Raw genomic sequence first — 144179 nt, 5'->3', positions numbered from 1 at the left:
TTCTTTGCGCCCTGTCACTGTGAGGTATTGTTTGTTTTGTGACACATGTCTTTCTGAGCGCTGGGTTTCCCGTGAGGGACTCCTCCCTTGTATGATAGTTTTTGCCTGCATCACTAATGACGCCTGTTGCCTATTCCCTGCCTGTACTTTAGCTTATCGGATTTTCTGTTATTTACCTATTGCCTGATCTCCCGAACAACGTTACCAGCCTTTCCCCTGCCTGTACTGTTGCCCTTTTTGACCCCCTGTGTATGACCTTCTGCCTGCCCCTGGACCCAGCTACCTGCCTCCTCCTGTGGTCCTTTGCAATAAACACCTGCTGCGCCCTGTTCTTGAAACCAGCACTCTGTCTCCCATCGTGTTCATTACAATGAGGGATGATATGCTTTGATTTAACTTAGAATTGATGCTGGATCCCCAGTTTGTCTGTCTCACATCCCATTTGACTCTGTCAGAGAGAGAAGTGCTTGATCAGTTGTTGTACAGCCCTGCAGCCTCCTGTGTCACTGTGTCTCTGGCACAATATTAAACAGCAGAGTCTTCAGTCTTCAGACTGTTCATCTAGAGATGACACCTGTTTCGTGCTATTGTATCTGGAGATGGAGATGATAAACCGACCCTGACCAGACTGTGGGTAGTAGGTGCTTCTGCTGTCATGGATAGTATAGAGTATTTCAAACTTGAAGAAAAGCTTACACACGAACATCTGTTGAAAGTAAAAACAAAGTGACAATCGTATAATCAGTAGCAAATGATGTAGGACAACAAGAAAGCTTGACTAGACAGGGCAGGAGTTGGAATGTTAGATACTTGTTCATGTGACAACAAGTAAGATTGACCAGACTGGACAGGAGATTATATTTTTGTGTAGTTTGAACATTAGAGGCTGGAGTCTTTAATTGTTTAGTGCTTTGTGATACTGTTAGATAGACTGTCAGTAAGAGTATTCCTGTGGTAGGAAACATGGTGATCTGTGTAGTTCTCTAAAGGTAGTTGAGACAGTCCTCAGCAGAAAAAGCCTTCAACAGAGACATTAATAAAGATAGAGGACTGGAGAGTTTTGTATGAGCTCCTCCTCACTGGGAGGACCAATCACAAGAGGCTTTGATAAATGCCTACAGTTCACCTGGTATGAGGTCATCTTGAGATGCTCTGTTATGAAGAAGAAATCCTGCTGTTTGTGTTTCTATGTATTTATTTTACCAGGCAAATTGATGGAGAATACATTTCCATTGCATCACAAACCTGAGGAGGAGTTGTAAGGACAGTGTGAGAATTACAGTACAAATTATTACTCATGACAGCAGAGTAATATTAGTAAACCTGTTATCATGTTATCATAGTATGACACAGGGGCATACTTCTGAAACAACTACCGTATCCCACAATATTTTAACTACATTTTAATAAATGTTTAATAGTGAGGGTATAACTCCAACTGTTTATGGGGTGGGTGAGATTTTATACAGGTCTGGTGCTGGTTTGTATCACGGTGGGTAGTGAGCACAATAATACACAGCTGTGTCCTCAGCCTGCAGACTGATGATGTCTAAGTACAGTACATTACTACTGTCTCTGGAGATGGTGAATCTGTCATGCCCTGATCTGTTCCACCTGTCTTGTGCTTGTCTCCACCCCCCTCTAGGTGTCAGCCATTGTCACCCATTATCCCATGAGCATTTATACCTGTGTTCTGTGTTTGTCTGTTGCCAATTGTTCTTGTCTCGTCAAGCCTACCATGGTGGTTTTTCCCGCACTCCTGTCTCGCTAGTCCCTGTTTCCAGTTCTTCCATTTTTCACCATTCTGCCTGCCCTGACCCCGAGCCTGCCTGCCATTCTCTACCTTAGTGACTGTGCTGGATTACGGACCTCTGCCTGTCCTTGACCTGTCTATTGCCTGCCCCCTGTTTGGTCAATAAAAATCTGTGATTCGAACTGTCTGCATCAAGGTCTTATCCTGAGTCGTGATAGAATCTGCTCTCATAAGAGGCTCCAGAGTTGATGGATCCACCACCCCAATCCACTGCAGTGTTTCCCTGGCTGCTGTCGTATCCAACCTATACCTTGGCTTGTCAGGGCAAAACCAGAGATTTGGCAAGACTGTCTCTCCAGGAGGTTTGAGTTGAGTAGGGGAGGAGGTCAAACTAATGCTGTGTTGATCTGAAAGAGAGCAGGGAGAAGAAAGAGACCGGAAACTTAACCTGACAAAGAGAATAAATTACTTTTTCCAACTATCTATGTCTTCATATGTCTTCAAATGCGCTACGCTAAATGCTAAATGTACTCGTTAAAACTCAAACGTTCATTAAAATACACATGCAGGGTATTGAATTAAAGCTACACTCGTTGTGAATCTAGCCAACAAGTCAGATTTTTAAAATGCTTTTCGGCGAAAGCATGAGAAGCTATTATCTGATAGCATGCAACACCCCAAAATGCTTGAAGGCGACGTAAACAAAAGAATTAGCGTAGCCGGCGCTACACAAAAACGCAGAAATAAAATATAAAACATTCATTACCTTTGATGATATTCTTTGTTGGCACTCCTATATGTCCCATAAACATCACAAATTGGTCTTTTTCCCGATTAAATCCGTCCATGAATGCCCAAAATATCAATTTGTATAGCCTGTCTGCATCACGAAAAAAGCTCTCTTCTAACACGCAACGTCATGTTTAAAAATTATATAAGTTGCCTATATTCTTTGACAAAACACTTCAACCTACTTTTATAACCCAACTTTAGGTATTTGTAAACGTTAATAAGCGATCAAATTGATCACTGGGCGATCTGTATTCAATAGCAGCTACTCAAGAAAACAGTGTCCATTTTTCAATCTTCCAAAATCGATTGAGGTAGGCTGGATGGAATGACGGATCTATTGGTAATGTCTCAAAGGATTTTTGTCAATGAAAAAGACGTTTTTGGTGACATCGTGTGGAAGCTGTAGGAATTGCATCCGTCTCCATATTACATTTGGTTTCCTTTAAACAATACATGACAATACAGTTTTTCTTGCGCTTTTCGATGAAACACACGCTCTGTTATAGTCACAGCCGTGATTTAACCAGTTTTAGAAACTTCAGAATGTTTTCTATCCACACATACTAATCATATGCATATACTATATTCCTGGCATGAGTAGCAGGACGCTGAAATGTTGCGCGATTTTTAACAGAATGTTCGAAAAAGGAGGGGGTAGGATGAAGAGGTTAATTGATTTTCTCTCCAATCTTGTTTTGTATCCTGTATTTGAAGAGATTAAAATGACCCCACTTACATGGCAGGAAGGCCAGGAGGAGGAGATGTAAGAAACATGTTTCTCTCTATAGCTTGCTATAGCTTGTCACATGTTCTGTAATTGTGGTAGGCTACCCCATGTATCGTTCCAGAACCTAGTGGCAAGTCTAGTCAATATTTTGCAACACAGTAGGATAAGTTGTCCCCTATTATTTTAGGTGCATTTTATATATTGACCATTTCTCCTCAAAAGAGATAGGCTAGACATTCTTATTGAGTACTTTATGGATAAAACATTTATTTTTCCATAAATTGAGTGGAACTGAGGAGCATCTGAACTTCAGCTTCCATATTCTATACATCATCTATATATTCTTGTCACGCCTGTTCCCGCTCCAGGCTCCCCAGCATTTTGCAGTCCTGCCATCATCAACACACACACCTGCCTTTCCTCGTCAGTGATTATTGGACTCACCTGAACTCAATCACCTCTGGCATTACCTCCCCTACATCTGTCTGGTTCCCTGCTCAATTCCCGGCTGCAGCATTAATTGTCATACGTCATTGTTTACCTGTGTGCTGACGCTCCTTCCTGTTTTGTTACCTGTCTGTTTCGTATTAAATGTCATCTCCCGTACCTGCTTCTCATCTCCAGCGTAGGTCCTTACAATTATACTGTATAGTATCTCCCAAGAGGATGGATTTTTATACAGCTCTGGTGCTGGTTTGTATCACTGTGAGTGTAGGCACAATAATGCACAACTGTGTCTTCAGTCTGGAAGTTGCTCCTTTTTAAAAACACAGTATTACTGCTGGAGTCTACTGAGAGGCTGAACTTGTTCTTCAGTAAATTATTGTATTATGTGTCTCCAGAATATACATTTCCAATCCACTCCAGTCCTTTCCCTGCAGGCTGTCAAGTCCAAGCTGTATAATAGCTAATAACAGAATATGAGATCTTACAGGGGATGGTCAGTGGTTGACCTGGCTGGACAGTCATAGAGGCTGGCTGATTGAGTTCATAATTCTGTACACCTGGGAAAGGAAATAATGAACAACATTAAATACAAAATAGAAACATGTTAGTTACACTATCAATTCTAGTAGTTGTGTTGAAGCCAGTTTTAAACAACAGACAGTTTTATTTGATGCTCAGTTGCTGGGAGCTGCTCCTCTCTACTCCCCAGGACTCAGAATTACATACTAGGACACACACATAGCGCTTGTCTATATAGGGGATTTGTAGAGAGGGAGAGAGTGATTTAGAATAGATTTGCATAATGAAGATAGTCAGGTTTAAAACGACTGGGAATATCAGTGCAAAATGTGGGGATGTGATGTGATAATGTGTAATTTTCTATCACTACAATTATGGGAGATAAAACTCTAGAATGGTTAAACATTGATTTATTATTGATAATCGAGTACTGTATACTATAGGTATCAAGTTATTCTTGTGAAAACAAATATATGGTGGTGCTAGCTATTAAAGCATTCATCAAAAATAAATGAATGGGGAAGTGGTTTTTGTACAACTTCTCCCATTATTTTAACCAATGTGACTCTCTAGCACAGTAATACACTGCTGTGTCCTCACTCTTCATGCTGTTCATCTGTAGGTACAGTTTACTGCTGGAGTCATCTCTGGAGAGGGTGAATCTACCCTGAACTGACTGGGAGGAAGAGATTGGACTAATAGATGTGCTAATAAAAACAATCCTTTCCCAGTCTGATCCCAGCCGTGTAGTAGCTATGAATGTGAACCCAGAGGCTGTATAGGTCAGTTTGTGTTATTCTCCAGGCATTGGAGAGAATTGTGTCTAACCATGAACACCTGTTGAAAGGTATACCGTGCCTTCGGAAAGTATTCAGACACTTTGACTTTTTCCACGTTTTGTTACTCTATAGCCTTATTCTAAAATGGATTAAATTGTTCTTTATCAATATACACACAATACAATAATGACAAAGCAAAAACAGGATTTTAGAAATTGTCGCAAATCAATTTTACATACAGTTAGTATTCAGAGCCTTTCCTCAGTACTTTGTTGAAGCAACTTTGGCAGCGATTACAGCCTCGAGTCTTCTTGGGTATGACCCTACAAGCTTGGCACACTTACAGTACCAGTCAAAAGTTTGGACACATCTAGTCATTCAAGGGTTTTTCTTTATTTGTACTATTTTCTACATTGTTGAATAACAGGGAGAACATCAACACTCTAAATTAACAAATATGGAATCATTTAGTAACGCAAAAAGTGTGAACCAAATCAAATATATTTTAAATTGTTGTCACCCTTTGCCTTGATGACAGCTTTTCACACTCTTGGAATTATCTTAACCAGATTCACCTGGAATGCTTTTCCAACAGTCTTGAAGGAGTTCCCACATACACTGAGCACTTGTTGGCTGATTTTACTTCACTCTGTGGTCCAACTCATACCAAACCTTCTCAATTGGGTTGAGGTCGAGTGATTGTGGAGGCCAGGTCATCTGATGCAGCACTCCATCACTCACCTTCTTGTTCAAATAGCCCTTACACAGCCTGGAGGTGTGTTGGGTCATTCTCCTGTTGAAAAACAAATGATAGTCTGACTAAGCGCAAACCAGATGGGATGGCGTATTGCTGCGTAATATTGTGGGAGCCATGCTGGTTAAGTGTGCCTTGAATTTAAAAAAAATAATTGACAGTGTTACCAGCAAAACACCCCCACACCATCACCTCCATGCTACACAATGGGAACCACACATGCGGAGATCATCTCGCAGTTGGAACAAAATTCTCAAATTTGGAGTCATCAGACCAAAGGACAGATTTCCACCGGTCTAATGTCCATTGCACGTGTTTCTTGGCCCAAGCAAATCTCTTATTGGTGTCCTTATTGGTGTCCTCTGACATGGGTAGGCAGACCGTTCCATAAAAATTGAGCTCTATAGGAGAAAGCCCTGCCTCCAGCTGTTTGCTTAGAAATTCTAGGGACAATTAGGAGGCCTGCGTCTTGTGACCACAGCGTAGGTATGTACGGCAGGACCAAATCAGAGAGATAGGTAGGAGCAAGCCCATGTAATGCTTTGTAGGTTAGCAGTAAAACCTTGATATCAGCCCTTGCTTTGACAGGAAGCCAGTGTAGGGAGGCTAGCACTGGAGTAATATGATCAGATTTTAGGGTTCTAGTCAGGATTCTAGCAGCCGTATTTAGCACTAACTGAAGTTTATTTAGTGTTTTATCCGGGTAGCCGGAAAGTAGAGCATTGCAGTAGTCTAAACTAGAAGTGACAAAAGCATGGATGAATTTTTCTGCATCATCTTTGGACAGAAAGTTTCTGATTTTTGCAATGTTACGTAGATGGAAAAAAGCTGTCCTTGAAATGGTCTTGATATGTTCTTCAAAAGAGAGATCAGGGTCCAGAGTAACGCCGAGGTCCTTCACAGTTTTATTTGAGACGACTGTACAACCATTAAGATTAATTGTCAGATTCAACAGAAGATCTCTTTGTTTCTTGGGACCTAGAACAAGCATCTCTGTTTTGTCCGAGTTTAAAAGTAGAAAGTTTGCAGCCATCCACTTCCTTATGTCTGAAACACATGCTTCTAGCGAGGGCAATTTTGGGGCTTCACCATGTTTCATTGAAATGTACAGCTGTGTGTCATCCGCATAGCAGTGAAAGTTAACATTATGTTTTCGAATGACATCCCCAAGAGGTAAAATATATAGTGAAAACAATAGTGGTCCTAAAACGGAACCTTGAGGAACACCGACATTTACAGTTGATTTGTCAGAGGACAAACCATTCACAGAGACAAACTGATATCTTTCCGATAGATAAGATCTAAACCAGGCCAGAACTTGTCCGTGTAGACCAATTTGGGTTTCCAATCTCTCCAAAAGAATGTGGTGATCGATGGTATCAAAAGCAGCACTAAGGTCTAGGAGCACGAGGACAGATGCAGAGCCTCGGTCTGATGCCATTAAAAGGTAATTTACATTACCTGGCATAAATAAAAGTAACAATTAATTAACCTTTCTGATCTCCCCATCCCGGATCCGGGTTCGTGAATACAGACTCAAGCTCATTACCATAACGCAATGTTAACTATTCATGAAAATCGCAAATGAAATGAAATAAATATGCTAGCTCTCAAGCTTAGCCTTTTGTTAACAACACTGTCATCTCAGATTTTCAAAATATGCTTCTCAACCATTGCAAAACAAGCATTTGTGTAACAGTATTGATGGCTAACGTAGCATTTAGCATTAGCATTCAGCTGGCAACATTTACACAAAAAAACAGAAAAGCATTCAAAAAAATCATTTACCTTTGAAGAACTTCAGATGTTTTCAATGAGGAGACTCTCAGATAGCAAATGTTCAGTTTTTCCTGAAAGATTATTTGTTTAGGACAAATCGCTCCGTTTTCTGCGTCACGTTTAGCTATGAAAAAACCCCTGTATCCAGGATTGTGTAAATCTATCAGCAAGCTCATTAGCATAACACAACGTTAACTATTTATGAAAATCGCAAATGAAATGAAATAAATATGCCATCTCTCAAGCTTAGCCTTTTGTAAACAACACTGTCATCTCAGATTTTCAAAATATGCTTCTCAACCATAGGAAAACAATAATTTGTGTAAAAGTAGCTAGCTAGAGTTAGCATTTCGCGTTAGCATTTAGCGTTAGCATTAGCGTTAGCATCCAGCACGCAACATTAACAAAAACATAAAAGCCTTCAAATAAAATCATTTACCTTTGAAGAACTTCTGATGTTTTCAATGAGGATACTCTCAGTTAGATAGCAGATGCTCAGTTTTTCCAAAAAGATTCCTTGTGTATTAGAAATAGCTCCGTTTTATACATCACATTTGGCTACCAAAAAAAATCCATAAATTCAGTCCTCAAAACGCAAACTTTTTTCCAAATTAACTCCATAATATCGACTGAAAACATGGCAAACGTTGTTTAGAATCAATCATCAAGGTGTTTTTCACATATCTCTTCATTGATACATCGTTCTTGGACACATGCTTTCTCCCCTGAATCAAATGGTAAAGTAGAAGCAGCTGGCAATTGCGCACCGAACCAGGCGGACACTTGGAAAATGTAGTCTCTTATGGTCAATCTTCCAATGATATGCCTACAAATACGTCACAATGCTGCTAAGACCTTGGGCGAACGACAGAAAGTGTAGGCTCATTCGTTGCGCAATCACAGCCATATAAGGAGAGAATGGAAAACAGAGCTTCAGAAATTCTGCTAATTCCTGGGTGATGCATCATCTTGGTTTCGCCTGTAGAATGAGTTCTGGGGCACTTACAGACACAATCTTTGCAGATTCTGAAACTTCAGAGTGTTTTCTTTCCAAAACTGTCAAGAATATGCATAGTCGAGCATCTTTTCGTGACAAGATATCGCGCTTAAAACGGGAACGTTTTTTATCCAAAAATGAAATAGCGCCCCTAGAGCTCTAACAGGTTAAAGAGAGGCAGTAAAATAACAATAGCGAGACTTTATACAGGGGGGTACCGATACAGAGTCAATGTGCGGGGTTTAGTTGAGGTAATATGTACATATAGGTAGATTTATTAAAGTGACTATGCATAAATGATAACAACAGAGAGTAGCAGCGGTGTAAAATACTGCTATAGTCTAGGTTGACCTGCGTTATGAACGGGTCAAAATGAAATACAACATTTTGTCCATTTTGTCAACTCTTACTGCAGAGTGGATGAAAGACACACTCACTAGACTGAAGAACAGAGACACATTATACTAAGAGTTCATCATGACATTCACTATTGTGTTTCTACTAATGATAATAGGCCTGACAGGTGGAAACTTTCAGATAGTTTGAAGAAAACCTTAATTTGACCTGTTCAGTGTTGATGTGTCCACACAGGTGCAAAGGAGTTTTTGTATGGCATAATATCACTGTGGCCCCAGTGTAGTCACAGTGATAATACCCTCGAAGCCGGTGTTTGGAGGATATATTGACATGTTGTTAGGCCTGACAAACTTGTTTTTATTCATACTATTTCATGCTTCCACAAGATATAGTCCCAACCCAAATCTAGGGTTGCTACCCAAGCCGGCTGGTCATTCGTTATTTAATTTTGGTTGCTAGAGACGTGACCCAGTCGTTCAAACCAAATGTTCCATTGCCATATTGGCTGGCAACGTTCTTATACCTTTCTTGCTATCTAGCCAACTACGGCTAACTTACAGTCACGTCAAACAGTGCAGCCAGAACAACAACAGTAGCTGCATTTGCAATTGTTTAAGCTGTTTTCTAGTAACATTTATTTGGACACGTCCACAAAAATTAGCTAATGAGGCACAATTTCACCTGGCATAAAAGGCTCTCTCATCAGGACACTGTTGTTAAAGGTATTTGGCTAAGGTGTATGTACAGTGCCTTGCGAAAGTATTCGGCCCCCTTGAACTTTGCGACCTTTTGCCACATTTTAGGCTTCAAACATAAATATATAAAACTGTATTTTTTTGTGAAGAATCAACAACAAGTGGGACACAATCATGAAGTGGAACGACATTTATTGGATATTTCAAACTTTTTTAACAAATCAAAAACTGAAAAATTGGGCGTGCAAAATTATTCAGCCCCTTTACTTTCAGTGCAGCAAACTCTCTCCAGAAGTTCAGTGAGGATCTCTGAATGATCCAATGTTGACCTAAATTACTAATGATGATAAATACAATCCACTTGTGTGTAATCAAGTCTCCGTATAAATGCACCTGCACTGTGATAGTCTCAGAGGTCCGTTAAAAGCGCAGAGAGCATTATGAAGAACAAGGAACACACCAGGCAGGTCCGAGATACTGTTGTGAAGAAGTTTAAAGTCGAATTTGGATACAAAAAGATTTCCCAAGCTTTAAACATCCCAAGGAGCACTGTGCAAGCGATAATATTGAAATGGAAGGAGTATCAGACCACTGCAAATCTACCAAGACCTGGCCGTCCCTCTAAACTTTCAGCTCATACAAGGAGAAGACTGATCAGAGATGCAGCCAAGAGGCCCATGATCACTCTGGATGAACTGCAGAGATCTACAGCTGAGGTGGGAGACTCTGTCCATAGGATAACAATCAGTCGTATATTGCACAAATCTGGCCTTTATGGAAGAGTGGCAAGAAGAAAGCCATTTCTTAAAGATATCCATAAAAAGTGTTGTTTAAAGTTTGCCACAAGCCACCTGGGAGACACACCAAACATGTGGAAGAAGGTGCTCTGGTCAGATGAAATCAAAATTGAACTTTTTGGCAACAATGCAAAACGTTATGTTTGGCGTAAAAGCAACACAGCTGAACACACCATCCCCACTGTCAAACATGGTGGTGGCAGCATCATGGTTTGGGCCTGCTTTTCTTCAGCAGGGACAGGGAAGATGGTTAAAATTGATGGGAAGATGGATAGAGCCAAATACAGGACCATTCTGGAAGAAAACCTGATGGAGTCTGCAAAAGACCTGAGACTGGGACGGAGATTTGTCTTCCAACAAGACAATGATCCAAAACATAAAGCAAAATCTACAATGGAATGGTTCAAAAATAAACATATCCAGGTGTTAGAATGGCCAAGTCAAAGTCCAGACCTGAATCCAATCGAGAATCTGTGGAAAGAACTGAAAACTGCTGTTCACAAATGCTCTCCATCCAACCTCACTGAGCTCGAGCTGTTTTGCAAGGAGGAATGGGAAAAAATTTCAGTCTCTCGATGTGCAAAACTGATAGAGACATACCCCAAGCGACTTACAGCTGTAATCGCAGCAAAAGGTGGCGCTACAAAGTATTAACTTAAGGGGGCTGAATAATTTTGCACGCCCAATTTTTCAGTTTTTGATTTGTTAAAAAAGTTTGAAATATCCAATAAATGTCGTTCCACTTCATGATTGTGTCCCACTTGTTGTTGATTCTTCACAAAAAAATACAGTTTTATATCATTATGTTTGAAGCCTGAAATGTGGCAAAAGGTCGCAAAGTTCAAGGGGGCCGAATACTTTCGCAAGGCACTGTAAACTTCCTACTTCAACTGTACACACACTTATATATATATATATAAAAAGTATGTATATGTATGTACGTATATATATATATATATATATATATATATATATATATATACGTACATACATATACATACTTTTTTTAGAATATACCTTTATTATTCCCCGAAACCCTACTACCCCTCCCCAATTGGAGTACACTAATTAACAAACATATTAAACATTTTGTGGTAATCCTGCAATTAGTTGGTTGTAATTTTAGGTAGAGCAGACATTTCCATATTTCTGTGTTAGCTGCATGTGTGACATAACTCCACCAGTCCTATTTACAATATAACTTACAAAAATTATACATTTTTTTTTAAATTGATCAAAAATTTATTTAAACATTTGATCAATTACTATATTTGAGTTTAACCACAATATTTGTTGTATTATTTGTTCTATCTTTTCAGCTGGATTAAATTGAAATTGCAACCAACTTTCTATGGCTTGTTTAAAAATAACGATACTTTGAAGATTATTTAGTTTTCACATAACCTAAAGTGAACAGTTGTATTCTGAACAAATGGAAAAAAAGTCCATTCTTCAACAAGGGGGAGAGATAATTTTTTATTTACTAGATAACCATTTCGGATTTAAGTATAACTTTTGTATGACTGATGCCTTTAGTGAGAGGTCTAATGCTTTAATATTTAACTTTTTTGGGATAGGGGGCAGCATTTTCACTTTTGGATGAATAGTGTGCCCAAACTGAACTGCCTCCTACTCTGTCCCAGATGCTAACATATGCATATTATTATTAGTATTGGATAGAAAACACTCTGAAGTTTTTTAAACTGTTTGAATGAGGTCTGTGAGTAAAACAGAACTCATATTGCAGACAAAAACATGAGAAGAAATCCAAACAGGAAGTGAGAAATCGATTTTTAAAACAGTGCCTATTGAAATCCCTGTTAGATTGGGATGAGGATGCACTTCCTAGGGCTTCCACTAGATGTCACCATCTTTATAAACTGGTTTTAGGATTCTACTATAAAGGAGGGGCTCATAAGAACTCTTTTAGTGAGTGGTCTGGCAGAGAGCCTCGGCCTCATGATGTTACGGTGCGTGAATGAGGACCCAAAAGCGAATCAACTTAAACAGAGCTTCTTTAATTACCACACACAGGTAGGCTCAGATGGACCGGCAGATTCCGACAGGACAGGACAAGGTTACAGCAAACATGACGACAGTCTGGTTCAGGCATGAATGACACAAACAAACAAGAATCCGACAAGGACAGGAGCAGAAACAGAGACAGATATAGGGACCTAATCAGAGGGAAAAAGGGAACAGGTGGGGAACGGGGTGACGAGGTAGTTAGGAGGAGACAGGGCACAGCTGGGGAAAAGAGGGGGAGAAAAGGTAACATAACAACGACCAGCAGAGGGAGACAGGGTGAAGGGAAAGGACAGAGACAAGACAACATGACAGTACATGACAGTACCCCCCCACTCACCGAGCGCCTCCTGGCGCACTCGAGGAGGAAACCTGGCGGCAACGGAGGAAATCATCAATCAGCGCACGGTCCAGCACGTCCCGAGAGGGAACCCAACTCCTCTCCTCAGGACCGTACCCCTCCCAGTCAACTAGGTACTGATGACCACGGCCCCGAGGACGCATGTCCAAGATTTTACGGACCCTGTAGATAGGTGCGCCCTCGACAAGGATGGGGGGGGGGGGGGGGAAGACGAGCGGGGGCGCGAAGAGCGGGCTTAACACAGGAGACATGGAAGACCGGGTGGACGCGACGAAGATATCGCGGAAGAAGAAGTCGCACTGCGACAGGATTAATGACCTGAGAGATACGGAATGGACCAATGAACCGCGGGGTCAACTTGCGAGAAGCCGTCTTAAGGGGAAGGTTCTGAGTGGAGAGCCAAACTCTCTGACCGCGACAATATCTAGGGCTCTTCGTTCTACGCTTATTAGCAGCTCTCACAGTCTGCGCCCTATAACGGCAAAGTGCAGACCTGACCCTCTTCCAGGTGCGCTCGCAACGTTGGACAAAAGCCTGAGCGGAGGGGACGCTGGACTCGGCGAACTGAGATGAGAACAACGGAGGCTGGTACCCGAGGCTACTCTGAAAAGGAGATAGCCCGGTCGCAGACGAAGGAAGCGAGTTGTGGGCGTATTCTGCCCAGGGGAGCTGTTCTGACCAAGACGCAGGGTTGCGAAAAGAAAGACTGCGTAAGATGCGACCAATAGTCTGATTGGCCCGTTCTGCTTGACCGTTAGACTGGGGGTGAAAGCCGGAAGAGAGACTGACGGAAGCCCCAATCAAACGGCAAAACTCCCTCCAAAATTGAGACGTGAATTGCGGACCTCTGTCCGAAACGACGTCTGACGGAAGGCCATGAATTCTGAAAACATTCTCGATGATGATTTGTGCCGTCTCTTTAGCAGAAGGAAGCTTAGCAAGGGGAATGAAATGAGCCGCCTTAGAGAACCTATCGACAACCGTAAGAATAACAGTCTTCCCCGCTGACGAAGGCAGTCCGGTGACAAAATCTAAGGCGATGTGAGACCACGGTCGAGAGGGAATAGGAAGCGGCCTGAGACGGCCGGCAGGAGGAGAGTTACCGGACTTAGTCTGCGCGCAGACCGAACAAGCAGCCACGAAACGACGCGTGTCATGCTCCCTGGTGGGCCACCAGAAACGCTGGCGAATGGAAGCAAGCGTACCCCGAACGCCAGGGTGGCCGGCTAACTTGGCAGAGTGAGCCCACTGAAGAACGGCCAGACGAGTAGGAACGGGAACGAAAAGAAGGTTCCTAGGACAAGCGCGCGGCGACGGAGTTTGAGTGAGTGCTTGCTTTACCTGCCTCTCAATTCCCCAGACAGTCAACCCGACAACACGCCCCTCAGGGAGAATCCCCTCGGGGTCAGTGGAGGCTACTGAAGAACTGAAGAGACGAGACAAAGCATCAGGCTTGGTGTTCTTAGAGCCCGGACGATAAGAAATCACGAACTCGAAACGAGCGAAAAACAGCGCCCAACGCGCCTGACGCGCATTAAGTCGTTTGGCAGAACGGATGTACTCAAGGTTCCTATGGTCAGTCCAAACGACAAAAGGAACGGTCGCCCCCTCCAACCACTGTCGCCATTCGCCTAGGGCTAACCGGATGGCGAGCAGTTCGCGGTTACCCACATCATAGTTACGTTCCGACGGCGACAGGCGATGAGAAAAATACGCGCATGGGTGGACCTTGTCGTCAGAGAGGGAGCGCTGAGAAAGGATGGCTCCCACTCCCACCTCTGACGCGTCAACCTCGACAACGAACTGTCTAGAGACGTCAGGTGTAACAAGGATAGGAGCGGATGTAAAACGATTCTTGAGGAGATCAAAAGCTCCCTGGGCGGAAACGGACCACTTAAAGCACGTCTTGACAGAAGTAAGGGCTGTGAGAGGAGCTGCCACCTGACCGAAATTACGGATGAAACGACGATAGAAGTTCGCGAAGCCGAGAAAGCGCTGCAGCTCGACGCGTGACTTAGGGACGGGCCAATCAATGACAGCTTGGACCTTAGCGGGATCCATCTTAATGCCTTCAGCGGAAATAACAGAACCGAGAAATGTGACGGAGGAGGCATGAAAAGTGCACTTCTCAGCCTTCACGAAAAGACAATTCTCTAAAAGGCGCTGGAGGACACGTCGAACGTGCTGAACATGAATCTGGAGTGACGGTGAAAAAATCAGGATATCGTCAAGGTAAACGAAAACAAAGATGTTCAGCATGTCTCTCAGGACATCATTGACTAATGCCTGAAAGACAGCTGGAGCGTTAGCGAGGCCGAAAGGAAGAACCCGGTATTCAAAGTGCCCTAACGGAGTGTTAAACGCCGTCTTCCACTCGTCCCCCTCCCTGATGCGCACGAGATGGTAAGCGTTACGAAGGTCCAACTTAGTGAAAAACCTGGCTCCCTGCAGGATCTCGAAGGCTGAAGACATAAGAGGAAGCGGATAACGATTCTTCACTGTTATGTCATTCAGCCCTCGATAATCTATGCAGGGGCGCAGAGACCCGTCCTTCTTCTTGACAAAAAAAAACCCCGCTCCGGCGGGAGAGGAGGAGGGGACTATGGTACCGGCGTCAAGAGCTACAGACAAATAATCTTCGAGAGCCTTACGTTCGGGAGCCGACAGAGAGTATAGTCTACCCCGGGGGGGGGGTGGTTCCCGGAAGGAGATCAATACTACAATCATACGACCGGTGTGGAGGAAGAGAGGTGGCCCTGGACCGACTGAACACCGTGCGCAGATCGTGATATTCCTCCGGCACCCCTGTCAAATCACCAGGCTCCTCCTGTGAAGAAGAGACAGAGGAAACAGGAGGGATAGCAGACATTAAACATTTCACATGACAAGAGACGTTCCAGGAGAGGATAGAATTACTAGACCAATTAATGGAAGGATTATGACAAACTAGCCAGGGATGGCCCAAAACAACAGGTGTAAAAGGTGAACGAAAAATTAAAAAAGAAATGGTTTCACTATGATTACCAGAAACAGTGAGGGTTAAAGGTAGCGTCTCACGCTGAATCCTGGGGAGAGGACTACCATCCAGGGCGAACAAGGCCGTGGGCTCCTTTAACTGTCTGAGAGGAATGTCATGTTCCCGAGCCCAGGTCTCGTCCATAAAACAGCCCTCCGCCCCAGAGTCTATTAAGGCACTGCAGGAAGCTGACGAACCGGTCCAGCGTAGATGGACCGACAAGGTAGTGCAGGATCTTGAAGGAGAGACAGGAGTAGTAGCGCTCACCAGTAGCCCTCCGCTTACTGACGAGCTCTGGCCTTTTACTGGACATGAAGTGGCAAAATGACCAGCGGAACCGCAATAGAGACAGAGGCGGTTGGTGATTCTCCGTTCCCTCTCCTTAGTCGAGATGCGGATACCTCCCAGCTGCATGGGCTCAGCACCCGAGCCGGCAGAGGAAGATGGTAGTGATGCGGAGAGGGAGGCGACGGAGAGCGCGAGCTCCTTTCCACGAGCTCGGTGACGAAGATCAACCCGTCGCTCAATGCGAATAGCGAGTTCAATCAAGGAATCCACGCTGGAAGGAACCTCCCGGGAGAGAATCTCATCCTTTACCTCTGCGCGGAAACCCTCCAGAAGACGAGCGAGCAAGGCCGGCTCGTTCCAGCCACTGGAGACAGCAAGAGTGCGAAACTCAATAGAGTAGTCTGTTATGGATCGATTGCCTTGACATAGGGAAGACAGGGCCCTGGAAGCCTCCTCCCCAAAAACAGATCGATCAAAAACCCGTATCATCTCCTCCTTAAAGTCTTGATACTGGTTAATACACTCAGCCCTTGCCTCCCAGATTGCCGTGCCCCACTCACGAGCCCGTCCAATAAGGAGAGATATGACGTAGGCGACACGAGCAGTGCTCCTGGAGTAAGTGTTGGGCTGGAGAGAAAACACAATATCACACTGGGTGAGGAACGAGCGGCATTCAGTGGGCTCCCCAGAGTAACACGGCGGGTTATTGATTCTGGGCTCCGGAGATTCGAAAGCCCTGGAAGTGGCCGGTGGATCGAGGCGGAGATGGTGAACCTGTTCTGTGAGGTTGGAGACTTGGGTGGCCAGGGTCTCAACGGCATGTCGAGCAGCAGACAATTCCTGCTTGTGTCTGCCTAGCATCGCTCCCTGGATCTCGACGGCTGAGTGGAGAGGATCCGAAGTCGCTGGGTCCATTCTTGGTCGGATTCTTCTGTTACGGTGCGTGAATGAGGACCCAAAAGCGAATCAACTTAAACAGAGCTTCTTTAATTACCACACACAGGTAGGCTCAGATGGACCGGCAGATTCCGACAGGACAGGACAAGGTTACAGCAAACATGACGACAGTCTGGTTCAGGCATGAATGACACAAACAAACAAGAATCCGACAAGGACAGGAGCAGAAACAGAGACAGATATAGGGACCTAATCAGAGGGAAAAAGGGAACAGGTGGGGAACGGGGTGACGAGGTAGTTAGGAGGAGACAGGGCACAGCTGGGGAAAAGAGGGGGAGAAAAGGTAACATAACAACGACCAGCAGAGGGAGACAGGGTGAAGGGAAAGGACAGAGACAAGACAACATGACAGTACATGACACATGAAGCGTGCATACTCTGGTATGCTCTTGTTCCAATGCTTTTCTTCAGGCAATGAAATTATCCGGGTTGGAACCTTATTGATGATTTAAGTACAACCGCATATGTTCAATTGGTCTGATTACCAGAATATAGTTCATTTTCCCCCACCTTCTGATGCTCCCAGAATCTCTATGTTAACCAAGGGATTTTCAAATGTCACATCAGTAGGGTAGAGAGAGGAAAAAGGGGGGAAGAGGTATTTATGACTGTCATAAACCTACTCCCAGGCCAACGTCATGACACTGAATATCTCCATTGTTGTAACGCATAAAACAAATTCCTCCATTCCAAGCAGATTAGGACGGATTAGAAGGAGTATTTCACAATTGAATAATGTTCCAACTGAGTCCCCAAAACAAGAATAACCTACTTTGTGTATGTTGGCCAAATGTTGCTTTGTTATTAAATAAAATGCATTTTCACAATTCACAGGCTGTTGTTTAAGCATTGTGAACAAGTTCAACATGTAATATGCTGGGTGTGCAGGCTTTTGCTCTAGCCTTACACAAACACATCTGACAACACAGTCAAGGCCCTTAAGCAGTGTCACCTCTAGCCTTTTGGGGTCAAAATAATATAAAGAAAAACTCGAGGCCCTCTTCATGAAGCATAAACAGTGTTTGTGATATAAGGACATATTAAAGCGTATGGTTGTTTACCCCAGCTGTTTGCAGAGAAGGTTTAGTGAAGTGTGTCAGGGGAGTACAACAGTTGGTACATGTTTCACATCCTGTCTCTATCTATGTCTGAGGGATTTTGTACAGATCCACCACACATTCACTTCACTGTACCCAGTAATACACAGCAGAGTCCTCTGCCTTCAGACCAGACAGTTTCAGATGTGTCATGCTCACTGGGCTGTCTTTGGTCAGTTCAATCTGTCCCTCCAGGGTTTTGGCATAGCCTGCTGCTCCAGTATTGGTGTTGATCCAGCCCACCCATTCCAATGGTTTCCCTGTAGGTTGGTGAATCCAGATCAAACCAGAGCTTGTAAAGGTATACCCAGTTCCTCTGCAAGATAGGTTGAGAGTTTCTCCAGGTTTCTCCAGGGCTCCCGTGTGGCGCAGTGGTCTAAGGCACTGTGTCTCAGTGAAACAAGTGTTACTACAGTCCCTCGTTCAAATCAAGGATGTATCACATCTGACAGTGATTGGGATTCCCATCAGGTGGCGCACAATTGGCCCAGGTTTGGCTGGGGTAGGCTATCTTTGTAAATAATATATTTTTCTTAACTGACTTGCATAGTTAAATACAAGTTTTAAATGTTTAATTAACTGGAGGGAATACACTCCATACTCTGACTATTTAAACCTGATGGAGAGAAAGAGAGAGCGAATACACAGAGGGAAAGGAGAGAGGGTGGAATATTGAGGGAAAGCATGAAGGAGCAATGGAGAAAATTGGCTTCAGTTTTTGCTCAGCATATGAACAGTTGATTAGGAGTAAAACCAAGCAGAACTCACAGAGCAGACAGAGAGAGAGCAGCAGAAGGGAGAGTTTTCTTGTCATAGTGAGGGTGGAGATATGAACTCAGATATGAACTCAGCTACTTCACACAAGAAAACAAGACAAGTCATCAGCATAACATAAGTCTAAATGAACTCTGAGGGATCTGGATTTATATCATGATGTCATGGGGGAGGTGCTGATGACACTGAGGTCAGCGGTCAAGCTACGACTCATTAGTAGGGCCAGGAGTTTTTGTTCAAAACATGACAGGTGAAGTGACACGGACACTATGGCATGTCCCCATGCCATAACCAGGGCAAAGAGTTTGTTTTTTTACCAACCTCAAGGAGGGAGGGAATCTTGGAGGATGATTTTCAAAATATTTATGGTAATCTTTCTCCATTGGGGTTAATACTCTGACCATGCTGTTATAGCATGAAAGGGGGGACCAACTCCACATTAATGCCCATGATTTTGGAATGAGATATTTGACGAGCAGGTGTCCACATACTTTTGGTTATGTACCTTGTGTTGACGTACAAGTAGTTCTGTAGTTTTGACTCTAAAGGGAATTTTCTACTTTAGTAGATGTTACTCTGTTGTACTGATGCTCTACTGCCCTCTGTTGACTCTGCCAGTTAGATTCTCTGAGGTGTTTTTGTACAGATCCTCCACTCACTCACATCACTGTGTCTCTCTTGCACAGTAATACACAGCAGAGTCCTCTGCTCTCAGACCCGACAGCTTCAGAGTCAACATGCTGTTGGAGTTATCTTTAGTCGTTTCCATGCGTCCTTCAAAAGTTTTAGCATGGTAACCTAGGCCTAATCCAGAATAACCCATCCACTCCAGAGATTTTCCTGCTGGCTGTCGTATCCAGTGTGTGTAGTGGCTGTTAACAGTGTATCCAGATATCTTACAGGACAGACAGAGTTTCTCCAGGCTTTTTCAGGACTGGACTGGAGGGAATGGACTCCAGACTCTGGCCATTTAAACCTGATGGAGAGAGAGAAAGAAATATGAATAATGTGTTAGAAGAAAGCAGCAGAGAAATTAAGGAAAGCAAGAGAAGAGAGTTTACAAAAAAACATTGTCCATGTTCAGCCATTCAACAAAGCACAGTTGATTAAGTACTGCAGAACTCACATGGCAGACAGAGAGAGAGCAGCAGAAGGTAGAGTTTTCCCATTTTACTGAGGGTGGAGATATCAACTCAGCTGCTCCACACAAGACATCAAGTCAGCCGCAGAACATAAGTATATATGAATTCTGAGGGATCTGGATTTACATCATGATTTCATGGGGAGGGGCTGTTGAATGAGGTCAGAGGTAACTGTATGAGTCATCAGTAGGGCCAAGATTTTATTTAACCTTTAGTTTTGACAGGGAGTCATTTTGATATCAAGGTTTATTTCCAATAAATAAATAAAAATATGAATATGAAATGCAAAATAGAAATACGAAGCACGATACAAAAAACAGTTCTAAAACCTGGGTCCTGAGTCTGTCATGGGGTGGACAGGTTCTATTCATCAGACATCTGGACTGACTCAACATTTGGAGGAACTGTGGGAAACCTTGGTGGATGATAAAAAGCTTAATCATCAGATTTTAGACATCTAAAACACAGCTTAATGTGATTCCCCTCTCCTTACTACACCTCTCCTCAGGGAAATGTGTACTTTGTATTGATGTACAACTAGTTCTGTTTACAATACACTGTCTGTTTCGGCTCTCAGGGGAATATAATACTTCAGTAGATGTTACTCTGTTGTACTGATGCTCTACTTCCCTCTGTTGACTCTGCTGCCAGTTAGATTCTCTGAGGGGTTTTTGTACAAATCCTCCACTCACTCACACCACTGTCTCTCATGCACAGTAATACACAGCAGAGTCCTCTGCTCTCAGACCAGACAGCTTCAGAGTCTTTAGTCGTTTCCATACGTCCATCAAAGCTTTTAGCATGGTTACCTAGCCTAATCCAGAGTAAACTACCCACTCCAATGCTTTCCCTGCAGGTTGCCTTACCCAATGTGTGTTGTAGCTACTAAAGGTTTACCCAGATCCCTTACAGGAGAGACTGAGTTTCTTCAGGCTTTTTCATGACTGAATTGGAGGGAATGGACTCTAGACTCTGACCATTTAAACCTAATGGTGAGAGAGAACGAAATAGGAAGAATGTGTTAGAGGAAAAGCAGCAGAAAATTAAGGATAGCAAGAGAAGAGAGTTTACAAAAAACATTGTCAATGTTCAATCATTCCAAAAAGACAGCTGATTAAGTACTGCAAAACTCACAGGTCAGACAGAGAGAGAGAACAGTAGAAGGGAGAGTTTTCCCATCATACTGAGAGTAGAGATATGAACTCAGCTACTTCACACAAGACATCAAGTCAGCAGCAGAACATAAGTATATATGAACTCTGAGGGATCTGGATTTACATCATGATGTCATGGGGGAGGGCCTGATAAATGAGGTCAGAGGTCAATTTATGACTCATAAGTAGGGCCAGGAGTTTATCACATGACCTGACCAGGAACAGAGTTTTTCCTGATCAGGTCACTTAGTCAAAAAAGACTCCAGGTTCTACTCTCCATACATATAACTGACTCACGGACTGAAGGAACTGTGGGGAACATTATGATTTTCAAAATATTGAAAATCTTCATTAATTAATTTTATTGTTGGTTCATTGAAATGGAACATACTGTATATACATCCATTTATCAAAGAAATAATTAACATGTATTGAATAGTATATACAAAAAGGCCATTGGTGACAAAAACAGTACACTAGTATTCACAGGAAATGTTTTCAATGTGAAAAAAAGAGTCTGTTTTACTTTTACACAGCAGAGTCCTCTGTTCTCAGAACATACAGCTTCGATACACCATTCTGTTAGTGTCACACCCTGATCTGTTGCACCTGTCTTTGTTATTGTCTCCACCCTTCTCCAGGTGTCACCACTCTTCCCCATTATCCCCAGTGTATTTATGCCTGTGTTCTCTGTTTGTCTGTTGCCAGTTTGTTTTGTTCATCAAGCCTACCAGCGGTTTTCCCATTGCTCCTGTGTTTTCTAGTTTTACCGGGTTTTGACCATTCTGCCTGACCTGACCCTGAGCCTGCCTGCCGTCCTGTACCTTGCCCCACTACTCTGAATTATTGACCCCTGCCTGTTCTGACCCTGCGTTCTGCCTGCTGTTCTGGACCTTTTGAACCCTATCTGGATTATGGACATTTGCCTGCCTTGACCTGTCATTTTGCTTGGCCCTGTACTAGTAATAAACTTTTGTTACTTCGACACTGTTCTGATCTGTATTATTTTTAGCCGTCTATCTACCACCACAAAGCGAAGCTGGCACGAAGACCACTATCAACCAACTCTCTAAGGCCATAAGCAAAGAAGAAAATGCTCACCCAGAAGCAGCGCTCCTAGTGGCCGGGGACTTTAATGCAGGCAAACTTAAATCAGTTTTACAACATTTTTACCAGCATGTCACATGTGCAACCAGGGGGAAAAAAATCCTAAACCAACTTTACTCCACACACACAGAGACGCATACAAAGCTCTCCCTTGCCCTCCATTTGGCAAATCAGACCATAACTATATCCTCCTGATTCCTACTTACAAGCAAAAACTAAAGCAGGAAGCACCAGTGACTCGGTCAATAAGAAGCAGTCAGATGAAGCAGATGCTAAGCTACATGACTGTTTTGCTAGCACAGACTGGAATATGTTCTGGGATTCTTCCGATGGCATTGAGGAGTCCACCACATCAGCCACTGGCTGCATCAATAAGTGCATTGTTGATGTCATCCCCACAGTGACCATGCATACATACCCCAACCAGAAGCCATGAATTAAAGGAAACATCTGCACTGAGCTAAAGGGTAGAGCTGCCACTTTCAAGAAGCGGGAATCTAACCCGTAAGCGTATAAGAAAACCCGCTATGCCCTCTGATCTACCATCAAACAGGCAAAGCATCAATACAGGACTAAGATTGAATCGTACTACACTGGCTCTGACACTCGTTGGATGTGGCAGGGCTGGCAAACTATTACAGATTACAAAGGGAAGCACAGCCACGAGCTGTCCAGTGACACAAGCCTACCAGGTGAGCTAAATTACTTCTATGCTCGCTTTGGGGCAAGTAACACTGTGTTAATGATCTAAAATAAAACAAATTGCTCTGTGGTTTCTCATGGGCACCTCCCCCTGAGTACATTATGTATTGATTATAATTATTTATATGGGATAGAGTTTAAAGACTCATTTTTCAAAGCAATTCTTGATAAGTGTGTTATATTTATTACAAACCATGAATATGGCGTGTCAATACAATTGTGTGTGATGAGTAGCAGTGAATGACTGAAAATATTAAATCATATAATTAATACAACTGTTAACAAGGTCTATCATATGAATTAAACCGTGAATAAATTGTCAGATTGTCAGATTATTTGATCATTCTCACCATTTATTCAAACCAAATGCCAGTCGAGTTCATGTGGTTGAAACATTGTAGCCAGCCACCAGCTGGCTTATAAGAAAGGCAGTTTATCTTCAAATGAAACAAGGTAGTGAGAATTAGATCATGAAAGTGAATAGGGACACTGCAGTCCCTGGGCAACTTAACTACTTTAACTGTCTATCTGAATCATCAGAGATGCTAAACTGGGACCCTGAAACACCCAGGTGACAGACTGGAGTTCACCAAGCGTGGTGCCACACAGCTGTGAGGGTCACAGAGGGGAAGAAAGAGGGGTGGGGTGTGTGAGAGAAACAGACACCACTGAGAAAAGGAGAGCAGGGCCTGTGTGGAACAGAGTTGATTATCAAACATAAATCCTTAGACTATGGAATGGATGCATTAATACTTACTTCTCATACAGTTTGACCAACATTATGGAAAATATGCTGTTTCTGTGTGACCTGATATCTTTAATGAATAAAATTGTGGAAAGCTTTTCAATACAGGGCAAAAATCCTTAAAGAAGGGATGATTATTTAATCTGATCTCTCCATACATAAAGACAGAATACACCAAACAGACGAAGAGGGGAGAGTGATACTAATACCTTGAGTAGATTTGATGGATGGAGTGTCAGTGCTAAGGAACTGTAGTAATACAGTGATTGTGTATAAAGTACATGTGTTTGAATTGTTATGTTTTTAATAATTTTGCACGCCCAATTTTTCAGTTTTTGATTTGTTAAAACATTTTGAAATATCCAATAAATGTCGTTCCACTTCATGATTGTGTCCCACTTGTTGTTGATTCTTCACAAAAAAATAAAATGTTATATCTTTATGTTTGAAGCCTGAAATGTGGCAAAAGGTCGCAAAGTTCAAGGAGGCCGAATACTTTCGCAAGGCACTGTATATATATATATATATATATATATGTATCTCTCTTGTGTGTTTTGTCCTACACACACATATATATATATATATACGTATATATATATATATATATATATATATATATATATATATACGTGTATATATATACGTGTATATATATATATATATACGTGTACATATATATATATATACGTGTATATATATATATATATACGTGTATATATACATGTGTATATATATATATATATATATATACGTATATATATATATATATGTGTGTGTAGGACAAAACACACAAGAGAGACACCACAACTCTACATAAAGAGAGACCTAAGACAACAACACAGCACCATATAACAATACAGCATGGCAGTAACAGATGACAACATGGTAGCAACACAACATGGCAACGGCACAACATGGTAGCAGCACAAAACATGGTACAAACATTATTGGACACAGACAACAGCACAAAGGGCAAGAAGGTAGAGACAACAATACATCACGTGAAGCAGCCACACGTGTCAGTAAGAGATAATTGAGTTTTGAATGTAGAGATGGAGATAAAACTGTCCAGTTTTAGTGTTTTTTGGAGCTTGTTCCTGTTGCTAGCTGCAGCGAACTGAAAAGAGGAGCGACCCAGGGAGTGTTTCATTTGTAAATTGAGAGGTGGCAGAACAAATAGTGAGCAGACGGGGGGGTTACCTGGGGAGTTCCGGAATGCATGAAAATATAAATCTCCTTCATAACAAAGCATTCCACTCATATCATCGCATTTGTGTAGTGGCATAGAGCAGTAGAATAGGGGCACCTACAGAAGTTGCACACATGGGGTACATTTTTAGTAGCATAATGTCAGAGAAAATGTTGGCCTTATATAAACGCAGTGCATGCAATTCTGCTTCATTTTACATGACTGGAGACTTCGGCAGAATCTTTGTTAATACCACACAAATGATCAAAATAGCTGGCTACTTTGATACTGACAAACTTATTATCAGAGATCAATAAAAATGACCTTGTCTTGAATCCATCAATAGCCTAAGCCTAGGTGTGTGGAGACACATATTGTAGGCTACAATATGAGGGGAGAATTATAGTCGTAAAAATGCATTCCAGTTTCACTGACTCAGCCAATGATGGGCAGCTCACTCACTGGTGATGGCCGATGCACTCGAGCCAAAAGCCTATCTCTCTCTTCTGTAAAACAATATTTGGAAGTTGATCAAATATTTTGGTAGTCTTCAGCATAGTCTAAAGAAATGATTAAGTGCAACTCTTGAGAGTTCAGGTTCATGTCTATCGGAGCAGAGAGGGAGAGAGATCATAGAACGTGAATCTCATTCCAGTTATGTGAGAGACACTGGCGCGCTTCTCACACAGCCAAAGTCAAGAGTTGGCCACGCGTTGGTCTCCAACATATACTATGCCCACATACTCTAGTATAGCTGTGGGACTTACAGGTCTGAATTTCTTATAGCCTAATTTTCAAGACATCAATGTACAGCAACATTTTTAATAAGAGTCACTGCAGGACACCCTCCATATGCATAGGAACACATACTCAGCTGTGGGGCTTACAAGACTCGAAGTTTGATATCATAATGTACTTCAAATAAAATAATCCAATGTAGGCCACAGCGGAACACATTTTATAGTATATAGGCCTCCTACCTATGTGATAATATATGAAGCACATATTCAGATTAACTTTACAGTACAGAACAAGTTAGAAAAGGAAAAAGACGTTACTAACTTAGTTTTCCAAAACCTTCCACAACACAGTCATTTCCTTGTGTGTCTTCTCCTCATTTCTTGTTTTGCTCCTGATGTCTGTGACACATCTGTGTCCTTTAGCAATCCATGACCTCACATAGGGGACTGGGTTGAATTTGGTCAGGGGTGGGCCAACGAGGTCCAGAAAGAGTAGTCCTGATATGGTGGAGGTATGCAGAGAAACGCGGGTTGAGGTAAAAATCAGATTCATTTGAGAAAATCCTCCCTCACATTCTGCACTGTAGATGGCAATGGTGCTGACCGCCATCACCAGCTGGAATCCATGTGGAATGTCTCCTTTATCATTATCATTAGTGTCCCTATACTGCCTGTAGGCCCATAGGTGGACTGTCAATGCCACACCGCTGGCAGAGAGATTCTATCTCTGTTTCTCCATACTGTGATCCTGAGTCCTCCGGATAGTATTGCGTGTCAAGCACCTTCAGCTCCTCAATGAACTGGCTTTATCCTGTATTGTACACTACCCGTCCTCCTTGAGAGAACATTCTAGCCTCCATGTTCCTCGCCAAGCTCTCGAAAAACTCCCTCTGATCAATGACTCTGTTGCTGAGTCTTCCACCATTCAGTTTGATGCCTTGGAAAGATTTCTCCTGAATCCCTCTCTGGCTGAGTTGTGTGTGTCACCTGGCTGCTCTGCCATTGCACTGAACTCCCTCGCTCACCCTGGTGACTGCCCTGTGTGCAGTAATAATTGTGCAGTCTCTCCTTTGGAGTTTGGGTGACAATTCAGATAGTTCTTGTGCATCACACATATGGCTTAGATTGTTAACAAACGCTGTAACGGTCTTCGTCCTCCTCTGACGAGGAGTAGTAGGAAGGATCGGAGGACCAATGCGCAGCGTGGTAAGTGTTCATGATACTTTTAATAGAACACAGAAAAATACAAAAATAACAACGTGAAATAACAAAAATCGAAACAGTTCCGTGTGGAACACACAGACACAGAAAATAATCACCCACGAAACACTGGTGGGAAAAGGCTACCTAAGTATGATTCTCAATCCGAGACAACTAACCTCTGATTAAAAACCATACCAGGCCAAACGCAAAACACAACATAGAAATACTAACATAGACAACCCACCCAACTCACGCCCTGACCATACTAAAACAAAGACATAACAAAAGAACTAAGGTCAGAACTTGACAAACGCATGCGAGGATATGCGCATGGCAAGGCCACTCTAGCTCTGACGGGTCACGCCGTAGTGGGAGGCATCCTCAGCTGCTGTGGTGAAATGCTTGGTCTTTTTTCCACAGACTCTACAGTTCTAAAACTGGATGCCACCCATCTAGAGTCCAAGATCCTGCCAATTTTGCACAGCTGAATGTCTCGTCTCTCTGTGCACTCCCTCAGTTCCATTCAGTGCCAAACAGTTATATATGGGAAGAGAGCCTGCAGCCTTGTTGCTACTCAGCTCTTGTGTTCCAGCATGACAGACGCACCTTAATTCCAATGAGGGTTTTTGAGAGAAAGTCCTGAGAAAAATGTACACCCTCTAATGAAGACAACAGACAATTCCCACAGCAGATAAATCCTCCAGTTGAACAACATCAACAAAAATGTTTGCTGGTCCATATCTGCTAGCTGATTGTCTGATGTACACAATCAAGGCACTCTTTTTATTCAAACCAGTAGCCTCATCGAGCAATAGGCTGATTTTGGGAGAGCACTGAACAATTCTTTCAAATAGATTTTGTTTAATTTCAGATGAAATGTGTTGCTGTATGTTGGAGCAAGCAACATTGGAATGGAGAATTCACCCCATGTAAGGCTCATTTAATCATTTAACTCCTGACAGTCATTTTCTTTCAAAACTGTGAGCGGATCTATGATGTTTAGCCTCCTTGTAAGCTGTTCAGAAGACTGGCTGCAGTGTCTATGTTTTTATTTTGAGTGTTAACTACAACCTGTGTTAAGGTGTCCTCTTTAGCCTTGTCTAAATAACCTTGCCTCTAAATGGGCCTAGGTTTGAGCATGTTCAAAATCCTTTTTTCTAAGGCCTCTTTGTTGCTTTTTTACGTTGGAGGCGGAGGATATTACTGTACATTCCACCCACTCTTTTGCTAGTTTCATCTCTCCAGTCTTTTCAGGGCCCAAACTCCCTACCGTTTTGCATGTTGTACAGCCCAGCTTTGAATTTTGCATGACAATACAGGGGTTATAAGTTTGCTTGGTCTGCCTCTGAGCCTCTGTCCAAATCGCACCTGCTTACTAGCTAGTTGAGGTGCCGGTGGTGATGCTGAACTAGCGGGATAAGAATCGCTGCTAGCTAAGGCATCGCCATCAGCAGCAGTTTGCTTCTCATTCCTCTCATCCGGCACTGACAGTTCTCTGTCTCGTTTCGGGTTCGATTTACCATATTTTTCATGATTTTGGGACTTGCAAAACTTCATCAAAGTTGATTGCCTTTTCTTATTAATTTCTGAATTGGCTTTTCCTCAGTTTCAAATTCAGTAGGGAGATGGCTAGCCTAGGCTACGTGACGTGTAGGGACCATCACTACCAAGTCCTGTTTGAAGATCAGTTACTTACCTTGCCGGCCCGCCCCATAACCTGTATCTACAAATAAGAGAGCAGGTCTGAAATCAGTGTGGAAGGATGATTGCACAGAAGAATCGCAGCACTTTACATTATGGTTTTTCTGGGAGGCGGGAGAAATAACCAGGAGGCAACTTGATCTGAGAGGTGCCGGATTCTGTTACGGCAGGATCCATATACAATTAAGCACTGGACCCAGGGATGTGTGTGCTTTTGGGACATTTAACAGAATGTGACTGATAGAACGGGTGTTGTATGTGGAGGATGAGGGCTGCAGTAGATATCTCAGATAGGGGGGAGTGAGTCCTAAGAGGGTTTGATAAATAAGCATCAACCATTGTGTCTTGCGACAGGTATACAGAGATGACCAGTTTACAGAGGAGTATAGAGTGCAGTGATGTGTCTTATAAGGAGCATTGGTGGCAAATCTGATGGACGAATGGCAAAGCACATCTAGCCGCTCAAGAGCACCCTTACCTGCCGATCTATAAATTACGTCTCCGTAATCTAGTATGGGAAGTATGGTCATCATTAGGCAGCTGGGGTGAAAGAGGAGCGATTACGATAGAGAAAACCAAGTCTAGATTTAACCTTAGCCTGCATCTTGAATATGTGCTGAGAGAAGGACAGTGTAACGTCTAGCCATAACGTCTAGCCAAGTCATACTGAGGGTGGAGATATGAACTCAGCTGCTCCACACAAGACAACAAAACAAAAGGTCAGTAGCATAACATAAGTATATATGAACTCTGAGGGATCTGGATTTACATCATGATGTCATAGGGGAGGGGCTGTTGACTCTGAGGTCAGGGGTCAAACTGTGACTTATTGGTAGGGCCAGGAGTTTTTGTTGATAACGTGACATGCCTGGTGACACGGACAAAGTCTGTCCCCATGCCATAACCAGAGCCTGAAGTTTTTCCTGCTCAGATCACGTAAGTTTTAAACTGTATGGAATCTTGGAGGATGATTTTTGAAATATTTATACATATTGGGGTTCATTTACTGTAAATGTCAGATTATGGATCAATCTATCAAGTATAGTCACCTTGTTTAACAGGAATGAACACAGCTATGTAGGCCTATATGTGATTCCTCTACTTTATATCCCTCTCCTCAGGGAAATACACCACATCAGATATTTCAGCACCACCTGTTGCTGACAGTTAAGGCCCAAGACAGGAGATGAGAAGCAGGTACAGGGAGTGAACCATTTAATATAGACGGACATGCAACGGAACAAGAACAGAGTCTGACATAAACACGACAAGACAAACAATGCTACTACAGGGAACAACACAGAGGAGCAGACATATTTGCAGGGGAAATCAACAAAGTGAGGGAGTCCAGGTGAGTCCAATGTGCGTATGATGACGGGAGCAGGCGTGACACAGGAGTATAAAATTGGGCTCACAAACATGCAATCTCCATAGACAAACAATGGCAGTAGAATGGCCTTAATGAAGAGCTCAGTGACTTTCAACGTGGCACTGTCATAGGATGCCTTCTTTCCAACAAGTCAGTTCCTCAAATTTCTGCCCTGCTAGAGCTGCCCACGGTCAACTGTAAGTGCTGTTATTGTACTGTTAAGTGGAAACATCTAGGAGCAACAACGGCTCAGCCGTAAAGTGATAGCCAACACAAGCTCAGAGAATGGGACCACCGATTGCAGAAACGCTTAGCGCGTAAAAAACGTCTTTCCTCGGTTACAACATTCACTACCTAGTTACAAACCTCCTTCTGGAAGCAATATCAGCGCAAGAACTGCTCGTCTGGAGCTTAAGATCACCATGTGCAATGCCAAGCGCCAGCTGGAGTGGTTAAAACCTCGCCTCCATTGAACTCTGGAGTAGTGGAAACTTGTTCTCTGGATTGATGAATCACGCTTCACCATCTGGCTGTCCGACGGACGAATCTGGTCTTGGTGGAGGCCAGGAGAACACTACCTGCCCGAATGCATCGTGCCAACTGTAAAGTTGGGTAGAGGAGGAATAATGGTCTGGGGCTGTTTTTCATAGTTCGGGCTAAGCCCCTTAGTTCCAGTGAAGGGAAATCATAACTCTACAGCATACAATGACATTCTAGATGATTCTGTGCTTCCAACTTTGTGGCAACAGTTTGGGGAAGGCCCTTTCCTGTTTCAGCATGACAATGCCCCCATGCACAAAGTGAGGTCCATACAGAAATGTTTGTTGAGATCAGTGTGGAAGAAATTGACTGGCCTGCAAAGAGCCCTGACCTCAGCCCTACCTTTGGGATGAATTGCAACCCGGACTGCGAGCCAGGCCTACTCGCCCAACAACACTAATCAGGGCCCAACAACACTAATGCTCTTGTAGCTGAATGGAAGCATGTCCCCGCAGCAACGTTCCAACATCTAGTGGAAAGCCTTCCCTGAAGAGTGGAGGCAGTTAAAGCAGCAAAGGAGGGACTGACTCCACATTAATGCCCATGATTTCGGAATGAGATGTTCGATGAGCAGCTGTCCACATACATTTGTTCATGTAGTGTATGTGCCTTATGTTGATGTACAAGTAGTTCTGTTGTTTTGTCTCTCAGGGGAATATTATGCTTTACTGCCCTCTGTTGACTCTTCTGCCAGTTAGATTCTCTGAGGGGTTTTTGTACAGATCCTCCACTCACTCACACGACTGTGTCTGACGTGCACAGTAATACACAGCAGAGTCCTCTGCTCTCACACCAGACAGCTTCAGGAATGACATGCTTTGGGCATTGTCCTTAGTTATTTCAAGGCGTCCACTAACGCTGTTGGCATACGTTGCTTCACCAGTATCTGTTCTCACACGTCCTATCCACTCCAGTCCTTTTCCTTTTGGTTGTCGTACCCAGTGCACGGCATGGTTTCCAAAAGTATACCCAGATCCTTTACAGGAGAGATTGAGAGTTTCTCCAGGCTTTTTCATGACTGGACTAGAGGGAATGGACTCCATACTCTGACCATGTAGACCTGATGGAGAGAAAGAGAGAGGGGGGATGATGATGATGAAATGAAAGAATCGACCAATACATTTCAAGGCATGGCCCAACATGGCCCAACGACTAAAACCAAGCAGAACTCACAGGGCAGACAAAAAGAGAGCAGTAGAAGGGAGAGTTTGTCAGTCATACTGAGGGTGGAGATATGAACTCAGCTGCACCACACAAGACAACAAGACAACAAGTCAGCAGCAGAATATAAGTATATATGAACTCTGAGGGATCTGGATTTACATCATGATGTCATGGGGGAGGGGCTAAAAACTCTGCTTTCAGGGGTCAAACTTTGACTCGTTGGTAGGGCCAGGAGTTTTCGTTGATAACATGAAATGTCAAGTGACATTCATAACCAGGGCCTAGAGTTTTTCCTGCTCACGTCACGGAGGTTGGTAAAACGGTAGGGAATCCTGAAGAATGATTTTCTAAATATTTATAGAAATCCTTCACCTTTGGGGTTAATTTACTGTAAATGTCAGATTGGGGATCAATTTATCAAGGACAGTCACCTTGTTTTACAGGAATGAACACAGCTATGAAGGCCTGTATATCTGATTCGTATTTACTTTCTATCTATCTCCTAAGGGAAATGTGTACCTTGTGTTGACGTACAAGTAGTTCTGTAGTTTTGACTCTTAAGAGAATGTTATAAAGTACTTCAGTAAATACTCTGTTACTCTGTTGTACTGATGCTCTACTGCCCTCTGTTGACTCTGTTGCCAGTTAGATTCTCTGAGGGTTTTTACACAGATCCTCCACTCACTCACACCACTGTGTCTCTCTTGCACAGTAATGCACAGCAGAGTCCTCTGTTCTCAGAACAGACAGCTTCAGATACACCATGCTGTTAGAATTCTCTCTGGTGACTTCTATCCGTCCAACACTTGTTGCATATGCAGTTCCACTAGCATCACTCCATGTAATGCCTATACATTCAAGTGCTCTTCCTACAGGTTGATGTATCCAGGCCAATGTTGTAGCTACTAAATGTAAAGCCAGATCCCTTACAGGAGAGGCTGAGAGTTTCTCCAGGATTTTTCAGGACTGGACTGGAGGGAATGGCCTCCAGACTCTGACCATACACCTCTAATAGAGAAAAGAGAAGGAAGACAATAGATCACTAATATGTTAACTCAATGTATATTATAATTATCTCTTTACGTAAAATTATTTTCCAATATATTGCTAGATTATTGTAGTACATACTACAGAGCAAGACGAGGAGGTGTAGTTTGCCTCGTCTTTTCTGAAAAGTTTTGAATCTGACCTATTGCCATTTGACACAACCTTTCATCACTGTTATCTTCTTTCTCTGTCTGTTCAATAAATTCAGAAAATACCTTAAATGTTTTCTTTAAACAACACACAAAACTAAATAACTAAATAAAAATGAACTTTTCACATCCTGAAGTCCTGTACCCTAAAATGCAACCATCAACAAACGATTAAATGGAAATGGCTAAACTTCACTCAACTTTTCAATTTATCATTTGTCATTTTCTCTCGCATCTGCAGTACATCACTGTTGTTGTTTTTTATATGTTACTGCACTTGTACAATGATACTGTACATAGGTACTTTTTAAGGTTAATCAAGATACTATATCTGGGAAATGTCTTTATCAGAGTGCAGGTGCATCCTGGGTAGAATTCATGCTTGGGTAGCTTTGAACTATTGATCCCAACACTCATTTTGATAGACTTGCCTTATAAAACACATTCTTAAACTCTCTTCCCTGTAAACAATTATCATGAAGACATAGTAAAGTATTTCAGTGGAGATGCCCAAATTTGTCATTTTAGTTAAGGACTCATTGTTCAGAGCAATTCTTGAAAAGTGTGTTATATGTATTACAAACTCAAATGAATATGGTCTGTCAATAACATTGTGGTGATGAGTAGCAGTGAATGACTGAAAATATTGAATAATACAATTAATACAACTGTTGACAACAGTCTAACATAAAATAAACATTGATTCAATTGTCTGATTCTTTGATCCATCCCACCATTTATTCAAACCAAACCATGTGGTTGAAACATTGTATGGTTACCAGCCACCAGTTGGCTTATGCAACAGACAGTTTCTCAGCTGAAACAATGTAGTGAGAATTAGATCATTAAAGTGTATAGGGACAGTCCCTGCAGTCCCTGAGCTACTTAACTGCTTTAACTGTCTATCTGAATCATCAGAGATGCTAAACTGGGACCCTGAAACACCCAGGTGACAGACTGGAGTTCACCAAGCGTGGTGCCACACAGCTGTGAGGGTCACAAAGGGGAAGAGAGATGGATCGGGTGTGTGAGAGAAACAGACACCACTGAGAAAAGGAGAGCAGGGCCTGTGTGGAACAGAATGGATTATCAAACATAAACCCTTAGATTATGGAATGGATGCATTAATAGTTACTTCTCATACAGTTTGACCAACATTATGGAAAATAGGTTGATTCTGTGTGACTTAAAGCGTAATAATTATGACAAGTAGCTGTAAATATGTTTATTCGAAGTATGCACGTATTATTAAATAGTCAGTTTATATTGATATATTCAGTAAATTTGACTATCCTACTTGGCTGCTTGTACATTTTACCCCTTAAAAATGACATTAAAGTCATCTGTTCAAAACGATAATTTCATTTATCCATTTTGATACTACACTTATAGGAGAAATGGTAGATACGTATGTAGCAACTCCTTAGAATGGTTAAACATTCTCTACGGGTGTCATGCGTAGATGTAATAGGTGGCAGGGAAGTCAGGCGCAGGAGAGTCAAATTGAGTGTAAAATGGAGTCTTTTAATGAAGTCCACGGAGTATGCTCCATAACACTAAATGTACATAAACATGGGTACAAGGACCCGACGCACACCTATACAACAATCACACTACACTGACAATAAAACAATCTCTGACAAAGACATGAGGGGAAACAGAGGGTTAAATACACAACAGGTAATGAATGGGATTGAAAACAGGTGTATGGGAAGACAAGACAAAACCAATGGAAAATGAAAAAAGGATCAATGATGGCTAGAAGACCGGTGACGTCGAACGCTGAGCACCGCCCGAACAAGGAGAGGCAACGACTTCGGCAGCAGTCGTGACAACGGGACACAAATGACATGGGTGCCTGCTTATTATTTGTAATCCTGACTATGACTCCACTCTCTGAGGGTGTCTCGGGGGAGTGGGATATGCAAGACAATACATTTACAATTCACACGTGTGTATAATACACACTTGAACTGTGTGAAATAGGACAAATATAAGCACCCACCTAATCATTATTATTATTAATTGTATACATTATCTACACTATGTGTGTTTTGTATGGCTGAGCTTGTGCTATTAAACCATTCATCAGAAATACATTAGATGGTCTGTGCTCCATGGGGAAGTGGTTTTTGCACAGCTCTCCCACCACTCTCTCTTACTGTGTGTACCGGGCACAGTAATACACCGCTGTGTCTTCACTCTTCAGACTGTTCATCTGTAGGTACAGCTTACTGCTGGAGTCATCTCTAGAGATGGTGAATCTACCCTGGACTGACTGGGAGTAATATATGGGTGTACTAGCTGTGCTGATATAAGCAATCCACTCTAATCCTTTCCCAGGAGCCTGTCTGACCCAGTTCATCGCATAGCTACTGAATGTGAACCCAGAGGCTGTACAGGTCAGTTTGTGTGATTCTCCAGGCTTTTTAACCACTGGTCCAGACTCAGTCAGTGTCTGACCATAAACACCTGTGGAAATAGAAAGCAAAGATATTGTTGAAGTTGAAACTAAAATCTGATGTCAACTTGTTTATTTGATAAACAGCATAATTAAACATACTGTATCCTCACCTGTTAGATAGACTGTCAGTAAGAATACTCCTGTGGTAGGAAACATGGTGATCTGTTTAGTTCTCTAAAGATAGTTGAGACAGTCCTCAGCAGAATTCTCCTTCAACAGAGACATAAATAAAGATGGAGGACATGAGAGTTTTGCATGAGCTCCTCCTCACTGGGAGGATATATCACCTGGTAGGCCATATTGAGATGTTCTGCTATGATACAATCCTGCTGTTCTATTTATTGTATCTATTTTATCAGGTAAATTGATGGATAATACATTTTCCATTTACAACACAAACCTTGAGGAAAAGTTGTAAAGACAGTGTGACTATTACTTTACTAATTATTCCTCACAACAGTAGATGAATATTGCTACAAGCTGTTATCATGTTATTATAGTATGATAATGGGCATCCCACTGGGCAAAAACATGTTGAATATATGTTTTTTCCACGTCATTTAAACATCCAATCTATGTGATGATGTTGAATGAATGTGGGAAACTGATTTGAATTTGCAAAAAGTCATCAATGTAAAGGCATTTTGTATTTTTTTCCACTCAACTTTTAACCTAAATCCAAAGACATGGTGACAGTTGTTGATGTCATGAAGAATTGACAACTCATCCAAATGGAAATCAAAACTAGACATTGAACTGACATCTGTGCCCAGTGGTATAGTTCTGAAAAAACACTTAATCAATCCCACAATATATATTTGTGAATAACATTTTAATACATTTTAGTGGTGACGGTACTCCATTATACCTACCCAAGCGAGAACTTTTTAAATATTTTAATATATTACAAGTATACTAAAGTATACTTAAATATACTATATATTATAATAATATACTTCAAATACGAGACGTACTTTTCTTGTACAGTACCAGTCAAAAGTTTGGGACACACCTACTCATTCAAGGGTTTTGCTTTATTTGTACCCTTTTCTACGTTGTACAATAATAGTGAAGACATCAACAACTATGAAATAACACATATGGAGTCATGTAGTAACCTAAAAAGCCCCCTTTGCCTGGATGACAGCTTTGCACACTCTTTGAATTCTCTTAACCAGCTTAACCTGGAATGCTTTTCCAACAGTCTTGAAGGAGTATGCTGAGCACTTATTTGGCTACTACTTGATTCTGTATGTTATTTAATAGTTTTGATGTCTTCACTATTATTCTACAATGTGGAAAATAGTACAAATAAAGAAAAACTTCATGCGTAGGAGTGTCCAAACGTTTGACTGGTACTGTATATCTTAATTGTGCTATAAAAATACAACCATTACACTTTAACACACTTATTACAAGTGTACTTTAAATCCATAGTTTTTTCATTCACTCTCACAACACTCAAACAAACTCACTGTAATTTAGTATATTAATTCAAGTACACTTGGAGTTGCTTTTTTGTTGAAGCATTGTTTTAGTTTTTTTCATGAAACTCTGTTTGTTAGTGATCAAGTACACAGTAAGAATAGTTTCAGTGCCAATAACATGTATGGAAGTACTTCCGGAATTCCTTTTCAGAAGAGTGCAGAGTAAGTTGACAATGATACAGGAACATGCACAGCCATGGAAGATGGAGAGTGTACTTTTTCATATGTCAAGAATATATACAGTGAGGAGAACAAGTATTTGATACACTGACGATTTTGCAGGTTTTCCTACTTACAAAGCATGTAAAGGTCTGTAATTTTTATCATAGGTACACTTCAACTGTGAGAGACGGAATCTAAAACAAAAATCCAGAACATCACATTGTATGATTTTTAAGTAATTAATTAGCATTTTATTGCATGACACAAGTATTTGATACATCAGAAAAGCAGAACTTAATATTTGGTACAGAAACCTTTGTTTGCAATTACAGAGATCATATGTTTCCTGTAGTTTTTGACCAGGTTTGCACACACTACAGCAGGGATTTTGGCCCACTCCTCCATACAGACCTTCTCCAGATCCTTCAGGTTTCGGGGCTGTCGCTGGGCAATACGGACTTTCAGCTCCCTCCAAAGATGTTCCATTGGGTTCAGGTCTGGAGACTGGCTAGGCCACTCCAGGACCTTGAGATGCTTCTTACGGAGCCACTCCTTAGTTGACTTTGTGTGTTTCGGCTCATTGTCATGCTGGAAGACTGAGCCACAACCCATCTTCAATGCTCTTCCTGAGGGAAGGAGGTTGTTGGCCAAGATCTCGCGATACATGGCCCCATCCATCCTCCCCTCAATACGGTGCAGTCGTCCTGTCCCGTTTGCAGAAAAGCATCCCCAAAGAATGATGTTTCCACCTCCATGCTTCATGGTTGGGATGGTGTTCTTGGGGTTGTACTCATCCTTCTTCTTCCTCCAAACATGCCGAGTGGAGTATAGACCAAAAAGCTCTATTTTTGTCTCATCAGACCACATGACCTTCTCCCATTCCTCCTCTGGATCATCCAGATGGTCATTGGCAAACTTCAGACGGGCCTGGACATGCGCTGGCTTGAGCAGGGGGACCTTGCGTGCGATGTAGGATTTAATCCATGATGGCGTTGTGTGTTACTAATGGTTTTCTTTGAGACTGTGGTCCCAGCTCTCTTCAGGTCATTGACCAGGTCCTGCCGTGTAGTTCTGGGCTGATCTCTCACCTTCCTCATGATCATTGATGCCCCACGAGGTGAACTATTACAGTGAAATAATGCCATGCTATTGTTTGAGGAGAGTGCACAATTTTGAACATGAAAAGTTATTAATAATAAAATTAGGCACATTTGGGCAGTCTTGATACAAATATTTGACAGAAATTCAATGGTTCATTGGATCAGACTAAACCTTTGCACATACACTGATACCATCTAGTGGCCAAAATCTAAATTGCACCTACACTGGAATAATACATTATGGCCTTTCTCTTGCATTTCAAAGATGATGGTACAAAAAAATACAAAGGAATGGTTGGTTTTTTCTTTGTATTGTCTTTTACCAGTGCTATTGTGTTACATTCTACTACATTCCTTTCACATTTCCATAAACTTCAAAGTGTTTTCTTTCAAATGGTACCAAGAATATGCATATCCTTGCTTCAGGGCATGAGCTACAGACAGTTCGATTTGGGTATGTCATTTTAGGTAACAATTGAAAAAAAAGGTGCGATCCTTAAGAGGGTTGGCGCACCGATCCCTTTAGCGGGATCATTTTTGTCAACATCCGCGGAATTGCAGAGCGCCAAATTCAAATTAAATTAGTACAAATATTTAATTTTCATGAAATCACAAGTGCAATATACCAAAACACAGCTTAGCTTGTTGTTAATCCACCTGGCATGTCAGATTTTAAAAAAGCTTTACAGCGAAAGCAAACCAAGCGTTTCTGTGAGGACATCTCTCTCAGCCGACAAAACATTACAAACAGCTAGCAGCAAAGTAGGTTGGTCACGAAAGTCAGAAAAGCAATAAAATTAATCGCTTACCTTTGATGATCTTCGGATGTTTGCACTCACGAGACTCCCAGTTACACAATAAATGTTTGTTTTGTTCGATAAAGATTATTATTATATCCAAAAACCTCCATTTGGTTGTCGCGTTTTGTTTCAGTAATCCACAGACTCGTGCAGGTCACGACGGGCAGACAAAAAATTCCAAATAGTGTCCGTAAAGTTCATATAAACATAAACATTTTTTATAATCAATCCTCAGGTTGTTTTTACAATAAATAATCAATAATATTTCAACCGGACAGTAGCCTTTTCAATAGGAGAGAGAGAGAAAAGATCTCCCTCCAGTGGCTGGCGCATGCACAAGTCTGGGGACACCCAGCTATCCACTGACATGATCCTTCTCCCTAATTTTTCAGAATAAAAGCCTGAAACTATGTCTAAAGACTGTTCACACCTTGTGGAAGCCATAGGGAACGGAATCTGGTTGATATCCCTTTAAATGGAGGGTAGGCATGCAATGGAACAGAGAGGTTTCAAAATAACAACACGTCCTGGTTGGATTTTCCTCAGATTTTCGCCTGCAATATCAGTTCTGTTATACTCACAGACAATATTTTGACAGTTTTGGAAACTTTAGAGTGTTTTCTATCCTAATCTGCTAATCTAATTATATGCATATTCTAACTTCTGGGCCTGAGAAATAGGCAGTTTCGTTTGGGCACGTTTTTCATCCAAACATCAAAATACTGCCCCTTAGTCTCAAGAAGTTTTAATTGATCAGCAACTGTCACAAAACCAATACATGGCTAAACGACACTCAATTACTTTTCAAATCATAATTTGACATGTTCTCCCACATCTGCAATACATCACTGTTGTGTGTTTTTAAATGTGTTACTGCATAGTTACTGATAGTCAAGATGCTATATCAGTGAAATGTCTTCATCAGAGTGAAGGTGCATCCTGGGTAGAAGTCAAGCTTGGGTAGCTTTGAATTACTCCACCCAACACTCATTTTGATAGACACACCTGATAAAAACACATTTTTAACTCTCTCCCCTTTAAATAATTACAATCAAGACATAGTAATGTATTTAGGTGGAGGTGCCCAGGACAGATATGAGAAACCACATGTTGTTGTTTTGTCACACTGCTTTGCTTTATCTTGGCCAGGTCGCTGTTGCAAAAGAGAAATTGATCTCAACTCGCCTACCTGGTTAAATAAATGTGAAATAAAAATAACTAAATAAATGGACATTTGTTACTTTAGTTAAGGACTCATTGTTCACTGCAATTCTTGAAAAGTGTGTTATATGTATTACAAACACAAACCATGAATATGGTCTGTCAATAACATTGTGTGTGATGAGTAGCAGTGAATGACTGAAAATATTAAATAATATAATGAATACAACTGTTGACAACGGCTTATAATATAAATGAAGTAGTGATTCAATTGTCTCATTATTTGAACCATCTCCGTATTTATTCAAACCAAATGCAAATTGTGTTCACATGGTTGAAACATTGTACCAGCCACCAGGTGATTTATGTAAAAGGCCATTTCTCCTCAGTTGAAACATGGTAGTGAGAATTAGATCATGAAAGTGTATAGGGACAGTCCCTGCAGTCCCTGAGCTACTTAACTGCTTTAACTGTCTATCTGAATCATCAGAGATGCTAAACTGGGATACTGAAACACCCAGGTGACAGACTGGAGTTCACCAAGCGTGGTGCCACACAGCTGTGAGGGTCACAAAGGGGAAGAGAGATGGATCGGGTGTGTGAGAGAAACAGACACCACTGAGAAAAGGAGAGCAGGGCCTGTGTGGAACAGAATGGATTATCAAACATAAACCCTTAGATTATGGAATGGATGCATTAATAGTTACTTCTCATACAGTTTGATGAACATGATGGAAAATATGCTGTTTCTGTGTGACTTAAAGCATACAAATTATGACAAAAGTAACTACAAATATGTTTATTCCATACTCTAAGTATGTATGATTAAATAGTCAGTTTATATTGATAAATTCATTGAATTTGGTCAGAATCTGTGACTGATACATTTTACCTCTTAGAAATGACATTACAGTTTCAATGTCTCAGAAAGCCCAGAAAGCCAGATTCTTACAAGGTAAAGTTCTCCTGGTTCAGTTTTCTCAGAGGCTCTACATTATCCGAGAATGGTCCTTGCTGGTGCTACAGACCACAGCTGTAGCTGAAAACATCTACATTTTCATCCTTTCGATATATTTGCATGTCTTAAAGCATAATAACTGTTTGAAAAGTAACTATTAGTACATCCATTCCATAGTCTGTGTTGGTTTGAGAATGATTTTAATCATTTGTAGCTCCCAATGTTGGAGGACGTGCAGGAGTCTGATGTTTCTATGGTGTTTCTAGTTCCCAATGTTGGTGTACGTGCAGGAGTCTGATGTTTCTATGGTGTTTCTAGCTCCCAATGTTGGTGGACATGCAGGAGTCTGATGTTTCTATGGTGTTTCTAGCTCCCAATGTTGGTGGACATGCAGGAGTCTGATGTTTCTATGGTGTTTCTAGTTCCCAATGTTGGAGGATGTGCAGGAGTCTGATGTTTCTATGGTGTTTCTAGTTCCCAATGTTGGTGTGCGTGCAGGAGTCTGATGTTTCTATGGTGTTTCTAGCTCCCAATGTTGGTGGACATGCAGGAGTCTGATGTTTCTATGGTGTTTCTAGTTCCCAATGTTGGTGGACGTGCAGGAGTCTGATGTTTCTATGGTGTTTCTAGTTCCCAATGTTGGTGGACATGCAGTCTGATGTTTCTATGGTGTTTCTAGCTCCCACAGTGTTGGTGGACGTGCAGGAGTCTAATGTTCTAATCCAGGAGGAGATTTTTTGTCCCATCCTGCCCATCCTAACCATAGAGTCTCTGGAGGAGGGCAAAGACTATCAATCGCCAAGAAAAAACCCACCAAAACAGGTTGAAATTTCAGGAAACCTTTTCAAACAGCTCTTACACTAAAAGTGCATTATCATCATGTTAACAATCTCACAGTATTACTCCAACCTCAGTGTGGAAATATACACTGCTCAAAAAAATAAAGGGAACACTAAGATAACACATCCTAGATCTGAATGAATGAAATATTCTTATTAAATACTTTTTTCTTTACATAGTTGAATGTGCTGACAACAAAATCACACAAAAAGTATCAATGGAAATCAAATGTATCAACCCATGGAGGTCTGGATTTGGAGTCACACTCAAAATTAAAGTGGAAAACCACACTACAGGCTGATCCAACTTTGATGTAATGTCCTTAAAACAAGTCAAAATGAGGCTCGGTAGTGTGTGTGGCCTCCACGTGCCTGTATGACCTCCCTACAACACCTGGGCGTGCTCCTGATGAGGTGGCGGATGGTCTCCTGAGGAGACCTCCTCCCAGACCTCCTCCTCCCAGACCTGGACTAAAGCATCCGCCAACTCCTGGACAGTCGGTGGTGCAACGAGGCATTGGTGGATGGAGCGAGACATGATGTCACAGATGTACTCAATTGGATTCAGGTCTGGGGAACGGGCTGTCCAGTCCATAGCATCAATGCCTTCCACTTGCAGGAACTGCTGACACACTCCAGCCACATGAGGTCTAGCATTGTCTTGCATTAGGAGGAACCCAGGACCAACCGCACGAGCATATGGTCTCACAAGGGGTCTGAGGATCTCATCTCGGTACCTAATGGCTGTCAGGCTACCTCTGGCGAGCACATGGAGGGCTGTGCGGCCCCCCTAAAGAAATGCTATCCCACACCATGACTGACCCATCGCCAAACCGGTCATGCTGGAGGATGTTGCAGGCAGCAGAACGTTCTCCACGGCGTCTCCAGACTCTGTCACGTCTGTCACGTGCTCACTGAACCTGCTTTCATCTGTGAAGAGCACAGGGTGCCAGTGGCAAATTTGCCAATCTTGGTTTTCTCTGGCAAATGCCAAACGTCCTGCACGGTGTTGGGCTGTAAGCACAACCCCCACCTGTGGACGTCGGGCCCTCGTACCACCCTCATGGAGTCTGTTTCTGACCGTTTGAGCAGACACATGCACATTTGTGGCCTGCCGGAGGTCATTTTGCAGGGCTCTGGCAGTGCTCCTCCTGCTCCTCCTTGCACAAAGGCGGAGGTAGCGGTCCTGCTGCTGGGTTGTTGCCCTCCTACGGCCTCCTCCACGTCTTCTGATGTACTGGCTTGTCTCCTGGTAGTGCCTCCATGCTCTGGACACTACGCTGACAGACACAGCCAAACCTTCTTCCCACAGCTCGCATTGATGTGCCATCCTGGATGAGCTGCACTACCTGAGCCACTTGTGTGGGTTGTAGACTCCGTCTCATGCTACCACTAGAGTGAAAGCACCGCCAGCATTCAAAAGTGACCAAAACATCAGCCAGGAAGCATAGGAACTGAGAAGTGGTCTGTGGTCACCACCTGCAGAACCACTCCTTTATTGGGGTGTCTTGCTAATTGCCTATAATTTCCACCTGTTGTCTATTCCATTTTCACAACAGCATGTGACATTTATTGTCAACCAGTGTTGCTTCCTAAGTGGACAGTTTGATTTCACAGAAGTGTGATTGACTTGGAGTTACATTGTGTTGTTTAAGTGTTACCTTTATTTTTTTGAGCAGTGTATATAAAACACAGAAAAAATCATGCTTTTGACTGCACTGGGCCTTTAAATACTTTTTAAATACTTATGCTTATTAGCCTCTATTATTGACAGTTCTTCATTAACAAATAATTGCTTCTAAATAACAACCAGGGGAATTCATATCACTTGATATCTGTATTTAGTAGTAACATACAAAGTAATAACGGTTTTTTACAGTTTTCTTACCTGGTCATTGCAGTCTTATTTACCTGTAGTTTCCTATTGACATTACCCTGTTATTTCAGCACTGTAAACTGAAGTGCTACCAGCCTTTAATCCAGGGAATCACCACACATCAACAAGGCATGTTGAGACGGGGGTGCAGCCTAATATCCTAGATTGGATTCCTCTCCTTGTCTCCTTCCCGTAACCTGTACAAATCCGAGCACATGGGATATGTGGAAACAATATGGTGGAAACTTATTTCTGAAGGTTCATCTCTGTGCATTTCACATCTGTGGAGAGGAAGGAAGGAGAAAATGAGTGGAAGCCACTTCAGTCTATTGGGACACATCCTGGCAGGGATTACATCTCCCTCTACTGTTCCATACAGATATAAAGATCCAGTACACAAACCACTAACCAGCGCACTGAAATAAACAATACACTGTGGAGACGTGCAGAACAGTGCAGCATCTGGGTAGAGGATAGTTAAGATGATGATGGTGGAGCTGACAACAGTGTTGATGTTGATTTAGTTATGTTGGTGATCACGGTGGTAACCAATGACATGCTGATAAGAGGGTGACTATCCGGCTAAACGGCTGTCATTTGTCTGTGCCCTACTGAGTGAGGATGTTCACTGGTTATTTCTCCATGGTTGGTGATTGAGACTGGGGAGAGGGTCAGATGGAGAAAGAGGTGGTCAGACAGGGAGATGCTGCTGGATGCGCAGCCTGCTGGGCATTGTGCCCTCCTCTCCCCTGTCGTCAGCCCCTTGGCACGTCAGTTGGCAAAACGCTATGACTCCGTCCCGGCAACAGTGTCACAGCGTTGGTCCTCAGCCACGGCGGTCTGAGCCAATCAGAGCAATTACGATGCCAGATTACACAAGAGCCAGCCAATTGGGAAGCTGGTTGAACCCAGTCTCTTCCCTCTCACATGTGAATTCCTTCGAACCCTCCAGATATACATATACACACACACTCAGATGTCACAGCAGCACACACACACACACACTCTCACAGATATTCACGCTCACACGCTTTCATTTTTCCTTGCAGACATATGCACAGATTGTGAGAATAATGCAACTGTATCTTCCTCTGTATTCATGGGGACCTTCCCTAAATGCAGCCAGCTAATATGTTCAGTTGTTTTCTGAACTGTGAGCATCTGCATACAGACCAGTGACAACGGCCACACGTGATTGGCCTTTCACATGGGAAACGCACCATCCCACAGTCAGATGCACCACAGTCTTGTGGCGTCCTCTAGTGGACAACAATGGTGTTACAGTGATGAAATGAGGTGCATGACAGCAAAGGGGTGGGTTTGCTGAGGGTAGAAAATCCTAATAAATTGTATTTAATTGACACAAGCTGTCTCCAATCAATCAATAAATGAATGTCTGGTTGTGCGTGTGGTTTGGTGGCAGTATCGCCTAAGCCAGTGGAGGCTGATCTACAAATAGTATTCCCAAATAATAGGCTTTGTGTGATTAAGATTCAAAGAGCTACGCCTCCCCTGCCTTTGACAAATCCCTCCATCAAACAAACACAACAAGACTTGTGTCAATTTAATTACATTTCCTAGGATTTTCTAGCAGCAGCAAACAGCTTATCATGCTGGAAATATTTTTGTATTTATTTTACTAGGCAAGTCAGTTAAGAACAAATTCTTATTTTCAATGACGGCCTAGGATCAGTGGGTACTGCCTGTTCAGGGGCAGAAGGACAGATTTGTACCTTGTCAGCTCGGGAGTTTGAACTTGCAACCTTTCGGTTACTAGTCCAAGGCTCTAACCACTAGGCTACCCTGCCGCCCCATATCAGTAGAAAGTGCCAGAAAAACAAAAAACAAAAAGCATGGTCCTACTTATATGCTCTTTAATGTTGTTCTCTATATGTATTTATGTCAAATCACATATGCAACCATATTTATATTCTTACTAAAGAAAATATTTGGAGGGAGTTGAAAGTCCGTGTTGCCCAGCAACAGCCCCTAAACATCACTGCTCTAGAGGAGATCTGCATGGAGGAATGGGCCAAAATACCAGCAACAGTGTGTGAAAACCTTGTGAAGACTTATAGAAAACGTTTGACCTCTGTCATTGCCAACAAAGGGTATATAACAAAGTATTGAGATAAACTTTTGTTATTGACCAAATACTTATTTTCCACCATAATTTGCAAGTAAATTCATTCAAAATCCTACAATGTGATTTTCTGGATTTCTTTTCTCATTTTGTCTGTCATAGTGGAAGTGTACATATGATGAAAATTACAGGCCTCTCTCATCTTTTTAGGTGGGAGAACTTGCACAATTGGTGGCTGACTAAATACTTTTTTGCCCCACTGTAGCCTTTGGGGAGACCAATATGAATAATATTGAACATGAAGATAATCTGAATACCTTCTGTGTGGGAGGACATTTGATGTCTGAAACTCAACAGGTGCTTCAATAGGGAATTAAAGCAGTAAAGACACACTGGGATAAAATAATGCATTCTTCTTCTTAAAAAAAGGCAAACCGCACAAATATATATTTGCACTTCAAAGCCAGGCAGTGAAAACCTGTGAGGTGGTTATATCCTCCCTCTCACCTTGACCAGAGTGACTGTGAAGCTGTAGAGGAGGGAGAGGAGGAAGAGGACCAGAAAGATGCAGGCCATGTTCCAGTTCTCCTCTGCAGTGTCCGCCAGGATTGGATCAGACCTGTTCTCGTCAAAGAACACACCCTCCAGCTCAAGGAGCTCTACTCAAAATGAAAAAGAGTAGATTTTCAGTGAGAAAGAGTTGCAGAAACAGGCTAGTCTGGAATCCATACTGAAATGCTCTGTTACAATGGTGAAACAGAGCATATGAGGCTAGAAACAGGCTAGCACCAGGAAAATGTTCTTGTATCAGAATTGAGTGAACAGACAGACAGACACCTGGTTTGGATATGTTCAGGGCCAGAGTCTGGGTGGTGTGGGTCACCCTGCAGGTGTAAACAGCCCCCGGTGCCTAGTCCTGGGGTGCCAAGCTCAGGTAGCTCCTGATGCCAAATTTTCCCCTGGTGCCTTGTAGGGGGTGCTAGTGTTGTTGTTCCACAGCTCTGTCACGTTGTCCAGCAGCCAGGAGATGTTGATGTCCAAAGGGCTGAAGCCAAGCACCAGGCAGACGAGCTCACTGGGACCCTGGAACAGGGTGGCTGTTGGTGCGGAGGGCGTCACTGAGCCTGGAGTGAGAGCGAAAGTGAGAGTCAGGGAAGATAGACTGGAGTGGATGAGACTGGGCAGAGAGGGGGCTGCATGACAGAGTCTGGGAGAGAAAATGGGTGGATGGAGAGGGTGTAGCACGTGCAATAACATCAACAAAACTGTGTACGTGAACAATAAACTTTTATTTGATTCTATATGTATGAGTGATGATGACTGAATAAAGGATGTACATACTTTGAGGCCTGGTGTTGAAACTCCATGTACCCTAAAATGCTATACATTCTTGGGGCATTGTTTGCATTTTACTGAATTGTTTAATTCATAGAGTCTCGCTGCAGTCTGCAGCCATAAACTATGATGCAGTAGCTACAGTATATCTACTTTTTCAAAACCCTTGTCGACTGCAAATCCAGAATCCGCTCCTTGACAGCTAGCAACACAGATTATTATTGGTGGTGGTGTTGTTGTATCATTGACACTAGGGTTTGCATTTGCAACGGCTCTGTCCTGTCTAGACGGTACATTCAGACTCACGCGGCACTTGACCGCAAGTGACTTTGGCACCAAAACTTCAGAACCTTGGAGTTGAGAACTTACTAACAAGAAAGGATATAATCAGTACGTCCTTTTAACTACTCAAATCAAATAGCTACATTTTTACATGTTTTCACTTGAGTTATGATGAATTGGCTAAATGTGGAAATATGTACTTGTATTGTTTTGCTTCTTAGAAAAATAAGCAAATGAATGCACAAGCTAGCATAACAATATAGCTTGGCTAGCTGGGTTAGCCAACTAGATAAACATAACCAGCGAGCCAATTTAGTTAGCAAATCTAACAGAACTGATCATTTGACTAATTTAGCAATATATTGAGTAAATGTTATTCTGAGGTGTTTATAAAAATTGTACTAATGGAAATGGTCTGAGGTCAATTCTAAGTTCAACTCAAGAGTGGTCTGCTGACCTAGCCTACATTTCTGTCTTGATTACATTTTTTTTACACAATGAGGTGTTTGGAGGATAGAATAGCCTATTCGTATATCTACTGTAGGGCATGAAAGAGAGAGTTGGGATGCACAAAATGGGCATTGTGCACTACAAATTATTTTTATTGGGAGACACACTAACCACATATCTCTGCTATTGTTCTCATCTAAACTCTTCAAGTCATTAGACAACATTATCAACCAACAGTTTTACTATTCATCAGTACATGTTATTACAATCTAATCCATGGCACTGTTCAAATCAACAGTCCACTCACCAAATACATTCTCTATTGTGCTGGTGATAGGTCTCTTGGACGACTCATGTCTGACAGCACAGGAGTAATTGGAGTTCTGATTCCACTCGGACCTGGGCACGATGAGTCTACTGTTCATGGAGTAGGTGCTGCTACCTGCATAAAGAACTGAAGGGCTACTGGAGTAGCGAGATAAAGGTAGTCGACTGCCAGCCTTCTCCCAATTCACTATTACATCAGAGGGGAAGAACCCAGACACTAAGCAAAGCAGTGTGCCATTATTTGACCCTCATAGATCAGAATCTGATGGTCTCACTATCTTTATAGAGGGTGGCTTGAGATCTGGAGGGACAAAACAAATTAACAGGAAACTGATTAGTTATTGGATTTTGGGCCTATTCAGTCAAATGTAACAGAAACATTTAGTTTATTAATATGTCAGATAGGCACAAAGATGTATGTATGTATCAAAAAACTGCATTCTGGGTTATGTGTACCAAATGAGTGTTGAATTTGCCCACCTCTGCATTTGGTGATATGCTCCTCCTGGGCTTGGCTGGAGCAGCGCTGCTTCACCTCACAAGAAACACGTTTGTGTGCATGCCAGTCCCTCGCAGACACGTTAAACATGATCTGCTCAGTCTGTGTCCCATTTGAATGATCCTTGGGGGTCGGTGTGACTCCACCTTGAGAAGCCACAACCCCATCCACCTTCCAGCTGACAGAAAAGTCCCCAAGGCTGAGACCCACCAGCAGACAGGTGACAGGCACCGTTCCATCTGTCCTCAGCTCTTGAAGAGTGGGTCCCTGTAGGTAAACCCCCACTTTCTGAGATGATATTGGAGTCACTGAGAGGAAGAGGAATTGAGTGTCTTAAGCCACTTTCAGACAAAGAATGCTTACATTACTAAAGGATGGTTAGGCCTATAATCACTGCTCCAGGACAGTATATGTCATAATAGCAAAAACTACCTGCACATATATTGATGCTCTTCCTGACTTTCTGAAGATACTTGTCGATGACCTCACAGGTGAAGACCATACCCTGGTTCCACTCCTGCTGTGTTACTGTGATATGACTGGGTACTGACACATGTCCGTCTTCCCCCATCCTTCTCTTATAGGCTGCTGCAGACCTCTGTTCACACCCAGAGAGCCACTTGATCTGAGGGTTGAAGCCCCACCCAGAACACATGAGTTTCTGGGTTCCTGAGCCAGACATCTCCTCACTGGGGACAGGAAGGAGCTCCATAGACAGTTCACCTGTAAACAACACAAACAGTTTTTAATTTTAAACCAACAATGGAAACATAATTTCATGTTGGTAAGCCATACATAAAATTACATAAATAATAAAGATGATATCATAAGGTAACAATGATAGGTTAAGTTGACCCACCAAAAAACTTTCCTATTGAGTTAGACACCCAGCTGTTGGAGAAACCTTGGTTAACTTTACAGGTGAAAGTGTTGTCTGTCTTCCAGTGTGATTTAGAACCGTCTGGTGAGCGAATGGGGGCCTTTGGAGGCAGGCAGATCCACATACTGTTTCTCAGGGAAATCAACCCCATTGGCCTGAAAGGTGACGTAGAGGTCACTGGAGGAGAGTTGTGTGATGGCACACTCCAGCACAGCACTGTCTCCCTTCAATAACTCTGGGAGAGACCTCCTGATCAGCACTGTGGGAGTGATGCTCCACTGCAGGTCCTGGAGAACACATACACACAGAGGAGAGGAATCATCAGGTGAAAGGAACATTGATCTGGCTTCAATGTCAATAAGGTCTAATTTTAATGTGCTAGGAATGTAAGAAGACTGAATGTTTTTCTGTACTTCTCTCTGTATATATTTTCACAAAGTTCCATTCTAACCTTCAACATTGCTGGTCTTCTGTGTGGGGTTGAAGCATCGATGTTCAGCTCTGCATGTTATTGTGTTCAGGGTTTTCCATTGGCTTGAGGGAAGAGTCAGGTTACTGCTGATGCTCTGAGTTGTGCTGCTGGCCTGGTTCACTGGGGTTCGGCTGGTTGGGTCTTTTCCATCCAGAAGCCAGGACACTTTGGCGTCATACGTAGAGTGGACCACATATGTAGCTGTTACCTCAGTCTGTGTCATCACTGTCCTGAATCTGGGGGTCTCCAGGTGGAGGTATGGAGTAGACGAGGGAAAAGCTGAGAGCAAAACAGATGCGGGTGAAGATAAAATCTATCAATATGTTTTATACTCACAGGTAATTTGTTTCTGATTCATCATATTGTTTTTTAAGCTGAATTGAAACAGGTAGTGGGTGTCTATCAGTTCACAACCTACCTGTACATAAACTGGTGCTCTTCCTTGTAGTTTTCTGAAGATCCGTGTCGATGACCTCACAGGTGAAGACCATACCCTGGTTCCAATCCTGCTGTGTTACTGTGATATAACTGGTTAGTGCCACATGTCCATCTTCCCCCATCCTTCTCTCATAGGCTGCTGCAGAACTCTGTTCAGACCCAGAGAGCCACTTGATCTGAGGGTTGAAGCTCCACCCAGAACACATGAGTTTCTGGGTCCCTGAGCCTGACGGCTCCTCACTGGGGACTAGAAGGAGCTCCAAGGATGGTTCACCTGGAAACAACACAAACACTTTCCCATTTTAGACATGAAGTGGTAAATTAAGATTATGCAACCAACAATAGGAACCTAATTTCATGTTGTTAGGCCAAATGACAATAAAAATAGAGATGTATTTATTTTTTTGTCCGAGAGTTGGTGAATAAGGCGCTGGAGAATGCGGTAACTCAACAGATGGTGAGGTTTGGACCAATTCCAGATTCCAACCAATGGGATGAACGCTACATGCCTCCGGGCCTTGTGGACGATGCTGATTCATTCGATCCTGATGACCTACAATTAGATAAAACTTTTCTTAGTTCTGAAGTGTGAAGGTTGTAGTGAAAATCATAAAAAGTGAAGAGCTATAACTAGAAGTAGGGATAGAACTAACCCCTTAAGTTGAGGAATTAGTGGTGTAAAAACATTTATCTTGTGTGTGTGTAATATTTAGTCAATGGGTGGATTGATAGAATAATTTGTGTTTAAAGTAATGACTAAGATATTTCACCCTGAAACTGTATCACTTTGTGTGAAATCCATTAGACACATAAGACTATAAGTTGATCATGTGTGCAGCTTAGGCAGGATAGAATTAGGACATTGTGTTTCTTTTTAGCTATGTAAGCAGGGTGTAGTTGTGACAACAAAGGATAAGATGAGCTATCGACAGACAACTTGTGCAACTGTGAAACCAATAACAGAAATTCTGTCCTCACCCAGGGTAGTGGAAAAGTTCAGCCTGTCCAAAAATGGAGTAGCCCATGATAAATAAACTTGCTAAATAAACTTGTGGGGGTGTGCGTGTGTGCGTGTAAAAAGACTAGCTCTGCACTAGAAGGGCAGAGCTCTCTGAATTTTATTTTATCATTATTTAACCAGGCAAGTCAGTTAAGAACAAATTCTTATTTTCAATGACGGCCTGGGAACAGTGGGTTAACTGCCTGTTCAGGGGCAGAACGACAGATTTGTACCTTGTCAGCTCGGGGGTTTGAACTCACAACCTTCCGGTTACTAGTCCAACGCTCTAACCACTAGGCTACCCTGCCGCCCCAGAATAAAGAACTGATCATTTGTAAGCTGGGACACTGTCTGTTTATTACAACTTAGAGTCTTACAACCTCTAGGATACAGATGGAGTTATAAAATAGTTCAGTTAGAACATTGAGATAGAAAATCGCGCCCTGGCCATAGTGAGGTTTTTATTCTCTAGTTTGGTTAGGCCAGGGTGTGACTAGGGTGGGCATTCTATGTTCATTCTCTAGGGTTGTATTTCTTTGTTTGGTCCGGTATGGTTCTCAATCAGGGACAGCTGTCTGTCGTTGTCTCTGATTGAGAACCATACTTAGGTAGCTTTTCCCCACGGGGTTTTGTGGGTAGTTAATTTCTGTTTTGTACCTGACAGAGCTGTTTCGGTTGTTCTTTTGTTACGTGTTGTATTTAGTGTTCAGTTTAATAAATAACATGAACACGTACCACGCTGCGCTTTGGTCCTCACCTCCTTCCACCAACAGCCGTTACACAGGGGATGTTTTAAGATTTTTGAAACAAAGGTGTAGACTGAAAATGACAGTTGTGAATTAGGGAGATAGTCTCTGGGGTTCAGTTATTATAGCAGACTATTGTAATGGGAGGAGACATTGGCTCTTGGTACACAGAATATATTTACATCTCGATGGGGTTAACTCTCTCAGGTCTATGCAAAGTTACATTCCTTTTGTCTATATGAAGTAGAGTGTCTGTCTCTCTTTCAGTAAGAGTTAAGAATCCAGCATCGAACCAACCCAGCTTGAATACAAACCATGTTCCCTGCATCTCTGCTGCTGCTGCTTGTAGCTGCATCACGTGAGTCTCCTTAGATTTGTTTTTGAAACTGAACATTTTATTTGCAGTTCTATATCAATATATTCAACTGTTAAATTACTTTTCTGACTACTCTGTAAATCCATAGATTGTTTTTATTCTAATTCTTCCATTGACAGGTGTGCACTGTGGTCTTGAGCTCACCCAACCAAGCTCATTGGATGTAAAGCCTGGAGAGTCTTTGAGCATCACCTGTAAGGTCTCTGGTTATTCTCTGACTGATAGCAGCAACGTCCATGGAATAGGCTGGATCCGTCAGCCTGTAGGAAAAGCACTTGAATGGATTTGGACCATCTATTATGATGGAAGCTCATACTCTCAAAGTTCCCTAAAAGACAGGTTCAGTGTCACAAGAGACACTTCCAGCAACACAGTGTTTTTAAAAGGACAGAATCTGCAGACTGAAGACACAGCTGTGTATTATTGTGCTCGGTGGCCACAGTGATACAAACCACCAACAGACCAGTACAAAAACCCTGTATGTGATGAATCAAGTACAAGCACAAACAGTATGGCACTTATTAGTATAAGTAGAGTCAAAATAAATAACCAGTGGTGTAAAATACTTAAGTAAAAATACTAAACTACTCTCTTGGGGTATTTGTACTTTACTATTTATACTTTTTACATCTTATTTTACATTCCTAAATAAATGTCTGTACTTTTTATTCCATACATTTTCCCTGACACCCAAAAGTACACGTTACATTTTGAATGCCTAGCATGACAGGAAAGTGGACCAAGTCATGTACTTAACAAGAGAACATCCCTGGTCATCCCTACCAAATGCTTTTTTTGGGTGACTTTTACTTGAGTCATTTTCTATTAATGTATCTTTACTTTTACTCAAGTATGACAATTGGGTACTTTGTTCCACCACTGTAAATAACTAGTATAAAAATGAATAAATTGATTGACTGTTATAAGCTGAACCAACCTGCATTATGAACTGTTAAATTAAATACAAAGTTGAGTGAAATGTTGATTCTCTCTTTGTTTACAGCATGTTAAAAATGTTGAAAATCCCTGGACCTGTTGAAAATCCCTGGACTCAAACACCTGTTGAACACCTGTTGAAAATCTCTGGACTCAAAACCTCTGTGATCATTCTGTATCAAATAAAAACAGTCTAATAGTGTTCACCTGTCAAGCACATTGTCATCAGTAGAGCCACAATAGTAAATGTCATGATTCATTATTAGTAGTTATGATGTGTCTCTGTTCCTCAATCTAGTCAGTGCTTCTCCTCCACTCTGCAGTGAGATAAGTAGTGATGGAATAGCTCAGAGTTATGCATTGACTCCTCCTTACTGGGCAGTTGGGTACAGGAACACATGATATACAATAATATAATATAGAGAACTCAGAGATGGGGAACAGCATCATATGCATTGGGAGGTGTTCCCCAAGAAATTGACCAATTAAAATATATTATCTTTATCTTTCGTCTCTCTGTGTTTCCTAATTGTCCTTCAATTTGCAAGAGGCTAAATGTATCTCACCGGAGAAAGCATCCGAGCAATCTATATACTGCTGTCTGGTCCAAAAGAGAATGACATTGTTGCCGCCTGTAGCATTGAATGCAAGGGAAGCCAGCGAGCATTTGGCCTCTAGATTAAAAAAAGGTTAAAATAATAGCCATCGACCAGTGATAATGCCCTCGAAGCCGGCATTTGGAGGACATATAGACTTTGTCTTGGGCCTAACAACACTCATGCCAATATATCATCCAAACACAGCCTTCTAGGGCATTATCACTTAATTAAAATGGTCATAAATATGCAAAAATAGCACTTTATCAAGCAATAATTTTGCTACAACTATCTGGGAGTGGTTTGAGTGGGGAGTGGAAAACAGATCATGTGCTGATATTGGCAGGGAGGTTTGGAACTCTCCTTCTTATTGGTCTGTTATGATGATGTCACAATGGAAGGCCAAAACTACCTCCCACCAAAAGAGGCTGACATTTCATGCAGTCTTTTCAAAAAAGCTCTTACCCTGAATAGGCATTCTTATCATTTTCAATATTTCACAGTATTATTCCAACCTCATAGTTTGGAAATATACATAAAAACAGGAAAAACATGTTTTTTGACTGCACTGGTCATTGAAAAACTTGTTCATATGACAACAAGAAAGCTTGATCAGACAGGGCAAGAGATCATTTGATTGTGTAGTTTGGACTCTTTTATAGTGTAGTGCTTTGTTTTATTGTTGTATTCTTTACAGCATTGATACTCAGTATTATTCTACTGTGACATAAAGAGAGGAAGTGGTACACCACCTAGCCATGTTGTGAGGGGAGTTTTATGCAGCTGCTTCACCAGCTCCAATCAGTGTGTCTCTCGAGCACAATAATAAACAGCAGTGTCTGCTCTCAGACTCTTGGCCTCTAAAAACTGTGTGCTTGTGGAGACGTCCTCAGTCAGGACAAACACTCCTTTCAGGGAGTTTGTGTAGATTGTAGAATTGCTATTCATTCTCCTGATCCACTCCAGGGCTTTGCCTCACTTCTGCCTCATCCAATGTATCCAGTAGCCGCTCATTGAGAAAGCAGAGATTTTACAGGACAATTTAACAGTGTCTCCAGGTCTTTTCACTTGAGGAGGAGACTGATCCTGCCTGATGTTACAACAAACATCTGCAAAACAAAACCGTTTCAACATTCAGTTGAAGATGTGATATTTACATTGATTTCAAGTTTAACCATGATACCTCCTTCAGTCACCATGTAATGCTTTACTTACTGTGTATGGACATCACCATGACAACTAAACTCCAGACAGTCATCAGTTCCATCTAAACTTGTTCCAACTAAACTTGTTCCAACTAAACTTGTTCCAGCTAATCTTGTTCCATCTAAACTTCCATCTATACTTGTTCCATCTATACTTGTTTCATCTATACTTCATCCATCTATATTTGTTCCATCTTAACTTGTTCCATCTATACTTGTTCCATCTAAACTTGCTTCATCTAAACTTGTTCCATCTATACTTGTTCCATCTAAACCTGTTCCATCTAAACTTGTTCCATCTATACTTGTTCCATCTATACTTGTTCCATCTAAACCTGTTCCATCTAAACTTGTTCCATCTATACTTGTTCCATCTAAACCTGTTCCATCTAAACTTGTTCCATCTATACTTGTTCCATCTAAACCTGTTCCATCTAAACTTGTTCCATCTATACTTGTTCCATCTAAACCTGTTCCATCTAAACTTGTTCCATCTAAACCTGTTCCATCTAAACTTGTTTCATCTATACTTGTTTCATCTATACTTGTTTCATCTATACTTTAACGTTATTGACCTTCATGGTTCTGTATTACATATTGTACTAATTCTGTTTGTTGAAATTTGACATTTGGTTTCATTCAAATAGACGCAAATGAAGCAAATGGTTTTAGCTGCTAGAGATTATAATCGAATGGCTGTAAAGATATTTATGTTTTTATCTTACAAAATGACAGGTACGTTTTATGCTTTTCAAATAATAATGGTTATAATTTAGAGTAGTATGTGTCTACTCTCTCCTAGTGTTGGTAGGGCCGTGAGATTAATGTTGACAGAGACTGGAGCTCAGAATTATTTCACAGACTCTCACAGTAAGAGAAGTGCTTGCTTAGTCAGTTTTTGTACACCGCTGCAGCATCCTGTGTCACTGTGTCTCTGGCACAATAATAAACAGCAGAGTCTTCAGTCTTCAGACTGTTCATCTGGAGATACACCTGCTGCTTGCTGTTGTCTCTGGAGATGGTGACCCGACCCTGAACAGACTGGGGGTAGTAAGTGCTGCCACCATCACTGATAGTTGCAACCCACTCCAGTCCTTTCCCAGGAGCCTGTCTGATCCAAGCATTCCAATAGTTGCCACCAAACCCAGAATATGTACAGGTCAGTTTGTGGGATTCTCCATGCTTTTTAACCACTGATTCAGACTCCGTCAGTGTCTGACCCTGAACACCTTTGGAAATTAAATGACAAATAATCGGTCAATCTTTCTAGTAGTTCATACAAATAAAACACACATGAAAATGATGGTACATCCATTTTAGTTGACACATAATATTGTCACTTACTTTTTACAGACACCAACATGAGTACTAAAGTCCAGGCAGTCCTCATTGTTCAGTATTAGTTAGTACAGGACTTGTAATGTTATAATGTCAGTCCAAGCTGCCTATAATGAGAAGACCAGAGTTGAGTCTCTGATTATAAAGGGATGAAGGGGAGGGATACTTTGCATAGACCGCCCTCTAGAGGCTTAAATAGAGACTGAGAGGGAGAAATCTGCTCTATTCCTTGATTCTCTCTCCTCCCTGTCCTTTATTCTGCTCTCTGTAGTTCATATTTTCCATATGGGATGTTCACACTAGATATGTTTTGTATTTTATGCAATGCTGAACAGCACAAAAACAAGAGTATTTCCTTATGTGGGACAATACCATTAGTATTGAATTTGAATTATCTCTTAGTCCCCAATTCCAGAACAAATTCAAGAAAGCGTACAGTATTATATAGAGCCATTTTTGCATGGAACTCTGTTCCATCACATATTGCTCAAATCAAAAGCAAACCTGGTTTCAAAAAACAGATAAAGCATCACCTGCCGGCACAACACCTCTCTCCTATTTGACCTAGATATTTTGTGTGTATGTACTGATATGTTGGCTATATGTGCCTTTTTTAAATGTGTGTAGTTCTGTTCTTGAGCTGTTCTTGTTTATTCATGTTCTGTATTATGTCATGTTTCATGTTTTGTGGGGACTCAAGGAATAGTAGCTGTTGCTTTCGCAACACTTAATGGGGATCCTAATCCAATTGTTTTTAAATACTGCTTATCCCTTCTTGGGAATCTATTGTGGAGTTCAGACCTGTGCAGAAAATAGTTGTATGTTGTAGTTTATTTGAAAATACCAACATTTAAAATACTCAAGAAAGTCAAATATAGTTTGTATAGGGTTATATTTCGAGTTTCAACTAAAGGCAACTATTTTCTAAGGGTTCTAAGATGACATATGGAATTGTTTTAAGATGGTTGTACCATGGAACATTTAGCTATGTGTTTTAGAATTTTAGGACTCCTTTGGGTATCTACTGTAGCCCATAGAAATGCATTGAATAACACATGCATTAATGGCAAAAAAGAAAAGTAAAAAATAAATCATAAGGAATACGTTTTTGAAGTGTCTGTCCTTTATCTAGGAGATATAAGAAACCTCAGGAAATATATAAAATCTGCTCCATACCCTGACTCCCTCTCCTCCCTGTCCTTCATTCGGCTCTCTGTTTTTCATACTGTAATTAGAGCAGTAAAAATAAATGTTTTATCATGCACGTGGTGTACGTGTCAGCAAATCAGCATTCAGGGCTCGAACAACCCAGTTTATAAAGACAAATATATGGTAAAGAAAGTATTCTCTTTCCAGTCTTTTCGGTCCTCTGAAGCAGCAGGTAGTCAGCAGGTTGTCACTGTCAAAAACACTGTCCTTGGAGAGGAATTCTGAGGTAATAATTTTGTGCAGATTGAGCAAGCGTTTATACGGTGAAAGAGAACTAGAACTCCGCTACGAGGTAAAATAGAGCCCAGCAACCAGCATAGCAACGGACGCTTTGGTTCATTACGTAATCCGGTTAGAATGTTGCAAGTTCTAGCAAGTGTCAACCAGTGTTTATACAGTTCTGCATACTCCTGTGTCACTGTGTCTCTGCAACAATAATAAACAGCAGAGTCTTCAGTCTTCAGACTGTTCATCTGGAGATACACCTGCTGCTTGCTGTTGTCTCTGGAGATGGTGACCCGACCCTGAACTGACTGCCACCATCACTGCTGGTAATAGCTGCAACTCATTCTAATTCTTTCACAGGAGCCTTTCTGATCCAAGAATTCCAAATGTGGCCACATAATTCAGTATACGTGCAGGTCAGTTTGTGTGATTCTCCAGGTTTTATAACTACAGATTCAGTGACTGACCATGAACACCTGTGGAGATAAAGCAACATAGAGATAATACCTGACTAAAAACCTCACGTAACAATATGTTTACATAAAACTAGTCTTAAAGTGTTCACCTGTCAACCCTACAATCATCAGTAGTAAATCAATAGAATATTTCATCATGAATTGTCAGAAGTTATGGTGTGTCCCTGTTCTTCAGACTAGTCCCGTTTCATTTCCTCTCCTCCACTCTGCAGTGAGATAAGTAGTAATGGATGAGGTCAGAATTTTGTAATGCCCTCCTCCCAGGGTGGGAAGATCACACAGAGATCATATGGAGATTCAGAGATGGGGAACAGGTACATTTGACCTGAAAACTTAACTTATAGAGACAGTGAGTTAATTTACATTTTAATAAAGGGGAATGGATTACAGTAAAATGATACCTTACTATAAAAAACATTTAGTTCACCTAACCTAGCTCGGATACATAAAAACGAAGAGGGGAGCGTAATAATAATACTTTGAGCAGATTTGATGGATGGAATGTCACTGCTAAGGAACTGTAGTAATACAGTAATTGTGATGAAAGTATATGTGTTTTAATTTTTATATACAACTTTGTACTGTAGTGTTTATACTCATTTGAATGTCATGGAGTTTTTCTACAGGTTCTGTGTCTGTTTGTATCACAGTGGGTAGCGAGCACAATAACACACAGCTGTGTCTTCAGTCTGCAGACTCTGTCCTGTTAAAGTCACTTTGCTGCTGGAAGTGTCTCTGGGGATACTGAACTTGTTTTTCAGCTTATAAAATACAGTTGAAATTGGAAGTTACCTTACTTTAGCCAAATACATTTAAACTAACAATTTCACAAATCCTGACATTTAATCCTAGTAAAAATTCACTGTTTTAAGTTTATTTTTAGAATGTGAAAAATCATAATAATTAGTAGAGAGAATGATTTATTTCAGCTCTTATTTCATTCATCACATTCCCAGTGGGTCAGAAGTTTACATACACTCAAATAGTATTTAGTATCATTGCCTTTAAATTGTTTAACTTGAATCAAACATTTCAGGTTGCCTTCCACAAGCTTCCCACAATATGTTGGGTGAATTTTGGCCCGTTCCTCCTGACAGAGCTGGTATAACTGAAACAGGTTTGTAGGCCTCCTTGCGCACACTTTTTCAGTTCTGCCCACAAATTGTCTATGGGATTGAAGTCAGGGCTTTGTGATGGCCACTCCAATACCTTGACTTTGTTGTCATTAAGCCATTTTCCACAACTTTGGAAGTATGCTTGGGGTCATTGTCCATTTGGAAGACCCATTTGCGACCAAGCTTTAACCTGACTGATGTCTTGAGATGTTGCTTCAATATATCCACATAATTTTCCTACCTCATGAAGCCATCTATTTTGTGAAGTGCACCAGTCCCTCCTGCAGCAATGCACCCCCACAACATGATGCTGCCACCAAATGCAGCATCATGTCAGCAATGCTGACAAAGTAAAAGTGAGAACGAAATAACCACGACAACTGAAATCTACCGTCAAACTCAGGGTTTATTGGAAAACACACGGTAATGGGGGGAGCAGGAAAAGGGGCTGAGCTGGACCCAAGGAAATAAATAAGTAGTCAAACACCCCTAAGCTAGACTAGCCTATTTCAACAACAGCTAACTAACCAAAAATACAGTGGGTGGTCCGCCCAGTTCTAACTAGTGTATTTAATAAAGTTTACCTACGGGTAGTGTATGCCCATGGACGACTTGTCTTGTTTCCCCCTTTTCCCACCAGCAAACAAACACATAACCAAAAACAATACTCACAGGTGAGGACAAAGTGATATGGAGGTGCTCAAACAAAAGAGAGGTCAATACATAAAGGGAGAGGCCAATACATAAAGAGAGAGTGAAACAGAGAGACCTACAGACATGGCATTTACAGAGAGATTGAGCTTAAGAGCAAACAACTGACAGGGTTTTTAAACCAAGAGAAAGGAACTGTGATTGGGTAGGAAACAGGACGAGGTGTGTCTTCTGATTGATGCTTGATTGGTGACTGATTGGGGAGTGATGATTTTCACCTGTGAGGGGAGAAGGAGAGAAAAGAACACAGGATATCTGTATCCATAACAAACAGTGTCTCCAGGTCTTTTCACTTGAGGAGGAGACTGATCCTGCCTGATGTTACAACAAACATCTGCGAAACAAAACCGTTTCAACATTCAGTTGAAGATGTGATATTTACAATAATTTCAAGTTTAACCATGATACCTCCTTCAGTCACCATGTAATGCTTTACTTACTGTGTATGGACATCGCCATGACAACTAAAATCCAGACAGTCATCAGTTCCATCTAAACTTGTTCCAACTAAACTTGTTCCAGCTAAACTTATTCCATCTAAACTTCCATCTATACTTGTTCCATCTATACTTGTTTCATCTATACTTCATCCATCTATATTTGTTCCATCTTAACTTGTTCCATCTATACTTGTTCCATCTAAACCTGTTCCATCTAAACTTGTTCCATCTATACTTGTTCCATCTAAACCTGTTCCATCTAAACTTGTTCCATCTATACTTGTTCCATCTATACAGTGCCTTGCGAAAGTATTCAGCCCCTTGAACTTTGCGACCTTTTGCCACATTTCAGGCTTCAAACATAAAGATATAAAACTGTATTTTTTGTGAAGAATCAACAACAACTGGGACACAATCATGAAGTGGAACGACATTTATTGGATATTTCAAACTTTTTTAACAAATCAAAAACTGAAAAATTGGGCGTGCAAAATTATTCAGCCCCTTTACTTTCAGTGCAGCAAACTCTCTCCAGAAGTTCAGTGAGGATCTCTGAATGATCCAATGTTGACCTAAATGACTAATGATGATAAATACTATCCACCTGTGTGTAATCAAGTTTCCGTATAAATGCACCTGCACTGTGATAGTCTCAGAGGTCCGTTAAAAGCGCAGAGAGCATCATGAAGAACAAGGAACACACCAGGCAGGTCCGAGATACTGTTGTGAAGAAGTTTAAAGCCGGATTTGGATACAAAAAGATTTCCCAAGCTTTAAACATCCCAAGGAGCTCTGTGCAAGCGCTAATATTGAAATGGAAGGAGTATCAGACCACTGCAAATCTACCAAGACCTGGCCGTCCCTCTAAACTTTCAGCTCATACAAGGAGAAGACTGATCAGAGATGCAGCCAAGAGGCCCATGATCACTCTGGATGAACTGCAGAGATCTACAGCTGAGGTGGAAGACTCTGTCCATAGGACAACAATCAGTCGTATATTGCACAAATCTGGCCTTTATGGAAGAGTGGCAAGAAGAAAGCCATTTCTTAAAGATATCCATAAAAAGTGTCGTTTAAAGTTTGCCACAAGCCACCTGGGAGACACACCAAACATGTGGAAGAAGGTGCAGATGAAACCAAAATTGAACTTTTTGGCAACAATGCAAAACGTTATGTTTGGCGTAAAAGCAACACAGCTCATCACCCTGAACACACCATCCCCACTGTCAAACGTGGTGGTGGCAGCATCATGGTTTGGGCCTGCTTTTCTTCAGCAGGGACAGGGAAGATGGTTAAAATTGATGGGAAGATGGATGGAGCCAAATACTGCAAAAGACCTGAGACTGGGACGGAGATTTGTCTTCCAACAAGACAATGATCCAAAACATAAAGCAAAATCTACAATGGAATGGTTCAAAAATAAACATATCCAGGTGTTAGAATGGCCAAGTCAAAGTCCAGACCTGAATCCAATCGAGAATCTGTGGAAAGAACTGAAAACTGCTGTTCACAAATGCTCTCCATCCAACCTCACTGAGCTCGAGCTGTTTTGCAAGGAGGAATGGGAAAAAATTTCAGTCTCTCGATGTGCAAAACTGATAGAGGCATACCCCAAGCGACTTACAGCTGTAATCGCAGCAAAAGGTGGCGCTACAAAGTATTAACTTAAGGGGGCTGAATAATTTTGCACGCCCAATTTTTCAGTTTTTGATTTGTTAAAGTTTGAAATATCCAATAAATGTCGTTCCACTTCATGATTGTGTCCCACTTGTTGTTGATTCTTCACAAAAAAATACAGTTTTATATCTTTATGTTTGAAGCCTGAAATGTGGCAAAAGGTCGCAAAGTTCAAGGGGGCCGAATACTTTCGCAAGGCACTGTAATATACAATAATATAATATAGAGAACTCAGAGATGGGGAACAGCTTCATATGCAGTGGCAGGAATTCAAGGATCCCAAGGGAAGCCAGGCTTCCCCCAAAAATTGTCCGATACATTTTTTAAATATTTTTCTTTCGTCTCTCTGTGTTTCCTAATTGTCCTTCAATTTGCAAGAGGCTAAATGTATCTCAACGGAGAAAGCATCCGAGCGATATTTGTCTCTGTATGTGTAGGCCATTTATATGATGCTGTCTGGTCCAAAAGAGTATGACATTGTTGCCGCCCGTAGCATTGAATGCAAGGGAAGCTAGCGAGCATTTGGCCTCCCTTGATAGCGAGCATTTGGCCTCCCTTGATAAAAAAAGGTTAGCGAGCATTTGGCCTCCTTTGATAAAAAAAGGCTAAAATAATAGCCAAACATTGTTGAGCTGAACTGAGTGAGCTCAACTGTGAATGGTCCTGGCACACCAAAAAAAGTATAAAGGGAAGCCAGTTTGGATTTGGCGTCACTCCTATGAAATTGCACCAAGATCATACGTCATTGACAGAAACAACTTGAATTGTTGCTTCCCGTTATGTTGTTGTCCTCGAGTTGTTAGCTAGCTAGCTAAAATTGTTCCTTTCCTATATTAGCCATGGATGGAGATTTTAACGTGTGGTTTTACTTAATTCTCCCTACTGGCCAATGATTATAATGGAGATTCTGAACCAACCATTAATTTATACATTGTGCCCCTGTCCTGAGAGGTTTGAAGTTCAATATGTAGCTAGATGTACTGTAGGAGGCTAATGTTAACTAGCTAACATTGCCCATGAAAGGAAGTTAGGCTAGCGAGCAAGCATTTTAGCTAGGTAGCCTAAGACAACCAAAAATAAAAGTGTGTGTTGTATGACAGATTGATAGACCGTTTTTTTCTACTTGCACGAACACACACACACGCATGCACACACACACACATAAATCAGAAAAATGTACAGCCACATCATATTTAGCTTATGCTGCTTGAACTAAATTGTTTTTGGTATATTTTAGTTGTCACTGTATTTGATTAAGCATTGGTAATTTGATGATGTTGACATGTTGAAGTTGAAATGGTGCTGGAGAAGTGGAGGCAGCTCCTGTTTTCTTTGCGACTTACGTTAACTCTGTGGTTCTAAAGTCAATAGTTGATTAGTGGTCTGAAAATGATGGAAACATTAACTTGCTTGACCATGCTTTTGGTCATGTAACGATTTGTTGCAAGCAATATGCTTTGTGGACTCCACAGGACAGATGTTGCTCTCCGGTTTTGTGATGAAACAAAGGTGTCGTTTAATTTATTCTGCCAATGTGTCTTCCGAAAGTATTCGGCCCCCTTGAACTTTGCGACCTTTTGCCACATTTCAGGCTTCAAACATAAAGATATAAAACTGTATTTTTTTGTGAAGAATCAACAACAAGTGGGACACAATCATGAAGTGGAACGACATTTATTGGATATTTCAAACTTTTTTAACAAATCAAAAACTGAAAAATTGGGCGTGCAAAATTATTCAGCCCCCTTAAGTTAAGACTTTGTAGAGCCACCTTTTGCTGCGATTACAGCTGTAAGTCGCTTGGGGTATGTCTCTATCAGTTTTGCACATCGAGAGACTGAAATTTTTTCCCATTCCTCCTTGCAAAACAGCTCGAGCTCAGTGAGGTTGGATGGAGAGCATTTGTGAACAGCAGTTTTCAGTTCTTTCCACAGATTCTCGATTGGATTCAGGTCTGGACTTTGACTTGGCCATTCTAACACCTGGATATGTTTATTTTTGAACCATTCCATTGTAGATGTTGCTTTATGTTTGGATCATTGTCTTGTTGGAAGACAAATCTCCGTCCCAGTCTCAGGTCTTTTGCAGACTCCATCAGGTTTTCTTCCAGAATGGTCCTGTATTTGGCTCCATCCATCTTCCCATCAATTTTAACCATCTTCCCTGTCCCTGCTGAAGAAAAGCAGGCCCAAACCATGATGCTGCCACCACCATGTTTGACAGTGGGGATGGTGTGTTCAGCTGTGTTGCTTTTACGCCAAACATAACGTTTTGCATTGTTGCCAAAAAGTTAAATTTTGGTTTCATCTGACCAGAGCACCTTCTTCCACATGTTTGGTGTGTCTCCCAGGTGGCTTGTGGCAAACTTTAAACAACAGTTTTTATGGATATCTTTAAGAAATGGCTTTCTTCTTGCCACTCTTCCATAAAGGTCAGATTTGTGCAATATACGACTGATTGTTGTCCTATGGACAGAGTCTTCCACCTCAGCTGTAGATCTCTGCAGTTCATCCAGAGTGATCATGGGCCTCTTGGCTGCATCTCTGATCAGTCTTCTCCTTGTATGAGCTGAAAGTTTAGAGGGACGGCCAGGTCTTGGTAGATTTGCAGTGGTCTGATACTCCTTCCATTTCAATATTATCGCTTGCACAGTGCTCCTTGGGATGTTTAAAGCTTGTGAAATCTTTTTGTATCCAAATCCAGCTTTAAACTTCTTCACAACAGTATCTCGGACCTGCCTGGTGTGTTCCTTGTTCTTCATGATGCTCTCTGCGCTTTTAACGGACCTCTGAGACTATGACAGTGCAGGTGCATTTATACGGAGACTTGATTACACACAGGTGGATTGTATTTATCATCATTAGTCATTTAGGTCAACATTGGATCATTCAGAGATCCTCACTGAACTTCTGGAGAGAGTTTGCTGCACTGAAAGTAAAGGGGCTGAATAATTTTGCACGCCCAATTTTTCAGTTTTTGATTTGTTAAAAAAGTTTGAAAGATCCAATAAATGTCGTTCCACTTCATGATTGTGTCCCACTTGTTGTTGATTCTTCACAAAAAAATACAATTTTATATCTTTATGTTTGAAGCCTGAAATGTGGCAAAAGTTTGCAAAGTTCAAGGGGGCCGAATACTTTCGCAAGGCACTGTATCATGGTCTCAAGGCATATGAACTAACAGGTTAAAGAGCAAACAGCGCAATTATCACAACACGTAGGTTGTAATATGGCATTTTTTTCCTTCTGGCTTCCCCAGTGATATTACCAACGCACCACTACCTGAATAATTTGTTCAAAGTCCAATGCAGCCATTTTATCTCGACATGAAATCATTTCTGAGTAACAATTAAGTACCACGCTGTGATTGTTTTCAATTATACAACGGGTGGGTCTAATCCTGAATGCGGATTGGTTAAACAGCATTCCAGCCGGTGTCTGTTCCACAAGTTATCACCTGCTAAATCTATGATGTTAAAAGGCCTATTTACTCTGTTCCATCTGACTGCGCAATCCACTGTCTCATCTGCACAGCCAAGCTATTTATAAACTTGATCTCCACTATAAAAAGCATCCAGTTTGTATCAATGTTTGCAAATATCACATTTACATAAGTATACAGACCCTTCACTCAGTACTTTGTTGAAGCACCTTTGGCAACAATTACAGCCTTGTGTCTTCTTGGGTATGATGCTACAAGCTTGGCACACCTGGATTTGGGGAGTTTCTCCCATTCTTCTTTCTCCCATTCCCATTCTTCAGAGATCCTGAAGCTATGCCAGGTTGGTCGGGGAGCGTTGCTGCACATCTATTTTCAGATCTATCCTGAGATGTTAGATCGGGTTCAAGTCCAGGCTCTGGCTGGGCCACTCAAGGACACTCTGTACTTTGCCCATGTTCATCATTCAGTCGATCCTGACTAGTCTCCCAGTCCCTGCCGCTGAAAGACATCCCCACAGCATGATGCTGCCACCACCATGCTTCACCAAAGGGATGGTGCCTGGTTTCCTCCAGACGTGACGCTTGGCATTCAGGCCAAAGAGTTCAATCTTGGTTTCATCAGACAAGAGAATCTTGTTTCTCATTGTCTGAGAGACTTTAGGTGCCTTTTGGAAAACTCCAAGCGGGCTGTCATGTGCCTTTTACTGAGGAGTGGCTTCCATCTGGCCACTCTACCATAAAGGCCTGATTGGTGGAGTGCTGCAGAGATGGTTGTCCTTCTGGAAGGTTCTCCTATCTCTACAGAGGAACGCTAGAGCTCTGTCAGAGTGACCATCGGGTTCTTGGTCACCTCCCTAACCAAGGCCCTTCTCCCCTGATTGCTCAGTTTGGCCGGGCGACCAGCTCAAGGAAGAGTCCAGGTGGTTCAAAACTTCTTCCATTTAAGAATGATGGAGGCCACTGTGTTCTTGGGGACCTTCAATGCTGCAGACATTTTTTGGTACCCTTCCCCAGATCTGTGCCTCGACACAATCCTGTCTCGGAGCTCCACGTACAATTCCTTTGACTTCACCGCTTGGTCTTTGCTCTGATATGCACTGTCAACTGTGGGACCTTTATATAAACGGGTGTGTGCCTTTCTAAATCATGTCAAATCGATTGAATTTACCACAGGTGGACTCCAATCAAGTCTTAGAAATATCTCAATGATGATCAATGGAAACAGGATGCACCTGAGCTCAACTTTGAGTCTCATAGTAAAGAGTCTGAATGTTTATGTAAGTTATTTATGATTTTATTTTTTATAAATTAGCAGAAATTCTAAAAATCTGTTTTTGCTTCATCATTATGGAGTATTGTGTGTAGATTGCTGAATATTTCAATTTATTTAATACATGTTAGAATAAGGCTGTAATGTAACAAAATGTGTGAAAAAGTCAAGTAGTCAGAATACTTTCCGAAGGCACAGTACATACGTACTGTACATACAATGTATACATACCTTTTGTATGTGTAAATAAGTCATTCCAGTTGTGACAGTGATGAATTGTGGAGTCATGGCACCATATTTTGGCCAAGGAAGATGAATGGCTGCGTCCTATAGCTTGTCATAATGTTGCATAAGTTCAGTAATTGTGGCATGTTACCCCATGTATTGTTACAGAAACTAGTGGTAAGGCTAGTCAATATTTTGTATCACAATTTAGCATAAGTTGTCCACCGTTATTTTAGGGGTATTTAGTATATTGACCAGTTCATCTCTGCTTTATTAACAAAGGACGGCAGGTAGCCTAGTGGTTAGAGCCGTTGGACTAGTAACTGAAAGGTTGCAAGATCGAATCCCTGAGCTGACAAGGTAAAAATCTGTCCTTCTCCCCTTGAACAAGGCAGTTAACTCACTGTTCCTAGCCTCTTGAAACTACCCATCCCGGATCTGGGAGAATTGTCATCAACTACACTAATTAGCAGAGCGCAACGGTCAAAAAATATTCATATTCATGAAATCACAAGTGAAATATAGTTAAACACAGCTTATCCTTTTGTTAATAACCCTGTCATCTCAGATTTTGAAATTATGCTTTACAGCCAAAGCAAGACAAGCGTTTGTAAGTTTATCGATAGCCTAGCATAGCATTATGTCCAGCTAGCAGCAGGAAGCTTGGTCACGAAAATCAGAAAAGCAATCAAATTAACCGTTTACCTTTGATGATCTTCGGATGTTTTCACTGACGAGACTCCCAGTTAGACAGCAAATGTTCCTTTTGTTCCATAAAGATTATTATTACATTTTTAATCACCCAAAATACCTCTCTTTGAGAAATCCACCGGAAATAGTCACGACAACGGCGAAATAAATCCAAATTATATCCATAATATCGACAGAAACATGGAAAACGGTTTTTATAATCAATCCTCAAGGTGTTTTTCAAATATCTATTCGATAATATATCAACCGGGACAATTGGCTTTTCAGTAGGAGCGAGAGGAAAAATGACTACCTCTGTCTTTTACGCAAGAATCACTCTGAGAGCCCTCAGCTGGCCACTTATGCAATGTAGTCGTTTACGCTTATTCTTCAACACAAAGGCGTGAAACTACGTCAAAATGCTGTAGACACCTTAGGGAATAAGTAGAAAAAGGAATCTGGTTGTGTTTTAATACCCAATTAAAATTAAACACTGTCAATTCCTAAGAATTTGTAAGACTCTTATTTGCATAAAATGGACAGAGACCAGTCTCAAAAATCAACCAGCTGCATTTATTCTCGAGAGTACTGAACATGATACAGTTTACCACAGATTATAAACTGAAAATGACGTCATTCGTTTTCGTACTACCCCGTCTCATCAACCAGCAGTACAATGGCTGTATAGTTCTCAAGCCTTCCCACATTGTCTCTCCCTACTAAGATAATTTACGACGCAAGCCAAGGTCTGCCTGTGTAGATAAGCATTCTAGCCAGTCTGGCTATAAGTTCATTCATTTCTACCAAGGAACAGACAGTCATTGTTCTAATTCTTGATTACATTTACACACATTATATTCAGTACTAAGATTAAAAAGAAAATGCATACATCTATACAGTGACATGTGTTTTCTGATTAGTCAGTCCTGATTGAAATGTATACATAATTAGTCATTATTGATTAAAAAAAATCCCTTGAAAGGTTGATATCCCTTTCAATGCCCAATAGGGGGGCATAGGAACACAACAGTTTCAAAATAAGAGGCACTTCCTGATTGGATTTCCCTCAGGGTTTCGCCTGCAATATCAGTTCTGTTGTACTCACAGACAATATTTTGACAGTTTTGGAAACTTTAGAGTATTTTCTATCCTAAGCTGTCAATTACAGTGCCTTGCGAAAGTATTCGGCCCCCTTGAACTTTGCGACCTTTTGCCACATTTCAGGCTTCAAACATAAAGATATAAAACTGTATTTTTTTGTGAAGAATCAACAACAAGTGGGACACAATCATGAAGTGGAACGACATTTATTGGATATTTCAAACTTTTTTTAACAAATCAAAAACTGAAAAATTGGGCGTGCAAAATTATTCAGCCCCCTTAAGTTAATACTTTGTAGCGCCACCTTTTGCTGCGATTACAGCTGTAAGTCGCTTGGGGTATGTCTCTATCAGTTTTGCACATCGAGAGACTGAAATTTTTTCCCATTCCTCCTTGCAAAACAGCTCGAGCTCAGTGAGGTTGGATGGAGAGCATTTGTGAACAGCAGTTTTCAGTTCTTTCCACAGATTCTCGATTGGATTCAGGTCTGGACTTTGACTTGGCCATTCTAACACCTGGATATGTTTATTTTTGAACCATTCCATTGTAGATTTTGCTTCATGTTTTGGATCATTGTCTTGTTGGAAGACAAATCTCCGTCCCAGTCTCAGGTCTTTTGCAGACTCCATCAGGTTTTCTTCCAGAATGGTCCTGTATTTGGCTCCATCCATCTTCCCATCAATTTTAACCATCTTCCCTGTCCCTGCTGAAGAAAAGCAGGCCCAAACCATGATGCTGCCACCACCATGTTTGACAGTGGGGATGGTGTGTTCAGCTGTGTTGCTTTTACGCCAAACATAACGTTTTGCATTGTTGCCAAAAAGTTCAATTTTGGTTTCATCTGACCAGAGCACCTTCTTCCACATGTTTGGTGTGTCTCCCAGGTGGCTTGTGGCAAACTTTAACAAACACTTTTTATGGATATCTTTAAGAAATGGCATTTTTCTTGCCACTCTTCCATAAAGGCCAGATTTGTGCAATATACGACTGATTGTTGTCCTATAGACAGAGTCTCCCACCTCAGCTGTAGATCTCTGCAGTTCATCCAGAGTGATCATGGGCCTCTTGGCTGCATCTCTGATCAGTCTTCTCCTTGTATGAGCTGAAAGTTTAGAGGGACGGCCAGGTCTTGGTAGATTTGCAGTGGTCTGATACACCTTCCATTTCAATATTATCGCTTGCACAGTGCTCCTTGGGATGTTTAAAGCTTGTGAAATCTTTTTGTATCCAAATCCGGCTTTAAACTTCTTCACAGCAGTATCTCGGACCTGCCTGGTGTGTTCCTTGTTCTTCATGATGCTCTCTGCGCTTTTAACGGACCTCTGAGACTATCACAGTGCAGGTGCATTTATACGGAGACTTGATTACACACAGGTGGATTGTATTTATCATCATTAGTCATTTAGGTCAACATTGGATCATTCAGAGATCCTCACTGAACTTCTGGAGAGAGTTTGCTGCACTGAAAGTAAAGGGGCTGAATAATTTTGCACGCCCAATTTTTCAGTTTTTGATTTGTTAAAAAAGTTTGAAATATCCAATAAATGTCGTTCCACTTCATGATTGTGTCCTACTTGTTGTTGATTCTTCACAAAAAAATACAGTTTTATATCTTTATGTTTGAAGCCTGAAATGTGGCAAAAGGTCGCAAAGTTCAAGGGGGCCGAATACTTTCGCAAGGCACTGTATATGCATATTCTAGCATCTGGTCCTGAGAAATAGGCGGTTTACTTTGGGAACGTTATTTTTCCAAAAATAAAAATAGTGCCCCCTAGTTTCAAGAGGCTAGGCTGTCATTGAAAATTAGATTTTTTTCTTAACTGACTTGCCTAGTTAAATAAAAAGGAGCTAAACTTTCTCATTGAGTATTTTATGGATAAAACATATATTTTTTGAGTGGAACAGAGGAGAATTACGTCTGCTCTTCAGCTTCCATTTTATGTACAGCATATCCCAAGAGTTTGGTTTTTGTACAGCTCTTGTGCTGGTTTGTATCACTGTGAGGGTAGGCACAATAATACACAGCTGAGTCTTCAGTCTGAAGGTTCTGCCCTTTTAAAAACACAGTATTACTGCTAGAGTCTACTGAGAGGCTGAACTTGTTCTTCAGTGAATCCTTGTGTTCTGTGTCTCCAGAATATACATTTCCAATCCACTCCAGTGTTTTCCCTGCAGGCTTTCGGATCCAAGCTGTCCAAGTGTTAGTAACTGAATATGAGACCTTACAGGAGATGGTCAGTGGTTGACCTGGCAGGACAGTCATAGATGCTGGCTGAGAGAGTTCATAACTCTGTACACCTGGGAAATAAAATAATGAACAATATGAAATACACAAAATAGCAACATGTTACACTATATAAATTCTAGTAGTTGTGTTGAAGCCAGTTTTATACTACAGGCAATTTTATTTGCTTTGTTCTTCCTCCAAACCCAGAGAGACTCACAGGAGGCAGCTGCCAGCAGCAGCAGAGATGCAGGGAACATGGTTTGTGTTGAAGCTGAACTGGTGGAGCTGCTCTTCTCTACTCTCCAGGACACAGAGGGAGGAACGAGAACAGACACAGACAGCCATATTCGGTTTAAGTAGGGAGAGAACCAGGTTTTCATTGACGTAAAGGGGGAGGGGATACATAAAACAGTAAGAGACACTACAGGACCATCTCCAATATTACTGGACACAACCTTTGCACTCTGAAAACTCAGAGACCCTCTTTAGGTTATCTTTTTGAATAGGAGGATGGGGTAAATATGAAATACTACATTTACAGCATTAGGTACTACTTGTGGTGGATGAAACATATTTAAGACACTACTTTCGTTTTGACAAACTAAAGCATTTTGAATAAACATCCATATTATACTTTATGATTATCAGAGCCTTCATCAGTACGGGTCTTTTTATTTTAATCATAGGGAGAGAGAGTCCCCTGTTGGTGCATCAACAACTCTAGCACCATGTATTTAACAGGTGTATCATTGTGTTATTATTTGATACATCATTAGAATTGTACCTCATGTATCTCCTTGTCATGGTCCACTGGTCATACCGTATGTGTGTCTGTGTGTTTGTGCACGTCCTTCCTTTTTCTACCAGATGGGTTTTGTACGGCTATTCTCATTTGTTTAACCATAGTGAGTCTCTAGCACAGTAATACAATGCAGAGTCCTCTGGCTTCAACTGGCTTATGTGCAGAAAGAAATTAGTGCGGTCCTTCGATGCAGTGAATCGGCCCTGTACTACCTGGGCATTGCTCTTACTTCGGTCAGAATGATAGTAAATTATCCATTCAAGTCCTTTTCCAGGTGCCTGGTGGATCCAGTGCATTCAAGTACTGCTGAGAGTAAATCCACTACAGGCACAAATGAATTTGAGGAGTCCCCCGGGGCTCCCCTGGACTGACTGTTCAGCCTGTGTGAGTACGACCTGACAGTGAACTCCTGAGGAGGGAGAGGAATGACAGGTCAGATCAATCAAGGAGTCACATCAGTATCACATCAACACAGGTTATACTGAAAAGATTACAGTCAGGAACTCACAGGATACAGCTGCCAGCAGCAGCAGCAGAGATGCAGGGAACATGGTTTGTGTTGAAGCTGAACTGGTGGAGCTGCTCTTCTCTACTCTCCAGGACTCAGACATACTACACACTTAGAAAAAAAGGAGCTATCTAGAACCTAAAAGAGTTCCTTGGCTGTCTCCATGGGAGAATCCTTGGAAGAACCCTTTTTGGTTCCATGTAGGACTATTTTCACAGAGGGTTCTAAATGGAACCGAAAAGGGTTCTAATATGGGGACAGCTGAAGAATCCCTTTGGAACCTTTTTCCTAAGAATGTAGGACAGACAGAGCATTATATAACAGAGAGTGAGAGGAAGCGAGGGGTGAGATTATAATTGCATAATGAAGATAATCAGTATAAAAGTACTGGGAATATCAGTGCAAATGGTGGTAAAATATTTATAATGTGTCCGTTTCTAACACTACACTCTAGAATGGTTAAACATTGTTTTCTTATTATTGGTAATCCTATACTACATGTATCAAGTTATTATTGTAAAATCAAATGTATTGCGGTAATTGGAAACATATTGCTATTAACGTTCATAAGAAATAAGATTATCTGTGCTGAATGCGGAAGTGGTTTTTGTACGGCAGCTCCCATTAGTTTACCACTGTGACTCTCTAGCACAGTAATACACTGCTGTGTCCTCACTCTTCAGACTGTTCATCTGTAGGTACAGCTTACTGCTGGAGTCATCTCTGGAGATGGTGAATCTACCCTGGACTGACAGGAGTAAGAGATTGGATTACTCTGTGTGCTAATATAAGCAACCCACTCCAGTCCTTTCCCAGGTGCCTGTCTGATCCAACCCATCCTATATATTCTGAATGTGAAGCCAGAGGCTGTACAGGTCAGTTTGTGGGATTATCCAGGCTTTTTAACTACTGGTCCAGACTTAGTCAGTGTCTGACCATGAACACCTGTGGAAATAAAAAGCAGAGATATTGTTGAAGTTGAAACTAAAACTAAGTTGAAACTACTTGTTTATTTGATAGACAGTATAAACACCTGTTAAATATACCGTCAGTAAGAATATTCCTCTGGTAGGAAACATGGTGATCTGCTTAGTTCTCTAATGGTAGTTGAGAGTCTACAGCAGAATCCTCCTTCAACAGAGACATTAATAAAAATGGAGGACTGAAATGTTTTGCATGAGCTCCTTCTTACTGGGAGGACAAATCACAAGAGGCTTTGATAGATACCCACAGATCACCTAGTATGAGATCATCTTGAGATGCTCTGTTATGAAGAAGAAATCCTTCTGTTTGTGTTTCTATGTATTTATTTTTCCAGGTAAATTGATGGAGAATACATTTCCATTACATCACAAACCTGAGGAGGAGTTGTAAGGACAGTTTCAGAATGAATGTACAAATTATTACTCATGACAGTAAAGTAATATTGGTACATGCTGCCATCATGTTGTCATAGCATGATAAAGGGGCATACTTCTGAAACAACCACTAAATCAATCCCACAATATGTATTTGTTGAATAACATTTTAATCAATGGTACAAAGTACTTAAGTAAAAATACTTTAAAGTACTACTTAAGTCATTTTTGGGGGTACCTGTACTTTACTATTTATATTTTTGAGTACTTTTACTTTTAATTCACTACAGAAAATAATGTCATTTTTACTCCATACATTTTCAGTGATGAAAGTTGTGTCTGTGTGTGTGGCTGCCCCTCAGAGCTGGTCTTTGATTTACAGTTTATAGCAGAGGGGATTATTTGCATATTGGACAAAAGTCTATATTGACGATCTAGGATCTAGGAACTATGCTGTACAGCTTTCTATGCATACATACACGACTACCTCTACCATGCTTGAGGTAGGAAACTACTGTAAGTGATCAACATCAGATACTACCTATGCTACAGTGATCATGGAGGATTTAGTCTTTTTTTCCCCACAGGGACCAGACTGAGAGAATATTAATAAAGTACCTATCTAGTTTGTCAAAAGATAGCAGATCAAACCACCACCTACCCACAGCAGCACTACTTTAGATTGCATGGTCAGATGTTCTCGGTCAGATAGTTAGTTAGCTCAATGTATCATTCACCACAGAGATTTGGAACAGATTTTGTGCCTGCGGAGAGAGTCTCATTTCATACAAGCACAGTTCCGTCCATGTTCCTTCTCCTCGCCGCATCTCCTCGATTCCCTTTGGCCTTAAAAAAAAGCAAGAACGACCCACTTTGTGTACGTTGTCAAATGCTGCTTTGTTATTAAATCAAATGCATTATTACAATTCAGAGGTTGTTGTTTAAGTGTTGTGAACATGTTCTATATGTAATGTAATATGTAGGGTGTGAAGACTTTTACACAAACACATCTGATATTGACAGTCTAGGCCCTTATGCAGTGTCGCCTCTAGCCTTCTTGGGACCCTAAGCCAAATATGGTAGTCACCCCCCCTTGCCATGACTTATGACATGTTTATATGATATCTGTATGATAGTGACTAACAAAATCAATGTGGTCACCTTGGGGATCAGGGACCATGTGCTCTTGCCCTGTGCACACAATCAGTCATTTGGTTCTGATAGCTGGTTAGATTACCTTACCTAGCAATCAAAATAATGGTAACTGACATGGGCTTATTGAGTTACTGACATAACAAGTGGAAATCTGCTAATGCCCTACCAATTTTTTTGAAATTGGTTGGGCGCCCCCTTGCGGTCGCAGTCTGCGTATAGGAAAAGGCGTCTCTGTCCTTATCATCAGCTTATTTAATTTAGATGTGTTTGATCAGGTGTGTTAGCAAAATCCTGGTCATTGTGAAAGATGACTCCTACACATGATGACCTGTGCATGTTTATTGTCTTATTTTTCTAACCCTCCTCAAAAGAATATCAATAAAAACTCAGTGCCCTCTTCATGAAGCATAAACAGTGTTTCTGATATAAGGACATCTCATATTAAAGCGTATGGTTGTTTACCCCAGCTGTTTGCAGAGGAGGGTTAGTGAAATGTGTCAGGGGAGTACAACAGTGTGTACATGTTCCACATCCTGTCTCTATCCATGTCTGAGGGGTTTTTGTACATCTCCATCACACATTCACATCACTGTACCCAGTAATACACAGCAGAGTCCTCTGACTTCAGACCAGACAGTTTCAGACGTGTCATGCTCACTGAGTTGTCTTTGGTCAGTTCAATCTGTCCCTCCAGGGATTTGGCATAGCCTGCTGCTCCAGTATTGGTGTTGATCCAGCCCATCCATTCCAATGGTTTCCCTGTAGGTGAATACAGTTCATACCAGAGCTTGTAAAGGTATACCTCTGCTGGAGAGGTTGAGAGTTTCTCCTGGCTTTTTCTGGAGTGGACTGGAGGGAATGGACTCCATAGTTTGACCACTTAAACCTGAAGGAGAGAAGGAGAGAGAGGAAACAGGGGGAGGGGAGAAATGAGAGAGGGTGGAATATTGAGTGAAAACAATGGAAAATTGTCTTCAGCCTTTGCTCAGAATAAGAACAGTTGATAAGGAGTAAAACCAAGCAGAACTCACAGGTCAGACAGAGAGAGAGCAACAGAAGGGAGAGTTTTCCCATCTTACAGAGGGTGGAGATATGAACTCAGCTGCTTCACACAAGACATCAAGTCATCAGCAGAACATGAGTGTAAATGAACTCTGAGGGATCTGGATTTACATCATGGTGTCATGGGGGAGGGACTGATAACTCTGAGGTCAGGGGTCAAGCTATGACTCATTGGTAGGGCCAGGAGTTTTCGTTGATAACATGACATGTCAAATGACACGGATAAACTCTGTCCCCATGCCATAATCAGGGCCTAGAGTTTTTCCTGATCTGGTCAAGGTGTTTGGTAAAACTGCAGGGAATCTTGGAGGATGGTTTGCTGAGTATTTATATAAATAATTCCCCATTGTGGTTAACTTACTATAAATGTCAGATTAGGGATCAATCTATCAAGGACAGTCACCTTGTTTAACAGGAATAAACACAACTACAGTGTGTAGGCCTGTATGTGATTCCTCTTTATGTTCTATCTCTCTCCTCAGGGAAATATGTACCTTGTGTTGATGTACAAGTAGTTCTGTTGTTTTGGCTCTTAGGGGAATATTATGCTTCAGTAGATGTTACTCTGTTGTACTAATGCTCTTCTGCCTTCTGTTGACTCTGTTGTACTGATGCTCTACTGCCCTCTGTTGACTCTGTTGTACTGATGCTCTACTGCCCTCTGTTGACTCTGTTGTACTGATGCTCTACTGCCCTCTGTTGACTCTGTTGTACTGATGCTCTACTGCCCTCTGTTGACTCTGCTGCCAGTTAGATTGTCTGAGACATGTTGTACAGATACTCCACACACTCACACCACTGTCTCTCTTGCACAGTTATACACAGCAGAGTCCTCTGTTCTCAGACCAGACAGCTTCAGAGTCATAATGCTGTTGGAATTATCGTTAGGCGTTTCCAGGCCTAGGTAACAATGATAAAAGTTCATGGTTACCTAGGCCTAATCCAGAGTAACCTATCCATTCCAATGCTTTCCCTGCAGGTTGTCTTATCCAACGTGTGTTGTAGCTACTAAAGGTTTACCCAGATCCCTTACACTTACAGGAGAGACTGAGTTTCTCCAGGCTTTTTCTGGACTGAACTGGAGGGAATGGATTCCCGACTCCGGCCATTGAAACCAGATGGAGAGAGAGAAAGAAAATGAAGTGCTAGAGAAAAAAGAAGGAAAACAGAAAATTGAAGGAAGGCAAGTTAATAGTGTTTAAAAAATCCATTGTCCATGTTCACGAATTTCACTAAGAGCAGCTGATTAAGTACAGCAGAACTGACAGGTCAGACAGAGCGAGAGCAGTAGCAGGTAGAGTTTTCTTGTCATACTGAGGGTGGAGATATGAACTCAGCTGCTCCACACAAGACAACAAGACATCAGCAGAACATAAGTATATATGAACTCTGAGGGACCTATATTTACATCATGATGTCATGGGGAGGGACTGATGAATGAGGTCAGTGGTCAATTTAGGGCTCATAGGTGGGGCCAGAAGTTGTCCTTTATCACATGACCTCACCAGGAACAGAGTTTTTCCTCATCGGGTCACTTAGTCAGAGGAACCTCCAGGGCCTACTCACCACACACATAACTGACTGAAGGACTGGAGGAACTGTGGGGAACATGAGGATTTTCTAAATATTGATAACCTTCATGATTTAATTGTGGGTTCATTTAAATGGTATATACTGTAGAGACATCCATTTCCCAAGGAAAGAATGTATTGAAAAGTGTTTCCATTAAGGTCATGGGTGACAAAAACAGTATAGTAGTTTTCAACGGACATGTTTCCAATGAGGCAGTTAAGAAAAATCAATAATAAACAAAAATAGGCCCTTTTACATGTATACTTTCTGTCATGAATGAACACAGCTTAATGAGATTCAACACCTCACATAGCCTGTACTTGGTTTTGTTTCTGCATACATGTGTATAGATGATGGAATTAAGCAGTAAGGTACAAGAGGCCGTGTTATGTGCTGAATACAGTCACAGGTTACTGACGTTGTTCAGCACGAAGTGATAGCCCAGGCGTTGCTGACACCTGTCGAATATTACAGAACCAGGATAGGTATTTTACCTATCAGCTAACCACATTGTATGTTATAGAAATCTATATAGAATTAGGAACTAGTCATTTAATTGGATCTCTATGGAAATCTGTCAGTCGATGACGTGGCACACAACCATTGGTTGATGTATGCAACGTCTGAGCAGGGGAACATGAAAATTCTCTCTACAGGGGAATTTACATTTCAAAAGTGAAAGAAATCTTCAGAGGTCTGATAGGCAAACAGCAAGGCTTATATTAACCCCCGTTATACCAAACTAAATGTTGGGCTAGAAGCAAGGGAAATATTGTGCGAGTTGAGATAAATACAAGAGATGATTCGGACAGCAACATGAACATGATATTCTTATGGAGGTGCAGTGATCATTTTCAGATGGAACTGTCAGCAGGCATTGGTATGTCTGTGACGGCCAACACAGCACAGCTTGGAACGCTGCTCGTCCAATCAGCATTCAGGATCCAAACCAAATCAAAATCAAATAAAATCACATTTATTTATATAGCCCTTCGTACATCAGCTGATATCTCAAAGTGCTGTACAGAAACCCAGCCAAACAACCTGTTTTATGATGTATTATAGCTGAAACCAAATTACATACTATACTATGTTTGTATATGATTACCTACAATGTCTCAAAACTCCACATTGTGGTTCTTAAATCTGCATTTTGTAATGTCAATCAATGTATTGTTTGTATATATTGTATATATTGTGGAGTGAGACTTTCATACATTTTTCTAACTTCTAACTTTCTTCTCTTGCCCATAGGACAATGCTCATGTTAATAGTAGTTCAGTTGATGGTTTACTGGTTGCTTTAGTTCTCAGGAAATGTGTGCAGTTTGTAGTCTGCTGTACTGATGCTCTACTGCCCTCTGTTGTACTGATGCTCTACTGCCCTCTGTTGTACTGATGCTCTACTGCCCTCTGTTGTACTGATGCTCTACTGCCCTCTGTTGACTGTTGTACTGATGCTATTCTGCCCTCTGCTGTACTGATGCTCTACTGCCCTCTGTTGTACTGATGCTCTACTGCCCTCTTTTGACTGTTGTACTGATGCTATTCTGCCCTCTGCTGTACTGATGCTCTACTGCCCTCTGTTGTACTGATGCTCTACTGCCCTCTTTTGACTGTTGTACTGATGCTATTCTGCCCTCTGCTGTACTGATGCTATTCTGCCCTCTGTTGTACTGATGCTATTCTGCCCTCTGCTGTACTGATGCTCTACTGCCCTCTGTTGTACTGATGCTCTACTGCCCTCTTTTGACTGTTGTACTGATGCTATTCTGCCCTCTGTTGTACTGATGCTCTACTGCCCTCTTTTGACTGTTGTACTGATGCTCTACTGCCCTCTGTTGACTCTGTTGTACTGATGCTCTTCTGCCCTCTTTTGACTGTTGTACTGATGCTCTACTGCCCTCTTTTGACTGTTGTACTGATGCTATTCTGCCCTCTGTTGTACTGATGCTCTACTGCCCTCTTTTGACTGTTGTACTGATGCTATTCTGCCCTCTGTTGTACTGATGCTCTACTGCCCTCTTTTGACTGTTGTACTGATGCTATTCTGCCCTCTGCTGTACTGATGCTCTTCTGCCCTCTTTTGACTCTGTTGTACTGATGCTCTTCTGCCCTCTTTTGACTCTGTTGTACTGATGCTCTTCTGCCCTCTGTTGACTCTGTTGTACTGATGCTCTACTGCCCTCGTTGACTCTGTTGTACTGATGCTCTACTGCCCTCTGTTGACTCTGCTGTACTGATGCTCTACTGCCCTCGTTGACTCTGTTGTACTGATGCTCTACTGCCCTCTTTTGACTCTGTTGTACTGATGCTCTACTGCCCTCTGTTGACTCTGCTGTACTGATGCTCTTCTGCCCTCGTTTGACTCTGTTGTACTGATGCTCTACTGCCCTCTGTTGACTCTGTTGTACTGATGCTCTACTGCCCTCTTTTGACTCTGTTGTACTGATGCTCTACTGCCCTCTTTTGACTCTGCTGCACTGATGCTCTACTGCCCTCTGTTGACTCTGCTGTACTGATGCTCTACTGCCCTCTTTTGACTCTGTTGTACTGATGCTCTACTGCCCTCTGTTGACTCTGCTGCCAGTTAGATTCTCTGAGGGGTTTTTGTACAGATCCTCCACTCACACCACTGTGTCTCTTGTGCACAGTAATACACAGCAGAGTCCTCTGCTCTCAGAACAGACAGCTTCAGATACACGATGCTGTTAGAATTCTCTATGGTGACTTCTACCTGTCCTTCAACTCTTTTTGCATATGTAGTTCCACTAGCATTAATGCCTATCAATTCAAGTGCTCTTCCTACAGGTTGATGTATCCAGGCCATGTTTTAGCTACTAAAGTTAAACGCAGATCCCTTACAGGAGAGGCTGAGAGGTTCTCCAGGCTTTTTCAGGACTGGACTGGAGGGAATGGCCTCCAGACTCTGACCATACACCCCTAATAGAGAAAAGAGAAGGAAGACAATATATCACTAATATTTTAACTCAATGGATGTTATAATTATCTCTATATGTAAAATACCTTGTTCCAATGAATTGCTAGATTATTGAGTACATACTGCAGAGGCCAAGCAAGACCAGGAGGAGGTGTAGTTTTCCTGTCATCTTTTCAGGATGGAAGACAATTCACACATGGTAGGAAACATCACAGAAGGACTTGGGAGACAGAACTAACATGACAACCATGGTTGGGTGATAGCCTGTCACATGCATATAAAAGTAGTTTCAAGGAAATCAATTCTAAGACAAAGCCAGACATCAACGATCACTGTCAATCAGCAAACATGTTCTGTAATGTTTATACAGTAAAGTAAGTTGCGGCTCCAGCCACAACTGTTTTTTTCACATCTCTCATTCAAACCTTTATTCATGTATTAAGAAGATTAATGAAATAATTGATATTAAATCATATTACATTTTGCTATTTCTCACAACAATAAGAAATTGTGGTATGTTGTCTCATACGTTCTAGGCATAGTTTTGAATCTGGCCTACTGCCCTTTGGCACAACCTCGATCTTTCATAACTGTCATCCTCTCTCTCTCTGTTCAATAAAGACAGAAAATACCTTACAAATGTATTTTTTTAAACACACAAAACAAGTTAATTAAAAAAAATTAACCATTCACATCCTGAAGTACTGTACCCTGAAATGTGTTCCCGTTGTTTCAATGTCCAATGATCAGCAACTGTCACCAAACCAATACATGGCTAAACGTCACTCAATTACTTTTTCAAATCATAATTTGACATTTTCTCCCACATCTGCAGTACATCACTGTTGTGTGTTGTTTTTAAACGTGTTACTGCACTTTCACAATGATATATTGGTCCTTTTTAGGATTAATCAAGATGCTATATGAGGGAAATGTCTTTACCAGAGTGCAGGTGCATCCTGGGTTAGAAGTCATGCTTGGGTAGCTTTGAATTACTGTGCCCAATGCTCAGTTGGATAGATACGCCTGATAAAAACACATTCTTAAACTCTCTCCCCTATAAACAAGTTCAGTAAGCAAGACATACTAAAGTATTTAGGGGGAGGTGCCCGGAACAGCTATAAGAAACCACAAAGAGCAATTTGTTATTTTGGTTAAGAACTCATTGTTTTATGCAATTCTTGAAAAGTTTGTTATATATATTACCAACACAAACCATGATAATGTGTGATGAGTGGCAGTGAATGACTGACAATATTAAATAATTTAAGTACTACTGCTGTGAACAAGGTCTATAATATAAATTAAATTGTGATTAAATTGTCTCATTATTTGATCATTCTCACCATTTAGTCAAATCAAATTAAAATCGTCTTCACGTGGTTGAAACATTGTATGGTTACCAGCCACCAGCTGGCTTATGCAACAGACAGTTTCTCAGCTGAAACAATGTAGTGAGAATTAGATCATGAAAGTGTATAGGGACAGTCCCTGCAGTCCCTGGGCGACTTAACTGCTTTAACTGTCTATCTGAATCATCAGAGATGCTAAACTGAAACACCCAGGTGACAGACTGGAGTTCACCAAGCGTGGTGCCACACAGCTGTGAGGGTCACATAGGGGAAGAGAGATGGATGGGGTGTGAGAGAGAAACAAACACCTGAGAAAAGGAGAGCAGGACCGGTGTGTTTACTTCAAGATATCTACTACTGAACAAAAATATAAACTCAACATGTAAAGTATTGGTCCCGTGTTTCATGAGCTGAAATAAAAGATCCGAAAAATGTTTGATACACACAGCAAGCTTATTTCTCAAACATGTTTGTTTCCATCCCTGTTAGTGAGCATTTCTCCTTTGCCAAGATAATCCATCCACCTGACAGATGTGGCATATCAAGAATCTGATTGAACAGCATCATCGTTACACAGGTGGACCTTGTGCTGGGGCAATAAAAGACCACTCTAAAATGTACCGTTTTGTCACACAACACAATGTCACAGATCTCAAGTTGAGGGAGTGTGCAATTGGCATGCAGAGCAGGAATGTCCAACATAACTGTTGCCAGAGAACTGGACGTTAATTTCTCTACCATTACGACACCTCCAACGTCATTTTTGAGAACTTATCAGAACATCCAACCGGCCTGACAACCACAGACTTTGTGTAACCATGCCAGCCCATGAGCTCCACATCCGGCTTCTTCGCCAGCGGGATCATCTGAGGAGGGGTAGAGGGGGTGCTGAGGAGTATAACTGTTTGTAATAAAGCCCTTTTGTAGGGAAAAACTAATTCTGATTGGCTGGGCCTGGCTCCCCAGTGGGTCGGCCTGGCTCCCAAGTGGGTGGGCTTATGCCCTCCCAGGCCCACCCATGGCTGCACCCCTGCCCAGTTGTGTGAAATCCATAGATTAGGGTCTAATGAATTCATTTCAATTAAATGATTTCCTTCTATGAACTGTAACTCAGTAAAATGTTTGAAATTGTTGCATGTTACATTTATATATTTTCTTGAGTATACATCTCCTATTCATACAATTAAATAATACTGCTTGCAAGATAATGGTCTAAACATAAATATATGCAATGCATTATATTCAGTAGGCTAGTCTATGGCAACTAAAACAGTCTGCCCACTTGAACCTGAATTTGATTCCAGGGATTTGATTTGATACCAGGGATATTCAAATATTACCCAATGAGGTCTGGATTAGCCTACTGCTGTTTTTTGTTCTACTTGATAATTAATTTATCCCACCTGGTGTCCCAGATCGTAATCATTCCCTGATTAGATGGGATAGAATGAGAAACAAAGCTACGGAACTGGCTTTAGGTCCAGGGTTTAATTTGAAGGGCCTTTAGTCTATGGATACCCATGTTTTTCTTCAGCCCCAGACAGGTTTACAGGCTTGTTTTTCAAGTTCTACCAAAAATCTGTTCTGCTTTCCAGATTAACTAGCCGCGTTGGTAGGAAAACCACTAGCACCCGGAAATGCGCCACTTTCTTCGGGTTCCCATAGCAAGTCAAAGCCACCGGCAAATTGGAATGTGATTTATCTGAGTTCAGAGACAGGTCTAAGAGTGGCTCGACAGGGCAACATATGACCATTTAGCCTACCTTCGGGCAGAATCAGGTGCGTTTTAACTTTTTAATTTCCTCAAATTCCGACTAACTTTTTGTTAGGTTTCAGTTAATTTTTATTCATCAACAGCATCTATTTACGGGAAAATTCAGGTAGGACTTCACAACTTCATCCATCCTGAAAAGAGTGCAGCTTGTACAGTTTCCTAACAAAGAGGGTTTCCGACGTAAACTGTTTTAATGTGTAACAATTTGATACTCTAGTTTAAATCGTTAAAGTTGCATCATCCATGCCTGTCACTATTGACATCCCGCCCACGCTTTCACATAATCATTGAAGGTTTTACCGCGTTCATTCAAATGTGAGCAACCAACCGTGAATAACTTGCAGCAAAGACCTAATTTCCACCTTTTTATAGCCCATATAACGGACCGCATATTTGGTCATCTTACCTTCTTAGCCTGCCTTTTTGCATTTTCTACACTTGACCTGAGCCAGGTGGTTCTAACGATGAAACCGTTCCCTGTGTGTAGGCCTATTCATTACACCTATTTTGCAACGAAAACGAGAATTTCAATTGGACACATTTTTCTAGGTCCGTTCCGTTCTTAAATGGTAAAAGGTTTCTGTTAAAATACAATGAATACACCCCTCGATTCATCATGTGTTCTCAATGCGCAACAAACGTATCTTGACTGAAAATATAAAGCAGTGCTCAAGGCTACTTCATGTGGGCGTTTTTAAAAGACCTCTGAAGTTTAGTCAGACAATGGCCAAGACCAGCAGCCATTGATATCTGGAATTTACAACTCTATATTGCTATTGGCAAAGTGCATGTCCAATAGCCAGGCTCTTCTCTCATCACTGGTTATTTTGGTTGTGTGGTGTCTCAATCCTATTTTACCAGGTGACATTATCCGCTAACTCACTTTGTGTCTGTCTGTTGGATGGACAGAGATGGCCAGCCAGAGCGAGGTGATTGACAGGTTGAGGGCTACGTTCCGGTCAGGTGTGACCTTTCCAGAGCAGTTCCGTATGACCCAGCTCCAGAACCTTCTCTCCCTGGTCGAAGAAAACGAGCAGCTGATACAAGATGCTCTCCACAAGGACCTCCATAAGGTACTAGCATACACTCAGACACATGTAGACTGCTGTACCACCTCATCCTCTTTCCCTGTCCCTTTTTCTTCACCTTGGATCTTTTGTTGTCCTGTTCCCTCTCTCCCTCGATCATTTCACCTTCTCCCCTCTCTCTCCCCCTTCAGCCCAAGTTTGAGTCGGTCCTGTCAGAGATTCAGATAACCCTGAATGACCTGTACTTCGCCATGGAAAACCTCAGGACCTGGATGCAGCCGGAATACAACATTGGCAAGAATCTGGTATAGATTCCATCAACATTCACTGTCAACTGTTTGACTCTACCACCTTTTACTATGGCTCAACATGTAAACACACACAATTGGAATATTTTTTTACTGACTTATAATAATTGTCCAGCCATCTACTTTCCTCTCTCCATCCTGTTTTAGGCCACTAGGATGGATGACTGTTTCATACGCAGGGAACCCTTGGGGGTAGTTTTAATCATCGGGGCGTGGAACTACCCTCTACATCTTATTCTCTTACCTTTGGTTGCTGCAATTGCTGCAGGTACACATCTATCATGCCTTTGTATACCTAGAGGCTTTGTTAATAGTAAGGGATTGGATTTATAGCGTTTAACAGTAGCTCAAAGCATTTTACATCCAACGATGTTGCCTTATCAGTAATGTATGTGTAAAGTGAATGATGACTCTGTTAGCATTTCATTGTTGATTAGGTTTGATTTTGTGACGATGACAATATTTATTCCATGATGTCGTGAACCAGGAAACTGTGCCATTCTGAAGCCGTCAGAGATCTGTCAGGCCACCGAGCAACTCCTGGCAGAACTCATCCCCAAATACCTGTCTCAGGTAGTACATGTGCTTTAATTTCCCCCTGCTTCTGTTACCTGTTGTGGATCATCGATGGAATGAAGGACAACAGTGCCATATTTACTCTATACCTGCCCACTTATTGTTTGTTTTTAATGTTTTGAGTTTTGCCATCTGACTATTGTAGGACTGCTATGCAGTACTATGTGGTGGAGCAGAGGACACCAAGTCATTGCTGAAGAATAAATTTGATCACATCTTCTACACAGGTAAACGCCTAACAGAGAGGACCCCTTAGACCAATAATATGTATTAGCTCAATCCCTCCTTTTTTTAGAATGTTTTTGTGTTTAAAAATGTTGGCCTTATGCCCCTTTTAACTCACCTTTGCCATATCACCTCTATCGCACACTCTTGCATACCCTTTCCTTCTCCTCTTCCTTTCTCTTCCCCATCTCCTCCCCAGGTTCCCAGGTGGTGGCCCGTTCCATCCTGCTAGCGGCGGCACCTCACCTGACCCCCGTCACCCTGGAGCTGGGTGGCAAGAGCCCCTGCTTCATCTACGGCCATATCGACATCCATAAGGCCGCCAAGCGCCTGTGCTGGTCCAAGTTCTTCAACACTGGCCAGAGCTGTGTGGCACCCGACTACGTCCTCTGCACAGCCCAGACCCGGGACGCCCTACTGCCCGCTCTCCGGGAGACCCTGCGGACCTTCTATGGGCCGGACCCCGGAGCGAGCCTGGACATGGGGCGCATAGTCACCCCACGCCACTGGAGACGCCTGATGGACATGCTGGAGAAGTCCAAGGGGAAGGTGGTGATCGGAGGGGAGAGCCGTGAGGAGGACAGGTATATTGGTGAGTTTTGGAGGTACAGGAAAGGACGATGAGATGCAGGCAGTGGTGTTGAGTTTGGTTTGTATACTGCTGCCACCTTGTGGGTGTGAATGCAAGTTGAAATAGGTTGAGGTGGTAGCCTTGCTGTTAAAGTGGCTTTAATTTCAAGTATGAGTAACTAATCATGCATATAGAAGCAAATTCTTGCTGATCAAGTGGTGTTTCTAGCTCCCACAGTGTTGGTGGACGTGCAGGAGTCTGATGCTCTAATGCAGGAGGAGATCTTTGGCCCCATCCTGCCCATCCTAACCATAGAGTCTCTGGAGGAGGGCATAGACTACATCAACCGGCAAGAGAAACCCCTGGCCCTCTACGTCTTCTCTGACGAGACCTCGGTAAGACCATGACCTACATTACAGCACATAGATGTTTCTTCTCATATCTATTTTCTTATGTTATAGTCATGGTGTCCTCCACAGAGCTATAGTTTAAAGTTATCTAGTTCTATGGCTGCCTCTGCCTTCACTGTGGCTCCACTCTTATGGAAGAAATGCACATTCCTCCCCTCTCTGTCAGGTAGTGACCACAGTGTTGAACAACACCAGTAGTGGTGGTTTCTGCGGCAATGATGGTATAGTACACATGGCCTTGCCAGGCCTGCCCTTTGGAGGAGTAGGTAAGTGTGTGTCTGACAATGTAAATAAAGTAGTCATTATCAGAAGAAAAGCACTAGACATGGATCTGATCATGGTGCCCTGTCATCTTCCTCTACCCTCCAGGTGCCAGTGGGATGGGTAGCTACCACGGCCGCTGGGGCTTTGAGACATTCAGCCACAGGCGGGGCTGTATGAACCGGAGCTGGTTACTGGAGCGGGTCAACGTCCTGCGCTACCCGCCCTACAGCGACTACAACCTGGGCTGGTTGCGCTGGGCCACCACCTTCAAGAAGAACAGCTGGGGAGGCTGCTCAGTCATGTGAGAGTGGCACCCGGTGCATGCCTGACTGTACTTCCAAAGCTGATGGGCTTTTCTTAAAGGTCCAATGCAGCCGTTTTTTATCTCAATGTCAAATCATTTTGGGGTAACAATTAAGTACCTTACTGTGATTGTTTTTTCAATTAAAACAAGTAACATCTTCTTAGCAAAGAGCAATTTGTCAAGAAAGAATTTAGCTAGGACTGCCTGGGAGTAGTCTGAGTGGGGAGGGGAAAACTAGCTGTTGTTGGCAGAGAGGTTTGGATCTCTTATTGGTCTATTAACTCATTTACCGCCTGGAGTTGTCACCAGGCATTCCAAGAGTCCCTTCCCACCTAAACGGGCTGAAATTTCAGGCGGTCTTTTTAAACTGCTCTTACACTAAAAGGGTATTATAATTGTTCAGTGTTATTCCTCCAACATAGTGTGGAAATGTATGAAACACAGAATAATCTATTTTTTTTGACTGCACTGGGCCTTTAAAGTATCTGTTCAGTGTTCCAGATTTATATTAAATAATTTACCTAAAATTCAAAAAATATATAATTAAGGATGTTAAAAACCAGGGTTTCTCTGTTCCCTGCTTTGCCTGATTGGAAACAGTGGTTGGGTGTATACTGGTAGGAAAAAAAAGCTGACATGCCAGATCAGCCAATGAAATGCACAAACACTTGGATATTCAAATTAGCAACCAACTCCATGTGGGGCAGTGCTGTACACACTGCCTAGCACACTTGCCTTATTTTTTGGGTGGCCTTGGCTGTGTATAGGTTGCCTGCCCTGTCCACTAAGAATCCGGATCACGTTCTGCACATGTTATTTTACGCACACTACATAACTGCTGCTCACACTCCCCTTCCTTTACGTTTCTCTCTTTACTCACCCCTTCTGAACTATGATACTATGATGCCTATCTCTGCCTTGTTTCTGAACTATGATGATGATGATCTCTGCCTTGTTTCTGAACAGCTGAAATAAAATAACTGCTGCAATTTGATTGAACATTCCCCAAAATATTGTTAATGCAACTCCCCACTTGAGTTTTGCATAGGAACTCTCTGCGTTTTCCACACACAGGCCCTACTAACTGCTATTTCGCTTTTTAATGATCATGCAAGTACAGCATGAGTAGGGGTTCCACCTCTAGGCAGCCGAGCATGTGAATCCGGACCGGTAACCTCAGTCTGACAATGGGTGAGTTCCTTCTGTGGTGACTGTGCGCTATTGCCTCTTATATTGTTTGTTAACTACTGCCTACTATACTGAACAAAAATATAAACGCAACAATTTTACTGATTTACAGTTCATATAAGGAAATCAGTCAACTGAAATAAATTCCTTAAACCTTCATCTATGGATTTCACGACTGGAGGGCATATGCCCACCCACTTGGGAGCCAGGCCCAGCCCATCAGAATTAGTATTTCCCCACAAAAGGGCTTTATTATTGACAAATACTCTGCAGTTTATCGGCTGTCCGGTCCTGGTTACACTGCGGTTGTGAGGCGGTTGAATGTACTACCAAATTCTCTAAAATGACATTGGAGGCGGCTTATGATAAATAGATGTAGATGTGTTTGATGTACTGTTACAACAGACCACAAGTTTGTACAAACATGTCAATTATGTTTTCTGTGTACAACATGATAGCTGCATATTAGCCTATCACCCTTCCTGAAAAAAAGAACATGAAATTGCACTTGAGGCATGGAATGCATAGTTTGAACATGTCCACCATATCTTTAGTGTACAACACAACGTTTCCCCCTCCATGTCAAGGAGGAAGTAGTAGCAGCAGCAAAGCATGTTAGATTACTGCTTCTAAACAGCCAGCAGGCCAACTTACAAACCCCAGATTTTTAAATGGAAGTGACTGAGATTGTTGTTGTATAGGCTTACTCCTTTTTGCTAACACAACCTGTGGATTGCTTGGCTTGTGCGCTGCAGTGTGCCCTCTCCATTTACTGTTTGTTACAAGTCAGTTTCAGTGGGCCTGTTTGGTTTGAGTACTTCAAAAGAAGGCTGTACTTGTACAGGGCCATTGAGTCAGCAGAAAAGGGGAAAGAGGTGCTACCTGTGGTTCTGGTTTAACCAGGTTATTCAAGGGAGGGACACAGGCTGCATCTCAATAGTCTTGATTTGGCTTCCTTCCCTTATCTCTCCTTTACCAAGAACTGGAAAGGTGAAAGTAATGTGGTAGATACCAATGGCTGTCACCTGTCCTGTTCTTTCAAATCTTTACAGCTGAAGGGAAGGAGAGCCGCTATTGCAATCCACCCAGGGTGTGGTTTCAGTTCTGTGTGTTCACTGCTACATCACAATGGTCTAAACCTGTTTCTTCCACTCGTCTTGCTTTGACCCATCAGATCAGAATAGATGAGTGGAAGCCACTATATTGAAATGTTTCCCCAGATTTTGAAATGCACTGGCTACCAGGGTCTGGAGAGGTAAAGGGTTTTTAGCACTGTTGCACAAGACCCCCATTGTTTACCATGGGGTTAGTATAGTTCACAGAACGGTCTTATGTAACAATTTTACTGGGTTTTGTTAGACACTGTGTGACATTAGGTGGTGGATGTTTTTTGATTTTAAAAGTTTTGTTCAGAAGACATTAACTAATAAAAGCTTAATTTACATGAATATATTTGTTGGCTTATACTTTTAAGTGTTACTTGTACTGTTATTGCCCCATTCTCCCTCATCCCAGCATGTTGCTTTTCTATACAAGTCATTGCATCATTAGTGCTTTACTCAATTACTTTTTGAATGTAAGGTGACTAACAAACTTTTCAATATCATTGAGACAAAATCCCAATCTTTAAACATTTTCAATTTCCATCATGACTTGATTAAAATTTACTCTTACAAGACGGGCTTCATCTCTAAAATCCCCCAAGTCGGATCATAGACTCTGAACCGACAGAGTGAATGAAGCACTCTAGGCTTACACAAGTCGCATGTACAGTTGAAGTCGGAAGTTTACATAAACTTAGGTTGGAGTCATTAAAACAAGTTTTCAGCCACTCCACAAATTTCTTGTTAACAAACTATAGTTTTGGCAAGTCTGTTAGGACATCTACTTTGCATGACACAAGTCATTTTTCCAGAAAGTTGTGAAGACAGATTATTTTACTTCACTGTACCACAATTCCAGTGGGTCAGAAGTTTACATACACTAAGTTGACTGTGCCTTAAACAGCTTGGATAATACCAGAAAATATCATGGCTTTAGAAGCTTCTGATAGGCTAATTGACTTCATTTGAATCAATTGGAGGTGGACCTGTGGATGTTTTTCAAGGCCTACCTCCAAACTCAGTGCCTCTTTGTCAGCATGGGAAAATCAAAAGAAATCAGCCAAAACCTCAAACAATTGTGGACTTCCTTGGGATCAATTTCCAAATGGCTGAAGGTACCACGTTCATCTGTACAAACAATAGTAAGTATAAACACCATGGGACCACGCAGCCGTCATACCGCTCAGGAAGGAGACTTGTTCTGTCTCCTAGAGATGAACGTACTTTGGTGCAAAAAGTGCAAATCAATTCCAGAACAGCAAAGGACCTTGTGAAGATGCTGGAGGAAACCGGTACAAATGTATATTCACCTAAAAGACCACTCAGCAAGGAAGACGCCACTGGTCCAAAACTGCCATAAAGCCAGACTAAGGTTCGCAACTGCACATGGGGACGGAGATCGTACTTTTTGGAGAAATGTCCTCTGGCTTGATACAAAAATAGAACTGCTTGGCCATAATGACCATCGTTATGTATGGAGGAAAAAGGGGGAAGCTTGCAAGCCAAAGAACACCATCCCAACCGTGAAGCATGGGGGTGGCAGCATCATGTTGTGGGGGTGCTTTTCTGCAGGAGAGACTGGGGCACTTCACAAAATTGATGGCGTCATGAGGAAGGAAAATTTGGGATATATTGAAGCTGCATCAAGACATCAGTCAGGAAGTTAAAGCGTAGTCGCAAATTTGTCTTCCAAATGGACAATGACTCCAAGCATACTTCCAAAGTTGTGGCAAAATGGCTTAAGGACAACAAAGTCAATGTATTGGAGTGGCCATCACAAAGCCCTGATGTCAATCCCATATAAGATTTGTGGGCAGAACTGAAAAAGCGTGTGCGAGCAAGGAGGCCTACAAACCTGACTCAGTTACACCAGCTCTGTCAGGAGGAATGGGCCAAAATTCACCAAACTTATTGTGGGAAGCTTGTGGAAGGCTACCCAAAACATTTGACCCAAGTTAAACAATTTTAAAGGCAACTCTACCAAATACTAATTGAGTATGTTCACTTCTGACCCACTGGGAATGTGATGAAAGAAAAGCTGAAATAAATCACTTATTCTGACATTTCACATTCTTAAAATAAAGTGGTGATCCTAACAGACCTAAAACAGATTTTTACATCACAGCCTGTATTCACAAAGCGTTAAGAGTAGGAGTGCTGATCTAGAATCTGTTTTGCCTCGTCTGTCACAATGAATAAGACTGCATGGACAGGAGGAACTGATCCTAGATCAACACTCCTACTCTTAGATGCTTTATGAGTACAGGCCCAGGTTGGGTGTGTGACAAAGAAAATGTATTTTATTCCAGTTCATGAAAATCAACATCACAATTGTCATGGCTTGTACAAATGGGGGCTATATTGTTTCCTTCACTGTAGAGATCTGCAGTCTTTGTTAGTGGTAAATACAGTGTGCATATTATGGGGGACAGTACAAATCTGAGATTGGTCAAAAATGATCATTCTTAAATGTAAATATTCTAATACTGCTGCATTTTGCCTCCTCTCCCAGAGGTTTATCCAGCACAAAGGTATACAATGCAGGTCTTCTGTTCCAAACCGGCCCCTATCCACCCAGAGCACTTCTGTAAATTAAAGGATTGGACAGGTATAAGCAATATAGTAATAGCTCCACTTTGTCCTCTGGTAGGCTACGCTGTAACTTCTCGCATATTAGTATCCACTCCAATACATTTGGATTTAAGGTACATCAGCATATGCTTGCACCTGTCCAATCCATTCCGATCTACAGAAGTGTCGGTAGAAGATGGCTTGTGATTGGGTGTGGGACTGCTTTCTGGTAGTCTGAGGTCAGGGTTCGGGTTTGTGTGAGGAGGGGGGGGTTGGTCCCGGGGGGCTCTGCTCGGTGGCGGAGGCTGGCGAGGGGCAGATGGCGGTAGGGGGCTCCTTCTGGACCAGCTCTGGGTCATCCTGGCCTGCCTGGGGAGGATGCACCAACACTCGGTCGATGATCCCAAAGTCCTGTGCCTCAATGGGGCTCATGTAACGATCTCTCTCCATCACACTCTCTGGGAGAAAGAAAACAGAAGGGAATAATTGTATGGTTATGAGTTTTGGTGAAAATGTGCAACACATTGGTGGTGGCTGAGGTGAGTTCACTCTTACAAAGTGCTTTGAGTGAGGAAGGACTCAATCATCAAATCACTTAACCTTGAAATAGTACTTGAATTTAGTTAGGAGTCACATTGACTCTGTACCGGTACCCCCTGTATGTAGCCTCACTATTGTTATTTCACTGCTGCTGTTTTTTTTATTTCATGTACTTAACTTCTTAAAGCATTGTTGGTTAAGAAAAAAAGTGTTAAGGTTTACCTGTTGTGTTTGGCACATGTGACAAACAAAAATTGATTTTGAGGCAGGATGCAGTCTACACATTGCATTGTGGGGCAAAACAACATTAGCTTCTCAATGATCATGCAACGCCACACGATTTGATACAGCATATGATTGAAATTAGCCAGAATTTCCTGTTCCACCTCTGTGCAGCTGAAAGTTCTGCACATGTAGACAGTAACCAGAGTTTGACAATGGGCTTGTTTGTGAAGTAGAGAATCCCACACATTCACAGAAGGTTCGGTTGTTTAGCTATCGAAAAGAGGCGTCCAGAGAATTCGGCCATGCAGCCACTCCATTGATATAAGTATATGAAATTTGTTTTAGCTATTTATAGGAAGTCATAAGAAAATACTTTCAAATAGAAGTAGCTGATTTGGCCACATTATTTGAAAATACACAAAAGTATATTAGTAACAAATAAATAATGACGCATGTATTTGAACCCAGGTCTGTCTTCATTGTTTGAACTTTTGTATGCTTACTCAAGGCTTTTCCCTCTGAGCCAGACTACTGAACTGGATGCCTTAGCTACTTACCTATATGTGTCAACAGCTGGCCAGTGTGCTTAGCGTAGAGTTGATTGATCTGTTTCTTTATCTTCATGATCTCCTCAGCCTGAATGGCGATGTCTGTAGCCTGACCCTAATAACACACAGGAGAGAGAAGACAGATGTTATGTAAAGGCAACTGAGGTGTCAAAATACTTAACTCATATTTACATGCCCAATCACAGGTCTGGCTTTTGATGGCAACACAAGCTCAACCAACATCTGTACCAGGTCCTCTAACCCCCCCCCCCCCCCCCCCCCCCCCCCAGCTATTCCTGCTGCCTCCCTAGTCCCATTACCCCTTTCCATCCTTACCCTGGCTCCTCCGGAGGGCTGGTGCACCATGATGCGGGCGTTGGGCAGGGAGTGCCTCATGCCGGCCGTGCCCGAAGCTAGGAGAAGACTGCCCATGCTGGCCGCCTGGCCCACACACCACGTGGAGATTGGGTTGAGGATGTACTGCATGGTGTCGTAGATGGCCAGGCCTGCCGTCACAACACCGCCTGGGGGGGAAAGAGGATAGGAGAGGAACATCATAGTGAACCAGGATTAATGGTTTGTTGGATTTAGTTCATCGATGTTCCTCTTCTCCCACTCCATAAAGCTGGAATCCATAGCGGTGAACCTGCCATGTCCATTTGCGATATTACAACAAAGACGTTACTTCAAACAAAGACATTTTTCCATCTGACATCATTAGAACCAAGTATGTATGATTTTTTTTTTTTTTTACCACAATGCTGGATGCTCATTTCCTCAACAATAATACATGTGCCTGGGGCTGTTGCGCCTATCATGGATCTCAGCTTTAACGTTAACCTAATGAAGTTAATTTGAAGTCAAGGTAAAAAAAGAGTTTCTGACTGCACCCTTTATCTCCCATTACTGTCATCTGATCCACCTGTCACTTGTGTTCTCTCGGTCTCTTTCCCCTCCAAGAAACATGCTTTTTAAAGTAACCATCCCTATTCCACCAACTGCACCACCATCTGTTCCTCTTTGTGGGAGGTCCCCCTCTATTCTCCTCCCCTATTCTCTTACCAGGACTGTTGATGTACATGTGGATGGGTTTGTTGTTGCTCTCTGACTGCAGAAAGAGTAGTTGAGCAATAACCAGACTGGCCACAGAGTCATCAATCTGAAAAAAAGGCAGGGGGAGAGGAGAGAGATTAACAAATTAATCTTAACTGCAACAGCAGACTCAGAAATCCAGATGTTTTAATCGGTGTGGGCTTACTTCGATTATGACCTTGCGCCGATAAGCAGAGTAAGTTGTATACATTTGATTTATTTTCTTACCATTTATTTAACTAGGCAAGTCTTAATAACACATTTTTATTTACTATGACAGCCTAGGAACAGTGGGATAACTGCCTTGTTCAGGGGCAGAACAACAGATTTTTACCTTGTCAGCTCAGGGATTCCATCTAGCAACCTTTACTGCCATAATCAGTTTCATATCGAATTATTAGTGTGCATGTAAACATACCCAATGTCTCCTGGTGTAGGTTTTGAATCCCAAACTACTACACACACAGACTTACTGGCCATATTACACCGACAGTGACACAGCTAGACTTACTGGCCCCATTACACAGATGATCCTCTCCCTCAGAAGACGAGAGTAGATGTCATACGCACGCTCTCCTCGACCCTAGGAAAGAAGAGAAAGACAAGGAAAAGGAATGAGGGAAAGAAAGAGGAAGATCTTTGAACATTGGAAAGCAGCTAGAATAGCAAGGACCAGGAACTTACAGGTGAAAACCACTAACTAAACCGTTCCAAACCAAGAGTGAATCAAGTTGCATAGAAATGTTGCAGTCCTACATAGAACTCTGTTGGGGTTCCAATTCTTACCGTCTGCTCCACAACGATAGGTACGAGAGGACTCCTCCATTGAGCACTGTGGTGAATGGTCCTGCGTGACTTTAAAGCTGTCACTCCACATTGTAACACCCTCTAAGAGGGGGATAGAGAGAAAGAGTTAACATTTGTCTGTAAGATCTCAACTTAAGTGTTGGGCAGGTTATTTCAATAATGATATGTTAAAGTTACATTCAGAGATAGCATGGTTATTTTTTTTCCAACTCTGGCCTTGAAGTGTGTTCAAAACAAAGCTATCAAATGTATTGTGATCTTACATCAACTCTGAACATTACACACACTTTAGAAAATGCTACAGTTACTCATGATTTCACATTAACAGTTAGAGAAATGTTGAGTGGTTTCCTTAAAAAATAGTAATTAAATTTAGCTAACTGGAGATGGGAATGAGTTAGGTTTGCTACACAATTTGTGTCAAGTTACAAGTGTGGCTAGCCAGCTAGCTTTAATCGTCGCAGGTGCATGATGCATACTATTCATCTGATTCGAGAATGCACCGCTGAGACAGCTAATAAACATCTGCACATTGTAATCTATATAGTTTACAACACAAACTATGCATTTCCAAAATATGTTTTCACTCTTTAGCTCCAATACTTACTCGTATAAGCATTGTGATGTCTTGTAATGTGCAATCCCCTCTGTTTGACCCCAATTTAACCGGAAACAATTCTAATTTGAGCGTCGAACTGTTCCTGAAGTGGCTGAGCAATATTCCTCTGTCATGTGACGAGTTTGTGTTTACAGCCTCGAATATGTGGGCGCTAGATGGCAATAGTGCACAAGAAAAATCCACTAACATAATACTACAGTATTGCTTATCGTTGCCTTGATAGTTTTCAGATACGGACTATTTTTTAAATACAAAAGCCTATTTGTTATTTAAATAATTATACTATTGAATAATAATGTGACGATTAAAGCTTAAAATTAAATGTTATTAAAATACAGAAATGTGTGTTGAAGAGCCAAAACTCGTGACATTGTAGATGGGGGTCTCTATAAATAAATATTTTTAAAAAGGAGCGCATGACGAGACTGTATTTCGCTAATGATATCCTCGTGGTTCTGGGGTTGTTTAGAAAAAAGTATCTTTATACAAAAGAGCGCCAAGACCATTCTAATAAAATACGTTTCCTTTGATTTACTTCACCAAAGCCTACTGTAGGCCTAGAAACCAGTGTATTATTGGCGACACAATGTAAAACCCAAAGGAACATTTAATTTTAAGAAAATAGCCCATTCATTTGTTTAACTGACTGGTCTATTATTATTATTATTATTATTATTATGTTGTTGTTGTTGTTGTTTTACATGTACACATAAGTGCCTCTACTGATAACCATCTTTAATTAGGGGCCATTCTGAAAGCAGTGGGGAGAACATTGCGCAAAAAAAAGCGGTGCGTTTTTTCAGAGAGAGGGGGAGCACTTGAGTCGCAGCGGCCTCATCAGAAAATCTCGTTCTTTCAAGTGATAGCCGGACACTTTCACTTGGCCATTGGACAGACCTCGCAGACATGTCGAATAACAGCGCAAACAGCAGCAACTTGGTTATCGCTCAGAAGGTGGTAAAACAACTTCGCCTAGAGGCGAGTGTTCGCAGGATCAAGGTAAAGAAATGACATTCAGAAAGACTGATCAAAAACTGTTCTGCATTGGGTGTGACTGGCTGACTTGTCAACATGGCCCTTTGGTAACTATTGAAAAGCTATATATTATGTCAAGTTTGACTATTTTATGGGAAGCATCGCGTTATTTGTTACAAAATGCTGTTCCACTGGAACTATGCCATCTGTTTGCAGAATTGTACCTAACTGCAGCGCTGTCCCGTAGACTTAACGGAGTAGCCCGTAAATTGACGTGCTCAATCGAGCGCCGCCTATCACCTGTCATGTTACCGAAAGAAAAATGTAAGATTATAATGCGGTTCTAGTATTGCTGTATGCATAGGTGTTATGTCAAGTCTAGGCTACTCCTCAGCTCTTCAGTTAGTTTAACGCCGTTTTGAATGGATGTATTTATGATATATTTAGAAGTTAACGATGTGCTGTTAATTGTGCTCTAAGTTAATCATGTGAAATATGAAGATATCCTGCTGTAGGCTGTGTTGTCCGGAGAAAGCAAACAGCTCGTAGGCTAGTTTCCGCGAATATTGCAGCACAGTGGTGGCCTTTGTTGATTGTGGCTGTGACAGTAGTGCGATTGTTGGCCAAATTACTCCTTTTAGAGGAGAAAGCCAGATTAGTCCGCAGACCTTAAACCACCCTGTAGCACTCAAGCATACTGTGCTTTGAAGGGCATATGAGAATGCAGGGAAAATATAGGCTTTTATCTATAGCTTATGAAATACGTTTATACCATATTATCAACTAACTAGATAAATAATAAACGTAATGCATAATCCATTTGTGACTTGGTCCTAAAGTGCCATCTTGTGTTAATGGGGACAATGTTATTACAATGTTATGACAACTGTTATAGACTTCACCCATGAAACAACCCTCTAGAAAAGTACCAGATCATTATGCTATTGCTGAGTCAAGTCCTAGGTAGGGACTTTAGGAAAATAGCTGATCATTGCTCAGTTTCTCTCACAGTGTGAGCTTGGAGCATATTACTTTAGGTTCATTAAACTGAGTATCAGTAGGAGTTTTGTGGCAGAGTGAAAGTGTTGGCCCCTCTATTTATTGATGTGTGGACCAGGTCTCTCTTGAAAAGCTAAAACAGAGTTAAAACAAGTAGAAGTTAAGTAGAGCAGGATTGAGCTCAATTTATTTGGAACTTCTTTATAGAAAACGCTGTCACTGTCAATGACTCATTCTCATGAATGCCTATGACATTGATATGTCATCTTTACTGCAGTCTTATGTAGCCTTTATGACACAGAATTAAAGTATAATGGAACTGACAGTGTCTCTGTTTCCACTCTCAGGTGTCCCAGGCAGCAGCGGACCTGAAGACCTTCTGCCTGCAGAACGCCCATAAAGACCCTCTCCTCATGGGGGTGCCCTCCAGCGACAACCCCTTCAGACCCCCCAAGTCCTGCGCCCTCTTCTGAGGTGAGATGACAGTCTGATGTGGTAGAGTAGGCTTCAACTAACTCCCTCTCTATCTCTCTCTTCTCTCTCTTCTGTCTATTTCTCTCACACACACACGTGCATGGACACACACACACTCTCTCTCTCTCTCTCTCTGTCTCTTTCTGTCCTGCTTTCTTTCTCTACCTTCCCTCTACTTGTTCCTCACTCTCCTTTTCGCTCTCTGTTTGCTAAACTTTGACCCTTCTGGCTTTGATTGTTACAAAGAGAACGTAACCAATAGCAGCCATATCTCATCTAACTCCTGTGCCAGTGATCTGATCGGACTCTATGCTTTCTCACTGCAGGCGATGGTGATGATGGAGGATTGTAAAACATGTCTGAACATTCCCCAAGGATGGCTTTCAATTCCAAGCCCTTTGGCGTCTCCTACACCCTTCCCCACCACGTCCAGTCACTGAAGACCTCAAGGCCAGAACACAATCACAAGCATTAACCCTATGCTGAGTGAGTTTTGACATGTGTTCTGTTCTGTTCTACAGCTCAATAAGGATAACATTTGCAGTCCTTTGTGTGTTGAGATCATTAGAATGAAAGCACTCCTCAAAGTATAAATATGGCAGTCTCTCCCTGTAGTCTCTACCTTTTGTTACTTTTATTTTACTCAAAGTGAAATTAAACTGTATTAGGTTTTACACATTGTTGTTGGTGAGTCTTTTAAAGTGGTTGACCCAGTGCCATTACATGAGTATAGCCTACCGTATCATTGTTGTGAAGCTATGTTCAACACACTACAGGACATTACACCCGAGTTTGATCTCAGAGCTTGTTTTTCAAAATGGTGCTCAGTTGGTTTGCCACAAACTCGCCTTAACACTGTCACTGTGATTTTTGTCAGATGAAATTGTGAAGCATTTCGATAAGTGTAATTTATGATTCTCTGCTAAAAGTGTGGTGACTCCATGAGCCTCTCAAGAGAATTTAGTCTTTTGACATAAAATTTGTGCACATTCTCATGTGTTAAGTTAAACACTCGACTACACTGTTAAGATCCAGTTAAACCACTGTGATGCAAAATGTAATTCAAAAGAAAATGATGTTACTATGTCTTGAAAAGAGTGACTCAGATGTTAGAGGTTTCTTATGGGTGTTGGCATACAGAGATCTCAAACTCAGGTCATGCAAAAGATCTGTTTCAATGCTGGTTTTGTGGTGTTGCTCAGTCAACATCAGAATAATGATATGAAGGATCATAACAAGAATATTAGGATTACTGTACTGACACTATAGATAAGTATAATTGCTGTGTATCATCATTATTAATAAGCCTGATCTCTGGACACTCAGTGGAAAGAGACTGCTACTCCATTGGTGCATCTACGTTAAAGTAAGGACACATTCTAAATGGTTTAAAGTCATTTTTCGGGTTCCCCACCCCTTTTACCTTTTACTCTTTGCGTACTGCTTCAAACTAATGTGCCTTAGTATGTGCCAAACCTCTGGTAATTTAAATGCCCCGGTTTTAACACGAGACCTGTTGAGGCCTAAATCTGCATTTACTTTCCCACTTGATTAATCAGAAACACTTAAAGAGGACCTGAAGAAGTTGAAAAACAACACCAGAGAATGAGTCATGTTTAGGAACCATACTGTGTTCTTATTACAACATGAAGTGTTGCTAAAAACTGGAGAACAACCCATCAACATGTTCCAATACCCAGAAATATGTCTTCAATAATGTCCTCAGACTTGACCACTGATAGGTGAAAGGACTAGGCCTACATAGATTTTCACAGTACTATTAGTCTTGCCTACCAAGTCCTTTCAAATCAGTGGCCATGCAGGAAAGGAGATGGAGGAACGCAAGCTCTTTTCACTATGGTGACAGAGACTGAGCTCTGAATTCCTCTGACGTTATAATAAAGTGAACAGAGAACCTTTGAGGACTACAGTGTCCATAATGCATGGGGAAAGCAGAGCACCTCTTTTTACAAATATTAGTCACTGAAATGCTCTGGTGGATGGATTCATACATGTGGAAAACACTGTCATCCTGTTGTGCCTTAACGTTTCTTTTGTGTGTATTTGTCTTAGAATGGTACCATGACATGTATTGACTGAATAATTTAATAAAATGTATAATTTCACCTTCAACATCTCTTTGGGTCTCATGTTTTATTAAAGAGTTTGTTAAGAGTGCCCCCCTTAAGCTGACTGGCCAGAACACACAAGAGTATCAGGGGTAGGCAACTCCTCTCCTGCAGGGACCTGAGTGTCTGCTGCTTTTCTCTTTCGCCTGGCACTTAATTCATCCACTGATGCCATACCTGGTTTATAAATCAGATGCTGATTTGGAGAGAACAAAAGACAACAGACATGCACTCAGGCCCCCGTGGACCAGACTTGCTCATCCCTGTCACATAGAATGCTGCTCAAGTAATACCAGTGCATATTTGCCAATAGTCTGCCAGATAAACAGTATTTAGCCACTGCCCAAAGTTGTAGGTTTTGGTACTTGCTGCATGACATGTTACACAGCAGAACCAATATTATTCACACAGATTTAACAAACCAGGATACGAAACGCTGCCTGGCTGACAGTCTGACATTTTTATTTAATTCAAATGATTATTCAAGATCCCCTATTTCTCTCATTGTCCAACTAACTATACTGTCTTTGCTGAAAGTGTACAGCAGTGACAACAGAAGTCAGAGCAAAGTCTACTGTATTTGCACTAAGCAGTTTGCCTCTCGGCCACATAGTGGCGGTAGAGCTGTGTGTATCCCGTTTCCTGTCGTGAGTGCACGTCCAACGCTGGATGTGAGAGCCACAGTGAGCTGTCTCTTCCCACAGATCGAAGATGGCGGTGTCGGTGTTTCCCGGCGTGCGGCTCCTCTCTATCGGAGACGCAAACGGAGAAATACAGCGTCACTCCGAGCAGCAGCCTCTACGACTGGAGGTGAAAGCCACACAGGACGCGGCCCTGATCAACCTCTCCAACGGTGAGTGGACTTGAGACAGCTCTTCCATACACCGGTTCGGCCTGGGCTCCTTGTTAACTGACGTTACTCTGGCTAACTAGCCAGAGCTTAATGCTACAAAGCTAGCTAGCCGATGCGAGTGCCTGGGCTTGCACGTGTGTGCGGGTGGGGGTTCCACTTCAAAACCGACTGGTTCCACCTATAGAATCCAACGTAATGGGGACTGTTTTCGCTTATCGCTATTAGCTAGCTAGCTAGCTAGCTACCATAACTTAGTTAGCTAACGTTACTTCTCCAGCACCACGACAGCGCACACTGTTGTTAGCTTAGCTAACTATAGGTGGTTAGCTTTAGCAAGCTTACTGCGCTCACTTCGTGGCTTGTGGACCACGTTTTTTCTTTCGTATCTATTTGTCTTGAGCAATATTCTTTAAAGTATTTATTTAATGCGAAGTAGTATGTTTTAGCTCACACGAGACGTTTCCTGGACAGCAAGCTAAGTGTGACCAAGCACATTAGATACCTATCTACCCCTGTTTACTAATATCAACTTGCTAACAATTTAGCGCCAGATTGCATTTCAATGATGTACTATCCTGTCCCGCAGCTGAGCATTTTATCCAGCTCGCTACACATTGACGCAGATAGCCAAAGCTAATTGACATGTTAACGTGCTCTTTCATTTTTGCCCCAATAAGCTATCAGCCATACTACGCAATGGTTTGCCCTTAATGCCACAGAGTTCTAACAGTTAAAACAAACTGCGTCATATGAGCATTGCCCTCTTTCTTAGATAGTTATGAGAAAGCAAGATAACATTTGACCCTTTGAGATGGGTATCTTAAAAGTGTGTTTTGTTTTGGAACGTCGTCTTTGCGCACAGATCATACTAGTAGCGGTGCAAACAAGCAAGCTAACCCCGGTGGCTCGCGCGTACTACTTTATGGTAATCTAATCTACTGTAGATGCCTAGCTGAGTGAATAAATATCGATAAACGAAATATATATTTTTTAAACAGGCTAAATATGGGTCCTTATGTTTCGATAAGCTAAACCAGGCTCGTATTAGTTATTCATCTTTGTTCTCCCCTGAACAATGGCCAGTCCCCCACCTCCCTACTCCCCTGTCGATCACTTGTGTGCTCGCGCTGAGGGCTTGCAGCTTTTGTTACACCGAGGCACAGATGGGATGTCCCTTTCAAGAAGCCGTGATGTCCCTATTTTTGATACAGTCAAGCTTGGGCTGTGGGGAAAGTAGAAATGTATGTGTGGCAGGATGTTTTTCAAGGTGTCCTATCAAAGTTTTATGATATGTGTGATTGCCTGGTCCGGTCCATAGGCCCAACAGCCGTTTCCTCTTCCAACATTCCCATGATGATGGAAGATGAACGTTTCCACACCAGACAGGAATGAACTCCCGATTGAATTGCTACATAGAGCAGCACGACTGAGTCTAAAGTAATTCCACTTGGAAAAATAACCTCAGTGTCTTGCCACACAATCATTTTATTTCTGCTTTATTATAGACACAAAAGCACCTCAATCAAACACAGCACACTAGTAATGTCTGTCTATCATGCTGGAATGGGTGTATTTACATTGTCCACGAGGGGCAATGCCTTGGCCCAGCAAAAATAGCACCATTTTGCTCTTCACTTTGACAAGTGTCTATTATGACCTGACATTATCCTGTTAGAACATTGACATGACTATCATCTGGTTGTTACATATCTGTAACAGGTCTATAGTGACAGTCCTTGTCCCCCTTCTGTCATTGTCGTTTCCCACAATGTTCAGCTGAAGGGCCTTGTAGACAGGCCAGGTCTAGTGGAGGGAGATGGTTGTAGCCTACATATTTTAAAGCATGCACTCTTATCTCTCAGCCCTTGCATCGAACACACACTTGTTAAGCAACACATACACTCCCGCTCTCATATTTATCGCAGGTTAATCCGGTGTCAGTCGCTAGTTTGGTCTGTTAATAAAACATGCTGCATCTGGCTAATCTAAGTAACAGCGCTAGTCTTAATCCCATCACAACTGCTGGATTAAACCACAGATTATCTCACTGCCATGCGGGCACAGCCCTAGACCTACCTTGCCAATATATTGCTTTCACAAATCCAGTCTTTAAAACTATGTCATCTTAATCATCCAGGGGTGTGTGTGAAATAGATTCAATAGAAGAAATTAGTCACTTTCCCTCGGCTAAAGGAGGTTAAAAATAGCTTGTTGCTTGTTGCTATGCATGAGATGCTATAGTGCTAATTGAATCAATAAAGCGCTGTGTGTGATCAGGCCAGTTCTGTTAGCATGTTGTTCTTCATGTTGTGTGACCTACGGTAAGCCACGTACTCCTGTGCCACACTTATTCCATGAATGACCTGTTGTGGGAGTGTTGCTTGGCCCTAACTATTGTATGACTCCTCTCACAGCAGAGGAGACATGTGTGTTCAAGTGTTCGGTCTCCAGGGACACAGAGTGCAGTCGCGTGGGGAAACAGTCGTTCATCATCACGCTAGGCTGCAACAGCGTCCTGCTACAGTTCACCTCACCTGCAGGTAGCTAACCCCCGGCAACCACTGCCACTCTGTCTCAGAGAATGCAGTCATTGTCTGTCAGTCTTTTTTCTGTCTGTCTTTGACTGCCTGCCAGTAGGCTATATCTGTCTCTGTCATTGACCCTCTGTCTCCTGTGTGTCTTTGACTCCCTGTCCTAGTGCACATGTTCCTGTCCTCATAAAGAGATTCGTATTGTTTCTCATACTTGTCTTGCCTCTGTCATCCTTGTGAACTGTTATAATTGGTTATTATTATTGTTCGTTTGATTTCTCCCCATTATGACTGGCTTAAGACCGTTTATAACTTATGTCTGATTTGTCCTGCTTATAACCTGTTATGACGATCTCCTCAGAGTTCTCATCGTTCTATAACCTCCTGAAGAACTGCCGCGGCCACAGTGGAGAGCAGTCGGTCTTCAGCGACAGGACAGAGGAATCATCCGCAGTACAGTACTTCCAGGTGCACACGCAGAATCTGCCATGCATTGCAATAAATAATTTATTCCAACCTTTATTAGCTCCGTGACAATATTAAAACACCTCATGAAAAATAAGCTGTTCTGTCACTTTATTTTCCTCTCACTCCCTTGTTCTCCCTCTCTCCTTCTCTCCTCCAGTTCTATGGCTACCTCTCCCAGCAGCAGAACATGATGCAGGACTACGTCAGGACAGGAACCTATCAGAGGGCCATCCTCCAGAACCACACTGACTTCAAGGACAAGGTACTGATGCACTGTCCTGGGACTTAAATATAGCTTGTTCTGAATTTAGTCCTTTGCTGTATTTGAAACTAATCTGTTGTTTAATTGGTTTGGGCAGTAGACACTGCTGGATTTCATTGATGTCTTTATCAGGGAAGAATTAGAGTCCATTCCTCTCTCTCTAGGTGGTGTTGGATGTGGGCTGTGGTTCAGGGATTCTGTCGTTCTTTGCTGCTCAGGCGGGGGCCAGGAAGGTCTACGCTGTGGAGGCCAGCACCATGGCCCAGCATGCAGAGGTAACAGACACACTAAACTATGCTGAAATTAAGTGACCTATATATTTTCAATTAACTGCACTTTTTCTGGCCCGCAAATTGATTTTGACAAACTAATCAAAGCCCTCGAGCTGAAAAGTTTGTCATCCCTGCTCTAACCCTATCCTCTTCTTGACATGCTATGTAGCCATAAATCTGGCAGATGTATCAGTTTCACTCTAATACACACACACCAACCCTCCACTAGGTCCGGGTGACCTCTAACCCTCTGGTGTCCCCTCCACTAGGTCCTGGTGAACACTAACCGTCTGGGGGACCGTGTGGTGGTGATCCCTGGTAAAGTAGAGGAGGTTACGCTACCTGAGCAGGTGGACATCATCATCTCAGAGCCCATGGGCTACATGCTCTTCAACGAGAGGATGTTGGAGAGCTACCTCCACGCCAAGAAGTTCCTCAAGCCTAGTGGTGAGGCAGAGGGAAGGTTGGAGGGAGAGCATAGAAAGGGGTAGAGTAGGGGGGAAGGAGAAAGGGAGAAAATGTCAAAAGGTCTGAAGATTATTTTGAAGCCCAAGCAGTATATAATATGAAAGTCTACATTTTAAAAATGAGAGACATATTCATCATGACTAGCCACTGGTGATTGTACCATCATTAACTGACTTCATGTGTGTCACAGGTAAAATGTTCCCCACCATCGGTGACGTGCACCTGGCCCCCTTCACAGACGAACAGCTCTACATGGAGCAGTTCACCAAGGCCAACTTCTGGTGAGTAGGAGGGGAGGGAGGAGAGAAACGGGGAGTAGGAGGGGAGGGAGGAGAGAAACGGGGAGTAGGAGGGGAGGGAGGAGAGAAACGGGGAGTAGGAGGGGAGGGAGGAGAGAAACGGGGAGTAGGAGGGGAGGGAGGAGAGAAACGGGGAGTAGGAGGGGAGGGAGGAGAGAAACGGGGAGTAGGGGGGGGAGGGAGGAGAGAAACGGGGAGTAGGAGGGGAGGGAGGAGAGAAACGGGGAGTAGGAGGGGAGGGAGGAGAGAAACGGGGAGTAGGAGGGGAGGGAGGAGAGAAACGGGGAGTAGGAGGGGAGGGAGGAGAGAAACGGGGAGTAGGAGGGGAGGGAGGAGAGAAACGGGGAGTAGGAGGGGAGGGAGGAGAGAAACGGGGAGTAGGAGGGGAGGGAGGAGAGAAACGGGGAGTAGGAGGGGAGGGAGGAGAGAAACGGGGAGTAGGAGGGGAGGGAGGAGAGAAACGGGGAGTAGGAGGGCAGGGAGGAGAGAAACGGGGAGTAGGAGGGCAGGGAGGAGAGAAACGGGGAGTAGGAGGGCAGGGAGGAGAGAAACGGGGAGTAGGAGGGGAGGGAGGAGAGAAACGGGGAGTAGGAGGGGAGGGAGGAGAGAAACGGGGAGTAGGAGGAAGGATGGGGTTGGAGGGACAGGGGGAAATGGCAAGAGAAGAAGCTCTGGGAGTAGAAGCAGTGAATGTACGGAGATATCAGTCACTTTTCATTGGGCTGCTGTAGTTGCTGAGATTGAGTTGATGATGATGATGATGATTCTCTCACTCCCTCATTCAGGTACCAGCCTTCCTTCCATGGTGTGGACCTCTCAGCCCTGCGAGGAGCAGCGGTGGATGAGTACTTTCGCCAGCCCATTGTGGTACGTAGAATTCTCAGGTGTTCAAGAGTCTGACATACAACTATCTTCTGACATTGCCTGCCCTGCCCACCATGTCGGTTAAAGCGATACCCCCCACCCCCGCAAGAGGATTGGGGTGAATGGGGGCGGTTAACTAGGAAATGTATATGGGAGGGGTATTTAAGGCCTGAAATAGTCAGGGGGTATGTGGGGACGAGCTGTTTGTGGAAAATTGGGTTACATAGTACGGACTGGCCTGTGTGTTTGTTTATGTCTAAGGGTGGTACATGGAGTGTGTGTGTTTATGGGCAAACGCTGATGCAGGATAGGAGATTGACTGTATGGGAGTGTGTGTTTGTGGTAGAAGATACCACCGTCACACTGTGTGTGTTATGACGGCTGGGATAAATAAGTTAGATGCGGTCTGAGTTTAGGATCCCAATGTTTTCGCCCAGTCCAGCTCCCCCAGTCTTACACCACAGAACCAACAGTGAGGTTTCAACAGTACTATCACTGCTCATAATGGGTATTCATTGAATTCATCTCAACCCTTTTTATCGCACACAGCGACACACCGACACATACACATCATTTTCCAGCGGTAGTCAGCTGGGTAGGCCTCCTCCGTGCCTACTCCTCTGTTACTCTGCTGGGCGAGCCATACCCGGCCGGAAGGCCTGGTTCTGGGTACAGCCTCTGTTCTAGATCATTAAATTAAGGCATAGGCCGTCTCCGTACCCTCTCTAGCCAATGCTGCCGTAAAACATTTCTACCTCACTGGGACTTACCTGGATACTCTTGCTTCCCTCTTCCCCGTCTCTCTCCTTCCTCCTTTTTCTTTCCCTCCCCCCTCTCAGGACACATTTGATATCCGTATCTTGATGGCCAAGTCTGTCAAATACACAGTCAACTTCCTGGAGGCCAAAGAGGAGGATTTGTACAGGTCTGTGTGCCGTCTGTCTGTGTCTGTTATTCCCTCATATATTTATTATTGAATTGTTATTCATAGAATGAGTTGAGAATTGAGATGCGACATGTTACTGAATGTAGGGATGTCCTACTTCTCTAATATACTTCCGATACTACATAATTCCTTCTAGTGTCTAAAAATAACCTTAAAGCAGCAATCAGAAGTTGAAACAATAACAAAGCGAATTCCCCGTCCTTCTTTATGTAAAAAGTGGAGGGATGGGCTGGAGAAATGTAACCACTCTCAAATTCATAGACTGGGCTATGGATGCAAGGACTGACCATCCATGATATCAACATTATAGTTTTAACCATGTTTTGACGATATATATATATTGTTTTACATTTACTTTGTTTACAAACATTGGAGTAAAACAAACTTATATTTTGGGTTCTGATGGGGGTACGGGAGTTGAACTAAGCTCATGAGGCATTTATAAGTTATATTCTTCAAGACTTAATGGGTATATATCATACATTTATAAGTCCAAAAAATGGATGTAGCAACAGTTGATTGCCCCTTTAACTAGACTAATGCTTATCCCACTCTTTTCTCTCTTCCCCTCTCTCTTCCCTTCTCTCGCTCTCTCTTTCAGGATAGAGATTCCCTTTAAGTTCCATATGATGCACTCAGGGCTGGTGCACGGCCTGGCCTTCTGGTTCGACGTAGCGTTCATGGGATCAATGTAAGTTGGCCTGAGCTGCCTTAACCAGGGCTGAAGTGTGTGTATGGCCAAGGAGTAAAATCACTTGATCCAGGACTCCTGACCTACATAGATCCTGACTACAGCTACACTGTCACTTTCCTTTCATCACTTGTTTTTTCTCACAGACATTGTAATAAACACAAAGACAGAAAGTGGGTACAACTTAAAAGCAATACAATACATTCACAATAGATACATTTCACAATAAGTTGTAAAGGGCTGTTCCTACTGAATATCTGACCATGCTTGTACAGTAGTAGGATAACGCTGATTGAACCTTAAAGTATCCTGACCTCTAATCCCCCCCCTCTCTCTGCAGGGTGACAGTGTGGCTCTCTACAGCCCCCACAGAGCCCCTGACCCACTGGTACCAGGTCCGCTGTCTGCTCCAGTCACCCCTCTTCACCAAGGCAGGAGACACACTTTCCGGCACAGCACTGCTTATCGCCAACAAGAGGTGAGAGACTGTAGAGGGATCTACTGGGAGTCTGTTGGGGAGGGGAGGCTTTGGTGTTAGTGTGTTGCCATTCACCTCTAGGCCCAGGCTTGTGTTATATTATGACAGTTCTGAATGAATGTGTGTAGGTGATACACAGTGAGCTCCAAAAGTATTTGGACAGCGACAATTATAAAGAAAATTGCCTCATACAATGACTATGGGGATGAAGTGCAGACTGTCAGCTTTCATTTAATTTTCATCCATATCAGGTGAACCATTTAGAAATAGGTTCCAATTATTTTGTGCCCAATTTAATTAATGGAAAATAATGAATTGTCATTTTTGAGTCACTTTTATTGTAAATAACAATAGAATGTTTCTAAATACTGTGGATGCTACCATGATTACATAATATCCTGAATTAATCGTAAATAATGAGTGAGGAAGTTAGTGTAACCTCATGCTAACCTCTCACCACTACAATAACAGGGGAGGTTAGCATTTGGTGGGGTGGGGGGTCGTGGATGATATTTGTGCATCTGCAACCTCATGTATCAAAACAACAATGTCTCACTGCCTCTACTTTTGGAGCTACCCAGTGCATTTGGAAGGTATTCAGATCCCTTGACTTTTTCTACATTTTGTGAGGTTATAGTCTTACTCTAAAATCTATTAAATAAATAAAATCCTCAGCAATTTACACGCACCAGCCCATAACGACAAAGCGGAAACAAGTTTGTAGAAATGTTTTTAAATGTATTTAAAATACATTAACTTACTTTATTTACGTAAGTATTCAGACCCTTTGCTATGAGACTCGAAATTGAGCTCAGATGCATCCTGTTTCCATTGATCATCCTTGAGCTGTTACTACAACTTGATTGGAGTCCACCTGTGGTAAATTAGATTGATTGGACATGATTTGGAATGGCACACCTGTATATACGGTCCCACAGTTGACAGTGCATGTCAAAGCAAAAACCAGGCCATGAGGTCGAAGGAATTGTTGGGAAAGTCCGAGACCGGATAGTGTCGAGGCACAGATCTGGAGAAGGGTGCCAAAACATTTCTGCACCATTGAAGGTCCCCAAAGAACACAGTGGCCTCCATCATTCTTAAATTGGAAGTTTGGAACCACCAAGACTCTTACTGGAGCTGCCCTCCCGGCCAAGCTGAGCAATCAGGGGAGAAGGACCTTGGTCAGGGAGGTGACCAAGAACCCGATGGTCACTCTGTCAGAGCTCCAGAGTTCATCTGTAGAAATGGGAGAACCTTCCAGAAGGACAACCATCTCTGCAGCACTCCACCAATCAGGCCTTAATGGTTGTGGCCAGATGGAAGCCACTCCTCATTAAAATGCACATGACCGCCTGCTTGGAGTTTGCCAAAAGGCACCTAAAGGACTCTCAGACCATGAGAAACACAATTCTCTGGTCTGATGAAACCAAGATTGAACTCTTTGACCCGAATGCCAAGTGTCACATCTGGTGGAAACCTGGCACCATCCCTACGTCCCTAGCATGGTGATGGCAGCATCATGCTATGGGGATGTTTTTCAGAGGCAGGGACTGGGAGACTAGTCAGGATCGAGGCTAAATGAACAAAGCAAAGTTCAGAGAGATCCTTGATGAAAACCAGCTCTAGAGCACTCAGGCGAAGGTTCACCTTCCAACAGGACAACAACTCTAAGCACACCGCCAAGACAATGCAGATGTGGCTTCGGGACAAGTCTTTGAATATCCTTGAGTGGCCAGCCAGAGTCCGGACTTTAACCCGATCAAACATGTTTGGAGAGACCAGAAAATCATATCAGATTGTATTTGTCACATGCGCCGAATTCAACAGGTGTAGACCTTACTGTGAAATGCATACTTACAAGCCCTTAACCAACAATGCAGTTTTAAGAAAATACCAAATAAAAAAGTATGCCATAAGAATAACTAATAATTAAAGAGCAGCAGTAAATAACAATGGCTATATACAGAGGGTACCGGTACAGAGTCAATGTGTGGGGGCACCTGTGTCAAGGTAATTGAGGTAATATGTACATGTAGGTAGAGTTATTAACCCATCCCGGATCCGGTATATTTGTCATCAGCAACGCTGAATAGCATAGCGCAACAGTCAAAAAATATTACTTGAAAATATTCATATTCATGAAATCACAAGTGAAATATAGTGAAACACAGCTTAGCCTTTTGTTAATCACCCTGTCATCTCAGATTTTGAAATGATGCTTTACAGCCAAAGCAAGACAAGTGTTTGTGTACGTTTATCGATAGCCCAGCATAGCATTATGTACACTTAGCATCAGGAAGCTTGGTCACAAATCAGAAAAGCAATCAAATTAATTGTTTACCTTTGATGAGCTTCGGATGTTTTCACTCACGAGACTCCCAGTTAGACAGCAAATGTTCCTTTTGTTCCATAAAGATTTTTTTTTATATCCAAATACCTCCGTTAGTTTGATGCGTTATGCAGAGGAATCCACCGGAAATAGCAGTCACGACAACGCAGACAAAAATTCCAAATTATATCCATAATATCGACAGAAACATGGCAAACGTTTTTTATAATCAATCCTCAAGGTGTTTTTCAAATATCTATTAGATAATATATCAACCGGGACAGTTGGCTTTTCACTAGGACCGGGAGGAAAAATGGCTACCTCTCTGTGTTGCGCAGATGGGGGGGGGGGGCAATACAAATAGTCTAGGTAGCCATTTGATTAGCTGTTCAGGAGTCTTATGGCTTGGGGGTAGAAGCTGTTTCGAAGCCTCTTGGACCTAGACTTGGCGCTTCGGTACCGCTTGCCGTGTGGTATCTGAGAGAACAGTCTGACTAGGGTGGCAGGAGTCTTTGACAATTTTTAGGGCCTTCCTCTGACACTGCCTGGCAGCTTGTAGAACCTTTTGAGGATCTGAGGACCCATGACAAATCTTTTCAGCCTCCTGAGGGGGAATAGGTTTTGTCATGCCCTCTTCACGACTTCCTTGGTGGGCTTGGACCATGTTAGTTTGTTGGTGATGTGGATGCCAAGGAACTTGAAGCTCTCAACCTGCTCCACTACAGCCCCGTCGATGAGAATGGGGGCGTGCTCAGTCCTCATTTTCCTGTAGTCCACAATCATTTAGGCAGGTTACCTTAGTGTTCTTGGGCACAGGGACTATGGTGGTCTGCTGTGCAGCAACGCTCCCCATCCAACCTGACAGAGCTTGAGAGGATCTGCAGAGAAGAATGGGAGAAACACCCCAAATACAGGTGTGCCAAGCTTGTAGCGTCCTACCCAAGAAGACTAGGCTATAATTGCTGCCAAAGGTGCTTCAACAAAGTACTTAGTAAAGGATTTGAATACTTATGAAAATGTCATATTTCAGTTTTTTTAAATAATATAAATCAGGAAACTACAAACTTGTTTTTGCTTTGTCATTGTGAGGTATTGTGTTTAGATTGAGGGATTTAAAACATAAAATAATAATAAATGTTAAAAAATGATGTAATAAAATGTGGAAAACGTCAAGGGGTCTGAATACCTTCCGGAAGCACTGTATATATGTGTATTACAGATGTGTGCTTGCTGAATCTGTGCTTCTCTGTCTGTCTGTGTTGGTCTGTGTTAAACTATCCACCTCCATTCTCACCTCCTCCCATACCAACCCCCGGCTCTCCTCCCATACCAATCCCTGGCTCTCTTCCCTCCTCACAGACAAAGCTACGACATCAGTATTGTTGCCCAAGTGGACCAGACAGGCTCCAAGTCCAGCAACCTCCTGGACTTGAAGAACCCCTTTTTCAGGTGAGTTGGTCTGTTCCGCTGCCCTCGGCCTGTGCCATTCAGGATAACGACCCGGGGGGAAGGGGAGCTCCCTCTCATGGCGTGTATGTTGTTGTGTATGTGTGTTTTTGTAGGTACACAGGCAGCACCCCCACCCCCCCTCCTGGGTCGCACTACACCTCCCCCTCTGAGACCATGTGGAACACTGGGGGGGCCTACAGCATGAGCCAGGGCATGGCTGTGTCAGGTAAATACACACACATAGAGGACACTGGTAGAGGACACACACAGAGGACATACCCACACACACTGCACGGGGCAGAACCCACACACTGCATGAGGCAGAACACTGCTGTGTCAGGTAAACGCACAGACGATACACAAAATCTGACCCATGATAGCATCATCAGGCAAAAGTATCCATACAACATCATGACTAAATGTCTTACTAAACTGTAGGGATATCACAGAATAGATCAGGCTAACAGAGTAGCTGATAGACAGGGGATGCATGCTCTCTCTGAGGGGAAAACGGTGTGTGAGAGAGAAAGGATGCTTATGCTTCTCCTGTGCTTTATTCCCATTTCGCTCCCTTTCTCTCCCTATCTCTCTTGTTCTCTCTCCTCCCCATCTCACTCTCTTCCCCGTCTCACCCTTTCATCTCTCTCTCTCTCAGGGATGCCTACAGCCTATGACCTCAGTACAGTCATGGGCAGCGGCTCGACGGTGTCCCACAACAACCTCATCCCCCTCGGTAGGATACTACGGACTGATGGGCTGACAGACAAGCACAGACCGTGTGACTGACTGTGTGTGTTTGCACGTTTGTGTGTGCGTTAATACACCGTCTCACTATTTCCTCTGTTCCCGCCCTCAGTGAACACAGGGATAGTGAATCACACCCACTCCAGGATGGGCTCCATCATGAGCACCGGAATCGTCCAGGGTACGTCTCTTTATACACTATACAAGGGTTTCCTAAACTGATTTAAATAACGAACTCCTCAAGTTTTGATTATTTGAATCAGCTGTGTAGTGCTAGGGCAAAAACCAAAACGTGCACCTGGGGGGGGGGGGGGGGGGGGGGTCAAGTTTCCTAAACACCTGTGACATAGTTGGCCCACAACCAATCAAGGGAAGGTGATAACACTTTCCCCCTCTCTCTCCCCCCCCCATCTCTCCAGGAGCTTCTACTGGCCAATCAGGTCCTAGCAGCAGCAGCAGCTCTAACCAGCAGCAGCAGCAGCATTATCCCGTCACCAACCAGTTCACCATGGGGGGACCCGCCATCTCCATGGCCTCTCCCATGGCCATCCCTAGCAACACCATGCATTATGGGAGTTAAGACCTCGTCACCCTTCACCTCCGAACCCCTGCATGACCTCTACTAGCCCCTCCCCCTGACCGACCACAGCCAGAACCAGAATACCAAAACCAGTGCTGTCGTGTTGTCCCTCCAGCACCTTCCTTTCTCCTTTACTGTCCATCTCTCTATCACTGGAGTTATTCTCATATCCGTCCCTCCTCGCCGCTCTCTCCGCTTTGAGAGCTGTTCCCCATCTTCCCCCTCTCATCATCGTGCAGCAGCTATGATATCACCAGTCCAGCCAGAGGGTGGCAGCACCTCTACGTTCAACTGACAGACTGATCAGCACAAAGAATTGGCAGTTTCTCTGAATGGAGAGCGGAACTGAACTTTGATTGACTGGACCTTTTTATGCTTTACAGACACATGTACACCTACACATACACATTGAACACAGAGACTTTTGTTGCAAAGAATAACTCATTGCACGACTGTACAGCAGGTATCATCTCCTTTATCCGGGTTCCCTCCCTTTTGGACATTTCGCCTCCCCTAGTGCCAGTGTGATGCCCCACCCTTCCCCCTCCTCCTCCACCAAACACACACACAACCCCATCCACTACAGCCAGTCGCTATCCCCCCTCCCCTTATCACTGGATTGGATGTCCCCCACTACAGATCTGCACTGAAAGGACAGGGGGCTTTCCTGTAGAGTAGAACACTATGAACACCCCTCACTGATGCCATTTTGTTTTCATATCGAGGCACTTCTCCACCTGCCCGTAGAGCCTCTCTCCTTAAACGGCCCCATTCCAGAGCGATAGCTAGCTCCCCCCAAGGTGTTTGTCTGGTCATCCATAGTGGTAGTCTTTAGCCCAGTAGACCTAGGCTATCTGAAAAGACACCCTATTCCATATACAGTGCTCTACTTTTGACTAGAGCCACATGGACAAATGAAGTGCACTGTATAGGGACTAGGGTGTCATTTGAGACGTAGCCTAGATGTCAGTGTGTAGGACGTGATCTTGAAGAACATCAACTCTGGAACTCTGTTAGAACATCACCTCCGATTGAGGTGTGTTGTCCAAAGCCAATAAGCTTCGAGGACACCGCAGCAGACCCGGCCCCCCACTCCCCTTCATAGCCAATCAGGATTGCAGTGAGCCGATGGTATTGGTGGAAGCAGGATGAACCCACAGAAAGACAGACTGACAGTATGGACCAAGGACACTGATGTCGGCCGTTGGAGCAGCTGTATCCTAGTTTACATTCTTCCCCGGTTTCCTTTCCTTCATTTTGAGACTGCGGTTCAGACTGAGGTGGGGAGTTGGGAATATAGGGAGTAGGGAGTCACCTCTTTCCCTCCTCACTACCTATGATATCCAGACTCTAACATATCTAAACCTCTCCTCCCTCCTTTCCCGGGCAAGTCGATTGCTCAACCTTCAGACAAAGACTTAATGGACATGTATGCATTGCTTCCAGTCACAATTTGTGGACTGAGTTTAAATTTTGATTTAGCAAGTTTTATGAAGAGAAAATGTCTTGCTAGTTTGTAGGGTTAACTTTTCAGTTGTCTTTATTTGTTTCACAGAAAAGCAACAAACAAAAAACAAGTATAAAAGGAGTAAATTAAATGTTGGTGGAGAAGTCCCCCAAAAAATATTTGGATCGGGTCTTATAATTAACTTGATATTACAGTTAGAATTGTAACACCAATGTTGTGATAGTTGCTAGCTTAGCATTCGACCTCTATTGATGGAAAGTGCATCAGGAAGACTTTTGTGCTGCCTCCTGTTTGTATTGCCCCTGACAATTAGCCACAGATCTAGGATCATATTTTCCTAACCAAAACCAGCAGTTAGGGACGACTAATGAAATCTGATTTTATAACGTCACCTTGAGGGTAAGTCAAATCTTGTGCCTTACAATATGAGCCTACATGGTCGGCAGACATTGACGTGTCCAAGGAATATAGCTGTAAATGTCCTCCAAGCACACACACAAAGCAACTACACCTGAAGTGCTCGGCTGTCCCATAAATCTCAGGGCCAAGCCCCTCTGAGGCGTCAGGACAAACAAGAATCCATGTTTTCAACGTACAGTAAGCAGAGCACTGACAACTTGAGGGCTGGAACCAATGCAGCTTCCTCATGAAATAGTAGATAAGATGGAAGGCTGTGAAATATCCACCATCTCCAGCCCCAAGTTGTGCAGGCCTTTGTCCCAGCCCAGTACCTACCAACTAATCTTAATTGAATCAGATGTGCTGGAACAAAAGCCTGCCAAGACAGCACTCCAGGACCGGCGTTAGAGACCCCTGCCCTCGGGCTGTAGTCAACACCAAGAAAACGAGCAATTGACTGGAATGACAGTTTATTCACACAAACTCAGAAGTCTGAACAAAGAGGAAAGAATAATTAAATACACTGACAAACCCTTTAATTTACAAGTATCTACAAAAAGAAAAAGTTGTGTGGATACATTAGTCAGCACAGTACTACACGTTCCAAGTCATAGGAGTGGTTTGAGTTCTAGGACAACCCATTTCAATCTCAGAGGGCTGGCGTGGGTGTAGTAGGCCTTGGTTCCAGCCAAGCTGTAACATACATGTTGATCCAACTCGTCTGATGGTAGAATCAGGCGTTTTTGCTTGGCTGGAACAAAAGCATGCACCTTTATGGATAAGGTTGGCCACCCCTGTATTACATTAAACATTCATACAGCATTTCCCTCATCTGAAGATCAGACTGCAGCTGAGGATTTCAAGTCTAAAGAATTCCTTTCCTTGGTCTCCTCCATCCTTGGTCTCCATCTGCACTGACAAAAATGTTTGAACCAGGCCCTAGTCATAATCTAAATGGGAATGTCTCAGCTGTATGAGCCTCAGGAGAAATGTTTCATGTGTCATCAACACCCTACTTCAGTCTATGGCTAGCTATAAACCTCATAGTTCTTCATGGTTAGAGCAGATATGCTTCCTCCTTTCTTACGTTTTTTAGTGCAGATAAGAGGAAGTCTGACTGTTGAGGTGCACCCAACTTCTCCATGATAAATATTGATTTATTACAATATACAAGTGCAGAATTTACAGTGGAATCATTTCTTTATCCCTTTCTCTCCCCAATTTCGTGGTATCCAATTGTTTTAGTAGCTACTATTTTGTCTCATCGCTACAACTCCCGTATGGGCTCGGGAGAGACGAAGGTTGAAAGTCATGCGTCCTCCGATACACAACGCGCGCATCCAACCCGGAAGCCAGCCACAGCAATGTGTCGGAGGAAACACCGTGCCCCTGGTAACCTTGGTTAGCACGCACTGCGCCCGGCCCGCCACAGGAGTCGCTGGTGCGCGATGAGACAAGGACATGCCTACCGGCCAAGCCCCCCCCCTAACCCGGACGACGCTAGGCCAATTGTGCGTCGCCCCACGGACCTCCTGAACCCAGAGTCTGATGGCACAGCTGGCGCTGCAATACAGCGCCCTTACCCACTGCGCCACCCGGGAGGCTAGCGGAATAATTTCTGCAGCATAAGCAAGACATTTCCCCCCAATGCAATCCTCATCCCATAATTTGTTTACTCATAGACCTCTATCCTTGCCCCTTCTCTTTGTAACATATGTAGTCAATTACACAGTACTTTAATGGGCTGCTGAAGTCCATAATAGAGTAGGGCTCACACATCCAGAACCTCCAACACAACGTTATGGGTACCTTTCTGACCACTTGTCAGTCCTCTGTATCCTTATTATTGGCTAGAGCATCGGAGTATACAGGCGCTACGTCCCCTTCTCTGATCTGAAAGGACTGGATAATGTGTGACCCACTGGGCTAAAAACATCCACACAGGTGTCAAACTGATTTCATCCAACGTTCCCTCTCGACTCAGTCCTCACACGACAATGTAGTTAGTCAATGGCGAAATCGCTATCATCCGTTTGGTGGTTAAGCCAGCTAGCTACTCTTCCAATGCTCACAGAGTAGGTAACAAAAGCCTAAACATTTTATCTAGTCCTTTCAGATTCCCCAGTGGTCTCAAACATTGACACATCTCCCTCCCTCTGGTTCCTCTTGGTCAGTGGGTCTTGTTGGTCAATACTGCTGCTGTGTGGTTGGGTGCGAGTGTAGGAACTGGTGTGTGAGTCGCTGTCTGGAAGAAATACATCTGAAAGATAGCATAGAGGGACAGGTATAAAGGGTTAGAAACTTAACGAAGAACTATGAGGTTTATAGCTAGCCATAGACTGAAGTAGGGTGTTGGACATGAGACATTCCCATTTAGATTATGATTAAGGCCTGGCTCAAACATTTTTTGGGATAAGTGAAATGAGGACTACTTTATATTCATGTCAGACCATGATCACTGCCATTCATCTTCAAATTATTTGAACAGGGCCTAGGAGGATGGGGCTAGGTAACTATTACCCATAGCACTTATAGTGGGCTCTTACCTTGCAGCCAATTGATAGCAGTGCATGGAGAACAACGATTGTTGCCACGGTGGCAAAAGCAGTCACCTTGGTGTCATCACGGACGACAGGCCAGAAGGTGAGCACCAGGACCGACCCAGAGATCACCATGGCGACCAGGATGAGGAGCCATCGGAGCCATTCGAATGGTAAGATCCACAACACCTGAGAGGGAGGTGATTGGTTTGTTACTTGAGAATAAAATGTTTGGATTGGGTCCCAATCAGATAGAAATATACTATAAAGGAAAGGGTCATATTCACTAGGCACAAAAACGAAAGAAAACTATGAAACCGTAAAGTAGGTACCATCTGAACTTCATTTTCCATTGCAAAACATTTAGCTAGGGGATTAGTATGTTTTGCTAGCTGAATACAACCCAGACATTCACTAGTGTGTCTGCTGACTCACTGAGGTGGGGATGTAGATGAAGAGGGAGTAGCCGTAGACACACACTGTCTCCAGGAAGGAGTAACCACTCTGCTGCCTCTCCTCCCTCTGCCTCCAGGTCAGGAAACCCCATACACCCAGGGGCACCAGCCAGGCATACAGGAAGATCACTACAGCAGCTATTGTCACTGAGGGAGTGAGAAAAAGCAATCAACATCAACACTGCTATTGCATGTAATATAACATGGTCTTGAAAAAGGCCTCTGTGCTGAAATGTAAAGAGAAAACAGTCAACAATCCCCTTTATGTTTACATAGCAAATCTCACATGAAACCATTGATAAGGAGCCACGCTGTAACCCCCAGGTACCATACCTCTGTGGAACTGGGGTCTGTAGTGGTAATGGGGGCTCCCCAGAGAGTTCAGGAAGGTGGACAGGTTTCCACTGATGGCCAGAGAGAACACCAGCGTCACGCAGATCCAGAAGGGACCTGGACATACAGGGAACCAGGAGGTAAGGTTAGTCTGGGTAGAGGTGGTTCACATTACAACCTAAGATATGCAGAGTTTGGCAAACTGTCGTCCAGTTTTACGGCAATAAAAGTTAACATTCTAAGGTCCATTCGAATTCAGATCTAACTATCTAGGAACAATTGTATCTAAGCTATAGTGGTGATTTGTGTCCCATTACCATACAAATCTGGACTCGACTGGAGGGTGTGTTTGATGAAGTTCCGTCCTGGTAAATGCATCACCGACCCCTTGACCCTGTCCAGCACCTGCATCCCATGATAGGAAGTCAGTCAACCAATGGACATTGTACAGCAACTAACATTTACAGTTTCTATATGGAAGATGTGAAACAGCAACATATAGGCCAGTCACATGAGTGCAGATTAAACTGTTATTTCAAGCATATTGTACCTGCATTGTATCCACATTGAAGAACGACTGGTAGTACTCAAAGGTCCAGAAACCGCTAGTTTGTTTCTCCCCTCTTAGGAGCTGTAAACAGTAATGTCAATCAGTTATCCCCATATTGCTTGGTTTTTGGCTGTTTGTGCAAACGTCATTACAAAGGCAAAATTTCAGATTATTAATGTAGCAATGTGATTGGACTCATTCATCGTCCTGACCTCTGAACTCTCCTCCTGTCCCTCATCATCGGACATGTCCAGTTTGATGTCCCCAGTGGCACCGGCCAGGGCCATACTGCTGGAGCCAGACATACTGAGGGTGGAGGCCCCAGGGTCTGCTAACAATAGGTCAGTGGCCTCCTCAAACTCTAGAGGAGAGGAAGACAGAGGAGGTTAGAGTGAGGGAATGAGAGAGGAGGTGCGGGACAGTGGCAGTGACAGATGTAGAGACAAGGAGAGAAGGGAAGAGTGAAGATGAGGTGAAAGGGGATAAACAGAGAGAGGAGGATGGGAGCCTCACCTTGGAACTTAAGATCATCTGGACTCGCCATGGTAACTCTGGAAAGATGACCACCTCATGCAAGACCTGGAAGGAGATGAGTCTATGAGAACTGTTGAGTCTAACGTATGGCAACAGTCTGTGTTCTTCTCCCAGATAGGGTAGCCTGCTAGCTTTTGCTACATATGGACAATATGTTATTTGTTGGCTGCCTTCTAAAGCATACGTAACAACATGTGTAGGCATCCTTTATCGAATATGCAGGTGCAATTTTTTAATCTGACAAATGACAGATTGTGTTGATCTGTTTGGCAGGCAAGCAGTCTGTGTGTCATGTTTATGCCTATAGTTTAGCTCTAGCTAGCTAGCTTCAGATTTATAGTCATACGTTGACCGTCGTGATCCGAGACTTACCTGTTTGTCGCAGGAGGTTCTGTTGTGTTGTATCCGCAATGCGAGCCAGTCAGCTATGTTAGCAATGCTGACACGACCACCTCGCTAGCCTGACAGCTGTCGAGCTAGCACTGTTTTCTCGCTTTATATCTCAATATCAACTCACCTAACAACAGCAGCACATAGTTAACATTTTTTTTTTTTTAAACGTGTACTGCGTTGGATGTCTGAATAAACTAGCTAGCTAATGGTGTTAATTTCAACTACGGTGCACTAAATTCTCATTATCACTTGCCTGTTCCACGTCACCTTATGTACACAACGGATCCTGTGTTGGCTCAAGTCGGATTATCATGTTCACGTGACCAGGTACAGGCGGAAGATAATGTGGAAGATAATGCCAAATGTGAGTGTTTTCTTTGTAATATGGGTGTTATCCGAATGTTTAAAAAAACAAACATTTGTACTTACATTATATTTATTACTTTATAATGATATTACAGGGATTTAATGACATTCTTTTTAAGCAGAACTGGATATTGGATATTTGTTTTTTTTTACGGGAAAAATAATAATAATACAACTTTTCACTGACATGCCATTTTGTCTCAATAAATTCAATTTTTTCACTTTGGAAATTAATGTATTTTCCGACCCGCTGTGTTTTTCCGGTCCGAGCCAGTCCGAATGTGAACTTCCGGGAACGATCGGCTTCTGTCTGACGGACATGGCTGCCTCGTGGGTGCTCAGGAGATGGTGCTCCACCTCTGTAGCAGAAGCAGGAGCAGCACCCGTTAATGGCACCCGATGGGAGAGGTTGAAAAATAGCAAATTGGGTAAGAAATCGACCTATCTCTTGGTTGCTGTGTTAGCCCACCACGCCTTTACGAACCTGAACGAACTCATGATCTTTCTTCCTTAACGGTCTTGCCAAAGTCATTCATTAGGTTATCAGATTATGTGACATTACCTTCAAACAAACTGTATCACGTTGTGGCTTTTACACAAGTTAGATTTTAAAATATACTTCATACACGTCTATGTAAAGGCATTGTTTGTTAGCTGTTGATCCTTCACAGTTGCCCCTGCTTGCAATCACAGGGTGGAGGAAGGTACGTGACAGGTTATTGCTGTGACCTCTCTCTGAGACAATCCCCATCAGTTTGGAGATGCAATGCAATACAATACAGTGTTGGCACACAAAACATTATAATTGTGTGCATGCCTCACTACCATGTCTAGGGTTATGGTGTCAGTCTGTTTTGCCTTTGTTTTAGTAAACTATCTATCTTATCTTGTGTGAATGCTGTCTTTTTCTCACAATTCTCTCCCCTCTCAATCAGGTGTGTGGTTTAGCGGCATGTCCAGAGACTACAAGGAGGCGTGTCGTGAGATTGTGGTGGGCGCGTGGGAGAGGCCAATGAAAGCTTCCATCTATCTGAGCCTTCTGGGTGGAGCTGGCACCTGCATCTACACAAACCCAGACGACGCCTCCTTCGAGACCACCGTCCTGGATACAGCCAATCAGCTCGGGCTCCTGACGCCGTGGATACGCAGTGGAACATCGGATGGGCACGTGCAGAAGCTGGCGAAGCTTCGTAACGAGGGAAGGTTACGTCACCTCAGCATGGGAGTGGTCTCACTCACCTACTTCGCCGATTATAACCCGGACGCCAGTCTTTACGAGGCCCAGTGCTCCAACCTCTCTATCCCCTGGAGGGAGCTCCACACGCGGGTACTGGACGTTGGTTTCGCAGGTCGCTGGTGGATCCTGGACCATAAGATGAAGGACTATGATGTGAACGACGAAGAGTTCAAGCAGCTGCCGCCTGCTATGGCCGCCACAGTGCCCCCTGGTGTCCAGGGGGTGGAGAATAACGAGAGGCTGCACAAAGAGTCATGGATGCCTCTGAAGACGGAGGAGAATGAGGAAAAGGCATCGGCAGCCGTAGAGGAGGAGGGGGGCATTGTAGAACAGATAAAGATGCATAGTTTAGATCTTGTAGAAACAATAAAAATAAAGACAGGCATTGTAGCTCAACCACAGGAGCTACCTGACCCAGAACCACAGGAGCTACCTGACCCAGAACCACAGGAGCTGACGCTGACAGAGACTGAGACACAGGAGTAGCAGACACAAGCTCAAGCAAAGGCCTAATGGACTCACACATAATGAGATGGCTGAACAAGAATCTCTGAAAGGACATATTTATTGGATGTTGACAAGATGATATGTGTGTATAAGAGTACCTTCTGCACTGTTTAATGTGTTATATAGCGCCCAAGCCTATTAACACTCTGGACTATAGCTACACATGACATGATGTTAAATAAATTACTGTTAACAGTTTACTAATGATACTTATTTGGTATATAGTGCTCTATACTGAGATATGATAATTGATGCCATGGTCAGCAACATGTTAAAGAGATTCTCTAAACAGCCACTACAAAACTTGATATTCTCTGGCCCTTTTGAATTAGTTTTAGCCAGTAGTTCTGAAAGTAGCGCTCACAAGCTAAAAGTAGTCCCCGGAAATGGCGTACTACGTCACATGTGCACCATGTCATTGCTCTCGTTCTGCTGTGTGCATCTTGTTAGCTGTCACTAAAATAGTGAGGGGCTGAAGCTCATTAGCTAGAACTAGAATTGTTAGGGGGCTGGCCCATGTGGGGGAAAATGTAGGAAAATGGCGGAGCACAGCTTCCAGGAAAACAGTTGCTTTCAAACTAGGGATTTCGTGGTTAATTGAGGTGAAACAGTAATTCTGCTCATAGATTATGCCTGTATGAACTACACATTGACACATCCAGCCCAAAGCGGGAGGTTTAAAAAATAGTTAGAAGTCGCCAAAGTTCCGGAGTACGTCTTTAACAATACAATAAACCTCCTCTAAATGGTCTGGATTTATTAATTATTGTCAAATTAAAGTACTATTGTAAGAATTTGAGTTTTGTGATGATCATTTACTCTGAATACCTCCCCATGATTTGATCTTAGACAAAGCAGAGGCACTATCCAGGGAAGAATATACCAAGATTTTACATTTAAGTGGAACATGTAGCAATTTTTGATTCCTCCAGTCCAGACTGTTTTTTAATACTTTCCTCCTCAGGACTAATATCACAGTAGCATTAATTCTCAGTGTGTGACTTCTTCCATAAGAAGTGCATGTTTGTCTCCCTGAGGTAAGTCAATCAGTATTTTTGCTGCCGCCTCTTCTTGGGATTATAGAAGCTGTGTATTGCTGTGCTGCCCTTCAGGCAGATAGAATGGGCATCCTTTCTTCCTAACGTTTGAGAGTAATTATTCCATTTATCGTATTGCCTTTGACCAACCTCCCTTATCATTGTAGAGCTTAACTCATTTTGTGGAAAAATCCTCTCCAGATTAATCTCTCATACCCTTCTATCTCTCTTTCACTCCATCTCTCTTCTCTCTCTGTTCATGTCTGTTATTGATCCTGCTGTTGTCTTGACACTGATCCTGCTTTGGCTCCAGTTACTGATCGCCATCTGATCTTTAGGATAGGATCATTCATCGTGATCAGGGGCCATTCACACACGGACAGGGAGCTATTGAGGTCTGCAACACGAGTCAAGGTGGACTAATAGTCTCTCACACAAACAACTAGACTCTCAAACATGCTCAAACAGAACTAGACTCTCAAACATGCTCAAACAGAACTAGACTCTCAAACATGCGCAAACAGAACTAGACTCAAACGTACTCAAACATGTCTAGACATATATGCAGCCTACATCTCACTCAGCGCATGCCAGATGTGCATGATATCTCTGAGCAGCTCAGCAACATTATTGTATCTGGATGATGGCTACTTGCAAATACTCAGAGAAACATACACACTAACAAAGGCAGCAGTTATCAGAGTACGAGTTTCAAAAGGTGACTGAGGGCCTGCCCTGAAGTTGGCCCCCTCTTGGATCTCGACCCCTGAGGTCCCGATTCTTTGTAATCCAACCCCAGGATGGAACCAAAGACTAACCTGAAACGGACCTTATTTTGTATTTATTTAACTAGGCAAGTCTGTTAAGAACAAATTCTTATTTACAATGACGGCCTACCCCGGCCAAACCCAGATGACGCTGTGCCCATTGTGCGCCGCCCTATGGGACTCCCAGTCATGTCCGGATATGATCCAGCCTGGATTCAAACCAGGGACTGCAGTGACGCCTCTAGCACTGAGATGCAGTGCCTTAGACCGCTGTGCCACTCCGGAGCCCAAAGGGGTCAAGAGGTGAAACAATTGTCATTTACAAACCACTGGTGAGGACGGTCGAATGTCACCTACGAGAGACAGGTGTTCTGGATCAGAACTGCCTTAGTAGAAGGATGAATATTTTATGGTTCAAAACCCCTTGTCAAACCTAATGCTCATGAATAATACAAATTATTCAAACCAAACAGCCTTGTTTTGGGATGGATGCAGGTACTCATACACTCTGTTTATGTGTGTCAAGTCCACAGAACTAGAATGAGATTATATTTCTATGGTCAAGTAAATCCCGTTAGTGATAATACCAGTCTACAATCTCTTAGACATAAATGGGTAAGAACATGAAATCTACTAAAACTGTTTTAATCAGTGTGGAATTCCTGTCATCCATCATCACTCTATTATCTTACATCCTTCCACCCGCCGTCTCTCAATCCCCTTTCCCCTCCTCTCATCCTTCCACCCAGCCGTCTCTCAATCCCCTTTCCCTTCCTCTCATCCATCCACCCAGCTGTCTCTCAATCCCCTTTCCCCTCCTCTCATCCTTCCACCCAGCCGTCTCTCAATCCCCTTTCCCCTCCTCTCATCCTTCCACCCAGCCGTCTCTCAATCCCCTTTCCCCTCCTCTCATCCTTCCACCCAGCCGTCTCTCAATCCCCTTTCCCCTCCTCTCATCCTTCCACCCAGCCGTCTCTCAATCCCCTTTCCCCTCCTCTCATCCTTCCACCCAGCCGTCTCTCAATCCCCTTTCCCCTCCTCTCATCCTTCATTCTCTCTACCAGAGGGGTCAGTGTTGTCATTGTCAGTTTGTGTGGTCTATCAGCAGATGACCACTGCTGGTCAATCAGGCTGGTCTCATAGACTGGAAACAACATAGTAAAGGAACATCTGGGACACTCAAATTAGTATGATATGTTTCGTTTGGTTTATTTCTTTTAGTCACATGTCTGTGGAACTTGTTCAGTTTATGTCTCAGTTGGTGAATCTGTTATGTTCATACAAATATTTACACATGTTAAGTTTGCTGAAAATAAACGCAGTTGACAGTGAGAGGACATTTCTTCAAATCAAATCAAAGTTTATTTGTCAGGTGCGCTGAATACAACAGGTGTAGACCTTACAGTGAAATGCTTACTTACAGGCTCTAACCAATAGTGCAAAAAAGCTATTAGGTGAACAATAGGTAGGTAAAGAAATAAAACAACAGTAAAAAGACAGGCCATATACAGTAGTGAGGCTATATACAGTAGCGAGGCTATAACAGTAGCGAGGCTACATACAGACACCGGTTAGTCAGGCTGATTGAAGTAGTATGTACATGTAGATATGGTTAAAGTGACTATGCATATATGATGAACAGAGAGTAGCAGTAGCGTAAAATAGGGGTTTGGTGGGTGGTGGGACACAATGCAGATAGCCCGGTTAGCCACTGTCTCTGGTTGGTCGGCCCAATTTAGGTAGTATGTACATGAGTGTATAGTTAAAGTGACTATTCATACAGTGCCTTGCGAAAGTATTCGGCCCCCTTGAACTTTGCGACCTTTTGCCACATTTCAGGCTTCAAACATAAAGATATAAAACTGCATTTTTTTGTGAAGAATCAACAACAAGTAGGACACAATCATGAAGTGGAACGACATTTATTGGATATTTCAAACTTTTTTAACAAATCTAAAACTGAAAAATTGGGCGTGCAAAATTATTCAGCCCCTTTACTTTCAGTGCAGCAAACTCTCTCCAGAAGTTCAGTGAGGATCTCTGAATGATCCAATGTTGACCTAAATGACTAATGATGATAAATACAATCCACCTGTGTGTAATCAAGTCTCCGTATAAATGCACCTGCACTGTGATAGTCTCAGAGGTCCGTCAAAAGCGCAGAGAGCATCATGAAGAACAAGGAACACACCAGGCAGGTCTGAGATACTGTTGTGAAGAAGTTTAAAGCCGGATTTGGATACAAAAAGATTTCCCAAGCTTTAAACATCCCAAGGAGCACTGTGCAAGCGATAATATTGAAATGGAAGGAGTATCAGACCACTGCAAATTTACCAAGACCTGGCCGTCCCTCTAAACTTTCAGCTCATACAAGGAGAAGACTGATCAGAGATGCAGCCAAGAGGCCCATGATCACTCTGGATGAACTGCAGAGATCTACAGCTGAGGTGGGAGACTCTGTCCATAGGACAACAATCAGTCGTATATTGCTCAAATCTGGCCTTTATGGAAGAGTGGCAAGAAGAAAGCCATTTCTTAAAGATATCCATAAAAAGTGTCGTTTAAAGTTTGCCACAAGCCACCTGGGAAACACACCAAACATGTGGAAGAAGGTGCTCTGGTCAGATGAAACCAAAATTGAACTTTTTGGCAACAATGCAAAACGTTATGTTTGGCGTAAAAGCAACACAGCTGAACACACCATCCCCACTGTCAAACATGGTGGTGGCAGCATCATGGTTTGGGCCTGCTTTTCTTCAGCAGGGACAGGGAAGATGGTTAAAATTGATGGGAAGATGGATGGAGCCAAATACAGGACCATTCTGGAAGAAAACCTGATGGAGTCTGCAAAAGACCTGAGACTGGGACGGAGATTTGTCTTCCAACAAGACAATGATCCAAAACATAAAGCAAAATCTACAATGGAATGGTTCAAAAATAAACATATCCAGGTGTTAGAATGGCCAAGTCAAAGTCCAGACCTGAATCCAATCGACAATCTGTGGAAAGAACTGAAAACTGCTGTTCACAAATGCTCTCCATCCAACCTCACTGAGCTCGAGCTGTTTTGCAAGGAGGAATGGGAAAAAATTTCAGTCTCTCGATGTGCAAAACTGATAGAGACATACCCCAAGCGACTTACAGCTGTAATCGCAGCAAAAGGTGGCTCTACAAAGTCTTAACTTAAGGGGGCTGAATAATTTTGCACGCCCAATTTTTCAGTTTTTGATTTGTTAAAAAAGTTTGAAATATCCAATAAATGTCGTTCCACTTCATGATTGTGTCCCACTTGTTGTTGATTCTTCACAAAACAATACAGTTTTATATCTTTATGTTTGAAGCCTGAAATGTGGCAAAAGGTCGCAAAGTTTAAGGGGGCCGAATACTTTCGCAAGGCACTGTATATGATAAACAGAGTAGCAGCAGCGTAAAAAGAGGGGTGGGGGGGGGCACACAATGCAAATAGTCCGGGTAGCCATTTGATTACCTGTTCAAGAGTCTTATGGCCTGGGGGTAAAAACTGTTGAGAAGCCTTTTTGTCCTAGACTTGGCACTCCGATACCGCTTGCCATGCGGTAGTAGAGAGAACAGTGGCTGGGGTCTTTAACAATTTTTAGGGCCTTCCTCTGACACCGCCTGGTGTAGAGGTCCTGGATGGCAGGCAGCTTAGCCCCAGGGATGTACTGCGCCGTACGCAATACCCTCTGTAGTGCCTTGCGGTCAGCGGCCGAGCATTTGCCATACCAGGCAGTGATTCTCGATGTTGCAGCTGTAGAACCTTTTGAGGGTCTCAGGACCCATGCCAAATCTTTTTAGTTTCCTGAGGGGGAATAGGCTTTGTCGTGCCCTCTTCATGACTGTCTTGGTGTGTTTGGACCATTCTAGTTTGTTGTTGATCTGGACACCAAGGAACTTGAAGCTCTCAACCTATCCACTGCAGCCCCGTTGATGAGAATTGGGGCATGCTCGGTCCCCCTTTTCCTGTAGTCCACAACAATCTCCTTAGTCTTGGTTACATTGAGGGATAGGTTGTTATTCTGGCACCACCCGACCAGGTCTCTGACCTCCTCCCTTTTGGCTGTCTCGTCGTTGTCTGTGATCAGGCTTACCACTGTTGTGTCGTCTGCTAACTTAATGATGGTGTTGGAGTCATGCCTGGCCATGCAGTCATGAGTGAACAGGGAGTACAGGAGGGGACTGAGCACACACCCCTGGGGAACTCCAGTGTTGAGATTCAGCGTGGCAGATGTGTTGCTACCTACCCTCACCACCTGGGGGTGGCCCGTCAGGAAGTCCAGGATCCAGTTGCAGATGGAGGTGTTTAGTCCCAGGATCCTTAACTTAGTGATGAGCTTTGAGGGTACTATGGTGTTGAACGCTGAGCTGGAGTCAATGAATAGCATTCTCAGTGTTCCTTTTGTCCAGGTGGGAAAGGGCAGTGTGGAGTGCAATAGAAATTGCATCATCTGTGGATCTGTTTGGGCGGTATGCAAATTGGAGTGGGTCTAGGGTTTCTGGGATAATGGTGTTGATGTGAGCAATTACCAACCTTTCAAAGCACTTCATGGCTACGGATGTGAGTGCTACAGATCTGTAGTCATTTAGGCAGGTTGCCTTTGTGTTCTTGGGCACAGGGACTATGGTGGTCTGCTTGAAACATGTTGGTATTATAGATTTAATCAGGGACATGTTGAAAATGTCAGTGAAGACACCTGCCAGTTGGTCAGCATATGCCCGAAGCACATGTCCTGGTAATCCGTCTGGACCCCGCAGCCTTGTGTATGTTGACCTGTTTAAAGGTCTTACTCACATCGGCTACGGAGAGCGTGATCACACAGTCGCCTGGAACAGCTGGTGCTCTCATGCATGCCTCAGTGTTGCTTGCCTCAAAGCTAGCATAGAAGTTGCTGAGTTTAAAATTGTGTTAACCCCTCTACCACCCCCCCCCCCCCCCCCTTCAGAGGACAAATGCCTTTGTTTTTTTTACAGGTTTTTGGCTACATATACATACATGTTACATACACATTTTACATACATGGTACTTTTATATAAAGCAATCACATTACAATACAATAATTCCCTAACCAAACATAAACTTTTTAATCCCAACCCTCAGCCACTCTCAGCCCATCCCACCTATCACCATAGACCACCCTCGTTTGGTTTTCATGTGCCAAATATTTTTCAATTGTGCAGTGATGTTTTACAAAATGTTTGAACCTTTCATATTTTATCCACAGGTTGTGAGCTTAAGGTGAAAACCTTTCCTATGAGTATTATTATATTATTAATTGGCTGACTATGGCTCTCCAAATCGCCCAACGTTGCTATTTGTAAGGTTCATTTTAATTGCATGTTGTGATTTTTTTAACCATTCTTGAACCTGTGACCAGAAACAAGCTACATAGGATCAATACCAGAATAAATGAACTATTGATTCTGTCTCTTCGCAGAAAAATCTACAGAGCTGAGATTGTTGTATGTCTCATATATATAGCAATCTATTGGTGGCAATAATTGTATATAATAATTTAAATTGAAAAACTCTTTAAGTGTTGAATCAAGTGTAGTTTGTTGTACCAGTTCATAAACCATATGCCATGGAATTGGTACAAAGGTTCCTCCTATTTATGTTGCACCCTGTATGGCACAGCTGTCAACATTTATCCTCAGATGAAACTGGTATATTATTCTATTTATGCCAGTTCCTTTCAGCCAATTTGTATCTTTAATATATGGCAGGCAAACTAGTTCCCTACCTTCTCCGTTTTCCACTTGCCTCCTCCAGTTTTGTGGTAGTGCTGCAATCAATTGGTTGTAAATTTGGATTGAGCAGATATGCAGTTATTGAAAATATATGGGAATATGTGACAACTCCTCCGTTTCTATTCATAACATTAACAAATATAATACCATATTTAAACATTTTTTTCCATAACAAACATTTTTTTATTAATCAGTATATTTGAATTTATTCATAACATTTGTTGTAATATTTGTTCTATCTTTTCTGGAGGATAAAACTGAAATTGTATGGCTTGTTTAAGAAAGGGCGATACTTTAAACAAAATTTCATTTTCAATTAGTAGGAAATGAGAAGTTGTAATCTGTATAAAGGCAAAAAGGCCATTTTTGAACAATAATAATCTACTGGAAAACCATTTCTTGTTTGTCATATTAATTTTAATTCATAACATATCATACAAATTGTAATTTGTAACATATCATACAAAATGGATGATGGACATTCACAAATGAATACATACCATACCTGTCACGTTGGCTTAAAGGAGATTCGGGAGACAGACACAGGAACGCGTAATAAGGTTTTTTATTAAGCCCCAAATTATGGCGTGCCGTGTAAAGGCACGGGGACGAAGACCAAACAAACACGTAACAAAAACACAGGGTAGAAACCCAAACAAAAGAGTGAGGAGTACCTCTGATAAATAACACACGCGCACAATAATTAACACACTGGACACGATCCGTAATCATCTGCGCAATCCACAATGGCATGAAGGCCAAAACACACAGCACAGGTACTCACACGCACCAACGGACATAGTAACAATAATCGACAGCCCAATGGAAACCAAAGGGCAAATTTATACAAGTACTAATCAGTGAGAATAGGGGACAGGTGTGCGTAATGAAAGTTCCGGAGGGATCCGTGACAATACCAAACATAACATATCATACTAATTTCAGTGGCCCGGATTTTCATTTACTATGTTACGCCTACCCCTCAGTCCAAGTTGCAGGTCTATAGGATTAGGACAGGACCAGATGTACAGGATATTCAGCCTCATATTCTATACATGGATCAGGAGAGGACGACCATGATGTCATAGACTAAAGCGATGTTCCTCTGCTGCTCTTTTGGTTTGCCAGATCTTATACAGATTTAGTGAACTCTCAAGTGTTTGTTGCAATGTAAGTGGTCCACAAAGAAAGAACAGCAATATCATGTCCGGTCCCGCATGGCCCAAGGTTGAGAGACATTGGAACAAGGAAAAGCTCTTATCCAGTTCCACTCACCAGTACAGGAATAGTCTCCGGAGAATGTTGGTATTGTTGTCCCATATCTTTTTCACATAATTCTTTAGGTGATTGTCTGGCCACCATGTTGGCCTCAATGACCACAGCAGCACCAGCCCCATACACACTAACTAATCAATATGTAACTAAGGAAGGAGAGCGGATGATGGAGAGAGGGGTAGAGAGCAGGAGGAAGAGTAGAGGAACAATGATATTGTAGGAGAGGTTTATCAATAACGCGGGGGAATTGTTCTGTTTTTAGGTTTATCCCACAACAGCAAGCTTATTTTTTATTTGTGTTCGGCTTTGGTTAGTTTTATTTCATGCAAATTAGATTCATAAAATTTGAACCAATGCATCCATCCAAACTCTATGGAAGATACATAACACAAGTAACAGTATTTTTTGTTTCACTTGCCCTTTTTTGGCACATGGCTGAATTTAGATTTGTTTTAGTTTCTTTATCAAAGTAGTACGACTACAAAAGGAAACATCATAGCTCCAAATATCTCCCAATAAATAATGACATGCCTGTGAGTCTACAGTCTTTCAGTTACAAAAGACTGGGAATAGAGCAGCATTTACATGATAGTATTATACAAAGGGGGTTAATAAATACAGTGTGTGTGTGTGTGTGTGTGTGTGTGTGTGCGTGTGTGCAAGAGAAAGAAAGAAAGAAAGAAAGAAAGAATAAAGATAGTGGAATGACAGGGATTAAGGGTGGCATGTGTATAAATATAAATGGAGTGTGAACAGTTTTGAAGGTGGGAGAGAGAGTATGCAAGCACACGCGAGAGGGAGAGAGAGACAGGGTGGAGGAGGGGCAGAGAGGGGGGATAGGGAGAAGCAGAGCGTGCACAATATTCATTCAAACTGACACAGGCTGCATGTCCTGGTTTGCACTTCTCTCTCTCTCTCTCTCTCTCTCTCACACACACACACACACACACACACACACACACACACACACACACACACACACACACACACACACACACACACACACACACACACATACACATACACATACACATACACATAGGCATGGAAACACCAGACAGTCTGCAGTTAAGTTTACAGCAGCAGGAAGAAGACATTGGAGAGGTGAAGAAGGAGAGAGAAAGAGAGTAATAGACCGGGGAGGGGAAGGAAGAAAATACAAAACAGGGAGAGGCACTGGGGGGGGGTGAAGGAGACGGATGAGTGAGAATAGAGAGAGAGAAAGGGGGATCAGAGTTTGCAAATGGGGAGAATAGAGGATGTAAAGGAGAGGGGGTAAAGGAAGGGATAGACAGAGATAGAGGAATGCGGGGCGAGGGAGAGAAACGGGGCTTGGCGTACGGAGGGGGCAGAGAGGAGGAGAGAGAGACAGAGTGTCTGGCTGCATGTGTCGGGGCTGGACACAGGAGGACAGAGGGTAAGTGCATTCTACCTGCAATCTATCTTAAATCATTACATTCATTTACTATTTTTATATTCTGCTTATAATGTTGTATTTAAAGTATATCTTCATGTTGTAAGGAAGGACATAGCACTTTCATAGATCTGGATATAACATCTGAGTGCATTGTCATCCTATGGAAGAGTTTCTTACAACCAGACATAAATATGATGTGACAAATGTGTCAAGGGCTGTTTGTGTGCTTGGACATTAATGCATGATGCAGCTACTGGGGGCTATTTAATGGAGGCTTGCATGGCTAGTGTTTTAATATGCATCTATGTAGTCATGCATGGAGAACATTTTCACAATAGTATGAGTTCCAGCAAGTGAATTTATTTGTGGTGAGTGATTTCCATTCACACCTCAGAGTGTTATATGATAGTATGATAGTAGTGACAGTGCATGTTGTCGTCTCACCCATGTCGGTTTGATAGTACTAATTGAATCCATGCCACTGAATGTGTGTCTGTTTTAGAGTGTTAGGCATAATACATTAACGTGTGTGTTGTGAGGGTTATTGATGAAGATGTCAGAGGTAATGGGAATGGTGATGGACCTTCCCCCTCGTCTGGGTGACTGAGTCTGTGTCTACCTGCCCCAGACTGGATCAATACTTTAATGCAATTCACTTCAATTGGGACTGGTGCACGCACGCACGCACGCACGCACACACATGCACACGCACACACACTAACAAAAGTAAACGCAGACTTAGTGACTGTGTTGAAAATGACTGTGCAAGTATGTAACACACAGAACCTTCATGTGAAACACAGACACACACCCACACACCCACACACAGTTTACAGTAATGGCGGTGGCTCCCTTGAACTCATTCACCATAGGGTCATGGGTTCAAGTCCCAGGTGGGAGGAGAAGTGGGGACGGGGGTTGGTCATGACCCTATCCTTCCTCTCAGACCCTTCCTCACTCTTCCTCACTTCATACTCCAGCCACCACAATGCTGAGACCTAGACCATCATCAAGGGCTGTAATCTGTCTTCTCATTCACATATACACACACGCAACACACACACACACACACACACACACACACACACACACACACACACACACACACACACACACACACACACACACACCCCAATTCACTGACCCTGACATAGCTGTTCAGCAACATCAGACAGAGACCGAGTAAAACCCTGGCTTCCCCTTCGCTCTGTGTGTGTGTGTGGACTTGTGCGTACATAAGTGTTTGCGTGTGAGGGTGTGTGAGGGTCAATGCTAAATGTTTATTTTGGTTGTTGTTAGCAGAGAGTTGTGCTAACAGTGGAGTGTTAAGTGTCCCCGCTCCATCACTGTCTGTGTGGTGGCAATTAGCAGGCTCTCCCTGTCTGCAATTTGTGTGGTTTGGTTTTCCTATCCTTGTGTGGACCAGAAGTCTGGGACCAGAAGTCTTCACAAGGATAGTTAAACAAGTATAATTCAGACATTTGGCCAGTCCCCACAACAAAAATGCTTTTTTAGGCTTAGGGGTTAGGTTTAGGGTTAAGGTTAAGATTAGGGCTAGAAATAAGGGTTAGGGGTTAGGTCTCGAGTTAGAGATTAGGGAAAATAGGATTTTGAATGGGAATCAATTGTTTGGATAAATGTGTGTGTTAGACAAGTGGCTAAAACATTTTACGTCCAGCCCTGTATATATGTAGCCTATCAATATATGCATGTGTGTTTGTTTATGTGTGCAAATATATAAATAGCCTAGATGTTTTGGATATCTGTATATGTTTATGTCCGTGGGTAATTATACATGTATATCGTGGGTTTTAATAAGTGTATAGGATACAGCTGTGTGTGTAAGTGGGGGTGTGCATGGGTGTTAGTATCTATTTAGATGTTTGTTGCTGGCGGCATGTCCATGTGATCTTGTTATGTGAGCAGCCAGCCCAGCCCCATGCAGGAAGAGTGCGGGAGCAGACAGACAAACACACGCATGGCCAAACCAGACAGACACACACAACCTCTCTTTCATAGGAAATGAGACCAGGTAACCTCTGACCATTCAGCCTGTCTAGAAACGCCAAGCCTGGAATCGATCAACACCCCCCTGCCCAGACAGCCTCCCTCCCGCTTTTTCCCTCCCTCCCTACCTCTACTCCTTCCAACCATTCCTCCTCTCCTCCCGCCCCACTTTCTCTCTACCCGGTGACCCCCCTCACCCTCAACTCGCTCTCCCCTCCCCCACAATCAGATGATCAACCCCACAGTGGCTATGCTATACCTCACTCAGCAGCACAGCAACCTCCAAACACTGAACAAGACCTACCGCTCCCTCTCTCTTCTTCTCCTCCTCTTGCTGGGTCTGAACCTCTGACCAAACACTGCACAGGACCTACCGCTCCCTCTCTCTTCTTCTCCTCCTCTTGCTGGGTCTGAACCTCTGACCAAACACTGCACAGGACCTACCGCTCCCTCTCTCTTCTTCTCCTCCTCTTGCTGGGTCTGAACCTCTGACCAAACACTGCACAGGACCTACCGCTCCCTCTCTCTTCTTCTCCTCCTCTTGCTGGGTCTGAACCTCTGACCAAACACTGCACAGGACCTACCGCTCCCTCTCTCTTCTTCTCCTCCTCTTGCTGGGTCTGAACCTCTGACCAAACACTGCACAGGACCTACTGCTCCCTCTCTCTTCTTCTCCTCTTCTTGTTGGGTCTGAACCTCTGACCAAACACTGCACAGGACCCTGCCATGTTCCCAAAACATAAGGTAAGAGGAGGCAAGTCTTTCTTTATTTTACCTTTATCTAACTAGGCAAGTTAGTTAAGAACAAATTCTTATTTACAATGACGGCCTACACCGGCCAATCCCGGACAATTGTGCGCCGCCCCATGGGACTCCTAATCACGGGCCGGCTGTGATACAGTCTGGATTCGAACCAGGATGTCTGTAGTGACGCCTCAAGCACTGAGATGCAGTGCCTTAGACGGCTGCACCACTCGGGAGCATGTGTGTGAAATAGATGGCAATTTATGAGTTGTCATCTATACATGTCATTCTATATGCAAGTTAGATTTGGGATTTCCCACTGTACTTTGTTCAGTCAAATGTATTTTCTAAAGCCATTTTACATCCGCAGTTGTCACAAAGTGCTATACAGATACCCATCCTAAATCCCCATAGAGCAAGCAATGTTTTTGATCACTGCTTATGTGTACAGGTGTATGTAATCCGGATTGTGTGTTATTTTACATTCTATATTGGGGTTTTATGTGTACAGGTGTATGTAATCCAGATTGTGTGTTATGTTACATTCTATATTGGGGTTTTATGTGTACAGGAGTATGTAATCCAGATTGTGTGTTATGATGTGTGTTATGTTACATTCTATATTGGGGTTTTATGTGTACAGGTGTATGTAATCCAGATTGTGTGTTATGTTACATTCTATATTGGGGTTTTATGTGTACAGGTGTATGTAATCCAGATTGTGTGTTATATTACATTCTATATTGGGGTTTTATGTGTACAGGTGTATGTAATCCAGATTGTGTGTTATGATGTGTGTTATGTTACATTCTATATTGGGGTTTTATGTGTACAGGTGTATGTAATCCAGATTGTGTGTTATGATGTGTGTTATTTTACATTCTATATTGGGGTTTTATGTGTACAGGTGTATGTAATCCAGATTGTGTGTTATGATGTGTGTTATGTTACATTCTATATTGGGGTTTTATGTGTACAGGTGTATGTAATCCAGATTGTGTGTTATATTACATTCTATATTGGGGTTTTATGTGTACAGGAGTATGTAATCCAGATTGTGTGTTATGATGTGTGTTATATTACATTCTATATTGGGGTTTTATGTGTACAGGTGTATGTAATCCAGATTGTGTGTTATGATGTGTGTTATGTTACATTCTATATTGGGGTTTTATGTGTACAGGTGTATGTAATCCAGATTGTGTGTTATATTACATTCTATATTGGGGTTTTATGTGTACAGGTGTATGTAATCCAGATTGTGTGTTATGATGTGTGTTATGTTACATTCTATATTGGGGTTTTATGTGTACAGGAGTATGTAATCCAGATTGTGTGTTATGTTACATTCTATATTGGGGTTTTATGTGTACAGGAGTATGTAATCCAGATTGTGTGTTATGTTACATTCTATATTGGGGTTTTATGTGTACAGGAGTATGTAATCCAGATTGTGTGTTATGTTACATTCTATATTGGGGTTTTATGTGTACAGGAGTATGTAATCCAGATTGTGTGTTATGATGTGTGTTATGTTACATTCTATATTGGGGTTTTATGTGTACAGGAGTATGTAATCCAGATTGTGTGTTATGTTACATTCTATATTGGGGTTTTATGTGTACAGGTGTATGTAATCCAGATTGTGTGTTATGATGTGTGTTATGTTACATTCTATATTGGGGACTTTTTAAACATGTATTTTTTCCATATTTACTAAGAAGCACCAGGTTACTGGTTTGCACCTATTACACACAGTAAAACATAGTAAAACAGGTTATGATACAGTAGGCTGTAGGCAGGTCTGGTAGTCAGTCTGTCTATAGCATTCATGTCCCAGTGAACATTCAACGCTGTCGGTGAGTTTGTGACTTAGAGAAACCATCACGTGTTGAGTGTACCCTGCCTCTTGAGTTCACATCTTTGCACACACACTCACACTAAAACACACACACACCTCATCTGGATTAGAGTACACACTGTAGCCCTTACCAAGATGGCTGCCTACGAGGTCCTTCAGTGAGCAGTGATGTTGCTATGAAAAGGCCTTATCTCTTCACCCACTATGATGTCATAAGGAAAAGGCCCTATCTCTTCACCCACTATGATGTCATAAGGAAAAGACTATCTCTTCACCAACTCTCACAGAGCAGGGTCCCGGTTCACATTCATCGCTGTCGGTGGGTTTCAATGCTTTGACTCACCCGATGATGAATGACAACTGTGGCCAAGCCTGACATAATTTCCCCCTGATGAAACATCCTTCGTGTCTGCTGTCTGGATCTATCTGTCTGTCTTCCTGTCTGAAGGGATCAGTTATTACCTGTATAAAAATTGTGATTTTGTCAGAGGTGAGATTTACTTTTCAATAAACACCCTAAAATGTATAACCTGAGAATTCTCATGTTGTATTTTATGAAATGTCATGATTTCACAGTATTCGCACACAAAAAAGGCTGGGTAAGGACATCAATGCAACACCTGTTTTTTCATATAATGGTTACTCATAATTCATCCATGGAGTTTAAGTGAAGAGTCATTTTTACAGTGCAGCCCTGTAAAACAGATAGAGATAAAGAGAAAAAGAGATAAGAAGTTGACATAAAAAGGGTAGATAAAGAAAGGGAGAGTCTCCCTCAAATGAGATAAGAAGGAGAGAGGAGAAAGAGGGAGATTAGAGATGACAGAAAGAGGAGGAGCCATGTTTTTTCCTCCAGACAGCTCCAGTATATATACACTATATACACACTCACTCAAACACACAACACAGTTACTCTTACAACAAAAAACACACATTCACATACACTACACTACACATGCACATAAACACATAACATACATAAGCATACCGATGCCATATAAACATACAGTACACACACACACACACACACACACACACACACACACATTTACACTCACATGCTGCTGCTACTCTGTTATTTTCCTTATTCTTATTATTATCTATCCTGATGCCTAGTCACTTTACCCTGCCTTCATGTACATATCTAATAGCTAATATTTTTAGAGAATTGGATTGATTGATTGTCTATATGGCCTCCAGACAGCTCCAGTATGACTGCATGGCCTCCAGACAGCTCCAGTATGACTGCATGGCCTCCAGACAGCTCCAGTATGACTGTATGGCCTCCAGACAGCTCCAGTATGACTGTATGGCCTCCAGGCAGCTCCAGTATGACTGTATGGCCTCCAGGCAGCTTCAGTATGACTGTATGGCTTCCAGACAGCTCCAGTATGACTGCATGGCCTCCAGACAGCTCCAATATGACTGCATGGCCTCCAGACAGCTCCAGTATGACTGCATGGACTCCAGACAGCTCCAGTATGACTGCATGGCCTCCAGACAGCTCCAGTATGACTGTATGGACCCCAGACAGCTCTAGTATGACTGTATGGACCCCAGGCAGCTCCAGTATGACTGCATGGCCTCCAGACAGCTCCAGTATGACTGCATGGCCTCCAGGCAGCTACAATATGACTGTATGGACTCCAAGCAGCTCCAGTATAACTGCATGGCCTCCAGGCAACTCCAGTATGACATGCTGAGCACTTGTTGGCTGCTTTTCCTTCACTCTGCGGTCCAAATCATCCCAAACCATCTCAATTGGGTTGAGGTTGGATGATTGTGGAGGCCAGGTCATCTGATGCAGCACTCCATCACTCTCCTTCTTGGTCAAATAGCCCTTACAAAGCCTGGAGGTGTGTTGGGTCACTGTCCTGTTGAAAAACAAATGAGTTAGTCCCACTAATTGCATGCCAGATGGGATGGCGTATTGCTGCAGAATGCTGTGGTAGCCATGCTGGTTAAGTGTGCCATGAATTCAAAATAAATCAATCACTGACAGTGTCACCAGCAAAGCTCCCCACACCATCACATCTCCTCCTCCATGCTTCACGGTGGGAACCACACATGCGGAGATCATCTGTTCTCCTATTCTGCATCTCTCAAAGACACGGAACCAAAAATCTCAAATTTGGACTCAACAGACCATTGGACAGATTTCCACCAGTCCAATGTCCATTGACCGTGTTTCTTGGCCCAAGCAAGTCTCTTCTTATTATTGGAGTCCTCTAGTAGTGTTTATTTTGCAGCAATTCGACCATGAAAGCCTGATTTTGTGACGTGTTTGTTTGGTCTTTGTCCTCGTGCCTTTACATGGCACGCTGTAATTTTGGGTAAAGAAATTTAAAAAACTATTACACATTCCTGCGCCCGATCCTTCACACAACGTGACTCTTTTTGTCTTTAAGTAATGATGGACTTTCTTTTCTCTTTGCTTATTTGAGCTGTTCTTGCCACAATATGGACTTGGTCTTTTACCAAATAGGGCTATCTTCTGTATACTACCTCTACCTTGTGACAACACAACTGATTGGGTCAAACGAATTAAGAAAGAAAGAAATTCGACAAAATAACAAGGCACACCTGTCAATTGAAATGCATTCCAGGTGACTACCTCATGACGCTGGTTGAGCGACTGCCAGAGTGTGCAAATCAAAATCAAATCAAATCTTATTAGTCACACGCGCCGATACAACAGGTGAAGACCTTACAGTGAAATGCTTACTTACGAGCCCCTAACCAACAATGCAGTTTAAAAAAAGAATACGGAAAAGAATAAGAGATAAAAGTAACAAGTAATTAAAGAGCAGCAGTAAATGAACAATAGAGAGACTATCTATATACAGGGGGGTACCAATACAGAGTCAATGAATAGACTGACGAGTTTCAGAAGAAAGATCTTTGTTTCTGGCCATTTTGAGCCTGTAATTGAACCCTTTGTTGCTCCAGATACTCAACTAGTCTAAAGAAGGCCAGTTTTATTGCTTCTTTAATCAAAACAACAGTTTTCAGCTGTGCTAACATAATTGCAAAAGGGTTTTCTAATGATCAATTAGCCTTTTAAAATGATAAACTTGGATTAGCTAACACAACGTGCCATTGGAACACAGGAGTGATGGTTGCTGATAATGGGCCTCTGTACGCCTATGTAGATATTCCATAAAAAATCTGCTGTTTCCAGCTACAATAGTCATTTACAACATTAACAATGTCTACACTGTATTTCTGATCAATTTGATGTTGTTTTAATGGACAAAAAATGTGCTTTTCTTTAAAAAACAAGGACATTTCTAAGTGACCCCAAACTTCTGAACGGTAGTGTATATTGTACACAATAAAGAAAAGAAAATACGGTTCAACAGCTGAATAATGCTCCCAGTGTTGATCAAAGCTCAGAACGCTTATATTCTTGACCTGAGTTTTAATCGCGCCTGCCTCTTTGCGAACAAGTGGAGTAATGAACAGTGATTTGTTCGCTATGTTCACCTGCATTCCCCGGATTTGCCTCCTGGATTTTCCTTTATAACAGCGCATTCAACACTCTTTCAAACGGCCAGCTCCGCCCTCTCACGGCACAGGCCAAGGTCCTGAGACATAAAACAAACTACCTTAGCTCGCAGTCAGCTCAAGTAGGTGAATAGAGACACTGCGGATGTGAGATGCCGGTCGACGTACTACAGACATCCCCCAAACAAACAAAAACCGACTCTCGGAGAATGACTGAACAAATAGTAGTTTATAGATATGTCAGTCAGTAAGGTGGCTAGCTGCTGGCAGAGACTTCTATTGCAGTAACATTGAACGGTTCTGGCTAGTATTACTTAGCCAGCTAGAAGAATGAAGTATGAAGCTAACGTTAAACGGAGTCTACCTCAGCAGGAGCAAAAAATACGCTACTAGGTTCTCATAATAACCTTACTTTACAAAGAGTAGGATACTGAGACAGACAATGATGTGGTGCTGAGTGGTGAGGCTGAGCCAGGCTGCAATGCATGCAGGAGGAAGCACAGGAGACACAGAGAGAGGAAGGAAGCAGTAAGAGAGGTTGGTACAGTGGTTCCCAAACTAACAGTGGTTCCTAAACTAAACCCTGCTTATGGCCCTGAATAGGATGTCAAATGTAGTGCACTAGTACAGGTAAATGGCTGTCATCTCTGAGGCAGCACCTGTCAAAAGCTATACCACAAAACCCTGAGCTGTGGTGGTAAGTGGTGGGGGTGACAGTACTTCAGGTCCCAGGGTAGGTTGATGTAACTGTGGTAATGTCACTTAAAATAGCTGTCATTTGCTTCGGTTACTCCATAGAAGCCTCTCCAAGCCAATGAAACAACAGAGGCAAACAGCCCCACCAATCAGAGACACACTTGAGGGGGCTTTGGGTTCTATATGAGCTTCTCCTTCAAACCATAAGCAAAATAATGAGGCCTGAGGAGGCTTCAGTGAATGAAGTAACCTGGTCCAGGGCGTATCTCAATAGAATAGTCTGAAGTGGCTTCCTCTCCTTGTTCCCTCTCCTTAATCTGAACTGATCTAAAAGGAGAAGACATCTGAAAACGTTATGGTTTAAGCCCACACAACGGACCTTCTTCCTTACAAGGTCAATGCATACAAAAGGAGAGAGAGCAACTTCGGACTATTGGCAAACACAGCATTTCCTGCAAAGCTGACTGCCTCCACACGCAGTCTAGTCCTCTTTGACCCCCATGACCTATGACCCCTGTCCATTATCTGAAGCATCTTCTGCCACGGTGGCTCAGGAGCAATTAGTGGAGCTGCAGTGATCATACATAACACTATAACTGACTTGGATTGGATCTGTACAGCCCTAAGAGAGAGAGAGAGAAATGTTATGCCAAGGATTGGATTGAGAGAGCGAGAGAGAGACAGAGAGAGAAATGTCATGCTAAGGATTGGATTGAGAGAAAGAGGCCCCAGACTCCACTGATAAGCAGACACGCTAGCTAATGTGAAAACAGCAGGTCTGTGCCTGTGTGTGTGTCTCTTTACAGTCCCTGCTGTTCAATAAGGTGTATTTTTATCTGTTTTTTAAATCTGATTCTACTGCTTGCATCAGTTACCTGATGTGGAATAGAGTTCCATGTAGCCATGCCTCTATGTAGTACTGTGCGCCTCCCATAGTCTATTCTTGACTTGGGGATTGTGAAGAAACCGCTGGTGGCATGTCATATGAGGTAAGCCTGGATGTCCGCGCTGTGTGCTAGTAGTTTAAACAGACGCCCGTTTGCATTCAGCATGTCAACACTTCTTACAAAAACAAGTAGTGATGAAGTCAATCTCTCCTCCACTTCGAGCCATGAGAGACTTACATGCATGTTATTAATGTTAGCTCTCCGTATACATTTAAGAGCCAGCCATGCTGGCGTTCTGAGCCAATGTTCCTTAGTCCCTCTTTGTGGCACCTGACTACACGACTGGACAGTAGTCCAGGTGTGACAAAACTAGGGCCTGTAGGACCTGCCTTGTTGACAATGTTGTTAAGAAGGCAGAGCAGCGCTTTATTATGGACAGACTTCTCCCCATTTTAGCTACTCTTGCATTAACATGTTTTGACCATGACAGTTTACAATCCAGGGTTACTCCAAGCAGTTGTAACCTCAATTTGCTCAATTTCCACATTATTCATTACAAGATTGAGGTTAGTTGAGGTTTAGGGTTTAATTAATTATTTGACCCAAACACAATGCTTTTAGATTTTGAAATATTTAGGACTAACTTATTTATTGCCAACCATTCTGAAACTGACTGCAGCTCTTTGTAAGTATTGAAGTAATTTCACTTGATCTAGTAGCTGATGTGTGAAGTGTTGAGTCATCCACATACATAGAAAAAAAAAGTAAGGGACCTACACAGCTGCCCTGGGGAATTCCTGGATTATGAATTCTACCTGGATTATGCTGGAGAGGCTTCCATTAAATAACACCCTCTGTGTTCTGTTAGACAGATAACTCTTTATCAACCATACTGTAGCAGACTATGATCGATAATGTCAAAAGCCACACTGAATACTAACAAACATTATCATCAATTTCTCTCCGCTAATCATCAGTAATTTGTGAAAGTGCCGTGCATGTTGAATGTCCTTCCCTATAAGCGTGCTGAAAGTCTGTTGTCAATTTTTTACTGTAAAATAGCATTGCATCTGGTCAAACAATTTTTTCACAAAGTTTACTAAGGGTTGGTAACAGGCTGATTGGCCTGCTATTTGAGCCAGTAAAGGGGACTTTACTATTCATGGATAGCGGATTGACTTTTGTTTCTCTTTAGGCCTGAGGGCATACGCTTTCTTGTAGGCTTAGATTGAAGATAT

At 42.5% G+C, this 144179-nt stretch overlaps 6 protein-coding genes, 1 pseudogene and 4 gene segments (V, D, J or C); 5 read left to right on the top strand and 6 right to left on the bottom strand.

Moving 5' to 3' along the window:
• Nucleotides 1-46193: 46193 nt before the first annotated feature.
• On the bottom strand, nucleotides 46194-49907 carry LOC110539008 (annotated as a pseudogene).
• Nucleotides 49908-49989: 82 nt separating this feature from the next.
• On the bottom strand, nucleotides 49990-50781 carry LOC118936422 (the record flags this gene model as incomplete). The annotated part of the segment is given in 2 exon segments: nucleotides 49990-50320; nucleotides 50460-50781. Coding segments are annotated over 2 exon segments (627 nt in total), but the record flags the coding sequence as incomplete, so codon positions are not given.
• A 1389-nt stretch (nucleotides 50782-52170) lies between these two features.
• LOC110538706 lies at nucleotides 52171-54010 on the top strand. The segment is given in 3 exon segments: nucleotides 52171-52291; nucleotides 52493-52583; nucleotides 52721-54010. Coding segments are annotated over 2 exon segments (369 nt in total).
• Nucleotides 54011-56214: 2204 nt separating this feature from the next.
• Nucleotides 56215-56868, bottom strand: LOC118937760. The segment is given in 2 exon segments: nucleotides 56215-56567; nucleotides 56683-56868. Coding segments are annotated over 2 exon segments (384 nt in total).
• A 2347-nt stretch (nucleotides 56869-59215) lies between these two features.
• On the bottom strand, nucleotides 59216-71805 carry LOC118936493. The segment is given in 3 exon segments: nucleotides 59216-59347; nucleotides 71201-71553; nucleotides 71700-71805. Coding segments are annotated over 3 exon segments (510 nt in total).
• Nucleotides 71806-83645: 11840 nt separating this feature from the next.
• On the top strand, nucleotides 83646-90327 carry LOC110538696 (aldehyde dehydrogenase family 3 member B1). 2 transcript variants are annotated; one of them, XM_021625672.2, is made up of 10 exons: nucleotides 83646-84010; nucleotides 84915-85078; nucleotides 85225-85338; nucleotides 85489-85609; nucleotides 85829-85914; nucleotides 86063-86144; nucleotides 86342-86734; nucleotides 86942-87108; nucleotides 87290-87389; nucleotides 87493-90327. In XM_021625672.2, exons 2-10 carry the CDS (start codon nucleotides 84917-84919, stop codon nucleotides 87690-87692), a joined length of 1425 nt encoding a protein of 474 aa, XP_021481347.1. In that variant the 5' UTR covers nucleotides 83646-84010; nucleotides 84915-84916; the 3' UTR covers nucleotides 87693-90327. The 2 variants fall into 2 exon arrangements, with proteins under 2 accessions (XP_021481347.1, XP_021481348.1); XM_021625673.2 differs by having other exon boundaries at nucleotides 83646-84111.
• Nucleotides 90328-92257: 1930 nt separating this feature from the next.
• On the bottom strand, nucleotides 92258-96490 carry LOC110538695 (ATP-dependent Clp protease proteolytic subunit, mitochondrial). Its single transcript, XM_021625671.2, has 7 exons — nucleotides 96373-96490; nucleotides 95745-95846; nucleotides 95470-95541; nucleotides 94929-95025; nucleotides 94203-94390; nucleotides 93876-93981; nucleotides 92258-93011 (listed from the first exon to the last, which is right to left on the bottom strand). Exons 1-7 carry the CDS (start codon nucleotides 96382-96384, stop codon nucleotides 92794-92796), a joined length of 795 nt encoding a protein of 264 aa, XP_021481346.1. The 5' UTR covers nucleotides 96385-96490; the 3' UTR covers nucleotides 92258-92793.
• A 705-nt stretch (nucleotides 96491-97195) lies between these two features.
• On the top strand, nucleotides 97196-100965 carry LOC110538694 (guanine nucleotide-binding protein G(I)/G(S)/G(O) subunit gamma-5). Its single transcript, XM_021625670.2, has 3 exons — nucleotides 97196-97383; nucleotides 98706-98832; nucleotides 99159-100965. The coding sequence occupies exons 1-2, from the start codon at nucleotides 97291-97293 to the stop codon at nucleotides 98829-98831; spliced, it is 219 nt and encodes a 72-aa protein (XP_021481345.1). The 5' UTR covers nucleotides 97196-97290; the 3' UTR covers nucleotide 98832; nucleotides 99159-100965.
• Nucleotides 100966-101632: 667 nt separating this feature from the next.
• Nucleotides 101633-115821, top strand: LOC110539007 (histone-arginine methyltransferase CARM1). 2 transcript variants are annotated; one of them, XM_036938861.1, is made up of 16 exons: nucleotides 101633-101814; nucleotides 104232-104354; nucleotides 104707-104813; nucleotides 104971-105075; nucleotides 105240-105350; nucleotides 105617-105794; nucleotides 106006-106096; nucleotides 106900-106981; nucleotides 107818-107903; nucleotides 108526-108615; nucleotides 108956-109093; nucleotides 112782-112871; nucleotides 112985-113097; nucleotides 113527-113604; nucleotides 113728-113796; nucleotides 114035-115821. In XM_036938861.1, exons 1-16 carry the CDS (start codon nucleotides 101673-101675, stop codon nucleotides 114193-114195), a joined length of 1764 nt encoding a protein of 587 aa, XP_036794756.1. In that variant the 5' UTR covers nucleotides 101633-101672; the 3' UTR covers nucleotides 114196-115821. The 2 variants fall into 2 exon arrangements, with proteins under 2 accessions (XP_036794756.1, XP_036794755.1); XM_036938860.1 differs by having other exon boundaries at nucleotides 104229-104354.
• Nucleotides 115822-116515: 694 nt separating this feature from the next.
• On the bottom strand, nucleotides 116516-121182 carry LOC110538693 (protein YIPF1). 2 transcript variants are annotated; one of them, XM_021625668.2, is made up of 9 exons: nucleotides 120847-121182; nucleotides 120454-120519; nucleotides 120153-120301; nucleotides 119941-120021; nucleotides 119708-119795; nucleotides 119391-119507; nucleotides 119038-119204; nucleotides 118609-118791; nucleotides 116516-118322 (listed from the first exon to the last, which is right to left on the bottom strand). In XM_021625668.2, exons 2-9 carry the CDS (start codon nucleotides 120482-120484, stop codon nucleotides 118233-118235), a joined length of 906 nt encoding a protein of 301 aa, XP_021481343.1. In that variant the 5' UTR covers nucleotides 120485-120519; nucleotides 120847-121182; the 3' UTR covers nucleotides 116516-118232. The 2 variants fall into 2 exon arrangements, with proteins under 2 accessions (XP_021481343.1, XP_021481344.1); XM_021625669.2 differs by having other exon boundaries at nucleotides 118675-118791.
• An 88-nt stretch (nucleotides 121183-121270) lies between these two features.
• On the top strand, nucleotides 121271-123771 carry LOC110538692 (mitochondrial import inner membrane translocase subunit Tim29). The gene is made up of 2 exons (XM_021625665.2): nucleotides 121271-121661; nucleotides 122169-123771. The coding sequence occupies exons 1-2, from the start codon at nucleotides 121421-121423 to the stop codon at nucleotides 122954-122956; spliced, it is 1029 nt and encodes a 342-aa protein (XP_021481340.2). The 5' UTR covers nucleotides 121271-121420; the 3' UTR covers nucleotides 122957-123771.
• Nucleotides 123772-144179: the final 20408 nt, after the last annotated feature.

Source organism: Oncorhynchus mykiss, chromosome 12 (genome assembly GCF_013265735.2).
Source record: "Oncorhynchus mykiss isolate Arlee chromosome 12, USDA_OmykA_1.1, whole genome shotgun sequence".
In the NCBI taxonomy this organism is placed as follows: domain Eukaryota; kingdom Metazoa; phylum Chordata; class Actinopteri; order Salmoniformes; family Salmonidae; genus Oncorhynchus; species Oncorhynchus mykiss.
This window is presented reverse-complemented; position numbering and strand designations above follow the sequence as displayed.

Bases quoted from the DNA above. Each gene is read 5' to 3' on its own strand.
- LOC110538696 (XM_021625672.2), top strand. From the start codon at position 84,917: ATGGCCAGCCAGAGCGAGGTGATTGACAGGTTGAGGGCTACGTTCCGG. The intron at 86,145-86,341 runs GTAAACGCCTAA...TCTCCTCCCCAG, and splicing joins TGATCACATCTTCTACACAG to GTTCCCAGGTGGTGGCCCGT. The intron at 87,390-87,492 runs GTAAGTGTGTGT...TCTACCCTCCAG, and splicing joins CCTGCCCTTTGGAGGAGTAG to GTGCCAGTGGGATGGGTAGC.
- LOC110538695 (XM_021625671.2), bottom strand. The intron at 94,391-94,928 runs GTAAGAGAATAG...TTTCCCCCCCAG, and splicing joins CATGTACATCAACAGTCCTG to GCGGTGTTGTGACGGCAGGC. The intron at 93,982-94,202 runs GTAAGGATGGAA...GTGTGTTATTAG, and splicing joins AGCCCTCCGGAGGAGCCAGG to GGTCAGGCTACAGACATCGC.
- LOC110538694 (XM_021625670.2), top strand. From the start codon at position 97,291: ATGTCGAATAACAGCGCAAACAGCAGCAACTTGGTTATCGCTCAGAAG. The intron at 97,384-98,705 runs GTAAAGAAATGA...TTCCACTCTCAG, and splicing joins CGAGTGTTCGCAGGATCAAG to GTGTCCCAGGCAGCAGCGGA.
- LOC110539007 (XM_036938860.1), top strand. From the start codon at position 101,673: ATGGCGGTGTCGGTGTTTCCCGGCGTGCGGCTCCTCTCTATCGGAGAC. The intron at 112,872-112,984 runs GTGAGTTGGTCT...GTGTTTTTGTAG, and splicing joins TTGAAGAACCCCTTTTTCAG to GTACACAGGCAGCACCCCCA. The intron at 113,098-113,526 runs GTAAATACACAC...TCTCTCTCTCAG, and splicing joins CCAGGGCATGGCTGTGTCAG to GGATGCCTACAGCCTATGAC.
- LOC110538693 (XM_021625668.2), bottom strand. From the start codon at position 120,484: ATGGCGAGTCCAGATGATCTTAAGTTCCAAG. The intron at 118,792-119,037 runs GTGAGTCAGCAG...CCTCCCTCTCAG, and splicing joins TCATCTACATCCCCACCTCA to GTGTTGTGGATCTTACCATT. The intron at 118,323-118,608 runs GTAAGAGCCCAC...GCTATCTTTCAG, and splicing joins TGCTATCAATTGGCTGCAAG to ATGTATTTCTTCCAGACAGC.
- LOC110538692 (XM_021625665.2), top strand. From the start codon at position 121,421: ATGCCATTTTGTCTCAATAAATTCAATTTTTTCACTTTGGAAATTAAT. The intron at 121,662-122,168 runs GTAAGAAATCGA...CCTCTCAATCAG, and splicing joins GTTGAAAAATAGCAAATTGG to GTGTGTGGTTTAGCGGCATG.